General features: G+C 43.9%; 9 protein-coding genes and 3 pseudogenes across 24 annotated transcripts; 4 read left to right on the top strand and 8 right to left on the bottom strand.

The window, feature by feature from the left end:
* Positions 1-1,393: 1,393 nt before the first annotated feature.
* LOC104670098 lies at positions 1,394-1,805 on the bottom strand (annotated as a pseudogene).
* A 27,560-nt stretch (positions 1,806-29,365) lies between these two features.
* On the bottom strand, positions 29,366-69,007 carry LOC104670099 (histone H2B type 2-F). Of its 2 annotated transcripts, XM_030935270.1 has the most exons (3): positions 68,526-69,007; positions 35,627-36,145; positions 29,366-31,353 (listed from the first exon to the last, which is right to left on the bottom strand). In XM_030935270.1, exons 1-2 carry the CDS (start codon positions 68,900-68,902, stop codon positions 36,088-36,090), a joined length of 435 nt encoding a protein of 144 aa, XP_030791130.1. In that variant the 5' UTR covers positions 68,903-69,007; the 3' UTR covers positions 29,366-31,353; positions 35,627-36,087. The 2 variants fall into 2 exon arrangements, with proteins under 2 accessions (XP_030791130.1, XP_010371585.1); XM_010373283.2 differs by lacking the exon at positions 35,627-36,145.
* LOC104670100 (high affinity immunoglobulin gamma Fc receptor I) lies at positions 30,765-40,326 on the top strand. Of its 2 annotated transcripts, none has more exons than XM_010373286.2 (6): positions 30,765-30,874; positions 31,263-31,283; positions 32,079-32,333; positions 36,373-36,624; positions 37,871-38,155; positions 39,059-40,326. In XM_010373286.2, exons 1-6 carry the CDS (start codon positions 30,844-30,846, stop codon positions 39,286-39,288), a joined length of 1,074 nt encoding a protein of 357 aa, XP_010371588.1. In that variant the 5' UTR covers positions 30,765-30,843; the 3' UTR covers positions 39,289-40,326. The 2 variants fall into 2 exon arrangements, with proteins under 2 accessions (XP_010371588.1, XP_010371587.1); XM_010373285.2 differs by having other exon boundaries at positions 30,767-30,874; positions 32,076-32,333.
* Positions 41,075-41,913, bottom strand: LOC115899061. The gene has a single exon (XM_030935272.1). It carries the CDS (start codon positions 41,600-41,602, stop codon positions 41,258-41,260), a length of 345 nt encoding a protein of 114 aa, XP_030791132.1. The 5' UTR covers positions 41,603-41,913; the 3' UTR covers positions 41,075-41,257.
* LOC115899059 (syncytin-1-like) lies at positions 46,312-60,035 on the bottom strand. Of its 3 annotated transcripts, XM_030935261.1 has the most exons (5): positions 57,974-60,035; positions 57,120-57,278; positions 52,846-53,357; positions 47,714-47,830; positions 46,312-47,629 (listed from the first exon to the last, which is right to left on the bottom strand). In XM_030935261.1, the coding sequence occupies exons 4-5, from the start codon at positions 47,826-47,828 to the stop codon at positions 46,491-46,493; spliced, it is 1,254 nt and encodes a 417-aa protein (XP_030791121.1). In that variant the 5' UTR covers positions 47,829-47,830; positions 52,846-53,357; positions 57,120-57,278; positions 57,974-60,035; the 3' UTR covers positions 46,312-46,490. The 3 variants fall into 3 exon arrangements, with proteins under 3 accessions (XP_030791121.1, XP_030791120.1, XP_030791123.1); XM_030935260.1 differs by having other exon boundaries at positions 46,312-47,830; positions 53,197-53,357; XM_030935263.1 differs by lacking the exons at positions 46,312-47,629; positions 47,714-47,830 and having other exon boundaries at positions 50,060-53,357.
* Positions 69,008-69,220: 213 nt separating the features above from the next.
* Positions 69,221-70,285, bottom strand: LOC104670102 (histone H3). Its single transcript, XM_010373289.2, has one exon. The coding sequence runs from the start codon at positions 70,273-70,275 to the stop codon at positions 69,865-69,867; it is 411 nt and encodes a 136-aa protein (XP_010371591.1). The 5' UTR covers positions 70,276-70,285; the 3' UTR covers positions 69,221-69,864.
* A 17,789-nt stretch (positions 70,286-88,074) lies between these two features.
* On the top strand, positions 88,075-94,334 carry LOC104655509 (histone H4). Of its 3 annotated transcripts, none has more exons than XM_030935273.1 (2): positions 88,075-89,343; positions 89,640-90,147. In XM_030935273.1, the coding sequence occupies exon 1, from the start codon at positions 88,148-88,150 to the stop codon at positions 88,457-88,459; it is 312 nt and encodes a 103-aa protein (XP_030791133.1). In that variant the 5' UTR covers positions 88,075-88,147; the 3' UTR covers positions 88,460-89,343; positions 89,640-90,147. The 3 variants fall into 3 exon arrangements, with proteins under 3 accessions (XP_030791133.1, XP_030791134.1, XP_030791135.1); XM_030935274.1 differs by lacking the exon at positions 89,640-90,147 and adding an exon at positions 94,163-94,334 and having other exon boundaries at positions 88,089-88,577; XM_030935275.1 differs by having other exon boundaries at positions 88,089-88,577; positions 89,640-90,149.
* An 870-nt stretch (positions 94,335-95,204) lies between these two features.
* Positions 95,205-122,473, bottom strand: LOC104655507 (histone H3). Of its 9 annotated transcripts, XM_030935264.1 has the most exons (5): positions 121,207-121,991; positions 120,327-120,909; positions 119,081-119,154; positions 116,802-116,982; positions 115,113-116,401 (listed from the first exon to the last, which is right to left on the bottom strand). In XM_030935264.1, exon 5 carries the CDS (start codon positions 115,843-115,845, stop codon positions 115,183-115,185), a length of 663 nt encoding a protein of 220 aa, XP_030791124.1. In that variant the 5' UTR covers positions 115,846-116,401; positions 116,802-116,982; positions 119,081-119,154; positions 120,327-120,909; positions 121,207-121,991; the 3' UTR covers positions 115,113-115,182. The 9 variants fall into 9 exon arrangements, 6 of the variants coding, with proteins under 6 accessions (XP_030791129.1, XP_030791124.1, XP_030791127.1 ...); XM_030935267.1 differs by lacking the exon at positions 120,327-120,909; XM_030935269.1 differs by lacking the exons at positions 115,113-116,401; positions 116,802-116,982; positions 119,081-119,154; positions 120,327-120,909; positions 121,207-121,991 and adding exons at positions 95,205-95,758; positions 101,663-101,680; positions 122,108-122,459.
* Positions 96,708-97,426, bottom strand: LOC104655506 (histone H2A type 2-A). Its single transcript, XM_010354937.2, has one exon. It carries the CDS (start codon positions 97,218-97,220, stop codon positions 96,828-96,830), a length of 393 nt encoding a protein of 130 aa, XP_010353239.1. The 5' UTR covers positions 97,221-97,426; the 3' UTR covers positions 96,708-96,827.
* Positions 97,567-98,089, top strand: LOC115899062 (annotated as a pseudogene).
* Positions 109,656-113,103, bottom strand: LOC104655510 (annotated as a pseudogene). The gene is made up of 2 exons (XR_004058818.1): positions 113,095-113,103; positions 109,656-113,063 (listed from the first exon to the last, which is right to left on the bottom strand). The product of XR_004058818.1 is annotated as a histone H2B type 2-E-like (transcript).
* LOC115899060 (histone H2A type 2-A) lies at positions 112,617-113,878 on the top strand. The gene has a single exon (XM_030935271.1). The coding sequence runs from the start codon at positions 113,344-113,346 to the stop codon at positions 113,734-113,736; it is 393 nt and encodes a 130-aa protein (XP_030791131.1). The 5' UTR covers positions 112,617-113,343; the 3' UTR covers positions 113,737-113,878.
* Positions 122,474-135,355: the final 12,882 nt, after the last annotated feature.

Genomic DNA, 135,355 nt, shown 5'->3' with positions numbered 1-135,355 from the left:
AGCAGGGGTGGTGAAAATCCTCATCATATGGAAAAATATAACCCAAACCTCTAGACATTTCATAATTTTACTCTTGCTTCTAAAAACATAGTCATGTCTTATGGGGTGTTATATGCTTTATATCAACATTTTCCACTTGCTGCTTCTTTGTTTTAGGGGAGAAATGCCAGCATGTGGCAAATGGAGAATAAGACTGGTGGAAGCTGCAGGTCAAGGCCTTTACTTCCAGTGACACTGTTCCCAACTCCCTCCAGCATGAGCTGAGCCTCCTCAGGCTGTGGTTGTGCAGCAGACAGGGTGTGAGGAAATCCTGCTTTGCCCTGGTTACCCAGGATGGCACTGAGTTCTAAAAGGCAAAGGGTATGTGGTGAGGGACCAGGCTGAAGACCTGGTGTGGTACTTTTGTGAGCAGTGGCACCATTTGAGGCTGGGTTGGAGAGAGGTGTAGGGCCTAGCTCCCCAAAAGACCAGCAGATAAACTGGGGCAGAGAGAGAGATTCCAGTGTAACCAGGAAGGCTGCAGATCATAACAACTATGGCTGCTGATTTGGCATCAAAAATGTGGCATAGTCAAAGCCATAATTGTTGAGAATGGCACCAACATGCTGCAGCTGCAGAGAGTGGGTGACCAACCATTTTGAAGTGGCATCATTGTCTGGGGTAAATATCCAAGGTTCATTGCCTCACACCGAGGGAATTGAGGACGTGGACACACAAGAAGTGGGTTTAGGAGTGGAGGTTTAACAGGCAAAAGAAAGAGAAAGGAAAATAGCTGTCTCTCCTGAGAGAGAGGGTTGCCAGACTGGAACTTCTGGTTTTGTGGTGAAGTGCACAGGGTTTTATAGGCTGGCTTGAGGAGGCAGTGTCTGATTTACATAGGACCCAAAGATTGGTTAGACCAGATGTGACATTTACTTAGTGCTGGAAGAAACTGGCCACCCCGCCCTAATCTTCTTATTATGCAAACGTGTTTTCTACTTGACCTGTGCCATGTTGTTTGCTCCTTACTGTACACGTGGTTACAAAGGAAAAGGGAAGATGGAGCCACCAAGTTGAACGTGCCTAGCCCCAAGGTAGCCTTGTCCTATTGGCACAGCTGCCAGCATTTACCCGTGCAAGCTTCCAGCTTGTCTTTTCTATGTCTGCAGCTCGATTTTATAGGCTGCTCTTTGTTAGAAAAGAAATTATTTGGGGGCTGCTTTTCATTAAAAGGGAAACCTTACTGAGGACTTCCTTACCCTAGTGCCTAAATAATTTCTTTTTAACTCCTATATCAATTTGTTTGAAGAACAGATAACGCTTTGAATGGCCCAGCCTACAGCCCAGAATTTCAAGGGAAGACCTGTCTGCTAGCTTCTCTTGGATGATGTCTTCCATAAAACCGCCTAGGCACTTACATAGCATATTTTTCTGTCCACTGTCTTGCTAGTCTGTTGTACTTCTCTCTGTCGGCCTTGTAGGTGTGGGCTATCTCTAGAACTAGAGGGTCATTGAGGTTGGGGATGCAGGGCAGTGAGCAGACGGACAAGAGAAATCTTGACACAGTCAATGCTAGAGACCACTGAGACCGTAGGATGTCAAAGCAGATGTTGCCATTGCTATTGATATTGAGGTGATAAATTTTGGTTGTGAAAGCAACCTTTGGGGGCTTGAACAGGTAATCCATAGGAAAGTGGATGGTCAGGAAGAAAATACCTCCTTGGCAAGGACTGTCATTAATTATCACCCAGAGGCCCCGTGGAGCACTGGGCAGGAGGATCCCTCTGCAAGTTGGTTAATTCATTCTGGATTCACTTTAGTGCCATCCTACCCCACTGCTGGAGGTTGGGGCAGCCCAGCCACACTGCATTTTCTATATATATGTTTTTTGAAATTGGTGCTTCACTGTTACCTTGCCTTGTATGTTAGTGCCCATCTAATTCAGTTGCTTTTGTAATTTGTTTCACAGTGATGCCTGGAGACCTGAGTATGTTTTATCTTTAAAATCTAATAATTTTACTAGGATATTGTGTTGAAGTTGATCATCCTGGTTTAATTTTTGCTGCCACTTGATGGGCCCTTTCTTTTTTTGTTTTTTTTTTTTTTTTTTTGAGACGGAGTCTTGCTCTGCCACCCAGGCTGGAGTGCAGTGGCCGGATCTCAGCTCACTGCAAGCTCCGCCTCCCGGGTTTACGCCATTCTCCTGCCTCAGCCTCCCCAGTAGCTGGGACTACAGGCGCCCGCCTCGTCGCCCGGCTAGTTTTTTGTATTTTTTTAAGTAGAGACGGGGTTTCACTGTATTAGCCAGGATGGTCTCGATCTCCTGACCTCGTGATCCGCCCGTCTCGGCCTCCCAAAGTGCTGGGATTACAGGCTTGAGCCACCGCGCCCGGCCTGATGGGCCCTTTCAATGTGCCTCATAATGTAAGTAATCTGTCATTTTCATTTTTATAAATCAAGTCTCCTAGATCGTTTGCCTGAAAGCCTGATTCCTCTTTAGAGAACAGAAAACAAAAAGCAAAAAACAAAAACAAGAAATTGTATATCGCATTACAATTTTTATTCAACAAATACAGAGATTCCCAAAATAGTTAAAACAAAGTAGAAAACAACTCTGGTGTTATAGAAGCAGTAGGTTCATATGCCCACTGTACAGTAATGGACCAATATGCTGAGAGAGCAGTTTGCAACAAAGAATTTAATGATCACAGGGCAGCCAAGGGGAGAGATACAAGTAGACCCTCAAATCCATCTCCTCAAGAACTTCTGCGTTAGGGCTTTTAAGGGGATTGTGGAGGGTAAGGGGAATATTAAGGTTGTTGATTGGTCGGGGAAGGGGGATGAAATCACTAGGATGTGGAAACTGCATTCTGAGTCAGTTCCTCAGTGGGGTCCTTCAGACTAGCTGACATCAGTAGTTTCACTGGTACACAGGATCTGAAAGAATATCTCTAACGGAAAACTTAACATTTCATAATGTTCAGGTTGTTATCTACAGAACAGTTCAGGAGAACTATAATCTAGGGCTTGCCTGATTCTAGCACAACGAGCACCAAACAACTGTGAGGAAGCAGGTCCAAGAGCAGGCTGCCCTCAAGAGTAATGCAAATGTGCAGCAAGCTTATTTATTTTTGTTTCTCCACTTCCCTTCTTCCCTGATTAATTTTATAAAGTTCATAGGGACAGTTTCAATGGCTTCAACACAGTATTGCCCAGTAAGGATTTGAACCTGAGAGGTGGAAGTTGTGAGTTGAGACCAAGCCACTGTTGCACTGCTCCATCTCAAAAAAAAAAAAAAAAAAAAAAAAAAAAAAAAGTCAGGTCAACACCTGTTGACACACATTGCTAGGAATCCCTTTGGGAAAGCAAATGGGCTCATGGAACACGCGGAGGCCATGGTAGGTGACAACGTTAACTAATTCTGTTCATGGTGTCCAGGGTACAGGCCTGAGGGTCCACTTGCCACCTCTGCCCAAAGCCACGACTCCGCCACTCCCCTCATCTCCACATGGATTCCTCCCCACATGCCTCCCCTTTTCTTGGGCTGCTGACACCTGACACCACCAAGGTGACTGCTCCTCCCCACAGCTTCTCTCCTTCCAGGACTTCACTTCTTGACCCTTGCTCCATAGTGAGGCATGACCCAGCGGTCAGCCCAAGGTCTAGCATGCGAATCAGGGATGTGATGGTTCTTCGGGATTCCAGGGATCTACCTGGAGAATAGATGAAAGTAACAAAAGTTTTACATACCAATATTGAAAACTGTATCGAACTACCAGAAACACTTGCCACTGTCAAAGATAAACTATGCTAAGTAGTTCCAGGCGTGCGCAACCATGCCTGGTAAATTTTTGTATTTTTAGTAGAGACTGGGTTTCATCATGTTGGCCAGGCCGGTCTTGAACTCCTGACTTCAGGTGACCCACCTGCCTTGACCTCCCAAAGTGCTGGGATTTACAGGAATGGCCTTTGACTCTAATTGCAAGGTCACTAGATCTTTAGATCATTTCCTGAACATCTTATGCTTCAGGCATTGGCCATCACTTGGGTTACCATTGTCATCAGTCAAAAGCCTCTACAACCAAGGCCCTTAAACATGGGTTTTATAGGCTGGCTTGAGGAGGCAGTGTCTGATTTACATAGGACCCAAAGATTGGTTAGACCAGATGTGACATTTACTTAGTGATCTAAACTGCCTGTGTAGGGCAGAAGTATAAAGAATATAGAGAAGTGAAGAACAAAATTTGTTGCACTGGCCAGGAATTGAACCAGGGTCTCCTGGTAAGAAGTCTACCACTGGACCACCAATCCAGCTCCTATGTGTGGTCCTGGAGGAACAATTGAAATACAATACTGAAAAAGACGGAAATTGTTCCAAAAGAAGCTTTTTACAATATTGACTAAAAGCTAACAAAGACATCCAGAACCAAGGTTTTTATAGAAGACTTTTACCAGACAAAATTATAAATATTAAAATAGAGTTTATCTGCTCAAACTCTAATTCCAAAAAAAGCTCTTTCTAACTGCATAACAGACTCCTATATAAAAATGAATCAGAAATTCATCCAGGTTCCTTGTTTCTGATCCTAAATCTTCAATTTAGGACCTCAACCTCAAACTGTTGCTTTAGTGACTCTGAGAAGGGAGCACTAACTGGTAGCATAGGTAAGTAAAATTTTAATCTAGGGAAGAAATAAGAAGCAGAATCAGAATTAGAATTAGAAGAAAGAGGAAATATGTTATGCCAGAATATCATAGGCAAAAAAGAAGATGAAGAAAGAGGAAATAAAAGGCCAGAATCAAGGTAATGATAATGGAGTTAGTTCTTTGCAGTTATAAAAGAGTAATGATCAGTCTTGTAATCATGATAATACTATTATTTGTCTGCTTTCTAAAATATATAAAATATTTGAAGGAATATATGATATAAAAAGATTAATAATGCTTGCAGTCAATGTTTCATTGTTTGGGAGAATTCAGTTTCCTCAGTTAATACACTTTCATGTAATAGCTGGTTTAAAGACATATTAATGGCTAAAATATTAACATATTGGTCTTTTGATGAAGTTCAAATAGTAGAGATATTTCTTTCCCCAATTTTCCCTAGAAAGATTAAACTGAAGAGAAAAATTTGGAGAGTTTGCCCCACATGTTGGGTCTGGGCGTCATTATGACTTTTTCAAAGACAGGAGTTGTGTGTGACATGGAATCATGCTTCTTCTCTAGTTGAGAAGCCAAGCTAGGTCCAGGTTGAATCATAAACTTGAACCCAACAAGGAAATTACCCTTCACATTGACCTTGCAGAGCTTTGGCTCTATCTGTTCTCTGCCCAACACCCAAGACACATACTAGCTCTTGCCAACAAATCTTCACATATTGTCTATGTCAACCAGAGCTACATTTATTCCCAAATCTCTTTCTAAAATACAAACCTGTACTTTCTACTCTCAACTCCAAAATTTACAAGAGGCCTTATACGCATCTCAGAGTCACAGACGGTAAAACTCAACATACCAGTGAGTTCCCTGTCAGCATCATATACCACCCTCTACCTCAAAACTCAGTAATCAGCCCCAAGCCAGCATCTCCCAAAGAGTAGTGCACTGTCCTGGGTGTTTCAACAGATCACTAAAACCTGCTTCTACCCCTGCCTAGACACTTACCTTCACTGCTGTGCATCCTCCTGCACAAATCAGATGTTGACATCTTCTTTAAACACTCCCAGTCTCCCAACACAACAATTTATTTCCAAAGAATAACAGTATTTAAATTTACTGGACTCTCTACAGACTCATTCCCACTTTGCTACTACGCTGGTCCATCCATCACCTCCATTAACATAAGCAGATCAAAAACTGGCCTCTCTACAGCCAGTCTTGTCTATTCTGACACATTTGCCACACTGTATCCTGAGTCACCTTTCCACAGTGTAAATCTGGACATAACTGTAGCCTTAAATCATATCTACCAACATAGTAGCCAAGTAACAGCAATCCCCTTTCCTTTGGTCATTAGAGTCCTAGAGACCAAAGGGATGTTAGGAAAAGAATTGCCATGGATCAGCTCTCAGAGGCAGTGGATTCTGGACTTGTGCTGGCTTTGATGTATGTACATTGGAAAAGCTCAAGTACCTGGCAATGCTTGGAGATTAGGAAGTAAGGATGAAAATAAATCACTACACTAAATAACATGACAATAATCACTTATGCAAAAATTTTAAAGATAAGGAATATTTAAAGATTTATTAGTTTATCATAGCTTTGTAGTTGGAGAGTGAAGAAGAAAATACCAAAGCTCTTTGTCTAAACAAAATGGTGCAGAGAGATTAACATATATTGTTACCTATGATAACTAGTCAGCACAAAAAGTATTTAGAAAGGAATGGCTATATTCTCTAAGAGGTATATTCTGATGTCATGTTTTTTTGCCTTAGAGTCTATTAATGTAGCCACCTTTTTGTTAATGTTTTCAATCAAGCTCCTTTTCTCGCCTTTCATTTCCAACGTTTCTCTCACTTTCTGGTTTAGATACAACTCCTAAATACAGCATATAGTTAATTTTAAAATCCAGTCTAGCAATATTTCAGGATTTTTTTTACTGGATAATTTGGTCCACTTACATTTAATGTAATTGTTGATATATATATTAATTTTAAATCTACCATCTTTATTTTTTTTCTGTTTATTCTCCTTATTCTGTTTCTATTTCTTGTCTGTTTTGGATTGGTTATTTTTAACTATTATAACAGTATATCTTTTTACTTTTTTATATACTGTGCTTCTCTTTTTTCCTTATATATTTTTAATTGTATTTAAGTTGCTTCTATTCTTTTGTAGTTACTTTAAAAATTACAATCTTAATCCTTAATTTTTTTTTTTTTTTTTTTTTTTTTTTTTTTTTTTTTTTTTTTGGAGACAGAGCCTTGCTCTGTCTCCAGGCTGGAGTGCAGTACCTCCACCTTGGCTCACGGCAACCTCTGCCTTTTGGGTTCAAGCGATTCTCCTGCCTCAGCCTCCAGAGTAGTTGGGACTATAGGCACAGCTAATTTTTGTATTTTTTTAGTAGAGGTGGGGTTTCACTGTGTTGGCCAGGATGGTCTCCATCTCTTGACCTCATGATCCACCCACCTCGGCCTCCCAAAGTGCTGGGATTACAGGTGTGAGCCACCATGTCCCGCTAATCCTTAATTTATTAAACATAGTAATAGTTGATACCCTTATCCTCATCCTGGACAATATATGGATGTTGGAATACTTTTATTCCATTTAATCTCACTCTATATATATGCTGTTCTCATTTATTAGGTCTAAGTATTAACATTTTTAAACCCCGGAAGACTAGACATATTTTATGTAGTTAATGTTAATTTAGATTTACAACATATGTGCTGCTATCTTGCTCTTTATTTCTGCCATGTCTCTGAATTTCCATATGTAATCATGGTCCTTCTACCTGAGAAACATCATTTAGAATTTCCTTTTGTGTTGGTCTGCTTGTGAAAAACTATTTCAGCTATTTTTCTTTGAACGTGTCTTTGTTTTGCTTTAATTATTAGAGATTATTTTTACTAAGTATGTAATTCAGGAGGCAGTTATTTTCTTTCAGCATATTTAAGATATTTGCATTTGATTATTGCTTTTCGGAAGGCAGCCAATTGTCTAGCTGCTGCTTATTTGAACATAATCTTCCTTTCTTTTCTGTTTTTTGTCTTTACTACTTTTGTCTTTTTTTTTTTTTTTTTTTTTTTTTTTTTTTTTTTTTGTCTGCAGTTTTATCATTCTGTCTTTAGGTATGGAGTTCCCTTCATTTATCTTGTTTGATTGTTAGGCCTTCTAGAATCTGTTGACTTTTGAGTTTCATTTTGTCTGGAAAACTCTCAAATATTATCTATTCAGTTATTGCCTCTATTTTCTCTCTCTTCTACTTTTGAGCCTCTAACTAAGAATAAACTACTTTCTCACTCTATTTGTTATATTTTTGTGTTTGTGTATTAAATATTATTTTTTCTCCTTGTTATATATTCTGAATTTTTTTCTTCTTCCCCATCTCCCACTTTACTAGTTCTCTTTTCACCCGTGACCGCTCTCCTGTTAAACTCTTCCATTGAGCTCTTAATGTTTTTTTTTTCTGAATTTCATTTGTCTCTCTAAATCTATTCTGTCATTTTTTGTTGTTGTTGTTTCCAATTGGTGTGTAAATTGTTAACAAAACCCTTTTCTACTTCTGCATGATAATTTGACCTTTAATTAACTTTCTAGCTCTGACCACCTAGAGCCTTCTAATGACAAAATGTCAACTATTTTACTAAGCAAACACTGCATATCATAAAAAAGACTCCTAAATGATGGACTACGCTTGGACTGGGAAAACTAAATATCTGGAAGAAGCCAGGCTTCGAGCTTCTCTGAATGCAGTGACTCCTATAACTTGCATACACCTGGCATGGGCATTGGAAACTGCTCCATTAAATTCTTACAAGAGATAATGGCTCCAGGATGGTGCCACATGCACCTTGGCTGTCCCCAAGTAGAGAGTGAGGGATGGAGAGCCAAGAGACTATCTCCTAGTTACTGTGTGGACTGCTGCTGCGCGGACTGCTCCTATAGAAATATCACACCTGATGCAGTCCTGCTAGCAAGCTATGGTTCTTATCCTATATCTTTCTGATTAGACTAGTGCCAAGTATGGCCTCTGAGATTCTTGTGAGCCTGAATGTTAAGTTGAAGCTAAGAAAACATCGGAGTGGGCAGAATTCTTCCAAATTTTTGTTTCATGAATAATGCAGGCATCATTGTTTTGCAGTCTTTCTAATATATCTAGTATTTGGGGGCTTGATTTCAACTGCCTGATGTGTCTGCTGGTTTTCACACCTGGTTTGGTTTCTTTGTGTTCATTATTATTTTTGAGTATGTGCCACATCTTGTATTTGGAAAAATACTTTTGGAATAATTTGAGATCTATGATGAAAGCTTTCTTGCCCAGCACCTGGGGGCACTTCCAGCCCAGAACCACCTTTAACCAAGTAAAAGATGTGAAAGTTGCTCTAAACTTAAACTGTGTAACATAAAGGATGTTTCTTTTATAGCTCATTTTCATCCCAAGATTATAGAAATTTAAGGTCCTACCTTACTGTAGGATTATTCTCCTGGTAAACTCCCCAACTTGGGAAGACTCTGTTTTCTGTCCCATTAGTCACAGAAGGCTGTCAAAACCTAATATGCAGGTCAAGAAATGCCCTTAGCTAAAAAATGATTTATCTGCTTGCTTATGGCTCTGGGTTCCAGTTTTTCCTTTACTTCAGGCCTCATAATTCTTCAGTGTTAATCATCATCTTGATGCTTTTAAGAATATTTGTTTTCTATATTTTATCTAAATAGCTTAGTTACTGTTACCAGAAATGTGTCATTAACTTTTTTTTTTTTTTTTTTTTGAGATGGAGTCTCGCTCTGTCACCCAGGCTGGAGTGCAGTGGCACAATCTCGGCTCACTGCAAGCTCTTCCTCCCGGGTTCACGCCATTCTCCTGCCTCAGCCTCCTGAGTAGCTAGGACTACAGGCGCCCGCCACCACGCCCGGCTAATTTTTTGTATTTTTAGTAGAGACGGGGTTTCACCGTCTTAGCCAGGATGATCTCCATCTCCTGACCTCATGATCCGCCCGCCTCGGCCTCCCAAAGTGCTGGGATTATAGGCGTGAGCCACTGCGCCCTGCTGATCAACTTTTAAAATATACTAAATGCTTAAAAAAATATAAAGTCATATTTTACTGCTATGGCTCTGACTGAAACTAAGTTGATGAGGCCATGAGCTGGAGCACAAATCAGTCCCCCCACTGTGAAACTGTCAGGTCACTACAAATACGTATTTTATTAGCAATGCAGAATTTTTCTTTTCCCTCTTAAGTCATCCAGTGACCAATTGGTTCTAGGCCACAAGATCAAAAACTCCAGTCTCAAAATCTAACAACTCCCAGCTGGTAATCTCATACAAGCTCAGATTTTACTTTGTAAAAGAGAATCAAGCCACATCATATAAAATTAAACATTTATTATTTTTCTTCATAGTCTAATAGAGAAATACATTTGTGTATGTTGGCCAGAAATTGGGCTAAAATTTTCACAAATGGAAATCAAGAATGTTACCATAGAACTGTCAAAGCCAACTTTAACTATCTGAATCAGATGGCATAGCCTACTTTCCTCTACAACTGACAGCACACTCTTTGGTATTCTGGTATTTTTCAGTGTCCTTGAAATTTTTAACTACCCATGAAAGAACAGGTCATACGGAATTAATAAACAAAGGGCTTCAGTTTCCATCAAGAACCTTCAAGTGAAAGGAATATGGATTTAAATAAAAGAATCTGAGTGAGCACAGGAAAGTGACTCTGCTGCCAAAGTGACTCAAACTCGAAAGGACAGGATGAGACTTACTCAGGACTTTAAGGAAGTGTAGAGAAATTCTCCACCACTTTTTATCCTAGAGATGCCTTTGTGGTTGTGACTCTACAGTGTAATGATGTGGGGATCCTTTCCAACTGGAGTGACATCTTAGACTGAGGGGACCCAAGAAGCCTGATTTCTGTCACCCCTGACCGTCATAAAGCCCATGCAACAGGTCCATGCATTATCTGATGTTGACTCTGGGAATGGTCATTGTCATTGTTTCCTGTTTGAATGGTTGTCACATTTCCTTCTTCAAATGATATCCAGAAATGATGGCTTGGGACCACATTCTCAATTTTTAGGTGGCAAGTAAACTCCAGAGATATCACACAAAATAAAATACTTGAACATTGAAAAGAAACAGTCAAGTCTATGACTTACAAGCTTGTAAAGATCCCTCAGATGAGTTATGTACATGGGTTGAGAATCAGAAAAGGAAGGATGCTCTCTCAGGAGATAGAAAACCAGATAAAAGGAGCAACTAAAATTATCTGACCCATCCCCTCATCGCCTATGTAGAAGGGAAATTCTTACTTTATCTAACCAGTAGATAACAGACAGCCTCTTTCATTTTGGAGCTACCAGAAAGAAAAATAAACTGTGGTTTAATTCAGTTCCCTCTTCCCTGTTCTTGAAATTTTGAAAACATTTTACTTTTTTCTTTTAGTGTTTCAGTGTGGATAATTTCATTCAATCTATTTTCAAGTTCATGTTTTAGGCCAAAATCTGTCAAATATTGGCAATTTCATATGATTCAACTTAATATATTAACCTAATGTACAAAATTCAAATTTGTTTCTATACTACTAAGTAATATCCCCCTGAAATGCTTTGCCAGTTTACTCCTATTGACAGTGTATGAAAATATCCATTTTACTTCATTCTTTACAAGGTGCTATTATCAATAATTTATACTTTTCCCAATTTGGGAAGTGAAAAAGACATTTAATTGTCTTGACTTGCATCTCCCTTATCACTGGTTAGTTTAAATTTCTATTCTCTGTTCATTTTTCTGTTTATTTTCTTTTGTAGTACCTACTACTTCTTGATATCTTTATTTAAGCTTTATATATTTACTTTTTACCTGTTAATTGTTGTAATCACCCACTAAAGAGTTAATACTGGCTGGGCACAGTAGCTCACGCCTATAATCCCAGCACTTTGGAAGGCCCAGGTGAATGGATCACTTGAGGCCAGGAGTTTGAGACCAGCCTGGCCAACATGGTGAAACCCCATCCCTACTAGAAATAAAAAAATCAGCTGGGCATGGTAATGCACACCTGTGATCCCAGCTACGGAGGAGACTGAGACACAATAATCCCTTGAACTCGGGAGGCAGAGGTTGCAATAAGCCAAGATCGCACCGCTGCACTCCAACCTGGGCGAGGAAAAAGAAAAAGAGTCAGTTCCATCAGAGCATGGATTAAGTCTCATTCACCACTGTATCTCTAGTGCCTAGGATATTTTATGTACTCAATATATAATAGTTAAATGAATGAATGAAAGTTAGACTGTAGGGGCGTCCATGAAAGTAGATATTAGCTAAGGTCCCAGAGATTGACTCCTCTTTTCCTGGTTCTCCCACTTCAAGCTCTGTGAAGCCTGGAGAAGGGTGTTTCGTCTTTAAAAAGATACAGCTCCAGATTACCCCTTTGGACCAGTTCCTGTTGTTAGGTCTCAGACTTCCTCTATTCATGAATGGTGGATAGATATGATTTCCTGTGAAGTTTCTTTACATTATGATCATAATGAGTGTCGATTTTTAGTTCCTGATAACCTCACATAATGACTGTTCAATTAATGACTTTTTGCCATAATGGCTATTAAAAAGTTATGTCACTTTTTGGACAACTCTTTTTTTTATTGTAATGATTTGTCACCCCAAAATAAATAAACATGCTATAAGAAATTATATTTTGATGTCATAGTTTCAAGCAGACATTATATAGAAGGATGTGTATGAATGCGTGTATAGGGAAGTGGCCAAAGAGGGGCCCATCCTCTGTAATCTGCTTTTTGATGCTAAGATGAGGACTCTGCAAACCACATCTTTTTTGGCTTGCTGGATTTATTGGTTTCTGTCAATAAGGGGTGTTAAAAGGAGACTGAAAGGCTGGAGGAGGGATATAGGTCTTGCTGCTTCCTATTTTGTTTCTCGTTTCTATTAGCATCATCCCAGCCATAATTTTTTACTCTGAGAGTGGTTGTTGTTTCCAGTTTCATTTCTTTTCTTTTCTTACAATCTCAGAGCCAGTCTCGTGGCCCCCTCTCAAAGGCATGAGCATTAATCACCCAGTGGACACCTCTTATTCAGAGGTCTGAGTCCCCGCTACACTAGGTACTTCCTCTGAGTTCTGGGGGCACCAGCAACCCCCTTCTCAGAAGCCAGTCTCCCAGTTATGTGTGACCCTTCATCCAACTTACTGAGTTCTAACATCCCAACCCTTTTACCTTTGTTTCTACAACCCTAGGGTTGATCACTGCTTTGCTTTCTTCACTTACTATCTCTGTGTTACCTCAGTTCCGCATTTTGGCTTCTTAGACCTCCAATACCTGTTTCATTCATTGTATTAAATTCCCTCTGGTATGCTGTTAATTTAATTTAATTTTATTTATTTATTTTTATTTTTTTGAGACAGGGTCTTGTTCTGTCACCCAGACTCGAGTGCAGTGGTGCAATCATAGCTCACTGAAGCCTTAAACTCCTAGGCTCAAGTAAGTGTGCCACCATGCCCAGCTAATTTTTATTTTTTTTAGACACAGTGTCTCACTGTTTTTCCCAGGCTAATCTTAAATTACTAGATTCAAGTGATCCTCCCATTTTGGCATCTCAAAGTGTTGAGATTACAGGCATGAGCCACCATGCCCAGCCCATTTTCCTTTTGGACCGTGAATGACACACAGTACTACTTACCAATTTACCTGACATGACCATTTGTAGTCAGAGAATATTGTGTGAAACAACTTCGAATTGCATGACTGTATTAGTCTGTTCTCACACTGCTAATAAAGACATACCCGAGACTAGGTAATTTATAAAGAAAAGAGACTTAATTAACTCACAGTTCAGCATGGCTGGGGAGCCCTCAGGAAACTTACAATAGTGACAGAAGGAGATGCAAACACATCCCTCTTCACATGGCAGCAGCAAGGAGAAGTACAGAGCAAAAGCGGGGAAAAGCCCCTTATAAAACCATCAGATCTCATGAGAACTCACTATCATGAGAACAGCATGGGGGAACCACCCCCAAGATTCAATTACCTCCCACTGGGTCCCTCCCATTATGTGGGGTTTATGGGAACTACAATTCAAAGCATGATTTGGGTGGGGACACAGCAAAACCATATCATTCTGCCCCAGCCCCTCCCAAATCTCATGTCCTCACATTTCAAAACACAGTCATACCTTCCCAACAGTCCCCCCAAGTTTGAACTCATTCCATCATTAACTCAAAAGTCCAAGTCCAAAATCTCATCCAAAGGCGAGTCCCTTCTGTCTATGAGCTTGTAAAATCCCAAGTTAGTTACTTCCTAGATACAATGAGGGTACAGGCATTGGGTAAATAAAGCCATTGTAAATGGGAGAAATTGGCAAAAATAAAACAGGCCCCAGGCAAGTACAAAACGCAATAGGGCAGTAATTAAATATTTAAGCTCCAAAATAATATCCTTTGACTCCATGTCTCAAATCCAGATCACACTGATGCAAGAGGTGGGCTCCCATGATGTTGGGAAGCTCCGCCCCTGTGACTTTGCAAGGTACAGCCCCCTTCCTGGCAGCTTTCACAGCTGGCAATGAGTGTCTGAGTCTTTTCCAGGTGCATGGTGCAAGCTGTCAGTGGTTCTACTCCCTTGGGGTCTAGAGGATGGTGGCCCTCTTCTCATAGTTTTACTAGGAAGTGTCCCAGTGGGGACTCTGTGTGGGGGCTCCAACCCCACATATCCCTTCTGCACTGCCCTAGCAGAAGTTCTTCACGAGGGCTCTGTCCTTGCAGCACACCTCTGCCTGGACATCCAGGCATTTCTGCACATCCTCTGAAATCTAGGTGGAGGTTCCCAAACCTCAGTTCTTGTCCTCTGCACACCTGCAGGACCAACACCATGTGAAAGCTGCCAAGGCTTGGGGCTTGCACCTTCTGAAGTCATGACTCAAGCTGTACCTTGGTCCCTTGTAGCCATGGTTGGAGTGGCTGGGACACAGGGCACCAAGTTCCTAGGCTGTACACAGCAGGGAAGTCTCTGACATGCCCTGAAGACCTTTTTCCCATTGTCTTGGCGATTAACATTTGGTTCCTCATTACTTATGCAAATTTCTGCAGCCAGCTTGAATGTCTCCCCAGAAAATGGATTTTTCTTTTCTACCACATAGGCTGCAAGTTTTCCAAACTTTTATGGAAAATTTGTTTTGAAATGTGAGGACATGAGATTTGGGAGGGGCTGGGGCAGAATGATATGGTTTTGCTGTGTCCCCACCCAAATCATGCTTTGAATTGTAGTTCCCATAAACCCCACATAATGGGAGGAACCCAGTGGGAGGTAATTGAATCTTGGGGGTGGTTCCCCCATGCTGTTCTCATGATAGTGAGCTCTGTCACTTCTTGAATGCTTTGCTGCTTAGAAATTTCTTCTACCAGATACCCTAAATCATCTCTCTCAAGTTCAGAATTCCACAGATCTCTAGAGCAGGGGTAAAATGCTGCCAGTCTCTCTGCTAAAGCATAACAACAGATTTTTCCTCCAGTTCCCAACTAATTACCGTTTCCATCTGAGACCACCTCAGCCTGGACTTTATTGTCCATATCACTATCAGCATTTTGGTCAAAGCCATTCAACAAGTCTCTAGGAAGTTCCAAACGTTCCCACATCCTCCTGTCTTTTTCTGAGCCCTCCAAACTGTTTCAACCTCTGCCTGTTACCCAGTTCCAAAGTTGCTTCTACATTTTCAGGTATGTTTACAGCAGTGCCCCACTACCCACTGCCAATTTACTGTATTAGTCCATTCTCACACTGCTAATAAAGACATACCTGAGACTGGGTAATTTATAAAGGAAAGAGGTTTAATTGACTTGCAGTTCTGCATGGGTGGGGACACCCCAGGAAACTTACAGTCATGGTGGAATGGGAAGCAAACACATCCTTCTTCACATGGCAGCAGCAAGAAGAAGTACAGAGCAAAGTAGGGGGAAAGTCCCTTATAATATCATCAGATCTTGTGAGAACTCACTGTCAGGAGAACAGCATGAAGGTAACTGGCCCCATGATTCAACTGCTTCCCACTGGGTCCCTCCCCATGACACGTGGGGATTATGGAAGCTATAATTCAAGATGTGATTTGGGTGAGGACACAGCCAAACCAAATCAATGACATATTAAGATGAACCCAAAATACTGTTTTTCATACATATGCCATGCAAAGTGAATGAGAGGGTTGCATCTTCTATGACTGTTCAATCTGCTGTACATGTTCACCATGTCAATGTTCTATAAAGCCTTTTGGTGTTTAACTTTTATTTGGTCAAAGCCTTAAGGTAAAGGAAATTATTAATCACATAAAATTTGATATCGAATGCTGGTCTGGCACTGAATCTTCAGTGACTCTGAAAGAATAATCCCTTCCCAGTCCTCTTCCATTGACCGTCACCTACAACCAAGTCTTCTCTTCCTCCTTTGATGAATACAGTCAAAATTCATATGTGAAAACTGTATTTATTTTTATTTATCATTTACATAAATTTAGTTTGTTTAATCTATATGTTTTCTATCTATTGGGTATCTTGGGTTAATTTTTCTCTTTAGAATAACAAAAACTTTTTCTTCACTTCACATATTTTCAGTTAGTTGTTAGATTTTCAAACATAAAGTCATTAAGCAAATGTTTGTGTACAAGACACACAGATCCAGAAACTGCCAGGAAAGACTCTAGTAACTTCCATACTTCTAATTTTGCATATAAGCTGTCTTCAGGATACACAAAGACTGAGGGAAGAGAAGATGCTAATCAGTTATATGTTTATTTATGTATTCATTATCAAGCATATATTATCTAAATGTCTTTGTAAGGAAATATACGAATAGAATAGGAACGTGATATATTTACTTCTCCAATTGTGGTGTAAGCATCCTCTAAAAATGCTTACACCACAATTGGGGAAGTAAATATATCATGTATATAATGAATAGACTATAAAAAAGAACACATGGGCTAGGTTTGATGGCTCATACCTGTAATCCAGAACTTTGAGAGGCCAAAGCAGACGGATCACTTGAGGTCAGGAGTTTGAGACTAGCCTGGTCAATGTGATGAAACCCCATCTCTATTAAAAATATGAAAATTAGCCCAGTGTGGTGGCACAGGCCTGTAATCACAGCTACTTGGGAGGCTGAGGCAGAGGATCCCCTGAACCTGGGAGGCGGAGGTTGCCGTGAACTGAGATCACACCACTGCACTCCAGCCTGGGTGACAGAGTAAGACTCTATCTCAAAAAAAAAAAAAAAAAATACAAAGAAAGAAATGAAAAAGCAGGAACACGTAATAAGGTAGTCTGAGCCCTGTACAAACAGGAACGGTAACATAGACAAGGAGTAATTAGAGTGGGCTGAAAACAAATCAAAAGGTCTTCCTGAACAAGATCCTGAAGTAATTTATGAAACTGAGTTGACTAAGGGAATAAGGAAACACATGAGTAAATACGGCAACATTACCTAAATTCCCTTTCCATCATCTCTCTGTCATCTTCTCCCACCTTTCCTAACCAACCCACAGAGATTTAAAATCATCATTGAATTTTTATCTAAATCTGATGGAGGATGGACAGGAAGAGAATTACTGATTACTCTTTCAGTCAGGATTCATCCTAGCAGCAATTATTTGTAATTTAACAGAAATAAGTCCATTTGACTAAAGAGATAGCTTGGAAATCACTAAAATGAGAAAGGAGATGTTTTAGAGAGTATGACTTATATATGCGAATGAAAGAGAAATCACCCTTAAACTCCCTGGTTTGGGGAGGTGAAGGTCCCACCAATCTGACACACAGGAAATTGCCTTTCCACATGTGACTTTCTGAATTGAACCAACTGCCATCGATCTGCACTAGTAAGACAGTATTCCCAATCAAAGCAGGGAAAACAATGATATGATCCCAGGAAGTCCTTGCACTCCCAGACTTCTAGTCTCATCTGTTTAATTTGTCATTGTAGGGACCAAGAAAAAGCTTTCCCTTCTACTCTCTGAAAGTTTTTTGAAAATGGACTATAGTCAAATTAATAGGAGAAAAAGCCATACAAAATGTATTTAACATGTATAGCTCAGGGAAATTAAAGGAGGATGATTACCCAACAATCCAACAAGGTCTAAATGGTTATATACCCTTCCTCACAGAGAAAGAGGAGATGAAGGGTGTAGCAGTAAATAGTTTTCAGGGGGAATGAATGAATCTAAAGAATAGTGATCTGGGACGAAGTTCCTCTGAGCTCTGGGGTCAGTGGCCAGAAGGTGAAGAACAGAACTTTACTGTGAACAAAGGTTGTTTTATTATGCAGATAAAGCCTCTCAGATACTCTCTCTGAGCTGCACTCAGAGGAATACATGAAAAGTCTGTCAGGGCAAGGTAAGGATTCCTAGTTTCTTCTTTTGTAGTTCATCTTTTGTGGTTATTTGATAAGATTCCCAGGGAGAGAGTTTTAAGACAATTGCATTTTTATTTTATTTTATTTCATTTAATTTCATTTTTATTTTATTTTATTTTATTTTTTGAAATGGAGTCTTGCTGTGTCACCCAGGCTGGAGTGCAGTGGCATAATCTCAGCTCACTGCAACCCCCACCTCCCATGTTTAAGCAATTCTCCTGCCTCAGCCTCCTGAGTAGCTGGGAGTACAGATGCATGCCATCACAATCAGCTAATTTTTTGTATTTCTAATAGAGATGGGATTTCACCATGTTGGCCAGGCTGGTCTCGAACTCCTGGTCTCAAGTGCCTCAGCCTCCCAAAGTGCTAGGATTACAGGCATTAGCCACCGTGCCCAGCAATTCTTTTGGAAAGAATCTTTCTTAGTCAGGTAAGGAAGTTCCATAGAGAGTCCCCGCTGGTGCTTCAGGAAAGTAAGAGATGGTGATGAGGTCTGGGTAAGGGTGGGGAGAGGTCAGAGAGAGATACTTTGAGGCTGTTTCTTTAGTTCAGCATGTCAAAGTGCCATATTTTGGGATATTGTTTTGTAAGCCCCAGCAGCATCAAAGGTCATAGTTCCTGAAACTGCAGAGACAGCACTGAAGACTGCCATATAGGAAACAGGATGCTCTCTAAAGCGAAAGAGCCAAGACTTGGATCTAGGAGTAGTAGAATGGGAAAGAATCTAGTTGTAACTTAGAAAGCACCTCAATCCTTCCTGGGTTAGCATTTGCCATCGTTTACTTAGGCTGCTGCTAAGGGATTCGATTCAAGCCTCTGTGACTCAGCAGTGGGCACAAACATTGCTATCCCCCTTTTTTCTAGGATAATGTTCAAAAGAAAACCTTGACACAAACTGTGCATTAACCCTATATTACAACATCTTCATAGAGTCAGGTGAGAAGAAGGGAGGCCAGAGGATCCAGTCTGGAATGCTAACAGTATCTTGAACAGGGTCTTTATTGTCTTTATCTACCCTAGTATTGTAAATTATAGTTGTAAGGAGAATGGTCTCCCCTTGTCCCTTTTGACTACAAGAAGCCTGTACTCACCCTCTGAAAAGTCAGAAGATGTACAACATCTGCTACTCCTACCAAATGCTAAGCCACTGTGAGGATATAATGCTTTATTTTTATTTATTTATTTACTTATTTATTTAGAGACAGAGTCTCACTCTGTCACCCAGGCTGGAATGCATTGGTGCAATCATGGCTCACTATAGCCTCAAACTCCTGGGCACAAGTGGTCCTCCTGCCTCAGCCTCCCAAGTATCTGGGATCATAGGCATGAGCCACCAGGCCCAGCAATGCTTTATTTCTTTTTGTGCATATGTGAGACAGAGTCTCGCTCTGTCGCCCAGGCTAGAGTGCAGTGGCACAATCTCAGCTCACTGTAACCTCTGCCTCCCAGGTTCAAGCAATTCTCCTGCCTTAGCCTACTGAGTAGCTAGGACTACAGGCACACACCACCACGCCTGGCTAATTTTTGTATTTCTTTTAGTAGAGACGGAGTTTCACCATATTGGCTGGTCTTGAACTTCTGACCTCCTGATCCACCCACCTCGGCCTCCCAAAGTGCTGGGATTACAGGCGTGAACCACTGCGCCCAGTCAACAATGCTTTATTTCTTGACTCTCTTTCTACATACCTATTGCACAGGAATACTTTTCCGCAAAGAGGACCTGATTTTGACTGAATTTTAGCCTCTTCCTCTTTCACATGATAAAGCTGTTAATTGCCTAAGAGAAGATTGCCGAGTTACAGTGTAGGGGGAAGCATATTCAGCGACAATTAGCAATAATTCTGTTTCTGTTAAACCTTATAATTCTTATATCACTACTGCACAGAACTAGACATGGAGCTAGTTTGTGTCTCACTGTACCATTTACTAATTTTTTGACCCTGAGGAAGTAACTTGACCTCTTGTAGCTTTATCTGATGTACAAAATTGAGACAACGGTAAGATGCTATCATTTAAATAAAATGTTGAAATGTTGGAGTGTTCCAGGCTTGTTAAGATGGATGGAACACACACACACACACACACACATTCTCTCTCTGTCTCTCTCTTTCACTTTGTTACTCTGTCTTTCCAATAAGTCTTGTTTTCACTTCCTGCTAAGAATCAGCCTAGAGGTGACTGGAGGAAGAGAAACTAAGTTGTGGTGACAAAAAACAAGACTATGAGTAAGGATCAGTCTTACCCTTACAGACTGGATAAAACCCTAAGAAACAAAACCATTGTGCAAAACCTTTCAGGCCAGGCTTGGTGGCTCACACCTGTAATCCCAGCACTTTGGGAGGCCAAGGCAAGAGGATCATTTGAGCTCAAGAGTTCAATGCCAGCCTGGGCAATATAAGAAGACCTTGACTCTACAAAAAATATAAAAATTACCCGAGTGTGGTCTTGCATGCATGTAGCTCCAGCCACTCAGGAGGCTAAGGTGGGACGATCACTTGAGCATGGGAGGTCAAGGCTGCAGTGAGCCATGATCATGCCACTGCACTCCAGCCTGAGAGACAAAGCAAGACCCTATCTCAAAAAAATTTTTTTTTTTTTTTTTTTTTGAGACGGAGTCTCGCTCTGTCGCCCAGGCTGGAGTGCAGTGGCCGGATCTCAGCTCACTGCAAGCTCCGCCTCTCGGGTTCACGCCATTCTCCTGCCTCAGCCTCCGGAGTAGCTGGGACTACAGGCGCCCGCCACCTCGCCCGGTTAGTTTTTTTGTATTTTTTTAGTAGAGACGGGGTTTCACCGTGTTAGCCAGGATGGTCTCGATCTCCTGACCTCGTGATCCGCCCGTCTCGGCCTCCCAAAGTGCTGGGATTACAGGCTTGAGCCACCGCGCCCGGCAAAAATTTTTTTTCAAGGAATAGAACCACTGCACATGCTCCTCCTGATCCCCCAAAGTGTAAGATTTTCATGCAAATAGCTATCTTACTAAATAGCTACTTAAGTAAGGTATCTGGATATAAAAATCAATGCTCCCTAAATCAGCTGCATTTCCATTATGTCAAAAATAAACATATTCAATGTAAATCTGATCTAAATCCCAACAAATACTAAGAAATCTGACAACTTGATTCAATGTGTACATTAATGAGCAAAAATCCAAGAATAACTATGAAAATCCTGAGATGAATAAGGAGATGTGCACTACCATATATAAGGATGTATTATAAAGCTATAGTATTAAGACAATGTGGTATTGAGACAAAGATAAGCAAATTGCTGGTGGAATAGCCTAAGCTCTAGAAAGAGAAACACATATATATGAAACTTTGTGACAGAATTGTCAGTTCATATCAAAAAGAGGATGATTAGGTTTTTTAAATGGTACTGAGACAACTGGTTATACATATGGGGAAAAAAAAGAAATTAGATACTTGCCTCACATCACCTACAGACATGGATTTAAGGCTTGAATGTAAAAGGCAAAACTTTAATACTTCTAGAAGAAAATACTTTGGAATCGGCAAAGATTTCATAAGCAAGACAAAAATATTAATAGTGAAATAAAATACTGACAAAGTAAACCACATCAAAATTAAGAACTTTTATACATGAGAAGACAACATAAAGAAAGTCAAGAGATGAGCTGCCAATCAGGAAAAAAATAATTTCAACAGAAGTAAGCCATGAGGGTTTGTATCAGGCTAAATTTTTAAACATTTATAAACCAATAGGAAATAGACAAAAGTGCACACAGTGAACAAAATAAAAGCCACAAACAGATATTTCATGGAAGAAACTACATAAATGGTAACAGATGAAAAAGGACTCAACCTCATTAGTAATCAGGGATATCCAAATTAAGACTACCATAGAGTACTATTTTATAACTACAAAAATGGAGATGGGGACTAAGACGTCTTCTTACAACATATAAACCAAAAATAAAATTTTAAGTTCCCCCAAGCATCTGAATGGACCCCTCCTCTTGGCCAAGGGCATTCCAAAGTTAACCTGAAAAGCTAGTTCAGGCCATGATGGGAAGAGGGAGCTGAACATGCCTCATCATACCCTCTTCCCTTTTGGAATTCCTGATAGAACAGATTCTTTAAATCTGATAAAAAAAAAATTTACGATCTGTTCTCTCTGAAGTCTGCTGCCTGGATACCTGGAGGCTTCATCTGAATGATAAAACCTTGGTCTCCACAACCCCTTATCACAAGCCAGACATTCCTTTCTATTGATAATAACCAATTGCCAATCAGAAAATCTTTGAATCTGCCTATGACTTGGAAGCCACCCCACCCCTGCCTGCTACTTCCAGTTGTCCTGTCTTTCCAAACTGAACCAATGTACATTTTACATGTATTGACTGATGCCTTATGTCTCCGTAAAATGTATAAAACCAAGCTGCATCCTGACCACCTTGAGTACATGTACTCAGGATCTCCTGAGGGCTGTGTCACAGGCCATTGGTCACTCATATTTGGCTCAAGATAAATCTCTTCAAATATTTTACAGAGTTTGACTTTTTTGTTGACAAATACTAAGTGTTGACAAGGGATTTAGTGACATAGAAATCCTTATATCCTATTAATGGCAGGGCAAAGTAGTATAGCCATATAGAAATTAACATGGCATCATCTTATAAAATTAAAAATTTATACATTTATAACATCTTCTTTTTCTTTCAGTACCTTTTAAAGATGTTGTTGCTACATTGTCTTCTTACTTGCATTATTTCCAACAAGAAATCTATGTTTCATTTGTTCCTCTGTGTGTAGCATGTCTTTTCATCTCCGATCACTTTTGAGATTTTCTCTTCATCATTAATTTTCAGTAATTTGATTATTAAATCCTTATGCTGTTTTCTTCATGGTTTTTGTTGTTTGGGGGGTATTTTTATTTGTTTTTGTGCTTGGGGTTCATTGAGAATCTTGGATTTATAAATTTATGGTGTGGGGAGAAAAAATAATTTTTATTCTACCCTTCTGAGTTCTCAGCTGGGACTTTTATAACAAAAGACAAATTAACAAGAGAAAAACAGATAATCAGGGAAAAATGAGTAACTCCCAAAGAAGTGACCTAGAATTTTGGCTTATGTAGCATCTTCAACTAAAAGAAAGAAAGAAGGGTGTTGGGAAAGCAAGCTATGGGAAAGTGTTCAGGAAAATCAAACAAGAGTAAGGTTTATTATGCAGATTTAAATTGGTGCTTCTCCATGGATAAGAGCCTTTTGTGATTTAGTCCTCCTTCTTTTCCCAGCACAGAGAGGGAGATAGCCTAACAAATGGAGATTTCTTTTAAAAATGTAAATTTCTCTTACAGAAAGGTAACTTCTGTGTTTTTAGAATTCTCCTGTGTCTGCTGTTTCTCAAAATAATCAGCTCAAAATAATCCTTATGCCAAAAAATCATATTTTAGGGTGGCACATTCCTGTCTCCTATAAGTTTTCATCAAGTTTGAAAATTTTTTGGTCATTCTTTGTTCAAATATTTTTTCTATCTGTTACCAGAAAGGGGTCCCAATTCAGACTCCATCAGAGGGTTCTTGGATCTCATGCAAGGAAGAATTTGGAGTGAGTCCATAGAGTAAAGTGAAAGCAAGTTTATTTCAGGAAGTAAAGAAATAAAGAATGACTACTCCATAGGCAGAGCAGCCCCAAGGGTTACTGGTTGGCTATTTTTGGGGCTACTTCTTGATTATATGCTAAACAAGGGGTGGATTATTATTCCTTTCCAGGAAAGGGTGGGCAATTCCAGGAACTGACAGTTCCTCCCCTTTTTAGACCATACAGTGTAATTTCCTGATGTTGCCATGGAATTTGTAAACTGTCATGGTGCTGGTGGGAGTGTCTTTTAACATGCTAATGGATTATAATTAGCATAAAATGAGCAGTAAGGACGATCAAAGGTCACTTTCATCACCATCTTGGTTTTAGTGGGTTTTGGCCAACTTCTTTACCGTATCCTTTTATCAGCAAGGTCTTTGTGACCTGTTCCTTATGCTGACCTCCTATCTCATCCTGTGACTAAGAATGCCTTAACCTCCTGGGAATGCGGCCCAGTAGGTCTCAGCCTTATTTCACCCAGCCCCTATTCAAGGTGGAGTTGCTCTGGTTCAAACGCCTCTGACATATCCACCTTCCTCTTTTTTCAAGGACTCCAATTGTAACGCTAAAGGTTTTTGCCTTAGCCACGCCAAAGAATTGGTGTGGCGGCTGCCCGTGGCGATGGAGACACAGACCAAGAGAAGAAAAGCTGTAGGCTTTATTGAGCGGAGTGACAGTACAAAACTTTTACAGCGTGGAAGGGATTTCGAGCAGGTAGTCAGAGTTCGATTACGCAGTTGCTTTTTAAACTCTTTAAGGCGGGAAATACGTGTAGAGGGAAGATGCTACCAGAGCGAGAAACAAAGGCAGTAAATTATTTTGTGACATGTCTTAGATTTTGAGGAAAACCAGAATTGTAACTTAGGTTTTATTTATTTTATGACCTTGTAGCGGCATGGCAAAGGAAACAGGATCTTACAGGACTTTATAAAGTATGTTTATGAGGAATTGGAATTGGGAGCATAGATAAGGTTCGCTGGTCATAGAAAAATGGGCATTTAATATTCCTTTTAGTTTTGGGGGAGGGGGAAGGGAGAGAGGCAGAGAGGACACAGGGAAGCTTACAGCAAAATTTTTGCTGTTTATAGCTTTTTTGGGGAAGAAAACACATGCACAAATCCTGGTGTTAGGAATATTTTAAGCGTATATTCTTTAATATTATTCATTCAGGACCAAAGTAAGTTCTGATGCAGGAAATAAGTGAGTTGTACAGCTTTCTGAGCCCCTATTTGACCCAGGAAGCCCAGCTGGTCCCTCCTTTCACAATTACACATGTATTAGGCCACTTGAAGTTGTCCCACACCTCACTGATGCTCTTCTCATTTTCTTTTTAACCCTCTGTTTCATTTTGGATTGTTTTTATTGCTCTGTCTTTGCATTCATTCATCTTTTTTTCTGTGATCTAATGTGCTCTTAATCCCATCCAGCATACTGGTTTTCATCTCTAGAAGTTGGATTTTAGTCTTTTTCTATTTTCCCTGTCTTTACTGAGGTAAGTCCCTTCTGGGTTCTCTAGCACATGTCTTGCGAATTGTGCTCTCCTTTTTGGGGAACTGGCACTATTTCCAGCCCTGTGTGAGTGTAGGGTACTGTTCTAGCTAATACTTTCAAGTGGTTCTTTCCTGGGGTAGTTTTTTCACACACATGCACCTGTGAAATAAAAAAAAAAAAAAAAAAGAAGAGGAAGAAACCTTTTAACTGAGGTATGTGAGCCCCTTTAAATTATCAGGCTCAGAGAGGCATTGGAATGAAACTGCAGTCACATCACTCCCCCTTGAGCTAAATAATTATCTCACAAAGCCACTTGCTATATGGGCTCCAGACTAACTGATGCCAAGCAGCCATAAAATGCCATATGCTGGACACCATAACTCATACCCTACAGTTCAACAATGTATAGCCAATAACTAATCAATGCCATCTCTGTAAGCCAATGAAAATTTCTATCAAAGAACTTTGTATCCACCCACTCCTTCTTATCTTTGCCTTTAAAAACCTGCTTGTAACAAAGGCTGACTGAGCACTCCCTGAGTTAACTTAGAAGTGTGTCCTGGGCAACTGTCTTCACTTTGGCTCAAGTAAACTCTTTAAATTATATCTTGTGCTTCAGCCTCTTCCTTCTAGATCAACACACTGATTACTACTCTGCTGAGTACTTGGTGGGGACCCTCAGCAGATCTCTGGAATTCTCTCTGTATGTAGCTTTTTCATTTCCATTTCTTTGATCCACGAGCTCTCTAGCCACCTTGGTCTCTCCAGACTCAGCTCTGTCTCCTCAATTCTGGGACTCCACTGGGATCTGCCTGAGTTCCCCTCCCTGTACCACAGCCTGGAGACCCTCTCAATGCAGTAGGTGAGGCAATTGCAGGGTTCATCTTTTTTCTTCCCTATCTCTCAGAGATGACTGTCTTTTGTTGCCTGTTGCCTGATGTCCACAGTTTCAAAAAAACATTGTTTCATGTACTTTGTTCTTTTGTTTAGTTTAATTTTGTTTCAGGTGAGAGGATAAATCCAGTCTCTGCTACTCCATCTTGGCTGGAAATCTGGTATGTCATTAATAATATTCTAGTTGTTCGTTTGGGTTGTGGGTTTATAAATGTTCATTTTCTTATTTTGCATCATTAACCATATACACATATATATTACACATTTTTTCATTTGCGTAAAATATTAGTCGACTTTTTTAAGTTCTAAAAGAAAGTGAAGAGCCCTGGGGCAGGACAAGGGCAAAGAAGTAGGAAGAGTCTGTGGCCAACCTCTTACCTCATGTACCTTTCTGACACTTCTATCTCTTCTACCTAGAGCGCTCCATCTCAGCCAATTCCCCCCTGTCCTTGTCACCATGACTCTGAAGGTGCTTTTCGGACACACCAAGATGGTCATGGAAAAGTGGTGCTGGGTTAGGGGACAGGGAAGATCATGAGCTTTCATACTTTATGATCTAACAAGTCACTGTAGTCTGTCACACTTATGTACTAAATGAGGGTCTTTCAGAATAGCGCTGCAGTGTCTGCACCTGACTCACATTATCAGGCAGTTAAAAGCTGGGGAAGGAGCGCATGTGAAGAGTTTTTCCATTTCAGATGATAGCTATTTTTAGGAACACAAGCTACATAAATGTTTTAACCCTTTTCCCATCCTTCTCCGCTTGCTGCTGTGATACGGGAACAAAATCAAAATGGAGTGACCTTGCTATCTGGGGAAAGATGAAAACTGCATATGCAAAAGCAAACAGACTGAGATTTATAACGAGTTGATCCCTTAAAAGCTTAGGAAAGAATCTCAAGGGCACATAGGAAAATAGACATATTCATGAATGTTAGACATATTCATGACAACACAAAAAGGTGAAGTCAGGGGAAGAGGAAATGGACAAGGTCATCCCAAATTGAAACAACTTATAAAAGATAAATTTTAATATCTCCAGAAATTAACTGTAAACGTCCCTATAAAATCATAGATGGGAATTTTTGAAAATAAAAGATTGAGTAGTAAGAATAACTAAGAATAAAATATTAATGAGTTCCTAATGGAAACTTAAAATTGAACCACTGGGGGACTTTTTATAATGAATGGCAGTTGAAGAAGAACATCGGGTAAACTTTATGTGAATCTTTGAAAAACACCTCAAGCATTAGCAACTACATAAAAGTTATATATTTCACCTGTCCGAGAGCTGTTACAACAGTATACAAAACATATTAAGCAAAATTGTGCTATAGACAATTACTTATATGCAATTCTTTACTTAAAATTTAGCAGATACATTTGAATAGTTTCTAAAACACATGATCATCAGAGAAGGAATTGAGTAGGAAATAAAGCATTACTGTTTTTTACTCATAAAGAGATGAAAATAAAATAAAGTATTGGTCAATTATTTATGAGATTTAAATTATCTTAGCATTTATTTGTTTGCTTTTGAGACAGGGTCTTGCTCTGTCACTCAGGCTAGAGTGCAGTGACACAATCACAGTGCACTGCAGCCTTAACTTCCCAGACTCAAGCAATCCTCCTGCCTCAGCCTCCCAAGTAGCTGGGACCACAGGCATGAACTACCTGCCCAGCTAATTCTTTCTATTTTTAGTAGAGACGGGATCTCACTATATTACCCAGGTCAGTTTCAAATTCCTGGGCTCAAGCAATCCACACACCTTGACCTCCCAAAATGTTGGGATTACAGGCGTGAGCCACTGCACCCAGTCCATCCTATCTTTTAAAAAACATATCAAATAATTGTTCATAAATCATTTTCTGTAGTAGACAAGAGAGCAATTTTTCTTAAAATTGGCAAATAAGATTTTGCATCTACCTTTGAGAAAATTGTATTTGTAAAGTGATTTTAAAAGAATGAAGTCTATGAGTATAATGGCATTATAAAAGTGTCAGTGGCCAGGCACAGTGGCTCATGCCTGTAATCCCAGCACTTTGGGAGGCTGAGGCAGGGGGATCACAAGGAAAAGAGATTGAGACTATCCTGGCCAACATGGTAAAATCCTGTCTCTACTGAAAATATAAAAATTAGCTGGGCGTGGTGGCATGCACCTGTGGTCCCAGCTACTGCGGAGGCTGAGGCAGGAGAATCGCTTGAACCTGGGGGGTGGAGGTTGCAGTGAGCCAAGATCGTGCCACTGCACTCCAGCCTGGGTGACAGAACGAGATTCCGCCTCAAAAAAAAAAAAAGTATTAATATATGGAAATACAAATGTCATATATAGATGTAAATTCTCCTAATGGTTCTCCTGAGCATCATGATTTTTTTCCATGAATTTTTATTTTAAGTTCCGGGGTACATGTGCAGGATGTGCAGGTTTATTACATAGATAAACGTGTGCCATAGTGATTTGCTGCACAGATCAACCCATCACCTAGGTATTAAGCCCAGTATTTATTAGCTGTTCTTCCTGACACTCTCCTTCCCCCAGCCCCACCCGACTGGCCACAGTGTGTGTTTTTCCCCCACCATGTGTCCATGTCTTCTCATCGTTCAGCTCCCACTTATAAGTGAGAACAGAGCATCATGATTTTCATTGTCTATCAAATACTAGAAGACTACTCTGTCTGCGTTTGTTACTATGTTTGCCCCATTTTTCTAGCTGTTCTTACATGAATTTAAACCTACATCAATGGCTATTTCCTCAGCATTTGGAAACAACAGATACTTATTAGAAAGAAAGTATTTTATCCTTCCTGGCTATAGATCTTACATTCCTCTTATATAACAATCCTAATTCCCTGATGTTATCCTAATCAATGAAATGATTTCACTTATTTTTCAAAGAAGTAGCTATTTTACTACAAAGCAGAAATCGCAAGGCATGGGGTGAGCACTGTTATACTCCATCAGTCAGTATGTAAGGAAAATCAAACTGTCTGATTTTGAATCCTGCTTCTACTTTTTACAACCTTGGACAAATTACCGATCTCCTCTTTCACTAGATTTATTATTTATAAAATGGAGATAATAACGTCTACTCATAGATTACTGTGAGGCTTAAATAAGAAAATATGTATCAAGCATATTTATCTGGCATGTAATAAGCACTCTAAAATTTATGCAGTGATGAGGATAATGATCATAAACAATCTGACAGCATCTTATCCAAAGGAAAAAATGCGCATTTCCTTTGAGTAAGCGCTACTGATTCTAGGAATGTGTCCTAAGGAAACAATAAGTCAAATGTTTAAAGGTAGGCACAAGACTACTTATGGTAGTAAGCAATATTTTTTACTGGTCATACAGTAAAAAATTAGAAATAACCTACATGTTCTTGAAGAGAAGTTGGTGAAATAAATTATGGGACATGCATACAGTGGAAAACTTTGGAGACAAAATAGTAAAATTGTTACAAATATAGGCTTTGAATATAAATTTTGACAAACTGAGACTTCTCTCATCTCTTCAGAACACCCTGAGTTCTTCCTGGCCTTTCTTCCTCGCTTTTCATTTGTGTCAGTCAGCTCTTGCTCGTATAGCAATCTTAAAATCTCAGTGGCATATAATGGTAAGCGTTTAGTTCTCACTGTTGCAAGGCAGGTGAGGCAGTTCCGCCTCAAACCACAATGTTTCGGACAGCTCTGTTTTGCACTGTGGTTGACTAGCTAAAAAAGGTTCTTGGGTCAGCAGTCACAGGAGGACAAGAGGATGAGAGATAATGTGTGAAGCTTCCTAAGTGCTAAGTTTGAAATTAGCATCATCTCGTTTCCATTCACATTTCGCTGGCCAGTGAAAGTTGCATGATGAGCCACAGTCAAGAGTCAGAGAGGTACCCTCAGGAGGCTGTGGAGAGAGTGTAGATTCAGGGAGTGGTGAGAAGCTGGGGCCAGTACGTCAATCTACAGCATGATTTGTCATTTTTCATTCTCTGCCAGTGAGATTGCCAGTCTCTCTCTGCACTCATTGAATTCATCCTAGTTTCTGTTTAGCTCTCTTTCTCTCTTACCACAATACCTAGAAATCTTTTTGTAGGGTTACAACTCTGTCTCAGGAGCCACCTCAGTTTGGTGGCACAGAGCTCACCACTGGTACTCTAAAACTCTTTTCTTGAAGACATTCCTATCCATGGTCATGAGTTATTTTTCGTCTCCATAGCATCCACATTAAACATTTAATTACCTTGGATTTAGCCAAAATAAACACTCCAAATTTATGATGTCTTTCAGGAAGAGAGTTTGTTTACTTTTTTAACCAAAATGGGAGATTGATCCTGTCTGTGTCCCCAGAGGAGCAGAGGCTGGTTTGCATTAGGGCAGCTCTTGTAGATGCGTGACTTTTCCCATGGCCTCATAGAGGCTGATATAGAAACTTCTGGATCCAAAGGATCGTTTGGAGGCATTAGCCAGGCATTGAACCAATGATAAGAGTGAGGTTTTGCCATATTCTAACCCTAAGAAACAGAAATGGTAGAGGGAAAAAATAATCAGAATGGAATATCAATACAACTTTAGCCTTTTCCCTGGATTCTGAGAGTTCATAACCTAAAAATTAGAACTTCAAAGTGGGAGAGATGGGCTAAGAGGTATGAGCATGGGGAAAGCATGTTTCAAAATTCAAGATGTATTTCCCAGAAAAGGAACAGTCAGAAAAGGCAATTTCCTTCCTCTTTTCTAATTTGGCTCTGGAGCCCCAGCAGAACCTCTTCAATATCTTGCATGTTACAGATTTCGCTGCTCCCACCAGCTTGGAGACAACATGTGGTTCTTGACAGCTCTGCTCCTTTGGGGTAAGTTGGACTCAGAGGGGATAGTTAGAGGGGTACAGGCTGTGGCTGTGGGGAGTCAAGAGTTTTGTCTTCCTGTGGTAACTTTGGGTAGAACTCATGAGTGTGGAGACAACTTGTATCTGTGCTTCCATGGTTTATTCGTTTATCAAAAGGATGGGAAGGGGGACCCTGAGGTAGCATTAAGCCTGGAAACAGCACAGTAAAGTTTCATTGGTAACCACCTGTAGCTTGTTCAGTTCTGTTAGTACTGGATTTTGAAAGAGAGAAATAGAAACTCAGAGACCTGAGTTGAGCCCTCAGAGTCTACATTAATTATGTCTCCCCAGTTCTCTCTTCCTCATCATTTTCCCTGGACCAACTGATATCTTTATTCTCTGATCTCTTGCAGTTCCAGTTGATGGGCAAGTGGGTGAGTGACCTCTAACTCAGCTTCTCCTCCTATGCCACTTTCCTACTTCCAAAGGTTGGATCCTATTAACCTGAAGAAGAGCATATAGGGAAAGCAGAGAAAGAAGAAAGATTCATAAATTATGTAAAATATCCCATATTCAGAGCATGATTTTCATAAAAACCATGTTTTGTAAGCTTTCTTTCTAAAGTTTCCTGAATGAGCTCTTCCCTCTGAACGAAATGCCTAAATGTATCTATAACAGCAGGAAAGAGCCAGAATTGCACAAACACTGAAGAAGTCTGCTGGGTTTCCCAACATCCCCTAAACCAGTCCCCTTTACAAGAAAGCAGAGTGGGTTTTTTCTCCTCAGACAGAGCCAGGCAAATACTGAAAGCTTCAAAGAGAGGAGTTTGAACCTCTGTTTCCAACGCACAAGCTGCAGAAGCCCTGCTCTGTACTCTCAGAGACAGTGTAGCTCGGAGGACAAGGAACACAGCTCCGCTCGGCTTGCCGAAGTCTAAAACCCTGCTTCATTGCTCCCAACAGGAAAACCTACATCAGTAATTTAATCCTCAGCAGCCCCAAATTCCCAACACCCAGATGAGGATTTCATAACATGAACAGAGGTCTCTGCAGCAGGAGTTGGACACTCGTAAAGGCTGGCTTTTGTAGGTTTCCACTTGCTTATTTTTCAAGTAAATCTAAATATGTATTTTTTCCTTGTGCTATCCACAAAAGCCTTACCAGTCACTCAGAGCCCTCCCCTTTACTCCATTTCATCTTTTTCTTTTTCTTCTTGTAACCTCCAAGTAGATACCACAAAGGCAGTGATCACTTTGCAGCCTCCATGGGTCAGCGTGTTCCAAGAGGAAACCGTAACCTTACAGTGTGAGGTGCCCCGTCTGCCTGGGAGCAACTCCACACAGTGGTTTCTCAATGGCACAGCCACTCAGACCTCGACCCCCAGCTACAGAATCACCTCTGCCAGTGTCAAGGACAGTGGTGAATACAGATGCCAGAGAGGTCCCTCAGGGCGAAGTGACCCCATACAGCTGGAAATCCACAGAGGTAATTATGACTTGGACCAGGTGGGCCAGAAACCGCAAGGTCTTCCTCTGCGTTCTCTCCTTTCTGGACACCAGATGTGTGTGTGTCAATTTATCTGATGCAGGTCTCAGCACTATGTACTTACCAGGTGAAACTAAATCAATATACTCAAAACATCATAGCAGGGTCCTTAAACTATGTACCAACAGTGCCTCAGCTGGGCCAGCTGTAAGCAGAATGCCTAGAGTGAGACTTAGGCCCTAAGTTTGTATCATTATTCCAAATGTATGCCTGCACATAGTAAATGATAATAATCCAAACAAATGGGCAATAATGAACATCTGCAGTCACCTTCCACAGAAACAAAACTGCATATATATATACACACACACATATATACACACATATTATGTATATATATACATATTATGCATATATATTAGCATTATTATATATAAACTATATATATATACACGCATATACATAGTTTTAAAGCTGTGGTTGGTAGAGCACTTTTTAAGTATTGTCCTACATCTTACTTTTATCACTTAATAGAAATCTACTTTAAAATGTCTGCTGCACAGCTGTAGCAGAATTAATTTAACCATTCTGCCTATTAGCAAATTTTTAAGATGTTTCCACTCTTTTGATTTTATAAGCACTGCTGCAATAATCATCTTTATACATACATTCCTGGGGCACATTTCATAGTATATCTGTAAGATAATCTGGACATGGACTTATTGTCATATTTTAATAAATGGAAGCAGAAAAGCCCACCACCCAATTAAACCTGTAAGGAGATTCTATTCATCAAGAGATGGAGACTGCAATCTTCAGGGAAAAATGCTTCATTCAATATGCAAGACAAAATAACCAAATGTATTATTATTCAGAAGTAATGAGTTTAAACTTCTTTGAAAGTGATAATGCAAAAGTTAATCCACACTAGAGGCAAAATTACCTTTATGCAGACATGGTTGCTGTTAGAGGAAATGTGTTTTAGCCAAGGAAATGTTGAGAATGTCTGAGGGAAGGCTTGATGTTTCTCGTGTGTCCCTTAGGTCTCTGTAAATAAGTTCTTAGGATGGAGAGGTGAGGGAAGCTGACAGAGCTGTTTCCTTTTTTTTTTTTGAGACAGAGTCTCACACTGTCGCCCAGGCTGGAATGCAGTGGTGCGATCTTGGTTCACTGCAACCTCTGACAGAGCTGTTTCAACAAGACACTTTGGATAGTTCAAGCAGAAGTGTTTCATGGTTCAAGTGACAACTAAAGGACTAGGGCTGGGAAGAGGCTGTTTTCTTCACCTCTACATAGACTCTAGGACACCCACATCAGTGACTTATTGAAAATCATATCTTTTTTACATCACATTTTAATGTGAATTTTCATTGAAATGTAACTTATGTACAGCAAGCCATAAATGTACACCACAGTAAATTTTTGCAAAGTAAACAGCATCCCGATCTATTTTAGACATTTCCAACACCTTAGAAACTCCTTCTTGCCCATTTCTAGTCCACCCCCTGACACTGACTTCCAGCACCATAGGTTTTTTGCCTATTTTTGAACTTCATATAAAGGGCTACAGTGTGGGACAGGATGTACTCTTTTGTGTCTGGTTTATTTTTCTCAACATTATGATTGTGAACTGTATACATGTTATAAATTGAAGTTCATTTGTTCTTATTACTGTATATTTCATACTTTCCCGTTCTGCTGAGGGATCAGGCTGTTTCTGGTTTTGACCTCTTACAAATAGTAATGCTGTGGACATTTTTCAAACATGATTCAAATATTTTCTACCATTACTAGTGTTTGACAGTTTCTGATGGAGGTATGTTACAATTTCCCACTCTTGGATATACAAATGCAAATTAAGCATTTCCTTAATGACTATTATATTGACCATTTTTCACATGTTTATTACCTATTTGGGTATCCTTTTTTGTAAGGTCTTCTTGACAATTTTTCTGTTGTCTGTCTTTTTCTTACTGACTTATAGGAGTTATTTATATATTCTGGATATAAGTCCTTTTTCAAGTGTCTTAAATATCTTCTCCCACTCTGTGGCTTTTCTTTTCACTATCATATTACAGTTTTGTTTGTTTTCAATGAACAAGACTTGTTAATTTTACTACAGTACAATACACCAAAATTTTTGGTTGGTGCTGTCTATGCCCTATTTTAAAATGTTTTGCCACAGTCAGCCATGGGGAATTCATTTGCAGCTCACTGACTCTGAGTCATTTCAATTTAATCACTATATGCTAAGACCAAGAAAATGAAGCTGGTTGGTGGACCCAAGTCATAATCATATGGCTGACTCCAAAGTCATGAAGATGGGGGAATGATTGTTGAGTAGGAAATTAGTAATGTCTGCGAAAAGCTGCATCTCGTGACAATACTCCCACTACCATTTAAGTTTAAAAATTTATAAATTTCCATTATACATTATTTTATTCATGAATTATTTAGATGTTTTTTGGAGGGTGGTTTTTTGTTATTAATTTCTCATCTTATGGCACTTTGGTTAGAATTTGTGTTAAATATGGTATCAGTTCATTAGTATTTGTTGAAAATTGCTTTGTGGCCTAATTCACACTTAATTTTTCTAACATTGCATGTGTGTTTGGAAAGCATATGAATTTTCTTTCTAAAGTAGAGCATCCCACAAAATCAAGCCTATTAATTGTGTCATTCAAATATTTTCTACCATTACTAGTGTTTGGCAGTTTCTGATGGAGATGTGATACCATTTCCTACTCTTTTGGACATATAAAGCAAAGATGGCAGTGTTCGGGCAGTGCAGTCTTTCAGCACCTCCTGGCTGTGGGTGGGAATAAGGGAGGGAAGATAATTAATTATGTTTGGAAGCATTATATCCGTATCCATGACTGTAAAATTCATGCTACGTATGGCATAGAAACACCTGCCTTCCATTCTTAGATAAGTTCTGGAGGGGGGAAAAGCACTATTGTCTCTTCTCCTTCTTGGTCTCCTAAGAACCCCATTTTTATTTAGCCAAACCAACTGCCTCTGGAGAAAAGAAAAGTAGTTGAAACGTTTTTGGTTATGTGTAGAGGTGTACGTCAAAAGGAAGAACCCATTGACTTGGAGCTTGTTTTGCTAGTGGTGTCATTGATCTTACATATGTGAGTATTCATATCAATGTAGTAGGATGTTTATAGCTGGATGTTTGCCCTTCTGTGTTTGTCTTAGGATGTGTGGTCCTATTAACAAATTTGTCAAGAGTTGGAGTGTGTTTGTTTTATATTGCTGTGTAACAAGTTTAGCAGCTTGCAACAACATACATTTATGATCTTCCTGTTTCCATGGGTCAGGACTCCCATCATAGCTTAGCTGAGTGCTCTGCTGAGGGTCTTCCAAGGCTGCAGTCAGGGTGTTGACTTTGCTGTGTTTCTTTTTTCAGCTCTTCTAGGCTCACAAGGTCACAGGCAGAATTCAGTTCTTTGAGGTTCTAGGACTGAGGTTCCTACTTTCTTGCTGCCCGTCAGTGGGGGGCCACTCTCAGCTCCTAGAGGCCTTTGACTTGTGATGCTCTCATAGGCCCTCTCTTGGCATGGCAGCTTACTTCTTCAAGTTCAGCAGGAGACTTTCTCCATCCAGACTGCTAAGATAGAGTCTTACATAATGTAGGAATCCCAAGAGTGACGTTTTATCACCCTTGTCATATTCTGTTGGCTAGAAGCAAGTCTTACGTTCCACCCACACTCAAGGGGATTATACAGGGGAGTGAGTCATTGGGATCATTTTAGAATTCTGTCTGCCATGCTGTATGAACTGTTTTGGTTTCGATCAACTTCTGAGATCTGGAAAGGGAAGGTAAGAAAAGGCCGTGTGCACAGTTGCCAGTAAAGACTGCTTTTCTTTCCACCGAAGCTAAAGATATTTGAGGAACTGGATATAGGCCTGAGATTTAGCAGAGCTCTGAGGCTGGATGTTGCAAGGAGGAAAAACAGAAAGCCCACAGGGCCAAGCTTGGGCCTTCTTGTACCTCCTCCACTGTATACATACATTTTGGGTTCACTTTTTTCAGGCTGGCTACTACTGCAGGTCTCTGGCAGAGTCTTCACAGAAGGAGAACCTCTGGCCTTGAGGTGTCATGCATGGAAGGATAAGCTGGTGTACAATGTGCTTTACTATCAAAATGGCAAAGGCTTTCAGTTTTTCTACCAGAATTCTAACCTCACCATTCTGAAAACCAACATAAGTCACAACGGCACCTACCACTGCTCAGGCATGGGAAAGCATCGCTACACATCAGCAGGAGTGTCTGTCACTGTGAAAGGTATCGTATCAGAATAGTCATAGAATTGATAGTCCCTTCCCCTGAGGGACCATCATAAACAATCTAAACTCCTCACTTTAATTTACAAGCGAAGAAACTGGGCTCCAGAGAAGTCAACTGCCTTACTAAAGGCCACACCATGACCAGCAGCTGGAACCAGAACTGAGGTCTCTGGGTTCCAGTCCATTACTCTTTCCAGTGTACCGCAGCCCCCATCAATAATCACAGGAGCTGATGTCAATGTCAGGGCATAAGGGTGGTCCATTTCATCCATCTTATTTTAGTTGTAAGGAATAGAGACTCACTCTAGGTAGCTAGGAGAGTTAGAAAATAATGCCATGGAATCTCATGAAAGCTCCACAGAAAGAGAAACCTGGAAAACATGAGGAACAGGTTATACTGTCCATCTACCTCTCAGGGACAAAGCGGCCTCTGTGGCGCCACTTCTTCCTGAGCATCTGCAAGCTAAGCGGTTTGCATATGGCCTTGTTCTGACCCTTTCACAGCCTTTCCTCCTAATACAATCACTAACAATTTTCTCTGTCTGAAAAAAAAGAAGTTCACTCCTGTGGGAAAGAAATTATTGTTCCAGATTATCTTTCTAAGTCAGGAACACAAGTAATGAGTCACTGAAATGGCAAATGTGTGAGTCAAGGTTCACTCCTAGTTGACCACTGCCAGAAGGGCATGGTTATCTACCAGATGACATAGCCATTCAGGGAAGGATGGACCACGTAGAGCAGGGGTTCCCAACCCTTACTGGTCTGTGGCCTGTTAGGAACTGGGCTGCACAGCAGGAGATGAGCTTCCTCATGGTTCAGCAGTACAGCCTGAGCTCCTCCTCCTGTCCAATCAGTGGTGGCATTAGATTCTCATAGAAACACGAACCCTATTGTGAACTGCGCATGCCTGATGATCTGAGGTGGAACAGTTTCCTTCCAAAACCATCCCCACCCCACCCCCCAGCTGTGGAAAAATTGCCTTCCACAAAACCCAGCCCCGGTGCCAAAAAGGTTGGGGACCACTGGTTTAGAGGTGTCCTCGGTAGGACTAAGCGAGCTGGCAACCCTAATTATGTCTATTAGGACACCCCAAGAACGGCTCTCTGCTGGAAGTAAGAAGGGTTAATGCCTTATGGATGCATTTTCTAGGGCCAGGTTTCCCAAGGGGGTAAAGCATGTGTCTTTTGTGAAAAGGACCTGGATGCTCAACAGGCAACCCTGTCCCCCATCAACTTTCTCCTTAGAGCTATTTCCAGCTCCAGTGCTGAACGCATCTGTGACATCCCCGCTCCTGGAGGGGAATCCGGTCACCCTGAGCTGTGAAACAAAGTTGCTTCTGCAGAGGCCTGGTTTGCAGCTTTACTTCTCCTTCTACATGGGCAGCAAGACCCTGCGAGGCAGGAACACATCCTCTGAATACCAAATACTAACTGCTAGAAGAGAAGACTCTGGGTTATACTGGTGCGAGGCCACCACAGAAGACGGAAATGTCCTTAAGCGCAGCCCTGAGTTGGAGCTTCAAGTGCTTGGTGAGTGCGAATGATGAGAAGCCACTAGCACAGGAGAAGGGACTCCCTTATCTCCCACGGGACTGAGGTTTGTTCAAGGGTTTCATGACCCAAAGAGGAGGGGTAAGTCTCTTCAGGAAAAGCCCACGAGCAGACCTTTCCATCCTTGATTCAGAACATCACTCTTCTCCTCACAAACTTTATTAAATTTCCTTTCCTTTCTTTTTCTTTTTCCTTTGCCTTTCCGTCCTCCATTTCTTTCCTTCGTTTTCTCCTCTGTCCTTCTTTTCTTCTCCTTCTCTATTTTATTTTCCCCTCCCTCCCACTCTTCCCTCCACCCCATAACCCCCCTTCTCACTCTCTCTTCCTGCTTCCCTGCCTCCCTCCCCCTCACCAACAATCTCACCAACAATTTATCAAGTTCCTCCTATCTATTTTCATAGGTCTGGGGATATAAAAACGTTTGAGCATAGTTTTTGCTTCAAGGAACTCGCAAGGTGGATTTATCAGACACTGATTTTGTAAACTGCAAATCACCACCTTCCCAAGTGTCTCTATGTAACTGAGGCAGAGGGATTGTGAGCTCTAGAACAAAGGCTCCTTGGGGGTGAAAAAAGTTAATCTTCAACCCAAATTCATTTCAAGTATTAAATGGCATAGACATACCAGTTGTTTCTGGAACTAGGGAGTAAGTCCACTGACAGGGCCCAGCAATTAAGCTCTTCCAAGGAGCCTGTCCCCATCTATACACCATATAGCCAGTTAGAGCTACTGCCAGTTCCTTCCTGCTCCCTAAAATGAGCAGTGCCTCCTTGAGGACAGGCACATCAGGTCTCAGTCAACCTTCCCCTCCAAACATAACTCAGCCAGACCCCTCTGGTCTCTAAATATTGTATCTCTTCTCTTTGTCTTTTTCTGTTTCAGGGCTCCAGTTACCAACTCCTGTCTGGCTTCATGTCCTTTTCTATCTGGTAGTGGGAATAATGTTTTTAGTGAACACTGTTCTCTGGGTGACAATACGTAAAGAACTGAAAAGAAAGAAAAAGTGGAATTTAGAAATCTCTTTGGATTCTGGTCATGAGAAGAAGGTAACTTCCAGTCTTCAAGAAGACAGACATTTAGAAGAAGAGCTGAAGTGTCAGGTACAAGAATAAGAACAGCTGTAGGAAGGCATGCACCGGAAGGAGCCTGAGGAGGCCAAGTAGCAGCAGCTCAGTGGGTGGCCATCGATCTGGATCATCCCCTGCCCACTTCCTCCCCGTGAGCACTGCACACAAACATCCAAAAGTTCAACAACACCAGAACTGTAAATGAACTGACTTCAACTGGGATACATTTGGAAATTTGGTCATCAGAGATGACTTTAAATGAGCCTACTATAAAGAAATCTTGAAAAACTTACAAATCAAGCCTAGCCTGATAATCCTACTACATAGTTTGAAAAATAGTATTTCATTTCTCAGAACAAGGTAAAAAGGTGAGTGGGTGCATATGGACAGAAGATTAAGATAGAGAAAGAGACAGAATGAGAGAGAGGGAGACGAAGAGACACACACACAGCCAGGAGTGGGCAGATTTCTGGGAGACAAGAGGGATTAGTATAGACGATAAGGAGGGAAATAGAACTTACAAATGACTCCTACGGGACTGTGAGACTGAGAGGGCTCACGCCTCTGTGTTCAGGACACTCAGTTCATGGCTTTTCTCTTTGACTTTACTAAAAGAGAATGTCCCCATGTATGTTCTAGGCATACAAGGGGGTAACTCATGATGACAGATGGATATATTATTCTTGCCCTCTCTTTTGAGGCTTTCTCATAACCCCTGTATTTCTAGGGACAACAGAAATGCTGCCAGTCCCAGGCCCTTGCCCTGTAGGGAGGCAGAATGTAACTGTTCTTTTTGTTTAACAATTAAGTCCAAATCTCCAAGGGCGGCACTGCAAGGAGAAACTTCAAGTAGGTAGAAGCGGCGGTATCACAGAGTCCAGACCTTGCCTCCAGAGGTTTGCTTTACCTTCCTGATGTTCTGGTTGATTACTAACCAGCTTCAGGATATGCTGCTCACACTTGGGCTGTAATTTGGAGACAAAGCATTTTCCTGCCACTCTGTAACATAGCTGAGATAAAAACTGAACTATGTAAATGACTCTACTAAAAGTTTAGGGAAAAAAACAGGAGGAGTATGACACATGTAGCAACTTGATTCTAGATTATTTGGCTTGACCCGTAAATGATGGGTTGGAGCGTCGCGCTCCGAGCGTGTCTCACCGCAGGGCGCTTGCGCCACACTGTGGCCGCCTGTGCATATTGCAGCCTCCGCCTCCATCTGAGGGCCGCAGCCGCCGGCGCCCGGGAACCCAGCTGCGCCGAAAGCTGTTGGGCGCGCGCTTCTCCGCAGCTCCGCCCTCACCAAAACCCAGTGAGAAATTATTTGCATTCCTGGAGGCTGCAGGAGCGACAAATGAGCTCTAGGAATCGGTGGGTAGGAGCGGCGGGAGGCAGATGGAAGAGAGCAAGGGGTCGGCCGTTCGTGTCTGATTCCCCCGAGTCAAGGGGCAGTCCCCCAAAATCCCAACGTCATTGTTTCCTCTGGGCCGGCAGATGTGAAAATCCGGCGACAGGATGGAAGTTCCGTAGTCCGCGAGGGCCCGCGGCTTCCCCAGGCGCGTAGCTGAGTCCCTCCCACCCCGCCCCGGGCCTGCCTGCTCTCGGGCCGCCGCACGGCGCCACCTGGCGGCCGTCTGTGGAGGTTGCAGCTGCCGCCAAGCCTTGGTGCTGCTGCGGGCCTGAGGTGCGCCAGGCCGAGCCTCCGCGGAGAGGAGGACTGATAGATCACAGGAAGCGGGAGGACGACCCTGGGTTCCCAGCAGCCGTCCCAGCTTCTCGGCCTGGCGCTAGAGCAGCCAGAGGCGGCGGCGGCGGCGGCGGCAGGGAGGGAGCTGGTGAGGAGTGCGAGAGGCCACCCGCCTCCCCGCCCAGCTCGGAGGACCTCCCAGCTGGTTCCCTCGCCGTCAGAAGCAGGAAGGGAGCTAGCTGGCTCGGCGGGATCAGCAAGCCCGCAGGCAAGAAGGCTCCAGGCTCCGCAGGGGCCAACCCACATGGACTGGGAAACCGCCGAGCTTCACCCACAAGGGTCCACGGCCCATCCTATCACGGATGAAAAGATTACAGGACTGACAATGAGGCCCTGGAGGGATCTGATACATCTGGCGGGGAGGAGGGTGGGTCGGACTTTTGGGGGATCGCGGGGTGGAAGAATGTCCTTCTTCTCCCTGGGACCTACCGAGGCTTCACCTGTGAGGGTCTTGGGCCCATCCTTCAATCCGAGGGCTTCCAAGTCAAAGCACAACTCCCCAGAGTGGACAGGCGGAGTAGAACCGGCCTTAGGTTGGGAGGGTGGGTCGTTGTAGGTCGTTAGGGGTCGTTCCTCACCTTCCAGGCTCGGTATGGAGACCTCTAAATTCATTCTAGGACCACAAGAGCTTCTGTAAGAGTCCGGGCCGTTTCAGAACACTCAGAGGTTCCTAACTTGAGAAGTAATCCCCAAAGCAGACCAACCCGGTTTGGGGTAAAACAGGAATAGCTTGGTCCATTCTGGATCTTTCCTAGCTAAATGCCTTCAGAATTTAGGAATCTTTTCCCAGGAGGGCCAAAGATTAGCTAGACCTGCCCAGCGATTCCAGCCCTGAGAACCAGACAGAATGGAGGCATAGCTGACAGCTGGCTGGGAGGGGGCTGACGGTCCTCACTGCCACCAGGCTTAGTTGAGACAGATCCCCCAAGCTGTAGAGAAGACAACAGAAGCAAGGAGACCAGTTAGGAATCTAGGTGAGAGGCAGTGGCAGCCTGGACTAACATGGTAACAGTGGAGCTATTGAGAGTGGTCACATTTGGAAGATGTTTTGTAGGAAGTGTCAACAAAGTTTCTTATTGATTAGATGTAGGGAATGTGAGAAAGAGAAGAATGGGAGGGAAAACACCTAGATTTTGGGCCAAAGCAATAAATAGTCCATTGACAGAATTGAGAAAGCAAGTTGGAGGAGGGGAACACGGTAGCAAGAAGCAAAAGTTTCATATTGGACATGTTAAGATTCCTATTTGACATTTAAGTGTAACTGTTGGAAAAGCAATGGATAGATGAAGAATCCTGGACTAGAGACACAAATTTGCCAATCATCATATAGATGTGGTATTTAGAGTCAGAGGACTAGAAAGGACAATGTGAGGGGGAAGTACAGATAGAAAAAGGTCTAAGCCTGAACCGTGAAACATGCCACATTTTAGAGGTTGCATAGAAGAGGTGATAGCAGAGGATACTGATAAGGAGTAGCCAGTGAGGTAGGAGGAAAAATCAGAGAAGAAAATGGCTCAAGAAAGAAAGATCAACTATGTCAAATTCTCCTGAGAAAACTATTGGATTTGGAGTGGGACTGCACTAAATCTGTAGATCTTTTGGGGATGGGGGGCAGGAGGGAGAGGGTTAGGGAGGATTGATATCATTCCAACATTGACTTTCCAATCCATGAACTCTCCATTTATTTATTTATGTCACTGTTAATGTCTCACAACAATATTATAATATTCTCTCTAGATGTGTTAGATGTATTCTTAGGTCCTTCATTTTTGTGTTATTGTAAATGGTATTGTTAGAATCTTCAGAAGTAATTATTGGCCACATGCGGTAGTTCATGCCTGTAATCCTAGAACTTTGGGAGGCCGAGGCAGGCAGATGCTTGGAGACCAGCCTGGGCAACATGGCAAACCCTATCTCTACAAAAAATACAAAAATTAGCCAGTGGCACACGCCTGTAATCCCAGCTACTTGGGAGGCTGAGGTAGGAGGATCAACTGAGCCCAGGAGGTGGAGGCTGCAGTAAGCCAAGATCGCACCACTGCACTTCAGCCTGGGTGGCAGAGGGAAACCCTGTCTCAAAAAAAATAGTAATAATAAAAAATTAATTATTACCAGTCTCATAGCTGAGGTAGAAATTTTTTTTAAAAAATAAGTAAGTACTGCATTTATTCACTCCAAGAAAAGTAAAAGCTAAGGCCCAGAATGTGGCAAGTCAAGGGTTAAAAGAAGAGAACAAGTTTTCCTCGGCCTAGCAAGCTCACTTCAAGGACAATGACAAGATAACACTGTCCGAATAGCCAAGGCCAAAGGAATAGGCTCCAGACACCTCTCCCTTCCAGAGCAAGGTTGAAGGAAAAAAAAGGGACAGATTCTTTTACTCTTTCCCCAGGCTTCTTAAACATTATTATTTGCAAATGTCTGTATTTAGCCAGTTTTTGTTTTTCTTTCAATGCAACTACAGGGTCACCAGCTATGCAAGGACCCAAGTTATGTTATGCTACAGATTACATGACCTGTCACTGTATGATTAACTGCTTTTGTTTTGCTTCTGTAAGGCCGCTTCTAAAAACCCCCCTCTGTCTTTGTCCAATGCTCAGCTGTTTAGATGCAAATCTAAAAACTGAAAGACCAAATATAAAAACTGAAAGACCTTAAGACACGTATATCTTAAGCTTGGCAATGGAAAGCAGGATGTCACACACACACAAAGCTAGTAATGTGAAAATCTGGTCTTGCATAAGGTCTTTTAGGTTTAGACTTCTTTGTTAATGCACATTGGCAGGAAAATGGGAACCAATAAAATTGTTTGCTGTCCTTCTCCCTCTATTCTCCACTTCTTGTTTTGTTTCTAAATGTGGGGTCAAAACTTCCAAAGGGTAAGACGCTCATTTTTCTGCCTTTCCCCTTCATCTCCCTATCGCACTAGGTACATACTACTCCTTAACACTTAGAGAAGGTAAAAAAAGAACAAATTGTGGAGAGGGAGCATATATGAAAGTAAAAGATTCCCAGACATAAAATGGGAGTTAATGGAGAAAGAAAATCTCTAAGGAAGACTAGAAATAATTGGGTTAGGGATTCTCGAGAAGTAAACTAAATTCCCCAAATGTGGTATTCTCTGAGAAGATAATTTAATTTTGAAGAAGAACTGGTATGCTATCGTGAAACAGCAGTCATCTGGAGCCTGGCTGTGACTTCAAGGCCTACTTCTGGAAGGTCAGAAAAAGACCTCAAAGAGGAGAAATGGGCATTTACGTAGGTTTATAAGTACCATCTTTATTTTAGAAAATAATCATTTTCTACCTTGAATTCTAGTTATTGTGACGAAAGATTGTAAAATTTCGGGACATGACTGAATTGAAATCTTGGTCCTGCACTTAAATAGCTCTTTGAATTGCAATTTATTATCCCAATTATTTTATCCTTTCATTCTACTGTGAAATCTATATCATGGCACATAATGGTCAACTTTATTATTTTAATTTACTGAATGCTTATTTACCTTTCATGGGTTATATCATTTAGCCTTCATAATATCTGTTGTTGCCATTGCCTCACACTCAGTAGGTGGCTTTTAATACTATTCTATTATTTTGATCAATTTAATATAAATGTTCTCTTCTCAGTGTTTGGTAACGCTGTCTGGGCTTGCTTTTGTTTGTTTTTAGAGACAGAGTCTTGTTGTGTCACCCAGGCTGGAGTACAGAGGCGCAATCTCAGCTCACTGCAACCTCTGCCTCCTGGGTTCAAGTGATTCTCCTGCCTCAGACTCCCAAGTAGCCGGGATTATAGGCACAGGCCACCATACCCGACTAATTTTTGTATTTTTAGTAGAGATGAGGTTTCACCATGTTGGCTAGGCTGGTCTCAAACTCCTGATCTCAAGTTATCCACCCACCTCGCTCTCCCAAAGTGCTGGGATTACAGGCATGAGCTGCCACACCTGGCCTTGGTACTATTTTTAAGGATATGTATATCTGATTTTTTTTCTGTTTATCTTATAGTTATTCTTTATTCAGGTATTTTACTTTTCTTAGCTCAACTTTGGTAATGTCTATGGAAAAGTCACCATTTTGTCTACAATTGCAAATATATTTATATCAAAAATACACATCACTTTAGTATCTTCTATATCTAGTATTACTTATGTGCTTTTTCAATAGTAAGCTTATGGAAGGATTAACTCTAATTTTCTTTTTCAGAGAACAGCCTTTGGTTTTATAAATTCCATTTTGGTGGAATAGGAAGGTATGATCTGTTTCATTGACTATGCGTTCATCTTAGTTTATTCCTTCTACTTTCCACAGGTTTTTGTTGTGTTCCTTTATTAGTGTTTGAGTTAAAAACTTAATGCTCTCCCTGTTGCTCAGGCTGGAGTGCAGTGGCATGATCTCAACTCACTGTAACCTCCGCCTCCCAGGCTCAACGATCCTCCTGTCTTAGCCTCCCTAGTAGCTGGGACTATAGGCATGCACCAGCACATCCAGCTAATTTTTTTATCTGTTGGAGACACAGGGTCCTGCCATGTTGTCTGTCCCGTCCAGCGGGATCGTTAACACAGACCTTGGAGGAGGGGGTGGGAATTTAGAGAGACAAGAGACACAAGAAATGGAGACAAGACAGTATCCTGATCAAGTCTCGTTTAATGGCGGCGGTGCAATGCCTTATATAGGCTGGCAGGGAAGAGGAAGGGCTCAGAGCAGGCGGGGAGGAGAATAATGAGAGACGTCACCAGGCGCATGCTCGGTAGACTTAGTCTTTCCCGGGCGCGGGAAGTTATCTATGCGCGCGGGAAAAGTTCGCGCGCACGGGAAAAGTTGATGATGAAGAACCAGGAAGTGTGCCATCTTGTCTCCACAATGCGGAGCTTAAGCAACAGAGGCCGCGGCAATTTCCGGGCCTCACGGCTCCAGACAGGTCCTCCTTTTTTATATTATTAGTGACTAGAAGATAGTCCCTCGGGAACTGCGCCTGTCTTAGGTTGGTGTGACACATCTCTTCACTGGTACCCGTCATGGGATTAGGCAGTAGCTATGACGGCCCTCCTGTCTTAGGTTAGTGAGAGATGACACTCTCTTACCCGTCATTGGCTGTCCAGTTCAGCACACAGGGAAGGTGGTTTACAGCAAGCATAAGTATGGACCATCGTGATCTTCTTGTTCCAGGCGATGATAATGGACCTGTATGGGTTTGGCTTGGATGGCCTCAATTTGTTGCTTAATGAATGTCATGAGCTTATTGAAGATTATAGGTCCCAAAGAGAGGAAGAGCAATAGGCAAAGCAGGGGGCCCAATAACGGTATAATATAGGGGAGGAGTCCATGGAACCCAGTCCAAAACGGGTTATCAGTCATTTCTTTTCGTCGTTTTTATAGGTCTTCTTGTAGACGCTTGATTTTATCTCTGACAATCCCGGACTTGTTGGCATAGAAACAGCACTTTTCCTGTAGAGCTAAGCAGATAACCTCCCTGTTCGGCAGTTAATAAATCTAGGCCTCTCCTATTTTGGAGCACTACTTCTGCCAGCGAATCTACTTGATCTTGTAGATCCTGTATAGTACTTGAGATGGCCTGCATATCTGAGATCAATTGGCGAGACAATTTGGTGTATTGAGTAACAGAGACCCCCTAGGCTTGAAACCCCAGTTGTTACGGCAGTAGTGATGCCTAATCCTACAAGTAAGGGGATAAATTGTATTGCCCTTTTGGCTCTTCCCAAAAAGTGATCTATAGCTGGAATAGGTACAGGTTCATCTCCAGGGATAATGTCTATATCTGGCAGAAGAGTGGCTAAGACACAACGTCCTGTCCAGTTTACAGGCAAATAGGTATACGCTCTATTATTGCCACATATAAAAACTGAACTGTTTGGGGCACACAACGATTGGGAAATATTTGTTGTGATGGAACAATTATTGAATTCAACGATTCCTACATCGATGTCATAGGTGTTATTGAGGAAAGGGGAGTAGAAGCAAGGGGAGTTAGAAAATTCTAGGGGCTGCACTTGAAGGGGAGGAATTATGGTGCAGGAAGCATTGGATGTATAGTTTAAGTCATTGCTGGTTATGGCAAGAGGAATGGGATCTCCTAACGGTAAACATAGCCAGCAGTCATTGGCTAGACTAGAGTTGGAATTATTGAGCAGATTATGAGTAGCAGTGAGGAGGTCAAAAGTCTGGGCATCAATTTTTTCTTTCCCTCGGATTTTGGGCAGAGCCAAAGGGTGGTAGCGAATTTCTGGATATAGAGATTTTTGCAACTCTTCAAGTTTTTTGTATACCCTAATTTCTCGGACCTTGTCTTGTGGTCCTCCTCCGTCAGAGATATGAAGAGGGGGGTGAATATTCCAGCAGACAGGCTTTCCTACAATTCCAGTACAGCCAGCTGATACAAGGTTATTGGTATTTCCTAAAACTGTAGGGACATTACTGGCCCCTATAGTGGGGTTTCTAGTTCTTGTTAAGATAGCAGTATAGTATGTCTTATTGTCAGAGGTGCATTCTTGATAAGTGGTGTAGCAGGAGCTGTGCATAGTAGCCTTAAATGTGTCACAAGGGCAAGTTGTAACACCTCCTCCGTCAGATATCCTAGGGGTTGACACACACCTCCATTTGAGGGAGTCACTAGGCAGGTATGCTGTGTGAGCGGAGCAGGACACAGTTGAGAGGTACTTATTTGGAGGGGAGGTCACATATCCCCCATAGCAATCACAGGGCTTACCATGCCGTTGTTGTATATGCGTAAGGGCCTCACGTGGATCACCGAAGCCGGCATGAACCTGGAATACTTGGCAAGTCATCACTAAGGTCCAGAGGGGCCTGTAGTTGGAGTTCATCTCTGTAATAGAAGGAAAAGGTACTCTCAGGGAGAGAGTTACTCCCTGGATTGGTTATTGTTAGGTACCTGTCTTACCAGTCGCTCTGGCAGCCATCTGGCTGCATCATGAGTTTGGGAAAAAACACAAACTGAGCCTCTTCCCCAGATTAACACTGGGTCTGGACCATGCCATGTGTTGTCTAATGGGTCTTTCCACTTAACCATGGCAAATTGTTTTTTGGAATCAGAATGCCAAAATCGATCAGCTGCTGATTTGTTCAGATCATCTAAATTTAAAAAATTCAAAATAAAGAGTGTGTGATTAAGAATGTTTCTAGGGGTGCCCTTAGTAGGGTACCATTCTCCCTTTTTTATTTTTTCAATGGTGGTTTTTAAGGATAGGTGAGCTCTTTCAACTATTCCTTGTCCTTGAGGGTTATAGGGAATTCCAGTAATGTGTTTTATTTGTAATTTAAGACAGAAGTCTTGGAAGGCTTTGGATGTATAGCCAGGACCATTGTCTGTTTTTAGTTGTTTAGGCTTCCCAACTATGGAAAAACAGTGTAGTAAATGAGCTATGACATGTTTGGTAGCTTCTCCTGTTTGTAAGGTGGCTAGTATAAATCCACTAAATGTATCTATACATACATGGACGTGTTTTAAGTTACCGAATTCTGAATAATGGGTGACATCCATTTGCCAGATCATGTTGGGAACTAGTCCTCTTGGGTTAATTCCTAAGTGAGGGACTGGCAGGTATGTTATACAGGTCTGACATTGTTTAACTATTTGCCTTGCTTGTTCTCTAGTTATTTTAAACATCAGTCTCAAAGTTTGAGCATGAAGATGGTGTAAGGCATGAGTAGCCTGTGCTTGGGCTAGGTTTGTATTTGTAGCTATGGCTACCGTCTTGGTTGCCATATCAGCCAGTTGATTGCCCTGGGATAGAGGTCCTGGTAATCCTGAATGAGCTCTAATGTGTCCAAGAAAGAAGGGTGTTGTTCTATTATGTATTAATTGTTGGCATTGTAAAAATAACTTGGCTATATGTGACACATGCTTAATTTGTGCCACTGTCTCAAGTAGAGGTATTGAGTGAACTAAGTATGCACTGTCGGTATAAATATTAAGGGCCTGATTAGGGAAGGCTGACAGCACCGCGATTAGGGCCTGTAATTCTACTAACTGAGCCGAGGTATGGCTGGTTTTGAATTTAACAGTGGTGTCAGCAAAGGTATATGCAGCAGTTCCTGTGGATGATCCATCAGTGAATACTAATAAGGCATTGTCTAAAGGTGTTTTACTGATGACATGAGGAAAGACAAAAGCATGTAGTTTACAAAATTGGATAAGCTTATTTGGCGGGTAATGGTTATCTAAGTTACCAGCATAAGAGGCGCAAGAAATTGGCCACGTTTCAGTGTTTTGCATTAGCCAATGGATTTGTGGCTTAGAATAAGGATGTATGATCGTAGAGGGTTCAATTCCAAAATATTTTTTGCTATTGTCTCTCCCTAGAATAATTAAATCTGCTGTGGCATCATAATAGGGGAGTAATACCTTTTTGGGTGATGAAGGCAAGTGGACCCACATAATAGGGTTATTTTGCCAGAATAAACCAGTAGGTGTTAGTGTTGTGTTAAATATTAAAAGGGTTAATGGCTGTGAATAGTCTATGTTAGCAACAAATTGCTCAGCAATGGCCGCCTCTACTTTATTAAGTGATAAAAGAGCTTCTTTTGATAACGACCTAAGGGACTTAGGGTTGGGGTCACCTCTCAGGGTGTTGAATAAAGGTTTTAAGTCTCCCGTGGTGAGTTTTAAGTATGGCCGGAGCCAATTTATGTCTCCAAGGAGCTTTTGGAAATCATTGAGGGTTTGTAACTTATCTTTACGGAAAACTGCCTTTTGATTAGTAATTTTAGGTCCATTTATTTGAAAACCTAAATATGTATAAGAGTCTTGTAGTTGTATTTTTTCTGGAGCTATTTGTAACCCCGCTGTGGTTAGTTCTTGTCTGAGTTGCGCAAAACACTGTAAAACTTGTTCTCCCATTTTTCCTGCTATGAGGATATCATCCATGTAATGTATAATGTATATTTGTTTCCATGTCTCTCTAACTGAGTGTATGGCTGTAGCCACATATTTTTGACACAAGGTGGGACTATTGGCCATACCTTGAGGTAACACTTTCCATTGGTATCGCTTCGTTGGTTCTTTAAAATTTATAGATGGTAAGCTAAAGGCGAATCGTTTTTGGTCAGTAGGATGAAGGGGAATTGTAAAAAGCAATCTTTAAGGTCTATGATAATTTTAAAATATCCTTGAGGGATTGCTACCGGAGAGGGTAGTCCGGGCTGCAAGGCACCCATGAGGATCATAGTAGCGTTTACTGCCCTTAAATCTTGTAAGAGTCTCCACTTACCGGACCTTTTTCTGATAACAAATATGGTTGTATTCCAGGGAGAGTTACTGTCCGCAATATGCCCTGCCATTAGCTGTTCCTGCACTAACTGTTGGGCCGCAATTAGCTTTTCATTAACTAAAGGCCATTGATCAACCCAAACAGGCTCATCCGACTTCCATGTTATGGGGTCAGCACACTTTTGGGGTGCAGGCATGTCAATGGCCAAAGCTAAAAATTTCCAAACCCCTTTGTGTTAGATTGTCCTAAGGCTGGAATAGGCCGTTGAATACCATTTTCCCTTTTTCCCAGTCCTTTTCCGGGGCTATAACCTTGGGCTAGCATTTGTGCAGTAACTATATCGTTAGGGCTGCACATCATAATTTTCATCTGGGAGAGTAGGTCTCGGTCCCAAAGATTAACAGGCAATTGAGGGATAACAAATGGTTTAATGAGACCTGAGTTATTTTCTTTGTCTTTCCAGGTGAGGTATTTAGAGCTTTGTCTGGGATTACTGCTTTGCCCAATTCCTCTTAAGTTAGTTAAAGTCTCTGTGGTAGGCCAGTGAGAGGGCCAGTCCTCTTGTTTGATGATGGTTACATCAGCCCCTGTATCTATTAACCCTGTAAACAACTTGCCATCTAGCCACAAGGTCAGGGAGGGCTTTTGATTAGTAATTGGCTGTACCCAATATATGTCTGAAGATCCAAAACCTCCCGTTCCTCTGTTAGGATGTTGGATTTTATTAGTAGTTTTAACCAAATGCAATAGGATGAATTGTGCTATTCTATCCCCTTGAGGAACAGTAATGATACTGTTAACAGCCCTGGCCATAATTTTAATTTCTCCAATATAATCATTATCAATTACTCCTGGAAAGACTTGTAGACCTTTCATGGTGACACTGCTTCTTCCCAGGATTAATCCAAAGGTATCAGGAGGCAAAGGCCCATATATTCCAGTGCCTAAAGCTTGTGCTCCCATCTCAGGTGTTAACACTGTGTGGGAGGTGGAACAGAGGTCCAGTCCTGCACTTCCTGGGGTTGCTCTACTAAGTCTTGAAATGGATTGTTGCTGCTGGCTGGAACAAAACTGACCGCCCCATAAGCTTGTTTCAGGGCCTGGGGCTGGCCCCTCATCCCGTTTCCCTGTTGGGATGGTAAAGGATTTCCCTGACTGTCAGTTTTAGATTTACATTCGTTAGCCCAATGTTTTCCTCTTTTACACCTTGGGCAAAGGCCTGGAACCTTTGCTTCGGAGTTTTTATTTGAATCCCCGCGGCAATCTTTTGCAAAATGTCCCCTTTTGCCACATTTAAAACACCCTCCTTTTCTTTGTTCTTATTATTAAGGAAGTCTTTTACCGTTTGTCCACTGAAAGCTGCGGCCATTGCTAAACCCTGTTGATAGGAGGGCCCAATGTCTGAACAGAGACGGATATATCCAGTTAAGTCTGTTTTCTTTCTATAAGGTCGGATTGCCACTTGACAAGCTGGGTTGGCATTTTCATAAGCCAATTGTTTAACATAATCTACACCCGCCTCGGCATTACCAAAAATCCTTCCTGCGGTTGTTATGAGCCTATGTACAAAATCTGTGAATGGCTCATCAGGTCCCTGCTTGACTCCAGTGAGCGAAGCTCCTGGGTCTCCTTTAACAGGGAGTTTCCTCCAGGCTTTTGTAGCGGCCGCCTGGATTTGTGAAAATAGTCCAGGGTCGTATTGCATCTGAGCATCAGTGTCGGTATAATTACCCGAGCCAGTTAACATATCAAAGTCCCAACCGTTTCCTGCCTGTTGGTTTCTTTTGGCTGTATCTCTGCAATTTTCAAAAAACTCCGATTTCCAAATCAAATGATCTCCCCCTGAGAGGACTGCTCTGACTAGTGTGTTCCAATCTGTTGGAGTAAGTCAGTTATCGGCCACAGACTCTACTATAGCAAGAGTGTATGGAGCAGTAGCTCCATATTGAGAAACAGCAGTTTTTAATTCTTTTATGACAGTGAAATAAAATCCATTATGATGCCTCCAGGCCTGACCCTGTCCATCTACAGTTTCAGTTACCGGGAAGATATCTTTAGGGGAGAATTCTTCCCTGTCTCGGCTAGTAGAAAATCTTCCTTTTGGGACATGTTGTCCGGGCCGCTGAGGTGGGCGAGGGAAGCCTCCCATATTCTCTGAATTAGTTACACTCTCATTTCCTGTTTTTAATTTTTGCAGCCTAATGATTAGTGACTGATGTAACTCTTCTAGCTTAATTTGCTCTTCAAGCTGAGCGATTTTTTCTTTGAGTTCCTCTTTTGGATTGACTACCGCCATTACGTTGGGTGCAGAAGCGCCACGTGTCCCGTTATAGGGAGGTGGACACGAGCAAAAGGGACGCCAGTTAGGATTATGATATCTAGCTGCCTCTTCCTCTAAGTCATCCCAATTTACATCTGAAAGGTCAGGATTGTCATTACTTTTATCTTTTCGTGATGTTTGCAGAATTGGGTATTTTTTGGGCCTTTTCTCGCCTAGCATCATTTTGTCTTTTACAGAAGGAGCCTTGGCCCCCTCGTCATCACTTTCAAGAGAAATAAGATCTACTTCTTTGTCTGGCGGGGGGCTCCCGAGGTCGGTCTGAGAACTGACCTTTAAAATCTCCTCAGTCTGGGCGACCGCAGCCATTACTTGTGGATCGGCTTCCTTTTTATCTATTAGATCCTTGATTAAATTCCAATAAGAAAAGGCGGTTACAGGAATTTTTTCTGGCCCAAAGGTATTATAATAATATTGAAAGGCGTCTCCCACCCTCCGCCATCTTTTTATATCAATGGTTCCTTCCTGTGGGAACCAAGGGCAGGTATCTTTCACAAAATCAAAAAATCTAAATAAGTCACCACTTTTAACCTTTACTCCCCGTGTCTTTAAAGCCTCTTTTAATTGCCCTACGTAGATTTGATGCTGGCTTAATTCTTGTCCCATTTCGGGCGCGTAACTTACCCTCAACTCCAATGCAGCAGGCTCCCACGACGGTCGGAGGGATTTTTCTTTCACTTTAGTCGCCGGCCTTTCTATGCTCCCTCTTCCTCACGCAGTTCCCTCGTATCCAAGCCCCACATTGGGCGCCACGTGTCCCGTCCAGCGGGATCGTTAACACAGACCTTGGAGGAGGGGGTGGGAATTTAGAGAGACAAGAGACACAGAAATGGAGACAAGACAGTATCCTGATCAAGTCTCGTTTAATGGCGGCAGTGCAATGCCTTATATAGGCTGGCAGGGAAGAGGAAGGGCTCAGAGCAGGCGGGGAGGAGAATAATGAGAGACGTCACCGGGCGCATGCTCAGTAGACTTAGTCTTTCCCGGGCGCGGGAGGTTATCTACGCGCGCGGGCGGGAAAAGTTCGCGCACGCGGGAAAAGTTGATGATGAAGAACCAGGAAGTGCGCCATCTTGTCTCCACAATGCGGAGCTTAAGCAACAGAGGCCGTGGCAAACTCCGGGCCTCATGGCTCCAGACATTGTCCAGGCTGGTCTCCAACTCCTGAGGCAATAATTGGGAGTCCAAGGCGATCTGCCCACCAATTATTTTCTCTTAAATGCATTTTAAAGCTACGAATTTTCTCCTGACTGCTTCACATAGGTTTTAATATTATTTGCCATGAAATATATTCCACAGTGGAATGACAGATCATTGGGATAAGAAATGGCAATTCAATGAGTTATTTAAAGATAGGGCTAAGATTTGAATTCTAGCTTACTGGGACCAAAGCTTGTGAAGTCTCAGGGTATGGTTGAATTATAGTGCTCTTGTTATTTCTAAGGAGTGTATAATTTTTATTCTGATATCCCCTTTAACCCATGTGCTTTTTCCTAAGAGCACAACTTAAGGAGGGCATGTTTGATTATTTTATTGTTTTATAATCAGTTAACTATGCCCTGGTCCCATATGGTTTCAGCTTTTCAACACTTGAGACTTAATTTGCCATCTCACTTATGGTCAATTTTTGTCAATATTCCATGTGAATCTGAAAATAATGTAACTTTCCCATTTTGAATATAAGATGGTATAGGCATAATTATAGTTATGATTAATCTTATTAACCATGTTCTTCAAATTCTCCATATCCTCAATAAGTTTCAGTCAACTGGATCTGTCAATTCCTAAGAAAGGTATATTAAACTTATCACTGTGATTGTTGACTTATATGCACATATGTGTGTGTATCCTTGTTTAATGCAAATAATTCATGGTCATTCCTTAATGGAGCACTACCTTTATGAATATGAGATACCCTTCTAGTGCCATATATAAATGTATTTTTAAACCTACTTTTTTTTTTTTTTTTTTTTTTTGAGACAGGAACTTGCTCTGTCACCCAGGCCAGAGTGCAAAGGTGCAATCATAGCTAATTGCAGCCTCGATCTCCTAGGCTCAAGCAATCCTCCTCCTTCAGCCTCCTAAGTAGCTGGGACTACAGGTGCATGTAACCATGCCTGCCTAATATTTTTACTTTTATAGAGACAAGGGTCTTGTTTTGTTGCCCAGGCTGATCTCGAACTCTTGGCTTCAAGTGATCCTCCTGCCTCAGCCTCCCAAAGTGCCAGGATTACATGTGTGACCCACCACGTAAGCCCATATTTTTCTAACTTCTACAGTAATAGTATCTATATCCTATTTATTTATAACATAAATCTTACTTAGCTTATTTTCTCTTCACTCTTGCTCTCCCTACCTCCCTCCTATATCACCTAGAATTGGAATTCCAGGTTTTCTTTTTAATTTTCTAGAATCTAAATTCACTTTGTTTAGCAATATCTTTTACCAAATATATTACCACCGTTGCTTCTGTTATCTCACATCTTCCCTTATGATCTTTTTTAAATTATTGCTGGAATAGAATTCTGAAAAGTCACCCACACTTAAGTGATAGTTTAACTGAATTCAAAATTCTTTTCCCTAGATTTTAAAAAATAATGCTTCATGTCTTCTTATATCCAGTGGAGCCCAAATGAGAAGTTGGATGTAAATTTAACTTCCATTTCTTCATAAGCATTTTCCCTGAATATGTTTAGAAAGTTCTCTTTGTTCTCAAATTTTGTCACTGTGAATCTAGGTGAGGGTCCTTCTTACCCTGTATGCTCAGAATTTAATAGGACCTTGCAGTCTAAGGATGTATATATGCACTTAGATCCTGTGAAATATCCTCCTTTTATTCCTTTATTTTCTCATGACTGTGGTTGCATACTACACAATAGTAGGTTGTACACTACACATTGACAAATCTTATTATTCAAATGGCATCCCCTGAAATTGTGCAGTGCACAATCAGCAAATCTTATTTGGTAGATCTATATTTTATTTCTTACATGTTCTGAATTCTCCCCTCGTCTACTAACCCCTCATCCTACTAGATGAGTTTAGAACATCCGGATCTATTTTTCATATCATTTAACTTTTCTTTCATTTCTGCATGCATCTTTTTATATGGCTTTGTGGAGGAATTTCTGGCTTATCTTGATCATCGTGAGGGGGGAGAAACTCAAACTATGTGTTTCCTGTGCTTTCACACCACAACAATCAACACAGAAGACTGACCAAATGTGACAGGGGCGTGGGTGGGGAAAGGGTCTCCACACAGCAAGCAAGCAGTCGGTTCTGCAGTGGACACCAGCTAAGTATAACTCCAATTCAATTTTTACACTATTTGTCAGGAGGTCCCACAGGTTGAGGGCTGAGTCTACCAGACTGCCCCCACTTCAAATGCCAGTTGCAAGTCTGGGCCTCCAGAACTTCTGACCAACTATTTCCAGGTTGGGACTCCCATGGCTTCCTCCTTTGCATTGGATTAATTTGCTAGAGCAGCTCCTGAAACTCAGAGAAACACTTGTGTTTACTACTTTATAACAAAAAATACAAATGAAAAGATGCATAAGGGCTCAGCCTCCCAGAGTGCCAGGATTATATGTGTGACCCACATGGGGGAAGTAGCATGGAGCTTCCATGCACCCCCACTGGGTGCGCCGCCCTTCAGGAACCTCTACATGTTCAGCTATCCAGAAGCTCTCCGAGCCCTGTCCCTTTGGGTCTTTACAGAGGCTCCGTTACATAGGCGTCTCTGATTAAACCATTGGCCATTGGTGATCAGCTTAACCTTCAGCCCCTCTCCCCTCCCAGGAAGTTGGAGGTGGGCTGAAAGTCCAAACTCTCTAATCCTCCCTTGTTCTTTCTGGTCACCAATCCCCATCCTGAAGCTACCCAGGGGCTGCCAGACATCACTCAACTCATTAATAAACAAAAAGACATCACTTTAGTGTTTCTAAGGATTTTAGGAGTTGTATGTCAGGAAATGGGGTTGCAGACTAAATATATATTTCATAATAGCACAATCTTTCAGCTTATTTACGTTCTCCTGGCTATATCTATCCTGTTCTGGATTTATCCCTTGTTGAATTTTTACATCAATAACAAAATGTTAAATTTTCAAGGCGTGGGAGCGCCCAGTTACTTGGTATATTTTCCTGCCTCCTTGAACCAAATGACTGCACTCACTGCTGGAATCAAAGATGTCAGTCACCAGCCAGGCATGGTGATTCACACCTGTAATCCCAGCACTTTGGGAGGCCAAGGTGGGTGGATCCCTTGAGCCCAGGAGTTTGAGACCATCCTGGGCAAAATGGTGAAACCCTGTCTCTACAAAAAATACAAAAATTAGCTGGTTGTGGTGGTGCATGCCTGTGGTCCCAACTACTCAGGAGGCTGAGGTGGGAGGACAGCTTGAGCCCGGGAGGTTGGGGCTGCAGTAAGCTGAGATCGTGCCACTGCACTCCAGCGTGGGCAATAGAACGAAACCCGGTCTCTAGAAAACAAATAAAAAGACTTCAGTCGCCAAGGTAGGAGATGGGTGGATACTCCTACTGTAGTACCTGAACTGTCATCCTGTCAGCTGCCCCAAGACCAACTTTTGTCTCCTGGTTCCAAAACATGTGGATCATTTTTTGGTCCACTCCTGTCTTCTGCAGAAGTCCTCCTTGGCACTCTTCACTGTTACCCCATCTGCCATCTTTGTCCATTTTTTATCATTTCTAGGAATTTGGGGTAGAATATGAGAAGAAAGCAACATATCTTCAGTACACAATCTTGAATCAGTAGCTATTTTTCACCTGTGCATTAGAGACGGGAAACTTGCAGAGCACTCGGCAGGACTTCCCTACGACCATCAACTAATATTTATTGAATTGTTTATTAGTAGGAAACATTAAGCAATTATCCTTCATAAAAACATGAAGTAAGCATTACTATATTCCCAGTTTTAAGGTGAGAAAACACAGATTAAAAACACCCTAAAGAGCAGAGCCAGGTTACACACCACGTGGTCCGTCTCAGGAGCCTGCACTCTTTACTAATACACTATACGATGGCATATCCGGATGACTTTGGGAACACATTATACTTCTACCCTGCCAGGAGGGCCAAATATATTTACTTTGTCATCTCTGTCCTGTAAGGGGCCACATTTCTATCCATCAACTCAATCTACATTACTCAAGCCTGCTTGTAATTCATATGTTATTTCCTCATGCCAGGAAGAATAGTCACAGTTCTGTTTTGCTACTCTTTTATCTTTGAGACTCAAATTCCCCTCTCCCCACTATAAATGATTTGCACATACTAGTCTAGAAAGATTTATCTAATATGCCACTTTCCCCCACAGACACATCTCCACAATCATAAACACCATGAAATAAACTTCTCTTAGACAAATGAAAAATTTTCTTACCTTTTTTCTCCAGGCTAAGGATCAGAATTCAAGTTTTACTTGGTTAACTCTCCAGCTAATCCAAAAGCTGTCTTCTTCTCTATAGATGCTTGCTGTTTCAGGGGGGCAGGTGGGAGTTATTTAAGAATAATTTCCATTACCTAATTCCTTGATACTAATGTGAAAAAATTATGAAAATCAGAGGTTAAACACTTAAAAAGATCCAGGAAAATCTCCTACAAAGACACTTAAATAAGCAAAATCATCAAATTTTCATAATGGGACAGGGAGAAGATTGAAGAAACCAAAAAAAGCAAGTATATTCCTTTGCTGGAACTAATTCTATGGCTGATATATATATATGTAAGTTAATCAGTATACCTTTCTCCTGCTCATTATTCTACATATATAATATGGGTCTTAAGTAACTAAACATTCCAAACTAGATGAAATATAGTTCCAGAGAGAAAGTATAAGTAGTTTAAGACTTAACCCTTTGTATTAGAGTTCTCCAGAGGGATAAAACTAATAGGGGAGACATATACCTCTATCTATAGATGATAATAGATTAGATATAGATATAGATATATTAAAGGGAGTTTATTAAGGAGAATTGGCTCACATGATTACAAGGCAAAGTCCTACAGTGGGCCGTCTGCAAGCTGAGGAAGAAGCCAGTAGTGGCTCAGTCTGAGTCCAAAAGCCTCAAGAGTGGGGAAGCCCACAGTGCAGACTTCAGTCTGTGGCCGAAAGCCCAAAAGCCTCAGGCAAGCCACTGGTGTTAAGTCCAAGAGTCCAAAGAACCTGGAGTCTCATGTCCAAAGGCAGGAGGAATGGATGGAGGCATCCAGCACAGGAGAGAAATGAAAGCTAGAAGACTCTGCAAGCCAGCTTAGCCCGCTTCTTTCTCCTGCTTTGTTCTAGCCACCCTGGCAGCCAACTGGATGGTGCCAACCCACATTGAGGGTGAGTCTTCCTTTCCCAGTCCACTGACTCAAATGTTAATCTCCTCTGGCAACACCCTCACAGACACACCCAGAAACAATACTTAGCTATCTAGGTATCCTTTAGTCCTATCAAATTTATACCTAATATTAACCATCACATCCTAGAATTTAGAATTTTCTTAAGAACATTGAATGACCCTTGCCTAGGGTTGTATCTGTGCTGTGGCTGAAGTCTGTTTTAGACTCCCTCCTGGCCTACAGAATTTTCCTTCAATGCATTGAAAAATGTTAATCCCACAAACTAGAAACCAAGACTTTTGCAAAATCAAAACATCATTGAGAAGGCGGGTGTGAGGAAATCAAGCCTTTATCTTTAGATATATTCTATTCCTAGGTGTTAAAAACACTAATATTAAAAAGTGGTATGGATCTCCACCTACCCTCTGGTAATCTGCAGTTATTGCCCTTTGATCATGTAAAGCAACTGAGATCATTTGCTCCTGACTTCACGTCACTAATCTGTATCTTTCATTTTTTGCTCCAAGTGTTCCTTCTTCTGAGTGCCGAGTGCTGCTCCAGTACCTAGATTGATCTCTCTCTCTCTCTCTGTCTCTCAATATCCAACCAATCCCAAGCTGTATTACCTCTTTACCATCTTTGGGAAAGTGGACCAGTATCCAGGCTTGGATAAGCCAAGGAAAAATACTAAGGAACTGCTTAAAGCTCTAGTAGTTCTTCTACTTTGCTGTTTTTGGCTTTGGCCATCTAAAGCAAAGTTCCTTGGATTGGTTGACAGTGAGATACTCTCTAGATTCTTGTGTCTCTTTTTAGTAGGACCACCTAAAATGTGTCATCCATTGTGTAATGAGTTCTTGACCAAAGAAAAGAAATTTGAAGGTCTTCGGACTCTGTCATCTTCCTTGTTTGCCACTCTTTGGATTGTAATTTGAAGAGAAAAAAATCTTCCTTGTTTTCTTGCAAAAATGTTGGATGCTGAGTAGTTGGCAAGAACAGTAACTTCAGTTAGAAAATGCTGGAAACAGGCCGGGCGCGGTGGCTCGCGCTTGTAATCCCAGCACTTTGGGAGGCCGAGACGGGCGGATCATGAGGTCAGGAGATCGAGACCATCCTGGCTAACCCGGTAAAACCCCGTCTCTACTAAAAAAATACAAAAAACTAGCCGGGCGAGGTGGCGGGCGCCTGTAGTCCCAGCTACTCGGGAGGCTGAGGCAGGAGAATGGCGTAAACCCGGCAGGCGGAGCTTGCAGTGAGCTGAGATCCGTCCACTGCCCTCCAGCCCAGGCGACAGAGCGAGACTCCGTCTCAAAAAAAAAAAGAAAAGAAAATGCTGGAAACAATTTAACAAGCAGAAATGATTAACTCAGAAATCATCGACATAACTCCACCAACCCCACTTTTAAATTTCTGTTTAAACATTTCCCAAATTATTTGCACATTCTTCTTTTGGCTGTAAGACATTATTTTCTCTATGCTAGCTAATAGTTTTCTAGATAATTTCTATTCCCTTGACTTGTTCTTATGTTAAATCCTCAAAATTAAGAGCTTTCAGCTCAAAAATCAGAAATAGGAAACAAGTGTTTAATGAAATGATTTCACTTTTTTCTGAAAGTATTGACGTGAAGTATTAAAAGCATCATCTGATAGAAAAAGAAGGTACTTGCCAAATATTATATCGGCCTTTATAGAGCACTAGTAACAGACACTAGTAACACAAAGTCTTTTGTTTCCTAATTTATTCTTTTCCTAATAGGCCACATAGCAGACACTGAAGGTTCTACGTAACAAAGGTCCTACAAGTAAATTGTGAAAATGCCTTATTGGATGGTGTTTCTAGAATACAGAAGGTCTTATTTCCTTAATGCAAGATGCTTAGGGAAGTCACTCTCAAGTCACCAGAAATCTACTAAAGCACCACTTGCTGGAAAATGGAATGTGCTTTGGAAGCACAACAGTGCTCTTGCAAGTGCCTTCCTCACCATAACAATAATAAGAGCAACACTGATCAAATATTTACCACGTTTCAGCCACTGTACTAAGTGCTTTGGGTACATTACCTCATTTAATCTTCATATCAAGCCTAGAAGATAGTTTCCACTATTTTTCCCACTTTACAGGGGAATAACTTGAGGATCAATTTGCTGTAAGGAAGTTTATTGATCACAGCAAGTAAAGAAACTTTTCCAAGGTCATACAGTCCTTATGTGGGGAAGCTATACTCAAAGCTGATGTTCATCACCACTACAGGATAGTGCCTTCTCAGCAAGAACTACTCTTACAGTGCTAAGAGGAGAAATGGGCAAGGTGGTAAGAGCCAGAATATCTGTTGTTGATGTTGCAGATACAGCTCTGAACTTATGACCCTAAAATGATCTCCACCCTCAGTTGCCTGAGATGCCTTCAGCATGATATGTGATCATGTGAAAGCTATGTTATGTGTATTATTTTTACTACCTCTTCTGCATCCAGATAGGTAGATTGTTTTTTTCCTCTAGAAAAAAAAAAAAAAAAAAAAAAAAAAAAAAAAAAAAAAAAAAAAAAAAAACAGAAAAGAACTAAGACAAAAAAACAGGGAGATCTTAGCAGAACCAAGGCACATTAGATTATATTAGCCTTGAAAATGGTGATAGAAATCAGTGATGTTGAACCTGAAATAATTTAAATAATTATCAGCAACTTACCAGAGCTACGTTCATGGACCACTGGGATCTCTCTTATTTGGGTCTCAAGTCTTCCATAAAGTGAAGGGACTATAATTGTCCATCTTCAAGGTTCCTTCTAATTATGACTCATGTATAACCCCTTGACTCTTTTAGATTTCTGGCAGTTAATGTCAATACTACCCTTCATATTGCTTCTGAGTTAGCTTAGGTAAGGTCCTTAAATACCCAATGACTTATACTCTGAGGCTTCTAAACTGGTATGTGGACCTTGGTGGTTGCAACTTCATCCAAATCCTCATTCTGTGTTGTGCTATCCCTAATTTAGAGGGCAAAAAATTTCAAACTCAATTGTTTCTTGTTAAATTCAACTCTTGGAGCTCCACCTGTCACAAATACAACCCCATTTCCCATGTACTCAATTCCTTCTGTTTCTTGAATCCATCATTCATCCCAGATATTTAGTGCCTAATGTATTCCAGACATAGTTCTACATAATAGGGATAGAGCAGTGTCTGAAACAAAGTACCTTCATAGGACTTATTCTGAGGAGGCAGGAGGGGAGACAAATGATGTATTACTCAGATATAGTCTAAGGTATTATAACAAATAAGTCTTTAAAAACAGTGGCTTGAATAAGATACAAGTTTATTTATCTCTAATGTAACAGTCCAGGGCTAACAAAGCAGTTCTGCCATCCTCATCACAGGACTTCTGCCTCTGGGTCCAAAGTAGTTGCCCCAATTCCTGCCATCACATCTGCATCCCAGCCAGTGCAGAGGGTAAGAGGGCAAGGGCAACACATACATATTCTTTTTTAGGGCACAAACTAGAAGTAATATATACAACTTCCATTCACATCTCATTGGCCCCAAACTTTGGACAAACCCAGATGCAAGGGAAGCTGGTAAATTAGCCTTTAATTGAGAAGCCATGTGCCCAGAAAGCAGGGAGTTAAAGTATACAAGGAAAGATGATTTTTATGGATATCAGTCTCATTCAGAAATAAACAAGTAAATAAATACATTAGTATTCAGATGGTATATGGAGAAAAATTAAGGAAGTTATGAGAGGCCGGGCACAGTGGCTCACACCTATAATCCCAGCACTTTGGGAGGCCAAGGGGGGTGGATCACACGGTCAGGAGATCGAGACCATCCTGACTAACACAGTGAAACCCTATCTCTACTAAAAATACAAAAAATTATCCAGGTCTAGTGGCAAACACCTGTAGTCCCAGCTACTTGGGAGCGGAGGTTGCAGTGAGCTGAGATTGCACCACTGCACTCCAGCCTGGGCAACAGAGTGAGACTCCATCTCAGAAAAAAAAAAAAATTATGAGATAAGGAATACCAAGAAGTGAGGAAAGAAGAGGAGGAGGCTTGTTATCTTACCTAAGATGTTCAGGGAAAACCTCAATGATAGTTGGTAAGGTAACTTCTCAGCAGAAGCTTCCAATAAATTAGGAAGCCAGTCATGCAAGTATCTAGGGAAGAGCCTTTTGAGAAGAGGAAATAGCAAGTGCAAACATCCTGAGATAGAAGGGCCTTGATGTATTCAAGGAAGTACAAGGAGAAAATTATGATGAAATGGAGCAAACTAGGGAGTGGTAAGAGAGGTCAGAGAAGTGAATGTGGGCCTTGATGCTGAAGCCATTGGAGGGTTTTCTGTTGGGGAGGAGTAAGGGAATGATATGATCTGACTTACGTTTCAAAAAGTGTACTCTAGCTGCTTTGTGGGAAATACAGGAGGGAGAGAGCAGAATCAAGGAGGCCATTTAAAAAGCCATTGCAAATATCCAAGATATGGAAGCTTAGAGCAGGGAAACAGTGGTGAAGGTGGTGAGATGTGGTTAGATGCTGGACATATTTTGAGTCAAGAGGATTTTCTGATAAATTGCATTTGGAAAATAAGAAAAAGCTTATTCACTCACCATCTAATAGTCACACCAGTCTATAATCTCAGCACTTTGGGAAGCCAAGGCAGGTGGATCACTTGAGCCCAGGAGTTCAAGACCAACCTGGGCAACATAATGAGACCCCATCTCTACCAAAAAACTCTAAAAATTAGCCAGGCATGGTGGCATGCACCTGTAGTCCCAGCTACTCAGGAAGCTGAGGTGAAATGATCACCTGAGCCGGGGAGGTAAAGGCTGCAATGAACTGTAATCATGCCACTGCACTCCAGACTGGGTGACAGAGCAAGACCCTGTCTGGAAGAAAAATAAAAGGGCTGGCATGGTGGTTCACACCTATAATCCCAGCACTTTGGGAGGCAGAGGCAGGCAGATCACCTGAGACTGGGAGTTCGAAACCAGCCTGGCCAAAATGTGAAACCCCACTTCTACAAAAATATAATAATTAGCTGGGCATGATGGCTGCCATGTGTAATCCCAGCTACTCGGGGGGCTGAGGCAGGAGAATCACTTGAACCTGAGAGACAAAGGATACAATGAGCCAAGATTGTGCCACTGCACTCCAGCCTGGGTGACAGAGTGAGACTCCATCTCAAAAAAAAGAAGAAAGAGGGAGAGAGAGAGAAATGAAAGAATAATCACACCCCAAGAAAAGACAACCTCAAGAAAATCAAGCTACGACCATGGTGAACAACGCTCCAAGGGTTTTGTGATGCTGTAAGCTGAGTATGATGGGCATAAATTGTTTTGCACTCTGCAGGTAGGAGGGTGGGATAGCCAAAGCTGTTCAATATAATATTAAAAAATAAAATCTCGATTGAAGTAAAATAAAAATTTTCTTAAGAGATATATTAAAGTAAATGGACATGTTACAACCTGGATGAGGGGTAAGGAACTAATAACCTCTAATCACAGAATAAAAATGGAATGATTGAGAATTCCATCTACCCAAATCAGACAACTAAAAAGGTGAAAGAGGTTACAGTAAAAATTGGGTAAAACTAAATCTTAAAAAAAAAAAAAAAAAAAAAAAAAATTCCAGAGGATATGTGATATACTCGTCACAAAGAAAATTCCAGTTGAATCTTATGGACTTGAGGAATGGATACCTTTGTGTCTCCATCACTTAGCACAATAGCTGGTACCATGTAAGTTCTCACAGAATTTTCCTAAACTCTCCAACCAGAGGCAACCTTTCACTCTCAATTCACATAACGTTTTCTTCTTACTCCTCTTTTGGGAATAACACATCTTGCTTTAATTGTATTTATCTTTATGCCAGTTTAATTCTCTCTTTTAGATTCATTTACATCTTTGTATCCTCTAGCTCATTATTTTTTCAAAATAAAATGGATTCAAATAAAAAATTATTAAAGAGGTAAAGTAAAAGAAAATATTACAACCTGGCTGAGGGGCAAAAATTATATGTTCAACGTATATTTGATAATACATACTGAGAAAACACGGCCTTTTACTTTTCAAAAGTTTGTTCATGTTGATATTGTGGGACCTAGAAGATTTTTATCAAGTTTTCTATTTTTGCCAAGTCATATGATCTGTTACAGTTCAGCTAGAGTTAACCAAATGTAGAAAAAAAAAAAAAAACTTCCATAATATCTAGTAATTCTCCAAAACAAGCTTGTTCCTTCCTTGTTGAACACTGACATTCTTTGATAACTAACTTTATCCCACAGAGGTCATGTACTTATTTTCCATATGTTGTCCTATGCTTAAATTCCAAAGTCAGTTGCATTGACTTTTAGAACAGCTTTAGGAACTGCGCCTAGTTTCAAAATACATTATTTGTCTACAAATTATGACAAAAGATTAAACTGTCATCTTTGTAGGTTTCTACACATACTCCAACTCATTCACCAATCCTTGAAAAGATTATGTAACCAATCTCAATGCCCTGACCCAGGCCAAGCCCATTTCTACATGTGCAGTGTTCTCTGGATCTGATATTTAAAGCCCCTTATCCTGATACTACATACCTTTTTTGTCTTCTGGAATGCGCCTCTCTTCTCATCCTTTTTCAAGGCACTAGAAACGCAGACCATTTCTCCAGCACCTCAAACCATGATGAGAAAGCTCCACTCGAATCTCATCATTTTGGCTACATAGATACATTGGCTCAAGGGAAGATGCCAAATGTAGTACTCTACCATTCTGAAGATTTTTGAATCTGTAACAGTTGTGTCAACTGGGCCAATAATTATGAAGGGCAATAATCAAGAGTATCCATGCTGGCCGGGCACAGTGGCTCACGCCTGTAATCCCAGCACTTTGGGAGGATGAGGTGGGCAGATCACGACCATGGTCAGGAGATCAAGACCATCCTGGCTAACACGGTGAAACCCCGTCTCTACTAAAAATACAAAAACAAAATTAGCCGGGCATGGTGGTGGGCACCTGTAGTCCCAAATACTCGGGAGGCTGAGGCAGGAGAATGGCGTGAACCCAGGAGGCAGAGCTTGCAGTGAGCTGAGATCATCCACTATGCTGCACTCCAGCTGGGGCGACAGAGTGAGACTCCATCTCAAAAAAAAAAAAAGTATCCATGCTAAAGAAGAAAAAAAGTTAGAAAACAGGTAGAGAAAAATATTTACTGGAGTATTTGAACCCACCACTCTCAGATCAATTTTCTAGTGTTCTGTTGACTGGGCAACCAGTCAACAAACTTTCACTGAGAAGCTATTTTATAGCAGGCATTGGGATAGCCTTTGTGGACTACCAAGAAGCATATGTCTCTAACAGAAGACAAACAAGAAAATGTAAAAACAAGAAAAAGAAATTGAGGAATAAGGCTACAGTTTACAAAGCTACACAATTGTTCATTGTGCAAGGAGTGAGGCCTTAAGAAAAGACTTCCCTGTGAACTACAATGAGATGAAAAGGTTTCTCAGAGTGAGATTTGAACAAGAGTTTAAAGAACTGACAGACTGATAATAAGTTTCAGGTAGTCTAGAGGACTGAGTACTAAAACTCAGAACAATGTAACAAAAGCACAGAAGAGAAAGGATGTTTTACATGACGGGAGAACATTTAGGCTAAGCTGGAGGACTTGGGAGAACAAGTGAAGGAGGTAAGTTTTGGCTAGATAATAGGTGGCCTTTAGTTTCAGGATGAGGATTTGGAAGTTAATCTTTTGGTCAATGGGTAATAAATGATGGTATTTGTGTAGTTGAGCCAGTTGACAATGCTTTAACAACTTCAAAAGGCCCTGAAAGACATGGTCCTAATCCATAGGAAAAAATGAACTCCTGACTTTAGGACCCTAAGGTAGGAGGAGATTGGATAGACTCTCTTATGCCCCAACTGTATAGAAAATAGACCACTTCGGCCATCTCACTTATTGAGTAACCTTTCCTACCAGAAAATGTGCTATATATTATTTCTTTTCTTTCAATGGAAATTTTGGATTCTCAGTTATCTTCCCCTGACCTCTTGTCTGGTGATCAGAAAAAGATGACTAAACTGGGAATCTTAATTTTCTAGTGGAAAAAAATCATGTATACCACATTTTATATAACTTTTAATTGGGTGTAAATTTGAACTCCAACATCATAAAAATTATTAGTAAAATTCATTTTAAGCACAAAGTTGTTAATTCCCCCAAGATTTATCAAGAATGGCTTAATTTCAAAGGCTGTCAAGTTAATTATAAACTAAGATTTTCCAGTTGCACCATGGGGATATTTTATTTGGCAAAAGAAGCATCCACTGGCTTTTGTCAGGATGAGTCTTGAGTTATACAAGTTTTGAACTGAGAGGTCTTCAGAAATTCATCCCACATATTAACTGCAGCCTTCTCTACACCAAATTCCCCTCCACTCATCCTCAAATTGTTTCCTTTCTCAGAACATCTGTGACACAAAGACTGTGACACACCCACAGGTCGATTAACATGAGTACCCAACACCTATTAAAACATCCACACTCCTGAGAACACTAAAAACCAACCACCTCGTCAGATCCCACCTCCAGTCTAGCTGAATCAGGAAACCTCAGGATAAGCACCTGGAAGCGGGTTTAACAAGCGCAAAGGTGATTCTTATAATTGGGAAAGTTTGTTACAGAACCAAGACACGGTCCTTGCCCTGGAGGAGGTATTTTCCTGTGGAGAAGGACCTGTAAACAGCCTATGAAGTGCTCAGCTTTCACCAAGAACAAAACCATGGGCTGGTAGGGTTAAGGAAAAGTTTGATTGATATGAGGATTAAATCCTGAAGATTAGGGAAGTCTTTGGGCGCTGGGGTCTCTCAGTCGCCAAAGATCGACATTATAGGCTAGGTAGCTTTGTCCCCCCAGACTCTCCTGTGCCTTATGCTTAGCACTCCCGGCCTCTGCCCATTGGACACTTGTAGCACCCCACCTGACAACCCAAAACATCTATAGATATTGCCAAATACTCCACAGGGGGTGGGGGCGGTGGCAATGTATCTCCCTGATTGAAGTCACTGGAATGGAAGTTAGGGGAGGATGGCTAAGTCAGGACTTGCAAAAAGGCTGAGGGACTAAAGCACACGGCTATATTAGACAAAGTTTGTGACAGACGCCTGTAGGTATATGGTTAAGGAAAACAGATTAAAACACTAAGAAATAGAGGTTGGACTGAGGGCTTCTCATCTGTATGGGAAATCTCATCTCGTTCATTACTTTCAGAAAAGGAAAACTACTTTGGAGATACAGGCTAAAGGTTGAAGGGGTGGGAAACCACCCCGCGCCTTCCTCCCTCCCTCCAAAACATCCCAGAAGGACAGTCAAACCTTTCTGATCTCTTAGTACAGGTAACTAGCAACTCAGTAAGACTAGGCGAGGATGACTGAGGGCCAACTCATTACAGGATTACAGGAAACTCCTTAGTCCTAAACCCGAATGCATCTGTGACCATGGTCACAATCCCTACCAGACCAAAAGCTATCCAACGCGCTGACAAGTGTTTACAGCTGCTATCTCGATTACTGAAGTGGCTCTGAAAAGAGCCTTTGGGGTAAGGTGGTTGATCTATTGCGTCCCTTGCACACCCTTACTTCGAGCTGGTGTACTTGGTGACAGCCTTGGTGCCCTCGGACACGGCGTGCTTGGCCAGCTCGCCGGGCAGCAGCAGGCGCACGGCCGTCTGGATCTCGCGGGACGTGATGGTGGAGCGCTTGTTGTAGTGCGCCAGGCGGGACGCCTCTCCCGCGATGCGCTCGAAGATGTCGTTGACGAAGGAGTTCATGATGCCCATGGCCTTGGACGAGATGCCGGTGTCGGGGTGGACCTGCTTCAGCACCTTGTACACGTAAACGGAGTAGCTCTCCTTGCGGCTGCGCTTGCGCTTCTTGCCATCCTTCTTCTGCACTTTCGTAACAGCCTTTTTGGAGCCCTTCTTGGGAGCAGGAGCGGATTTTGCTGGATCCGGCATTTTTGCGCGAAACAATGCAACAGAGACTGAAAGAAGTAATTCCCGACTACCACAAAACGGGCTGGTTACGCGCTACTTATAGAGCTTGTATGCAAATGAGGACTCACAAAGTGCTGCGTTTTTATTGGTTAACTCACAATGGTGTCGTCAGAGGGGGTGGAGTCTATGTAAATAATAGATTCTGGTCGTGCTTTCTTAGTGGTCACTGGAACAAAAGTCTTGTTATCCAATCAGAATGGTCCATTTCACACTAGCCAGTTTTAAGCTAGGTGAAGCGATAGTTTCAACGGCTAGGGGTTTTTTCTTGGTTTTCACTTTCCATCACAGACTTGCATACGGAAGAAATCTTAACGCCAGCTAGACAAGTTAACTCTTCCCTTGTTTTTGCATTTTTATTCTATACTTTGTGGAAATTTTGTTCTCTTCCTTGAAATAATACCTCAGCCCACACATTTTTAAAAATCGCCAGGTATTTACTCCCGCCCACTTAAATTACTATTTCGGCTTGGGCACCGCCTGTAGTATGCAATGAGGAAGATGCTGAGCTTTAATTAAACGTATACACTTCTTAAATAAACCAGGAAACGGGTTTATAATTTTTAAGGGACTCGCCCCACCCTTACACTCACAATCTTCCACATCTCGAAACTCCCATTGTCTCTTGCCGCCATGCAAAACTTTACCCACAGAATTGGGAGCCAGAGCTCTGGCCTTAAACCAGCATGAAAAGGAAGGCTCGGCCGGAACCACAAGGACCATGCCCTCTGTGGCTTTTTCTACCGCCAGCCAACTCGCGGCTAGGTTTTGGACTCTGTAACGTCACCCACCACTACGAGTGCCCCTGGCCCCTGACCGGTGCGCAAGGCAGAGGCACGCCAGATGGAGAGCCGGTACAGCTGCTCTTGATGAAAACGGCAGTGGCTCTGAAAAGAGCCTTTAGATCGACCACTTAAAAATATGCCTTAGGCCCGCTCCCCGCGGATGCGGCGGGCCAACTGGATGTCCTTGGGCATGATGGTCACGCGCTTGGCATGGATGGCGCATAGGTTCGTGTCTTCAAACAGCCCCACCAGGTAGGCCTCGCTGGCCTCCTGCAGCGCCATCACGGCAGAACTCTGGAAGCGCAGGTCCGTCTTAAAGTCCTGCGCGATCTCGCGTACCAGCCGCTGGAAGGGCAGCTTGCGAATCAGCAACTCCGTAGACTTCTGGTAGCGCCGGATCTCCCGCAGGGCCACGGTGCCGGGCCGGTAGCGGTGCGGCTTCTTCACCCCGCCCGTGGCCGGCGCGCTCTTGCGGGCAGCTTTGGTGGCCAGCTGCTTCCTCGGGGCCTTGCCGCCGGTCGACTTGCGGGCAGTCTGCTTAGTACGGGCCATGCTGTATCACTGTTACGAGAGAGGCCAGGCAGTCTTACTTATAGACATAGCTTCGTCTTGATTGGGCCTGAAAAGGAAATTTTCAAACTTGTTATCTCATTGGTTAAAATTCAATCCTATTTACCGGGTGGAAGATTGTTCTGCTAATCTTTCTTTCCTTATTATTTCCCCCTTTCCCGAGTCTTTTCTGTAATTTTATCGATCATGGGTCGTTTTTGAGACATTTCCTTTAAATTGGTGTAACTTTTGTAAAAGCAATGTATAAAGCGTTTTGCATCCCATTTTAACAGATTTTTTTTTTTTCTCAGAATTCAAGTATGGCCTTCTATGAGCTATCAGCCTATGTTTCAGGTTACCTGTTACTGTAGCTCTTCTACCATAGCTAACATTTATTTCACATCTGGCATTTTGCTCAGCAAGTTAGATGCATTATGTACCATGGATGACCAAAGCTTAGCAAAAAAAATATGTAATTGAAGGAATGAAAAAATTGAACGTATTTATTTGACCTCGCAACCCAGCCAAAGCCACTTCATCTGGGTAGTGTGCTGACCTATATTGACCTGATATTAGAGTCTCTGCCTTCCTTTAGTCTTTTCTGCCTGGGATGTGGTTCCCTCTTCCTCATCCTCACATCAATGACCAGTTAGGTCTTGCAGATGATAAACTTCTAAATCAAAGAAGGACAACACCAGAAATATTCATTTCTCCTTTACAATGTAGAATAGTTTGTAAATAAGTGCTTATTAGCCAGATTACAAGTTAAAGTTTCAAAGCAAATTATTCATCAATTGCTGACTTGCAAACATTTTATTCAGTAAAGTGTTTTATAATGCTTAAAAGTTTAATATTTTTTTCTGTTCTCTATGAAGAGAGTAAAGATGCTTTGCTTTTTCAATTTCATGTGCTTTGAAGTATGTATTGTTCAGAACAGTAAATATCATAATGGTTATATAGAAGTAACTGATAGTTAAAAGTTGTAGTAGTTAATATAAAACTTTTAATCATATGCTTATTTTACTTAAAAACCGTTACAAGCTATAAAAACTCAAACCTGAGAAAAGCAGGCCCGAAAAGCTTAAAACTTACTTTGATGATGCATTATGAACTATCTTCCTACTGAAGTAAAAGTAAAGTAAAAGGTGATTTTAAGGGGACTTCCTGAACACTAAACACAATGTAGAAATCTGTTAGCTTAATTAATATCTTCAAGAGTCTCTCATGGGCAAAAGCATCCTCCTCTCGAGAGATCTAAAATGTACAAAAGTGTAACTGATGTGAACAAATGTTATTGCTCTCTGTGGTGGTTTTGTAATAATGCCTTACAGACAGCAGGTACTACTCAGTGTTTAAAGTTCTTCTACATACACTTTATCATTTAATCCCTACTCTGTGAAATAGATATTACTTTTCTCACTTTACAGATAAGAAAACTGAGTCTCAGAGAAATTATGGCTTGTCCTGGGTAAGTAACAAAGCCTGTGTAATATTCTAAAGCGAAAGAATGAAACTGTAATGATGAAACTTTCTATTTCATTAGGCTTAGAGGATACCTTTTTTTTTTTTTTTTCTTTTGAGAAAAAGTCTCACTCTGTCACCCAGGCTGGAGTGCAGTGGTGGGATCTCTGCTCACTGCAACCTCCGCCTCCTGGGTTCAAGCAATTCTCCTGTCTCAGCCTCCTGAATAACTGGGACTAGAGGCACACGCCAACACCCCCAGCTTGCTTATTCATTTATTTACTTACTTACTTACTTACTTACTTACTTACTTATATTTTTAGTAGAGACAGGGTTTCACCATATTGGTCAGGCTGGTCTCAAACTCCTGACCTCAGGTGATCCACCCTCCTCAGCCTCCCAAAGTGCTTGGGTTACAGGCGTGAGCCCCACGTACCCAGCCAGTATATTTTTAAAGCACAAAAGCGTTTTCCCATCATGCAATCACACCACCTAGTATTTCTCAAACATCTACATCCAACTATTCCCATCAGAAGGGAACACTACCCCATGGAATCTGGATGATAGCCCAAAGCAGCCCACCCAAGCATCCCATTTCTTTGCAATATACTTTCTCTATGATGTATGCACTCTTGACCATAATGTATAGATGTGTTCATTTAAATAAGAAAAGGGCATTCAATCAGAAGAGTAAACTTCTAATGGCTATAGGTATCATTTCTCAGAATAAAACAATCAGATGTATAGTTGCCTTAGAAGTCATCTTTAAGAACAGAATTCAGATCAATTGTTAGTTCAGTTTCACCTAGTCCGCACATTGGACACCAGAGTGACATCTCTGTGAAAGGTCTCAATCCACCACTATATCAGAAGCAGCTTTATGGTGCAAAAGAAGCTCTGCTTTTCTGGAGTTGTAACATAGAGGGAATATTCCTCCTAAAATTTTTGAACTGTCCTTCAGCAGAAATTATAAGGGTGTGCAGCTTGAATACTGAGAACTGAAATTTCATTAGATAGCACGGGGGAATAGACAAGAGAAGATTAAAATTTACCTAACAAGAAATAAACAGGCAAAAGAAAATATTAATAAATGAATTATTAGGCACATAATATTTTGTATGTACATGTGTTTACTTTTAATATAAAAGTAACGGACTAAGTTAAGATAGATGTTCCAATAAGATAGTTTATGTTTCATTTTTGGCTTCAAGTACCCTCAGGGTTATAAGTATCATAAGCTGAGTCCAGCTGAATTGTTGGTTTGTGGGTTGGTAAGGCCCTGTGCCTGATTTGATTTTCTCTTGAACGGTCTGCAGCCCTGGACCAAGTTGAAGAAGCCTTGAGAGTGTCAGCTTTTTTCCTTACCCCATTATAAGTTAAACGCATTCCTTAAATATCCTGCTCATTTGATAAAACTTGGCACAGCACCTTTCTCCTTTCTACTGGTCCCAAATACTTACTACCTGTACTCTACAGCTCAAATTTTTTACAATTTCTGCCTTTATTATCTAACATATTCCACTGGAATATGTGTTACAGGAAAGGGCTCCCGATCTAGACCCCTAGAGAGGGTTATTTGATATCCGGCAAGAAGGAATTCAGGACCAGTCCATAAAGTGAAAGCAAGTTTATTAGGAAAGTAAAGGAATAAAAGAATGCTACTCCATGGAGAGAACAACCCTGAGGGCTACTGGTTGCCCATTTTTTTGGTGATTTCTTGATTATATGCTAAACAGCGGTGGGGTGGTGGGCCCCGCCTTTCATCCCAGCTACTCCGGAGGCTGAGACAAGATCACTTGAACCCAAGAGGCAGAGGTTGCAGTGAGCTGACATCGTGCCACTGCACTCCAGCCTGGGCCACAGAGCGAGAATCCGTACCCCGCACCTCGCCACCCGCAAAAAATCACTGCCAGTAAGGAACAAACAGCCAAGACGAAGAAGTACTGAGATGTAAAGAGATATAAAACAGGCCGGGTGCGGTGGCTCACGCCTGTAATCCCAGCAATTTGGGAGGCCGAGGCAGGCGGATTACGAGGTCAGAAAATCGAGACCATCCTGGCTAACACGGTGAAACCCCGTCTCTACTAAAAATACAAAAGAAAAAAAATTAGCCGGGCGTGGTGGCAGGTGCCTGTAGTCCCAGCTACTTGGGAGACTAAGGCAGGAGAATGGCGTGAACCCGGGAGGCGGAGCTTGAAGTGAGCCGAGATCGCCCCACTGCACTCCAGCCTGGGTAACAGTACCAGACTCCGTCTCAAAAAAAAAAAAAAAAAAAAAAAAAAAAAAAAAAAAAAAAAAGATGTAAAATAATGTGATACATTCTGCGAGAGTTAGTAAAGAGTCAGAAAAGGGCAAGAGTGTTTCTTCTCTGCCTGAAGCAGCCAAGGGAGAAGAAGATATCTGTTGCCAAAGCTGGGGTGTCACAGGTGCACACTGCAATCCCCGGCTAATTTTTTGTATTTTAGTAGACACAAGGTTTCATGATGTTGCCCAGGCTGGTCTCAAACTCCTGAGCTCAGGCAATCCACCAGCCTCGCCTAACAAAGTGCTAGGATTACAGGCGTGAGCCACCACGCCCGGCCTATATACGTATATTTTTTCTAACACTTACATACTTTTTCTTGGTGCCAACAATATTTTAAACACTTTACATGTATAACTCATTTTATCCTCACAAAACCCTATCAAGTAGGTAGTATAAGTACGTCCATTTACAGATTGGGACATGGAGGAATCACAGAGAGGTTAAGAAACTTTCTCAGAGTCACACAGTCAGTGCCAAACCAGGTTTCAACTCCAGAGTCTCCCTTTAGTCACTATTCAACACTACTAATATCAAAGAAGTAAGATGTTGATGCAGCATTTATAGTAATTTAAAAGATTAGAAATAACCAACAGCCGGGTGTAGTGGCCCATGCTTATAATTCCAGCAGTTTGGGAGCCGGAGGGGGGCAAGTTTGTTGGGAGCTGGAGACCAGCCTGACAACATGGCAAAACCCTGTTTCTACAAAACTATAAAAATTAGCTGGACGTGGTGGTGCGTGCACTTGTAGTCTGAGCTACTTGGGAGGCTGAGGTGGGAGGATCACTTGAGCCTGGGAGATTGAGGCTGCAGGCTGCAGTGAGTTATGATCATACCACTGCACTCCAGCCTGGGTGACAGAGACCCTGTCTCAAAAACAAAACAAAACAACCTCTGACAATGTAGGAATGCTGAAATGAATATTAATTCTAAGTAAAAACTCAACCTATCCCAATTAGCCCAAGACCACTACTTAGTCTACCTAAGCCAAGTTTGTTGACTTGTTACAATGAGGGAGAACACACAAAAGAGAAACTGGTGGCAGGGTGGTGGGAGGAGGGTGCTCACCAAACAAGAGGAAAATTGGAGTTATCATTGATTTTGGGAGAAGAGTGGAGTGTAGTTTTCACAGGCTCAAAGCAAAGCAGGGCTGTATGAAAGGGTAGGCATAGGATGTGACTTTGAAGTGGATCCAGGGTCTTGCTTCCTCGGAAACTACGAAGTTGAGATAGAGGTGGAATGCTGTGTTCAGAAATCTCTTACTTGAAGTTTTGCACCTGGGTTGAAAATTACTGCTGTTTTTTGTGTCAAGGTGGCTTAGGTCCTTCATTGGAGGAGGGGGATGCTTCATTGTTGCTGATATGATCTCAAGCAGCCAAAGTTCTGATGGTCTGTGATTTTGAGCACAAGTTTCTCTGTGAATAAGAAAGGAGTGGTCACTCAAAGAGGGGAGTTATGAGCCTTTATAGCTGTAGCATGCCCTTGGGAGAAGAATGTTTTCTGTTATTTCTAGGCTAGCTTTATCTCTGTTAGTGCAGCCTAATGAATGGCAGAACAGGTTTTGGATTTTCTCAGTCCTAGTGAATTTCTACTTCTCGAAGTGCATGTTAGTGGTAATGTGTTTTATATCTTACTTTCTTTTTTTCCCTCCCTTTAACTTATATTTTATTTTATTTATATTTTTGAGATGGAGTCTCGCTCTGTCCCCAGGGTGGAGTGCAGCGGTGCGATCTCACCTCATTGCAACCTCTGCCTCCTGGGTTCAAGCGATTCTCCTGCCTCTTTCTCCTTCCTCAGCCTCCTGAGTAGCTGGGACTATAGGCATGTGCCACCATGCCTGGCTAATTTTTGTATTTTTAGTAAAGACAAGGTTTCACCATGTCGGCCAGGCTGGTCTCGATCTCCTGACCTCATGATCCACTGGCCTCGACCTTCCAAAGTGCTGGGATTACAGGCATGAGCCGCCACGCCTGGCCTAATCTATAGTTAAAAAATTGAACTTTTCCATGTACTCCTGAACATTAAATAAACATTAAAAACAAACAAACATACAAAACAACAACAACAACCAAAAAGAAAAAAGCAGGCCGGGCATGGTGGCTCACGCTTGTAATCACAGCACTTTGGAAGGCCAAGGTGGGCAGATCACGAGGTCAGGAGTTCGAGACCAGCCTGACTAACATGGTGAAATCCCATCTCTACTCAAACTACAAAAATTAGCTGGGCACGGTGGTGCGTGCCTGTAATCCCAGCTACTCAGGAGGCTGAGGCAGGAGAATCTTTTGAACCATGAGGCAGAGGTTGCAGTGAGCCGAGATCACACCACTGCACTCCAGCCAGGACGACAGAGTGAGACTCCATCTCAAAAACAAAACAAACAAACAAACAAAAACCAGAAAAACAAAAAAAAAAACCTCCCAAAAAACCACAACTATAAGTTGTAACCCATAATACAATTAATTTACTTGGTAGAGATCATCTTTTCCTTTCATTTTGCCCTTTTATAAGAATAATAAAACGAGAAAATATCACCAATAGTAACTATCATTTTGTGAAACTTGTTGCAATTTTTATTTTCCTGTGAATGTGACTGGGAGGCCATGTAATGTATTTCTTTTTTTTCTTTTTCTTTTTCTTTTTCTTTTTTCTTTCTGAGACAGAGTCACTCTGTCGCCCAGGCTGGAGTGCAGTGGCAGATCTTGACTCACTGCAAGCTCCGCCTCCCAGGTTCATGCCATTCTCCTGCCTCAGCCTCCCGAGTAGCTGGGACTACAGGTGCCCGCCACTCATGTCCGGCTAATTTTTTTTTTTTGTATTTATAGTAGAGATGGATTTTTACCATGTTAACCAGGATGGTCTTGATATCCTGACCTTGTGATCCACCCGCCTCAGCGTCCCAGAATGCTGGGATTACAGGCGTGAGCCACAGCGCCTGGCCAATGTAAATGTATTTCTTACTGTAGACTGAGGTCAGGAGAGTGGGCTGTACTGTACACATATTGATATTATTTGTCTCTATTCCATGTATCACTTTCTCCTGAAGCATCGAATCTAATATAAAAAAAAAAAAAAAAAAAAGCAAAACACAAAACCTAGGCCCAAATTCCACCTTGGCCATGTTTTAGCCCAGTAACTCACATTCCCCAGTGTCTAATCTTTACCAGAAACTTCCTTATCTGTAAAATAGGGTAAAAGCCTTTTCTTCTTTCCAGGGTTGTTGTGGACTCAAATGAGAGGCTGTTAGTGAAAGGTTTCTGTGAATTATAAAGCTCCTAGGAACCCAATTATTCCTGCTGGCTTGGCCACATAGTCTAAAAGAATCTCTACATAATTAGCATCTAGAGATTAGATAATTTACCCATTATTTTCCACGTGCTTGTCTATTTCCCAGCATGATGGTAACATTTCCAAGGGAAAGATCTAGAATATATGTTCTATGAATTAATGTTTATCATAAAAATAATGAAATTGCTAATAACTATTGATTTATTGTCATGTTGAGACTCTGCTCTAAGTACTTTGTATGGACTGTATAGCAATTTATCCCTGCACTAATCCTATGAGGTATGTGTATTTATTGTTACTGTTTTACAGATATTGAAACTAAGACACTGAGCCTCTATTTTAGCCTCATGTCTTCTTTCCTTCCAGCTTTCCCCAGGCAAGTAAATGCAGGCCACAGTCTGCCAGCTGCCCAACAATTCAGGCTTTTCATTATTATAGGAAGTATCTGGTCAAGGACTACCAACATCTTCCTGTCCTGCCCCGTGAGTTCCCCAAGTGGAGACACAGCCTGTTCCCCAACACCTACACTCATGAACACAGGAGGGCTGGCCAAAATTGCACAGCTTTCATGCTTAGTTTTATACTCAGGTGTAAGTGACTGATAGAAGGGCCTTTTGGAGGTAGAGAGTGCACAGGCTGTGAAGAGGCAAGACCAGGGGAAGTCTGGACCTGCTTCCAGAGTGTCCTCCCACAAGGCTTAGTGCTCAGGACCTGTAGTGGGTTGAATATGTTCCCTAAAGTTCATGTCTATATTCATCCTGAGAGCCTTTAGAGGGAGCACGGTACTTTATTTCAGACTTCTGGTCTTCAGAACTGTGGAAGAATACAGTTCTGTTGTTTTCAGCTGTTAAGTTTGTAGTCATTTGTTATGGCAGCCCTAGGAAACTAACACGGGTTGAGTATCCCTTATCTGAAATGCTTGGGACTGAGAGTGTTTCCGTTCTCAGATTTTGGAATATTTGCATATATATAATGAGATATATTGGGGATGGGACCCAAGACTGAACACGAAATCCATCTATGTTTCATAAATACCTTAATAACACTTACACTGTGCTCCATTTTCTCCAACAACTTGACTTTCTCTACTATAGGTAAACAAAAATGTTTTCTCTCCTCACCCCCCCCCCTTTTTTTTTTTTTTTTTTTTGAGACGGAGTCTCGCTCTGTCACCCAGGCTAGAGTGCAGTGGCCGGATCTCAGCTCACTGCAAGCTCTGCCTCCCGGGTTTACGCCATTCTCCTGCCTCAGCCTCCCGAGTAGCTGGGACTACAGGCGCCCACCACCTCGCCTGGCTAGATTTTTGTATTTTTTAGTAGAGACGGGGTTTCACCGTGTTAGCCAGGATGGTCTCGATCTCCTGACCTCGTGATCCGCCCGTCTCGGCCTCCTAAAGTGCTGGGATTACAGGCTTGAGCCACCGCGCCCGGCCCTAACCCCCCTTTTTTTTTTGAGACAGAGTCTTGCTCTGTTGCCCAGGCTGGAGTGCAATGGCATAATCTCAGGTCACTGCAACCTCCACCTCCTGGATTCAAGTGATTCTCCTGCCTCAGCCTCCTGAGTTGCTGGGACTACAGGCACGTGCCACCACGCCTGGCTAAATTTTGTGTTTTTAGTAGAGACGGGGTTTCACCATGTTGGTCAGGCTGGTCTCGAACTCCTGACCTCAAGTGATCCAGCTGCCTCAGCCTTGCAAAGTGCTGGAATCACAGGCACGAGTCACCGTGCCTGGCCTTGCTTCTTCTCTTTTAAAATCACTGTCACTCATGGGGTATCTGCAGGCCTTTTTCATATTTTCAACAATATCTTTATACCACAGAGTAGAGAATAAACAAACAAACAAAAAATACCCACAGTGAGTAAGGCACATAGGTCTTGGCTCCTACGTGGGGCATTATGGGGAACGTGCTGTTGATGACACTGGCCTGCACACATGCCATTTTATGACCCTTTGTGAGTGTGTGCACGTTGGGGAAACCGGGCATGTGCAAAAAAGATACATCTCAGCGGAAAGGGGCTGGGAGGGCCTTTTTTTTTTTTTTTCCCTTGGGCACCCTGAATAAGCTATACATTGTATGACCCATTGTGTGAGGTCAGGTGTGGCATTTTCCACTGAGGCACCACATTAGTGCACAAAATTGTTCAGATTTTGGAGCATAGGGTTTCGGATTTTCAGATTAGGGATGCTCAACATGTACAACATCCTTGCAACAATCTGGGTGTGAGCTTTCCTCAAGAGCAAGAAGAGCTTGCCACTTCTGCTGTATGACCACGGTGAAGCCAGCCTGTCACCCTCCTGCCCTGGATGACCCCAGGGAGCTCTACAGAGGTCCATGGCTGTGGGAGGCCAGTAATTGTCTAGGAGAGCTCAGTGCCACTTGCAAAGACAACAGATCTCTCTAGAAATTCTGGGCTGAGCAGGTGAAGGCGGCTGGCCAGGCCCATGAAGGAACCTAGTCAGCCATAAGGAAAGGTTCACTGTGGGGCCCCCGACTTCCCATTCCTGATCTCCTTTTCACCTCTGCTGCCTCTGACTTCCTTTTCTCTTTCCCTCCAAGTATACCTCATACTCTGCTCCTGATGACACTCAAATCTCACCGCCCCCCCCCCGTCAAATAAAAAGAGCCTAGCGGCTCTTGTAAGAACGGTGTATTCGTTTTCTAGTGTTGCATTGATAAGTTATCATAAACTTAGTGGTTTAGAACAACACAAATTTGCCGGGCATGGTGGCTCACGCCTGTAATCCCAGCACTTTGGGAGGCCGAGGCGGGTGGATCACCTGAGGTCAGGAGTTCGAGACCAGCCTGACCAACATGGTGAAAACCCCTCTCTCCTAAAACTACAAAACTTAGCCGGGTGTGGTGGCACGTGCCTGCAATCCCAGCTACTCAGGAGGCTAAGGCAGGAGAATTGCTTGAACCTGGGAGGCAGAGGATGCAGTGAGCTGACATCACGCCATTGCACTCCAGAATAGGCAACAACAGCGAAACTCCATCTCAAAAAAAAAAAAAAAAAAACGAAAGAAACAAAACAACAACAACAACAACAAAAACCACACAAATTTATTCTCTTACCATTCTGGAGGTCAGAAGCCCAACATAACTTTTAAGGGGCTAAAACAAATGTCTGAAGGACTGGTTTGTTCTGGAGCCTCCAGGTATATAATCCATTTTTTGAATCTTCCAGCTTCTAGAAACTGGCATTTTTTAGCACCTGGACAGATCACTCTAATGTCTGCCTCTGTCATCACACCCCCTTCTCCCTGATTGACCCTCTCGTCTCTCTAAGGACTCATGTGATTATATGAGGGGCTCATCTCAGTAATCCAGGATAAGTTCTTTATCTCAAGGTCCTTAATTTATTCACATTTGCAAAGCTCCTCCGCCATATAAGGTAACATATTCACAGATTCCAAGGATTGAGATGCGGGCATCTCTGTGGCGCTATTATTCAGTCTACTCCAAATGTGCACTCCTCCCTAAAGTATTTCTCTTTGAGCACCAAGGGGAACTCTGCCTTCAGCTAAGGCTACACAACTAGCCTGATGGTGGACTGTAGCAACTTGTAGGCAAGGGGTACAGCTCAGGGCAGCTACCCCTCCCTCTTCTGGGGCCAACCTGGAGGAAGTTCCTTCCAGAGTCCAGGTTATACTTGCTTCTGGCCTGCAAATTCCTGAGAATTCTTTGAAACCTAGGAGGGGCCTGGTATTATGCCCTTTTGAGTGAGAATTCAGAGGCCAGTGGAATTGGGGCAATCAGGCACTTCCTGATCATCTACTATGCTCCAGGATGCTGACTTGGAGAGATGAAGAAGGCAAAATGCCCATTCTGACGGCACTCAGAATTTCGCAGGGAACTGGAAGGATAAATGAATCTGGGAGGGACTGCTAAACCAGAGGAGAGGGTAAACTTGTTAGAACCTGAGAAGAATGCTGTCTGAAAAGGTAGAGAAGTCAGGAGAAGCAGTGAGGCCCTCAACCGTGTGTATCACAATGCCTCCTGTCACTTCCTTTCTGAGCTTCCAGTACAAGCTTCTCGGTGGGTGTTTTCTGCCCAAGCACATGAACTTTGGAGACCTCCACTTTGGACACAGTCCCTGGCCCTGACACTTAATAGTTTTGGGAACTTGGACAAAATACTCAAAGCTTCCTAGTCTGTAAAGTGAGAATGATAAAACATCTGCCTTCCTTGCAGGATTGTTGTGGTGATGTATAAGACATAAAATAGGAAGCATAGTCAGCAGTCACTGAGCTTAAGGAATGTTAAGTTATAATCATTATTTCTGAACTTTGGTGCACAATATGACCCTGTTGACACCTCCTTTGCCTCCTTGGGACATATTCTCTTCTGGTGGTCCTCATCCCTTTCCAGCTATCCTCTGTCTCTTGGTATTCTCCTAATCTACCAACTCCCATCAATGTTCCTGCTTGCCCAGGGTGCCTGTCTCAGTCTTCTTCTTTTCTCCCTAACCCCTGCGAAGATCTCATCAAATTCCCTGCCTTTCGTTTTCCTTATCGATTTGCTGAGGGCTTACTGACAAGTATCTCCAGCTGAGACCCTTTACTGATTTGAGTAATAACAACTGGTGGATGTGTTCTCCTAGACAGAGAACAACAATCTCAATTTTCAATGTCGGGAGGGACTTTATGCATCTTTTTGCTTTCAAAAGCAATTTCTGTCTGGGCGTGGTGGTTCATGCCTGTAATTCCGGCACTTTGGGAGGCCAAGGCGGGTGTCTCACTTGAGGTCAGGAGTTCGAGAGCAGCCCGGCCAACACGGTGAAACCCTGTCTCTACTAAAAATACAAAAAATTAGCTGGGCGTGGTGGCAGGCGCCTATAATCCCAGCTACTTGGGAGGCTGAGGCAGGAGAATCGCTTGAACCCGAGAGGCGTAAGTTGCAGTGAGCAGAGATCTTTCCACCGCACTCCAGCCTGGGCAACCGAGAGAGACTCTGTCTCAAAAAAACAAAAACAAAAAGAAAAGCAATTTCTTCTCTCTGCATTCTCCATGTTACTAAAATGTAACATCAACCCCATAGCTCCTCAGGCCAGAAGAACCTTTGTTGCCTGCATTCTCCAAATGCCTAAATCACCAATTTTTTTTTTTTTTTTTTGAGATGAAGTCTCACTCTGTCGCCCAGGCTAGAGTGCAGTGGCACGATCTTGGCTCACTGCAACCTCCACCACCCTGGTTCTAGCAATTCTCCTGCCTCAGCCTCCCGAGTAGCTGGGACTACAGGTGTGTGCCATCACGCCTGGCTGATTTTTTTTTTTTTTTTTTTTTATTCTGAGATGGAGTCTTGCTCTGTCGCCTAGGCTGGAGTGCAGTGGTGCAATCTGGTCTCGCTGCAGGCTCTGCCTCCCGGGCTCACGCCATTCTCCTGCCTCAGCCTCCTGAGTAGCTGGGACTACAGGCACCTGCCACCACGCCCGGCTAATTTTTTGTATCTGTAGTAGAGACGGGGTTTCACCGTGTTAGCCAGGATGGTCTCCATCTCCTGACCTCATGATCCCCCAGCCTTGGCCTCCCAAAGTGCTGGGATTACAGGCATGAGCCACCGTGCCTGGCCAACTTTTGTATTTTTAGTAGAGAGGAGGTTTCACTGTGTTGGCCAGGCTGGTCTTGAACTCCTGACCTCATGTGATTGGCCCACCTTGGCCTCACAAAGTGCTGGGATTAGAGGCATGAGCCATCATGCCCCGCCCTAAAATACCAAATCTTATTAAATCTACATTCTACAATTCTGTCACATCCATCACTTCATCTCTGTCCACTCCTAGCATTGACTTAGCTGAGGACATCATCAACTCTGATCAAAGGACCCTAAGTCTAAGTAACAATACCAGTTTCATGGCAGGGCTTCCCTGGAACTAGGCTGGATGTAATGAGTATTTTCAAGAGAATGTGAATTGCTCTTTACTTGATTTTCTTTCTTCTCTCTCTCTCTTTTTTCTTTCTTCTTTCTTGGCTTGCGGCTTTCTTGCAGGGAGATGGGAAGGGAGGAGGCGGTGGGGGGGTAGGGAGGGGGAGGGGGGTGAAGGGGTGGGCGGAGGGACGGGAGGGAAGGAAGGGGGGGGAGGGTGAGGGGGAAGGAAGAGTCGAAGAAAGAAACAGAAAGAAAGAAAAAAGAAGATTGCTTTGTTCTTTGGGATCTGTTTCTGTTGTCGTTTCTTCTTTCCCTTCCTTCCTTCCTTCTTCCTTCTTCCTTCCTTCCGTCCTTCCGTCCTTCCTTTCTTTCTTTCTGTTCCATCTTTCCTTCCTCTCATCCTTCCTCTTCTTTTTTTCTTTCTTTCTTTTCTTTCTTTCTTCTGTTGTTTTGAGATGGAGTATTGCTTTTGTCACCCAGTTTGGAGTGCAATGGTGCGATCTCAGCTCACTGCAACCTCCGCCTCCCGGGTCCAAGCGATCCTGGTGCCTTATCCTCCTGAGTAGGTGGGATTACAGGTGCCCGCCAACAAGTCCGGCTAATTTCTTTTTTTTTTTTTTTTTGTATTTTTAGTAGAGATGGGGTTTCACCATGTTGGTCAGGCTGGTCTCGAACTCCTGACCTCAGGTGATCTGCCCGCCTCGGCTTTCCAAAGTGCTGGAATTACAGGCGTGAGCCACCGCGCCCGGCGATTTTCTTTTCTTTCTTTCTTTCTTTCTTTCTTTCTTTCTTTCTTTCTTTCTTTCTTTCTTTCTTTTTTTTTTTTTGAGACGGAGTCTCGCTCTGTCGCCCAGGTTGGAGTGCAGTGGCTGGATCTTGGCTCACTGCAAGTTCCGCCTCCCGGGGTTACGCCATTCTCCTGCCTCAGCCTCCCGAGTAGCTGGGACTACAGGTGCCCGATACCTCGCCCAGCTAGTTTTTTTGTATTTTTTTAGTAGAGACGGGGTTTCACCGTGTTAGCCAGGATGGTCTCGAACTCCTGACCTCAGGTGATCCATCTGCCTCGGCCTCCCAAAGTGCTGGGATTACAGGCTTGAGCCACCGCGCCCGGCCGATTTTCTTTAAGACCAATCTGAAAGTGCGGAACTCTGTGCACCTGAAATGATTACATTTTGATATTGACATGAAAAAATTGGGTCCTACTTTGCCCCAGTTTCTCAACCCAAAGAAGACATTCCAAAAGTTTCCTATGGGGCCTAGGAAGTTTGGCCTTCACAGGATAGTGGCAGCAGTGTTAACTTTGTCCTATGACCAAAAGGTGTCAAGGCTGTTACTAAACTGTCTGTGACAGTATGGAAACCCTGACAGCACTGGAGAATTCCTCATGGTCCTTCCAGACCATGGTCACAGTGAGAACCAGATTCTGTTGCCCTGGCCCCACGGGGAAATCCCCAAGATAGCTGCTGATAGTTAAGGAAACAGTGTCCTGCCTAGGCTGGGTGAGAGAGATTGGGTCAGACAGGCTGCACTTCCTCAGTGAGTGTGCATATGCCCGTTCGCACTGCCTATCGTTTCCTCACCCAATGTGAGAGCAGGGGGCTCAGCTGGGCTGAGTGGAGAATTCGTGGGACCTTTCCATGGTCAAGACCCAAAACTTCTATTGTATAGCATCCCTGGAACAGAGAACAGGAGGCAGTCAAGGCCCCAGCTTCAACCTTTTGACAGTAAACCAGAAAAGACCAAGTAGTGAGGCTTCCACTGTCTCACACAAGCCAAGACCAGGTCTTAGACTATCCAGTGTTCCTTTCTCTCTTTCACGGTGCTGAATTTGGGGAATGAGCACTCCATTGTCATAGGAGGGGCAGATGGGGGTGGAAGAGTGAGAAGGGTGAAGGTAGGACATAGACATTCCCACTAAGCCAGAGACCCCTGAACTGCCATAGCCATGACATGCACAGGTTGTCCTCAAATCCTAGGGCCATGGACAGGTCTTGGGTGTCTTTCGAATTTTAAGTTGGTTGGCATCTGTCTAGTTTAAAACCCGATTTAGCTTCAGTTCAACCAGGGAGTATGATTCTTTGGGGAGAGGGCGCTGACCTAGAAATCTACATGCTCAGTGGTCTGCCCAGCCACTAATGGCTCTGACACACTGGAAAGGCACTCACCCTCTGAGAGTTTCAGACTATATCTTTGAAAATAAAATTCAGTGGATGAGGTACTGGGTGGAAAGGTATTGTCCTCAACAGCTCTAAGTTGCTACTTCTAACTCACAGAGTACATATCACAAAGGATCCCACCATCCATTGTCGGTCTGAGGAGGGAATGGGACTTTGGCAGACCATGAATCCTATATTAGTTTCTAGAGGGACTATAACAAAACACCACAGACTTGGGGGTTTTAAACCGAGATTGTACCACTGCACTCCAGCCTGGGTGACAGAGTAAGACTCTGAATCAAAAAAAAAAAAAAAAAAAAAAAGTGTATACATGGGAGCACTCTGAGATGAGTAACTCAAAGGGGTGGTTAGAATTTGGGATCTACTAACAGCAGGGGAAAAGGAGGAGGAATAAAGGACATATGGAAAACCAAATGACTTTTGAAAAGATAAATGGTCCCTTAGAATAGATGGAAGATTCGAGTCTTGTGACAATGTCTATTTGGGTGTGATGACTACTTTTCATCTCTGAGATTAGATTTGCTTCTAGTCCTGAAGAAGATTTATGACAACTGAGTTAAAAATTTGAGATTTGCGAGGAGGATCTGCTATTAAACAGGTAAGGGATTTTAGCTGTTTATTTCAGCTGAAAATAATTCTTAAGTCGAAACTGGCACATTTGGAGGTAGCATGTCCTGATCCCCTTAAAAAGGGAACTGAATAGACCCCGTATCTCTGATTCTGCCCAGGGTCCTGTGCCCGCTGACACCAGAAATCACCACTCCTCTCAGCCTTGTTTTGTGGTTGTTTTATCATGCTGCAATTTGGTTATGTCTTTTCTAACGGTGTTTAAAAGCAATCAGATGCAGGAACTTTTCCTTTTATTAACTATTATTGAGCTTATATTGGACACTGAACTAAGTGTCAGTTTACAAAAATGAATAAACAAAAATCACTGCCAGTAAGGAACACACAGCCAAGATGGGGGAGTACTAAGATGTAAAGAGATGTAAAATAATGTGAGAGATTCGGCGAGAGTTACTAAAGAGTCAGAAAAGGGCAAGCATGTTTCTTCTCTGTCCTGAAGCAGCCAAGGGAGAGGAAGATGTCTGATGCCAATGCTGGGGTGTTGGTTTAGGCATGTAGATGCTGTGATGCGTAGTGGAACCGTTCAATGAGCAGACAGGAGAACCAGCTTTATGCGGGGAGGGAGAGAATTGCTCCCCTCATCCCCCGTGAGTCACACCCTGGAGATGATAAATTTCAACATTTTGATTTCGGGAGATTTTGAGTTTTGAGCTTAAAATGACTGAAGAACCACGAGGTGGATCTACGTGTTTCGAGTCCAGAAGTCTGAATACAGATTTACGATTTATGAGCACATAGGAGGTGGATCCAAGGGAGAGATTAAACAGGGCACAGAAGAGTTTCTAAAAATAATATTTTTCGGGGAAAAAAAACCCCAACAAAACACGATTCTTTCAGCAGAAACCAGAACATTTGCTCACAGACTCTCCTACAGAGAGCCCTGATAAAGTAATAAACATGCTAACAGTAAGAACCCCAACCAATTTCATAGGGCAGTTTGTGGTAATTACTCTCAGGATGGAGCAGATAGTCCTCTTGCAAAACCCGATTTAGCAAACTTTGCTAGCTCCATGTGGGGCCTCCAAAGGACACAGTTGGGCACTAAATCCTGGCTGAAAACAAAGGCCGATTTAGAGGATGCGTAGAGAAACGGATGCACAGAATATCCCTCAGTCTTCTCTGTAGCAGGCCCTCCGTATACGCGGGTTCCCCAAGATCGAAATATCAAACAAATGAATTTTTTTTAAAAAAAAGTACAACAAAAGCTAGTAAAAATAAAAACAGCATAACAATTACTTACACAGCATTTACATTAGATTTGGTGTTACAAAGTAATTTAGAGACCATTTAAAGTACACGGGAGGATGTGCATAGTTATGTGCAAATACTACGCCATTTTCTATGAGAGACTTGAGCAACCTGGATTTTGGTATCGGCGGGAGCCCTGGACCAATCCCCCTCAGTTCTACCGAGGGAGAACTGTTTTGTTTCTTCCAGCACTGCTTTGACCGACAGCGTGTTGGGATTCGCTGACCTCCATGAGAAAGCTTGGCAGCATGCTGAGATCAGTTTTCCCAGGGCCAGAATTCCCCCGTGTGAGCTAAAATAGAGTGGCTCGGTCCAATAAAACAGAGCCTAGAGTCAGGAATTATGGCGAACCTACTCCCTCCCGTCCTCCCTTGGCGCACAGATCCCTGGCGCCGCCGCTCTCGAGGCGGCCTCTCGGGTGTTAGCCTCATCGTCGGAACGGCGCTTCCTGCGGCTTTATATAAGCACGGCTCTGAATCCGCTCGTCGGGATTAAATCCTGCGCTGGCGCGCTCCTGCCCGCCTCTGGCCTCCATTTGCTCTACCTGAGGCTCCCTCCAGAAGAACTTTCCCTTAGCCTCAGTGCAGTGCCTTCCGGGCGTCCTCAGACCAGACACGGGCCAAAGCCACTGCAGAATCCGGAAGCCCCTGGTTGGGATCTGAATTCTCCCGGGGACTATGGCGTAGTGGGTGGGGAGGGGGGGGGAAGAGGGTGGGAGGGACCTGAGCAGAGTGGAGGAGGAGGGAGAGAAAAACAGAAAAGAAATGACGAAATGTCGAGAGGGCGGGGACAATTGAGACAGCTTCCCGCCGGCGCGCTTTCGGTTTTCAATCTGGTCCGATACTCTTGTATATCAGGCGAAGAGCGTGCTTCCCTTGACAGAAGCTGTCTTTCAGGCTGTAGCAGTCATGTCTGGCAGGGGAAAGGGTGGAAAAGGCTTAGGCAAAGGGGGCGCTAAGCGCCACCGCAAGGTCCTCAGAGACAACATTCAGGGCATCACCAAGCCTGCCATTCGGCGTCTAGCTCGGCGTGGCGGCGTTAAGCGGATCTCTGGCCTCATTTACGAGGAGACCCGCGGTGTGCTGAAGGTGTTCCTGGAGAACGTGATTCGGGACGCAGTCACCTACACCGAGCACGCCAAGCGCAAGACCGTCACAGCCATGGATGTGGTGTACGCGCTCAAGCGCCAGGGGCGCACACTGTACGGCTTCGGAGGCTAGGCCGCCGCTCCAGCTTTGCACGTTTCGATCCCAAAGGCCCTTTTTAGGGCCGACCACTTGCTCATCTGAGGAGCTGGACACTTGACTGCATAAAGTGCAACAGTAACGATGTTGGAAGGTAACTCTGGCAGTGGGGCGGCAGTCGGATCTGAAGTTAACGGAAAGCTACTGTGGCCCATGGCGCTCACAGCCGTAAAGACTTAAGTCGTTGACCGAAAGCGGCTTTTTCACTTACTTGGGCTTTTTCACTTACTTGGGCTTTTTTTTTTTTTTTTTTTTAGCCTTTATCGATATGAAAGGTTGAATGTGCTCTAGGTTTGAGCACTCCTTTCTCGGCTTGCTCTTCTGGAGCAGTATATAGGCACACCTAGAGGGGCACGTCAGTCTTTGCGATCACCAGATCTGGTTCAGAGAAATAGGCACTGGCAATTTACACGTGCCTTGCTAGGTAATCTCACTATATTTGCTCAGGCAAAGTGGGAGAATCAGCCTTAGATTTTCGTTCTAGAGATGCCGGCTTTCCCACCTGATCGGCTTAGATTTCGCGATGGACTGTTCTGGGCTTCATTTTACCCTCTGCATAACAAGCGGGTGGACTAGATGCCTTAGTAAGGGTCCATGTTATATGGTATCTTCAGCCACGCACTCAGCTCAATCTTAGCACAGGTAAAAAAATGAGTTTCTAGCAAGCTATCTGCCCAGTGCCTGAAAAGTAGCATTTCTTGTGTTCAGTAAAAAGGCTCCTAATTTAATCAAGGACCTATGAGATAACTGTCTTTCAGTTGTGGCATTGCAAGGATACAAATGCAGAGACATTTTAATGTGATCCTTCTATAAGAGTGAACCAATGATATGATCTGAAAGCAACTTCACAACTAATTCAGGTATGTGACTTCTACTTCTTAGGGCCTGTTGTAGCTTAGAATGGGAGACCTGCAGAAACGTGCCCACCATCAATACAGAAAGCACAATTTAATTCTGACAAGGCAAAAGCCAATTCTGTATCAGCATGGCATATGTTACAGCAAGCTATTCTTTACACTACCACCTCTAAATTGCCCTAATTTGGATTAAAATGTGGGTTCACATTTCTAATCCTTATAGTTTTGCAGCCATTGCATAGCCCATAAGATTTTTTTTTTTTTTTTTTTTTTTTTTTTTTTTTTTTTTAACATTCTAGGCTTATGATTTTACTGTGTATGTATTTGGAAGAAGAAATTCTGTCAGCTCCCAAAGGATAGACCAGCAGTTGCTTTATTGGTTTTCAGATGTGGCTGCTCTCATCAGCATCAAACACTTGAGACTGAACTAAGCTTAAAACACGGTACTTAGCAATCAGGTTGCCCGCAAAGCACTGGATGCAAGACTTGCCTTCCAGGAGCTTACCAATCAGGTTGCCAGCAAAGCGGTGGATGCAAGACTTGCCCTCCAGGAGCTTACCATCAGAACGGAGAAGACAAACAAATGCATAATATATAGACGACATAATTCCATACCTGTACACGTTTAAGAATAAACAGTCCAATAGTAAGAGGCAGTACATATTCAATTGCTGAGAAATGTAGACAATAACTACTGTAGGAATCCTAATGCTACAGAAGTCACTGGCTGCTGGGAAACCAAGGAAAACCTGGCTATGGACGTTGGGGCTTGTGTCCGACTCTGAATAAAGGGCAGAATGATTGGCATCCTACTGAGATACATAGTAAAGGGGGTGCGGGCAGGGAGGAAGTGGCAAGAATAACATTTGTGAAGATTGTCCAGGTAAGAAATAGAGGTTGTAATGCTCAAGATGTTTCCTTTTCCCTTTTAAATCTGACCTGTGATTTCCAGCATTGCTATTTCAAGTATCACTGATTTTTTTTAATTTTAAAGGCAATGCTGATGAATCTATCTGATCCTCACCAAGATCCACTAAAGGAGATATCAAAAATTTGAAGATAAAGAAAGAAAGGGAGTGGGGAGAAAACACATCCATTGTCTGAATTAGTTGTTCTCAAAATGTAGCCTCTCATCTAGCAGCACTGATCACCTGGGATAAACTCTTGGGCCCCACCCCAGACCTATTGAATGAGAAATTGAGGGGTGAGATAGTAATCGGTGCTTTAAAAAAAGCCCTCCCGGTGATTCTGATACACATTAAAGGTTGAAAGCCACTGACTTAGGTAACAGCCTGCCTTTCTTTCTTTCCTTTCCTTCCTTCCTTCCCTCCCTCCCTCCCTCCCTCCCTCCCTCCCTCCCTCCCTCCCTCCTTTCTTTCTTTCCTTTCTCTTTTTCTTTCTTTCTCTTTCTTTCTTTCTTTCTCTTTCTTTTCTTTCTTTAATTTCTTTCCTTCCTTCCCTTCCTGCCTTCCTCTTTTTATGAGATGGAGTCTCGATCTGTCATGCAGGCTGGAATGCAGTGGCACGATCTTGGCTGACCGCAACCTCCACTTCTCGGGTTCAAGTGATTCTCCTGCCTCAGCCTCCCGCGTAGCTGGGACCACGGGCGCCCACCACCACGCCGGGCTAATTTTTGTATTTTTAGTAGAGATGGAGGTTTTGCCATGTTGGCCAGGCTGGTCTCGAACTCCTGACTTTAGGTGACCCGCCCTCCTCGGCCTCCCAAAATGCTGGGATTACAGGCGTGAGCCACTGCGCCTGTCCTCTTTTTCTTTTATTTAAACAGCTTTTGTTTTAATGAAAAAATATTTAAAACCTGAATATATGTTGCCCAGATGTTTACCCAAATGTTAAAATTGGCTTTAGTTTGAAGCCCAGCTAATTTGTGTATTTTTATTAGAGACCGGGTTTCACCGTGTTGGCCAGGCTGGTCTTGAACTCCTGACCTCAGGGGATCCACCCATCTCAGCCTCCCAAAGTGCTGGGATTACAGGCGTGAGCCACCATGCCCGGCCAGTTACTGAGAATTCCTGCCTTTTTCACAGGATTATTTTAAGGATCAAATGAAAAGTTATACGTGAAAGAAGAATGAGGCCATGAAGTGATACCGAAACCAAAGGTGATATATGCATTGCCTTTCCCACTCAACGTAGTTCGTTTTTTGTTTTGTTTTTTTGAGAGACGATTTAACTCTACTTATTGTGACCAGGCATTGCTTGGGTACTGCTACTACGGAAATAAACAAAGACAAATCCTTACCCTGAGAAATGTTGCCAGCCTAATGCTGAGAGGTTAAGGAAGGGAAAGGGGTATTAAGATAGGAGAGGGCAGAGGCAAGGAGGAGGGCCCAAAGAGATGAGGGCAAAGAAGAGCAAGGGAGCCGGGCACTGTGGCTCATGCCTGTAATCCCAGCACTTTGGGAGGCCAAGGCAGGCAGATCACGAGCTCAAGAGATTGAGACCATCCTGGCCAACATGGTGAAACCCCGTTTCTACTAAAAATATAAAAATTAGCTGGGCGTGGTGACACCCACCTGTAGTCCCAGCTACTCTGGAGGCCGAGGCAGGAGAATCGCATGAACCCGGGAGACGGTGGTTGGAGTGAGCCGAGATTGTGCCACTGCACTCCAGCCTGGGCGACAGAGCGAGACTCCGTCACAAAAAAAAAAAAAAAAAAAAGAAAGAAAGAAAAAGATAGCTCTCATACAGAATGGAAACTCAGTGTGGCAGGGCAGAAAGACCAGCCTGACTATGTAATCGACTAGACCAGAGCTGGCGAGAGCTTCAGTTAAGGCATGGTCATGGGTAGACGGAGAAAAGGTGATACAATTGAAAATCAGAAGGTAGATTTAGTAACATTTGGAACTCATGAGATTTGCACAGAGGGCAAGAGGAAGGGACACCTGACCCAGAACAGATGGGGGTAATGAAGGTGTCTTCCAGGAAGACGGGGAATGTGGAAAGAAACAAATCGGTTTGGAAAGCAAGAGGATGCATGTGGTTTTGGAAATAAGCTGGGTTTGAAGTGCCTAGTATCCATCCAGAAGGACCTGTCTATCAGGCAGTTAGAAACATTGGTGTAGCCAGGCACAGTGGCTCACGTCTATAATCCTAGCACTTTGGGAGGCCAAGGTGGGAGGATGGCTTGAGCCCAGGATTTCGAGACCAGCCTGGGCAATGCAGTGAGACCCTGACTCTACAAAAAATAAAAAAAATTAGCCGGGCCTGGTGGTGTGTGCCTGTAGTCCCAGTTACTCTCTCTCTCTCTCACACACACACACACACACACACACACACACACACACACAGACACACACACACAAAATGTGTAGAGCTCAGGATAGGGTCTCAGCAGAAGATACCAATTTGGGACCATTTAGCTAAGGGATAGAAATATGGAAAGCAGGGAGTCAATCTCACTTGAGTTGCAGGGAGAAAAGAAGATGGCCAAGGCCAGCACGGGGGAAACCAGGAATATTGACGGGGAAGAGAAAGACATGAGAAGACCGAGATGGGGACCTAGAGAAGGATAAGGGTGACCAGGAGAGTGGACAAGTCCTCTTCTAAGGAAGAAAAAGCAGTGTAAACATGGCCATGTCTCTTACCACGTAGTTCCCCTCCAAACACACACACACCTGTCCCCCACTAGCCTGCCTAAGGCAGAATTAAATGTGAACAAAGCACGTTTTTCACTTCATAAAAGCCACAGATTCAGAGTGGACTTACTGGCAACCAAGGTAGCCACGTAGAAGCTAGTTATTAGAGGAAGAGGTGGGTTTGAGACAGGGTCTCACTCTCTTGTCACCCACACTGGAGTGCAGTGGCACAGTCTGAGCTCACAGCAGCCTCTGCCTCCCGGGCTTAAGTGATTCTCCCACCTCAGCCTTCCGAGTAGCTGGGACCACAGGCAAATGACACCACCCCCGGCTAGGTATTTCTTTTTTCTTTTTCTTTTTCTTTTTTTTTTTTTGTTGTTGTTGTTGTTGTAGAGACAGGGTCTCGCCAAGTTTCCCAAGCTGGTCTGGAACTTTGACTTCAAGCAATCCACCCGCCTCCGCCTCCCAAAGTGCTGGGATTAACAGCTGTGAGCCACAGTGCCCAGCCAGAGGAAGCGTATTTCTTTACCGTATCCTTAATTATCCTTTAACTCTCACCTGAGGGTAGACAATGATTTAAGTACAGGGAATGATTAAATGTTAAAACTTAGCATTTTAGAATGTTATCTTGTATTGATGAATTCAGCTTATGCTGGTCTCGCAAACAAATACGAAGACTGACAGATTCCTGAGTGCAGGCCTTCACAGTGCCAGGACCACAAGATGTAATGAATTCTATTCCTGACTGGATATAAAAAAAATGCCACAAAATTTTCCTTTGAGATTCAGCCGGGGAGACCTCCTGGAGTTTAGAGGTGCCCAGACTGGTGAGTGAAAGGAGTGTGATCCGGGGGGTGGGGGCAGTCAGAGGACCTAGATGTCTGACACCAACATCCCCAGGTTCCAGTCTCTGCTCAGTCACTACTGGGCCTGAGAAGCTGGGTGCAGAGATGGTGGGTGACCCACCCACCTCTGAAGGTCACTACTTTTTGAAGTCAGAATACCGCCCATGCACTGTGGGCCTAAGCAGGTTATGAGGGTCTCCGCAGAGACCCAGAGGCATGCTCTAGAAATTGCTGTGACTCTGGAGCAGAAACATGTGGCAGTCCCCAGCAGGGCTCACCTACACTGCTCTCCTCACTTTACACGCCTCAGGAAAGGCAAAATGGCAGCTTTACAAAACGAAGTTTTATTCCATTTTCCCTTCTCCCCTCTTAATTCTCACAGATCTCTGCAGTGACTGCTTTTAACCTGTCAACTGTGAGGAAACAAACAGAAAACCAAAGCCCTGGCTTCTTTGAGGTGGAAATAAATGACCGAGAAGGTGTTACCTAAGACCTCTACGGCCATTTGTATCTGGCCCTGTGTAGAGTGGGCTCTGCAAGACCCTGCCTCACTTTCCCACTAAGAGGCCTTGGACTTCCCAGCTCCCAGAGACTATAGAGATCGCCTCTGAGGCCTCCTGTCACGATTTCCTAAGGTGAGGAACTTCATTTGCCCAACGGAGGCCCACGTTCTGCCTGTTTGATCTACCGGCTTCCCAAGGATCTGAACTCGGGGACCAGCGTCTGCCCACATGTCCGACGAAAACAATGTAAAGGAACTACTGAGTCTGGACAGAAAATCCCGACATACCATGCAGCTTCTAAGAGGACCGAGTGCCCTCACTGGAATAGAGTGAGTCTCCTTCTGTGGACATGGACAGGGAACAGCTCGATGAAGCCCAGATAAACAAAATTCCGCCCACACCCCGTGCCCCCGGGAATTTTGGCTTAGGGGCAGGATGTGGGGGTTAACACTGTGCTGGTGGAGGTGGCGCGGGCCCAACCGGCAGCCCCAGCGCAGTTCTCCCCACGTTTGCCCGGAGAACCCCGGCGAGGCCCAGGTGGTCATTTCCCTCCCTAGCCGGAGGGCCGCGCCGGGTGAGACCGGTTTGGGCGCGAAGCACGGGCGTGTGGCCCTCCACTTCCGTAAAGGCCAGGCGCTCTCAGGACCGCGAGCCCTGAGCGTCCGCCTGGTGACCCCTGGCCTCGGGACCGAAGCCCCGTCCCTCCTGCCCCGCCTCCCCCCGCCACGCAGGGCCCCGGTCACGCGCGGGAAGAGCCGGACCGCCAAAGCCCCCAAGCCGGCGCCCAGGAAAGCGGCCGCAGCCCGGCCAGTCCGAATAGGCCAACTGGCCGAAGTCGGCAGAGCTCAAGATGGCACCGCAGCAGGGGACCTGACTTGTCAACCGACCCGGTGTTTTGTTGGGGGCGTGACCGGAAGTGCCTTCCCCGCTCTACTGCCCGAGGAGGACGGAGGGCAAGCGGTACAGCTTCTTCCAGGTGCTGATGTGGGTGGCTCTGAAAAGAGCCTTTTGGATACGATGGAACCTCCGACCGAACGCGCACTTCTTAAGCCCGCTCACCACGGATGCGGCGGGCCAGCTGGATGTCCTTGGGCATAATGGTCACGCGCTTGGCGTGGATGGCGCACAGGTTCGTGTCTTCGAACAGCCCCACCAGGTAGGCCTCGCTGGCCTCCTGCAGCGCCATCACGGCAGAACTCTGGAAGCGCAGGTCCGTCTTAAAGTCCTGCGCGATCTCGCGTACCAGCCGCTGGAAGGGCAGCTTGCGGATCAGCAGCTCCGTGGACTTCTGGTAGCGCCGGATCTCCCGCAGGGCCACGGTGCCGGGCCGGTAGCGGTGCGGCTTCTTCACCCCGCCCGTGGCCGGCGCGCTCTTGCGGGCCGCCTTGGTGGCCAGCTGCTTCCTCGGGGCCTTGCCGCCGGTTGACTTGCGGGCAGTCTGCTTAGTACGGGCCATAGCGAACCAAAACACAAGCCTACCAGCGCAGCGGCGGGGAGAGAAACGAGCCGCTGCCCCTGCGGCAGCCGTCTTTATAAGCACAGTCTGTTCCCGATTGGGCGGAACAAGAATTGAAAATCCCGCGCTGGCTGTCCATTGGCTGTGACGTCACCCGTCCTGAAGTCACCGGTTGGCTTGGGCAGTCCTCCCTAATCCCGCCCACCCGCCTCACTTTCTACTTTCCAGTTGGCCAAGTTTTGCAAGCTTGTTTTTCCCCTTTCCTTCAGGGTGGAAGTCGGTTTCCATTGCAGTTTTGTCAGACTGTTCCCTGTCCGCCCTTCGCTTCCTTTCTTGCTGCGCCCTGCGGCTCCGGCATGGACCCTCATTCTTCCATTTGCCCCCAACCTCCAGTTTCTACTTGGCGGATCGTTTTTCGCCTGTCGGGTACCTTTTGGGTGGGAGAGGTGCCCGCCCCCAGATTCCGCCTCCGAGACCCTTACTCTCCGCCGCCAGGGCGCTTTGGAAAACAAAACAGAAACTAAGACTTAAGTCAGCTCCGTGAAGCCAAGACCCAGCTCCGCCACACTGGCGAGCACTACCCGCTCAGGGTCCTCCCCATCGGGGGTGGGGGCAAGGAGCACGTCCCGCTAGTGCTAGGCTAGGTCTAAGTGCCCGGCCATGGCCTGCGGAAACCACTGGGGAAGCGCGCGCTCCGGGCGCAACACTTAAGCGCCTTGGGTACTGCCCGCGGCACTGGTGTTCGTGACTGTGTGGAGTGGACCGTGGCGGCGCCCAGGATGTTTGGCGCCTCCACCTGCGCTGGGAAGTCCTAGGACTGGGGACCCACTCATCGATGACCCAAGGCAGTTACGTGCTCCAGATGCAAGAGGGCACACGCGCGCGCGCGCGCACACACACACACCCCCCATCCCGTCCCGTCCGCTGCAGGTTCGCTGTTTACTACTGAGAAACGCTGGACTCTCGGAGCCGGCATTAGCAACTCTTTTATTTGAAAACGTGGGTGGCTCTGAAAAGAGCCTTTTGAGTTCACAGGTGCCCCTTCGAGACGTGGGCCGGGCTGGGCCCACTTGGGCCGGACGTCAGCCTCACTTGCCCTTTGCCTTGTGGTGACTCTCCGTCTTCTTAGGGAGCAGCACAGCCTGAATGTTAGGCAAGACGCCGCCCTGGGCGATGGTGACTTTGCCCAGCAGCTTGTTCAGTTCCTCGTCGTTGCGGATGGCCAGCTGGAGGTGACGAGGGATGATGCGCGTCTTCTTGTTGTCCCGAGCCGCGTTGCCCGCCAGCTCCAGGATCTCGGCGGTCAGGTACTCGAGGACCGCCGCCATGTAGACTGGCGCGCCGGCCCCCACCCGCTCCGCGTAGTTGCCTTTGCGTAGCAAGCGGTGCACTCGCCCTACCGGGAACTGGAGGCCGGCGCGGGAGGAGCGCGACTTGGCCTTGGCGCGGGCCTTGCCTCCTTGCTTGCCACGACCAGACATGACAGCGATAGTAGTCACCGAGTGAAACTCTTGCCTGGCGAACGGAAAAGTCACCCAAGACGCCGCCGTCTCACCCTTTTATAGACAGAACGCCGATTGTCCACGGAGCACTTTGATTGGCTCAAGCATATCTTGTCCCGATAGCCAATAGGATAGCTCAGCCAGAATCCACTCATTTACATAATCTCGTCTCTCTCGCATTGGGCGCCGCGAAAAACTCGCGAACCACCACGCAGCGTCATGCGCACGGCCTCTGTAAGGGCACAGTCGTTTCCGGTAGACCCCGAGACTACGGTTCTGCCTGCGTTCTCGGGGGTCAGAGTCGGTCTTGGGTCTGGCCATACCTGAACCTGCAAAGTCCGCGCCGGCTCCCAAGAAGGGCTCCAAGAAAGCCGTCACCAAAGCCCAGAAGGAAGACGGCAAGAAGCGCAAGCGCGGCCGCAAGGAGAGCTGCTCCATCTACATGTACAAGGTGCTGAAGCAGGTCCACCCCGACACCGGCATCTCGTCCAAGGCCGTGGGCATCATGAACTCCTTCGCCAACGACATCTTCGAGCGCATCGCGGGAGAGGCGTCCCGCCTGGCGCACTACAACAAGCGCTCCACCATCACGTCCCCCGAGAGCCAGACGGCCCTGCGCCTGCTGCTGCCCGGCGAGCTGGCGCAAGCACGCCTTGTCCGAGGGCACCAAAGCTGTCACCAAGTACACCGGCTCCAAGTGAGTCCCGGCTGCTTGACTCCAAAGTCTCTTTCCAGGGCTGCTTAACCCCCTCAAGTGAAAGAATCTTTCTTGTGTTGTCAGTCCCAGTTTATATTTTTGGCTTCCCGTCTGCTTAACTTTCGGAGAGCACACAACTCCGCCAAGCACAGATAACTATATTATTTTCACATAGGCATTCTTGTAAGTAAGCTTACGTAGATTGATAGTGGTATCTTACTATGGTCTAGACATGCTGTGGTTTGCCTTAGGGGCTGCTCTTGAAACTTTGTTCTGCCTACGTACCCGTGAATATGTGCCCAGCAAATTGTTTCCTGGTTAGAAATGCAGTGTTAATTTTGGTAAGCTTATGTAAGATCAAATTGTCTATATGAAGAAAGGTTGTGTCTGCTCTTCAGTGCTAAAATGAAGGTAGAGATTAAATACATTGTATGCTCTCAGATGTGTACTTAAAAGGGAATAAATAGTTCAACTTTTATATATGGTTTTGAGAAATTTCTTGAGGTTTTTATATCGTTGGTTCACAAACACGTGCCTACACCACCATTCATGTGAAAATTTCTTAAGCAGGTAGATGGAACTTTGATTTTGATAACCAGGAATTAACACTGTTAACATCAACTGTGCTTCCTACTTGAGATATCCTAAAATCTACCCAATACCATTAAATGCAGGGGCCATTGAAAACAATATGCTAAGAATAGATAGGGCTCAAGGACAGTATTTCCAGTTGAACTTTTAATGAACTCCCCTAGGCGCCAAAAAAGCGGACAGATAAGGAGGAGCCTAGAGACAGGGAACTAAGCAGAAGGATACATCTGGATACAGAAAGTTTGTTTTGCATTGTGTTATTTCTGCTGACGTGGAGTTTATGGAGTATAAATAAAGTGAGGCGGAGGCTCTGGGGGCGGCTGCCATGTTCTCTGTTTGTCTTTGTCTCTTGTGTCTGTTCATTCTCCACCATCCCCTGCGCGGTCCTCAATAAGTGGTGCAGGGAGCAGGGTCCGCACAGGTGAGTAGCAGGGAACAAGAAGGGGAACCCCCTAGGAGCGGGTAAAACCCAGAGATTGTTAAGGGGAACCTTCTTGAGCTTTCATAATGGGGAATTCCAGTTCCTTGACCTCAGAATATTTGAGATTATTACAAGGGCTTTTACTTTCTATTGGGGTTGATACAAAAGAGAGAACTTTGCGGAAATTGTTTGCTTATGTGGAACAACATTGCTATTGGTTTCAATATCAAGCTAAAGTGCAATTAAATAAACGAGATTGGCAACAGGTTGTTAACACCCTTCGTCAAGCGCACCAGCGCGGCTATGTAATGTCGGCACCTTTGTGGGCCCTCTGTGCCTCTATTACTCAGGCCTTGGAGCCCTTAGAGACAGACTCTGAAAAAGGGGAAGGTGGGGATGAGGAGTCTTCAAAGTCTCCGATAGCTATTTCCCCTCCTTTAGATAATCCTGTAACTGGTGGAGAAGGTCCTTTGTATAATGATGTGTCTCATGAAAAGGAATCAGAAATTCAAAAGGAACTTCAGCCGGTTGTCCAATTGCTACAACAAATTTTACAATTGCAGTTGTCTCCCCCTCAACCTTCTCCTCCACCCACTCCTGTTTTTACTTTTCCTGTGGTTCATCCACCCCCCTCAGCACCCAAGGTGGAGGAGGAGCATAGTTTTCCACCACCACCACCGCCGGTGGAAATGCTGCCTCGTTCAGGCACGGTTTTTACTGTCCCCGTTTCTACTACTGAAGCTGTAATTGAGGTATTGGATTCTCAAGAGGATGAGGATCCTCTACAATTGTTCTCCATTACTAGGCAACCTTTTGGCCCTAATGATCAATTTCCTCAAGGAGGTATAAATGTGCAGTATAATGTCCTTCAATTTAAGTTCCTTAAAAAATGAAGGCAGCTGTTGCTAATTATGGCCCTCAATCTCCTTTTGTCATGGGGCTTCTAAACTCTTTCTCCTCTGAAAATCTGTTTTTGCCTCTTGATTGGGAGACTTTGGGGAAGGCTGTTTTGGACCGCTCTCAATGGCTTCAGTTACGTAGTTGGTGGTTGGAAGATGCCAAAGAACAGGCCCGCCGCAATGCCGCTAGAAATCCTCCAGGACCAACAGAAGAGCAATTAACAGGTACTGGTCAGTTTGCTACCGTAGTGGCTCAATCTGGGCTCAATGACATGGCATTATCACAAGTTAAAGGACTTTTTTTAAAGGCTTGCTGTAAAGTAAAACCATCGGGAAAAACTGCTTTGTCTTTTGTTAAGGTTTTGCAGGGTGCCAATGAACCTTATCCTGATTTTGTTGCTCGGCTCCAAGATGCTGTAATAAAGACTGTGGGTAATGGGGCAGCAGGCAAAATCCTAGTAACCATATTAGCTTTTGAGAATGCTAATCAGGAATATCAGAGGTTGTTGCGTCCTCTAAAGGCTGCTGGTAACTTACAAATAGAAGATTTTATTAGAGCCTGTGCAGGAGTGGGAGGGGCTGCCTATAATGCTCAATTGTTTGCTGGAGCTCTATCTAAGGCACTCATGGGAAAAAAGGGAGTTTGCTTCCAATGTAGAAAGACCGGTCATTTTAAAAAGGAGTGCTGTAAGTTATCTAATAAGAATGACTCCTCCAAAGTAGGCTCTAAAAGGTTTCCCACTGAGCCTTGTCGTTGTTGCGGCAAAGGGCGACACTGGACTAATGAATGTCACTCTAAAGTGGACAAAAATGGTAATCCTCTAACTTCCGGATCGGGAAACTTGCAGAGGGGCCCTTCAGCTTGGGGCCCCAGCAACAATACAAGCCCTCTTCAATTGCAATTTCCAGTCAGCTCGGGGGGTCCAGCATCAGCAGGCCAATCAGTCAATGTTAACCCCCAATTTTCAGTAGCTCAGCTTTTCTCTGCTACTTCTGGTAGCGCTGCTACTGATGTGGCAATTTTGCAGGCCGTCGAACTCACCCCAGAAATGGGAGTTGTTAAATCGGCTACAGGTATTTTGGGGGCCATTACCTTCACATACTGTTGGATTGCTTATAGGACGCAGTAGTAGTATTCTACAGGGTTTACAAGGTCATTCGGGTGTTATAGATTCTGATTATAAAGGGAAAATTCAAATTATGGCACAGGCTCATAAACCCATATCCTTTAAAGAGGGGCAGCGGATTGCACAACTCCTTTTACTACCCTATTTTCAGTTCCATTCACAGAGGCAAGAAAGAACCGGAGGTTTTGGAAGCACGGGTAAACATATTTTTTGGGAAACCTTAGTAACTCAACAAAAACCCTTGTTTCCCCTCGAAGTAGAGGGACAAATTTTTCAGGGCTTGGTTGACACTGGAGCTGACCTTTCCATTATTGCCTCCAAACAATGGCCTTTACAGTGGCCTAAACAGCCTGTTGCTGTTTCTCTTACCGGATTAGGCTCCGCCTCTGAGGTGTATCAAAGTTCTCAATCCTTGAGTTGTCGAGGGCCAGATGGTCAAATGGCCCAAGTCCAGTTTTATATTGTTCCTATTGCACTAAATTTATGGGGGAGAGATTTATTGCAACAATTTGGAGCTTTTGTTTCTATTCCTCATGTCTCTAATTCTGCCAAGAATATGATGTTCCGCATGGGCTACAATCCCCTTGAAAAATCTTTAAACATGTAGCCACTGTTCAACAGCCTCAAGCCCTTCCCTTGAAGTGGAAAACTAATATTCCTGTATGGGTTGAACAGTGGCCTTTAACACGTGAAAAGCTTGAGGCCTTGGAAAACTTAGTTCAAGAACAATTATCCTTAGGTCATATAGAACCTAATACTTCTCCATGGAATTCCCCTGTCTTTGTGATAAAGAAAAAAAGTGGTAAATGAAGACTATTAACAGATCTTCGTGCTATGAATGCATGTATTCAACCCATGGGATCCTTACAACCTGGCCTTCCTAACCCTTCTATGATTCCTCAAGATTGGTTGCTCATGGTTATTGATTTAAAAAATTGTTTTTTTTCTATTCCTTTAGATCAAAAAGATTGTGAGCGGTTTGCCTTTTCTGTCCCTGTTTTTAATAATTCTCAGCCACTTTCTCGATATCAGTGGAAGGTTTTACCTCAAGGTATGTTAAACAGCCCTACCTTGTGTCAAGAATTTGTTCATCGGGCCCTGGATCCTGTTCAAAAGCGTCATCCTTCTGTTCTTTTATATCATCATATGGATGACATTCTTCTTGCTGCACCCACCAAAGAAAAGCAGCAAGATGCTTTTACATCGTTACAAACTCAGCTTTCTTTCTACTCACTTAATATTGCCCCAGAAAAAAATTCAAGTAGATTTTCCTATTCAATATCTAGGTTATACCTTGGGAACACGAAATATTCGACCCCAAAAAATTCAAATTCGACACGATCATTTAAAAACATTAAATGACTTTCAAAAGCTTTTAGGAGACATTAATTGGATGAGTCCTGTTTTAGAAATACCAACGTATGAGTTACAACATCTTTTTTCTATTCTAGAAGGAGACAGTCACTTGGACAGCTCACGTCATTTAACTCCTTTGGCTTTACAGAAACTCCAGCTGGTAGAAGAGCAACTTCAAAAGGCCCATTTACATTATATCCTTCCCGACGTTCCCCTTTCCTTTTGTTTATTTCATACTTTACATTCTCCCACAGGAATGATTCATCAAACAAATCGGCCGTTAGAATGGATCTTCTTGTCCAACAAAACATCTAAACGCTTGACTACTTATATCAACCGTTTAGCTGAACTGATCATCAAAGGACGGCATCACTGTCGACAACTCTGGGGAGGAGATCCTTCCTTCATTATCTCTCAATTCACTTATAGTCAGATTACTTATCTTCTTGCCACTTCTGATTCTTGGCAAGTTGCTTGTGCCTCATTTGTTGGACAATTTTCTACCCAATATCCTAATTCTCCGATCTTTTCATTTTTCAGGCAACATTCTGTATTGCCTTTCTCACCAATATCTGTATTTCCTGTTCAAGGTCCTACCTTTTTTACTAATGCTAGTAGCAACGATAAGGCTAGATATTGGAGTGTTCATCAGTCTCGGATTACCGTTTATCCTTATTCCTCGGTGCAACAGAGAAAACTGTTTGCTATTCTCATGGTCTTACTTGATTTTCCTACCACCAGTTGTAACATTGTTAGTGATTCTCAATACGCCGTTTATGTTACTTCTTATATTTCTCAGGCCACTCTACCTCTTTGTGCTACTTCTTCTCTTCAAAAACTCTTTTCCTTGTTATCCTCTGTTTTGAGCCAACGTCGAGCTCCTTTATTCATCACTTATCTTCGTTCTCATTCTCAACTTCCTAGACCGTTAGTTCATGGTAATACTCAGATTAATTCACTTTTAATCGGCCACCTGCAGGCTGCAGAACAAGAACATACTCTACATCACACTAATAGTTCTGGCCTTCAACGACGGTTTCATTTAACTCGTAAACAAGCTCGTTCTCTTATTCGAGCTTGTCCTTCTTGTGCTCCTTTGAGCATTCCATCTTTTCATCCTGGGGTTAATCTGCAAAGTACTCAAGTTAATCAGATTTGGCAAATGGATGTTACTCATATCCCTTCTTTTGAACGATTAAAGTATGTTCATCATACCATTAATACTTTCTCTCATTTTCAATGGGCAACTCCATTGCCATCTGAAAAAGCTGATTCTGTTATTACTCATCTCTTAGCTTGTTTTGCCATCATGGGCATTCCTCTTATACTTAAAACTGATAATGCCCCTGCCTATGTCTCTCGTAAATTACAGGTTTTTTTACAGCAATACAATATTCAACATCTCACCGGTATCCCGGACAACAGTCAAGGTCAAGCCATCATTAAGCGTGCAAATTTAACCTTAAAAACTCAACTGTAAAAACAAAAAGGGGGAAATGAGTCCCCAAAAAACCAGATTCTGAAGGTTCTTTTTACCTTAAATTTTTTGAATCAATGGAGACAATTGCAGGACTCTGCTGCCATAACTCATCTTTCCTCACCTCCCTCGGTGATAGTCCCCACCGATAATTTAAGGGTTTGGTATCCTAATGAAGAAGGTAAGTATGCTCAAGGACAAGTTCTAAAACAGGGACAGGGCTATGCTCTTGTCCTTACAGGGAGCGGACCTGAGTGGTTTCCTACAAGAAGATTGAAACCCTGTTGAAAAGAAAACTGGACTCAGCATGCATCTCTTCCTTTGTTGGTTGTGCCTCGGTGGGGGATTTATTTCCCTTAGTGAGGCTTTGTATGAATATTGGACTTATATTCCCTTTCCACCCTTGTATCAGGGAGTCGCCTGGGGGAGGCGGAAATTAAGGTTTTCACCAATGACACTATTTGGATGCCATCCCCCTATATGGACAAGGACAAATAGAGCGGGAAACGGGAATAATAAACAGCACATACCAATTTGGAGTGGAAGGACTTCCAATTTGCATGGGAAATAGTCCTCATTGTCTCCGGAAATCGCATGAAGCTTGGGCTGTTCGCTATAATCATAGCCATGTGGCTGCTAATACTGTTATTATTGCAACTAGAAGCTTTCAGTATAATCATACTGTATATAGTAATGAGACTATTCCTAGTTCCTTACCTTTTTGTCCTATCCCAGAGGTTTCCCCTAATATTGAGGTGCTAGAGTGGCAGCACTGTCAGGGAACTAAGCCCTGGATTTTATTAGACTACAATAGGCTACAAGTAACTGATTGGAGTGTGCATGGTGATTTTCAAACAAAATTTAGTCACATACCTTTGAAATGGCACCAGGTAAATAAAAGTATTGCCGCTGACGGTAATGAAACCTTGATATGGCGTGAAGGAGGCCTGTCGCCACCTATGCCTCATCTTAAACACTCGTTACAAGTACAGAGTCATCTTTGGAAGTTATTAGCAGCAGATAATGCTATTAGTACCTTTGTGGGGAATATGTCCCTTAATCTTTCTAACCCGAATAACTCTTTTCATATTCAATTACACCGGAATACCTCCCGATATATTATTGCTTGTGTCCAAAAGCCTTATCTATTATTAGTGGGGAATTTGACATGGGATAATGATACGGGGATTGTTAATTGTACAAATACGTGTACATTTTTGTCTTGCCTCAATCATTCCTGGTGGCACAACTTTACTGGGGATATTTATATCCTCAGGGCTCGTAAGGAAATTTGGCTACCTGTCAACCTTACGCGACCTCTTGAGACTTATATTTGGACTTCCCTCCAGCGGACCCGTCGTGCCCTTGGACTTATAATTTCCTCGGTGATGGGCCTCGTTGCCATCGCCTCCACTGCAGCCGTGGCAGGGCTCGCTCTACATCAAAGCATACAAAATGCTGAATTTGTGCAACAATGGCACGAGCAATCTCACCGGTTGTGGCTTCAACAACGAAACATTGATACTCAACTTGCTAAAAGATTGGACAACATGGAGCAAGCCTTAACATGGCTTAGAGATCAGCTAACTGTCCTCGGTACTCGGACAACATTGCAATGTGATTGGAATTCCACTCAATTTTGCGTAATGCCTGTGCCTTTTAATGTCTCTCAGAATTGGACCAAAATCCAAAAATTATTAATAGGCCATAAAAATATCAGTTTGGACATCCAAAAACTCACTGAAAACATTTCCGAAGCATTTCGACAACAATTACATGTATTGTCCAGAACAGCTACCCTGCAGGAGCTGGGTCAACGCCTTGCTGCCCTTAACCCATGGACCCAAATGAAAACATGGATTTCTACAATCTCTGGAAGTATATTGCTTTGGGCCCTCAGATTGAGTCTACTTCTTATAGTGATCCGATGTTCCCTCCGTCGCATACAAAAACAAAGAAAAATGCAGGAGCAAGTATGGGCTACCTTTCTAGGATTGAGGCAAAACAAAAAGGGGGAAATGCAGGGGCCATTGAAAACAATATGCTAAGAATAGATAGGGCTCAAGGACAGTATTTCCAGTTGAACTTTTAATGAACTCCCCTAGGCACCAAAAAAGCGGACAGATAAGGAGGAGCCTAGAGACAGGGAACTAAGCAGAAGGATACATCTGGATACAGAAAGTTTGTTTTGCATTGTGTTATTTCTGCTGACGTGGAGTTTATGGAGTATAAATAAAGTGAGGCGGAGGCTCTGGGGGCGGCTGCCATGTTCTCTGTTTGTCTTTGTCTCTTGTGTCTGTTCATTCTCCACCATCCCCTGCGCGGTCCTCAATAATTAAATAGTGACTTTTTCCCTAAGAATTATCACTTGGAAAAGCTTGTCTAGTTTAATGATTAGTTCCATACAATGGCAACAAAATATGTGTGATTTCTGAAGCCAGAGTTTGGGATGCCTGAAGAACAGAAGGACCACCAATTTGCAAGGGAAGTTGATTAGGTTTGTTCTCTGCTTTGGGAACACTGGATTTGGAATCACACAGCCTCATTAACCTTAAAAGATTATACTGATGGCTTTGGGGAATCATAAATCCTAGGCTGGCCACAATAGAAGCAAGGAAAGCAATTAGGAGGCTGTTGCGGTTTTGTGGTCTGGAGCAGTGATTAAGTCTTAAAGTCTTTCCAGACCAGCAGCATCTGCATTACTTGAAGTTATTAAAAATGAAAATTCCCAGGTTCCATTATTTGTGTTAACAAGCTTTCTGGGTGATGCTGATGCATGCTAAAGTGTGAAAAACACCAGATAAATAACACGTTGGAGTGCAGTGGTGGTAATGGAAAAAGAAATGTTGGATTTTATCTTTGACATAGAATAGATGTGGCTGAGGAACAGGATTTAGGTAACTGAAACCCCTAGATTTTTGGCTTGAGCAGCTGTGTAGATCGTGGTACTATTAGGATCGAACACTGGGAGAAGATACTCGTTGGGACACTGAAGGGAGATCCAGAGTTCTGCTTGAAATTTGAGAAGCTCTTTGCTATTCAAGTGGATATGTGCAGTTGACAGTTTGAGAAATGGATCTAGAGTTCAGTAAAGACAACACAAGCCTGTCTTTAGGATCTACCTGTGAACTGTGAACACAGCAATGGGAATGATGGGCATCACCTTAAAGTATTTTTCTAGACTTTATTACTCATGTGTTTGTCATGAGGTATAACAGTAGTTCATAGTCCTATAATGTATGTTATTGACTAGGTAGTATTTGTATTTATAATTCTGTTTCTGTTACAGTGCTGCCACATGTGTTTCCCAGAAACACATTTTGCCCACAGTTCTTAGGGTTGGCCTGATTCGTTTGTTGTCTCAACCTGCTTCTTACTGTGTTTAGTTCAGGAATCTAGATCAAACTATTTGGCATTTAACATTTCAGGAAGTGAACTGAGTTAACAACTGACTAACTCAGCAGGGGAGTGTAGCATGCTATTATCTTTTGGGAAAGCAGCTTATTTGTTTTCAAGAGGCAGCAGCAGGATGGACTGTCTTTAGGTATGAAGGCAAGGATGATTATAGACAAAATGCAGAGGAGGGCACAGTGTGGGAGAATCAGAGAACTGAGCCACTCATGGAGTTCAGCCAACCTTGGATCCCTGCTGTACCTTTGGACTTCCAGTTAAGCCAATTTGTCTGACATATTTGCTTATACCAGTTTGAATCTTGAAATATTTCAGGAATAATAAATAATTTCCTAGATACAGGGAAAGATCTTTCGTGAAAGGTCTCAAAGAAGTCAAATGGGGTCTATTAGGACAGAGTTGCTCCTATTACATATTCGGAACAAATGTCCAAATGTTGAAAATCAACACTTGAGTAAGGCTAAAGACTAATATTACCATCACAGGAAGAATGTCCAGGGTTTTTTTTTATTTTAGATGTGACGTGTTATTTAAAATTTTTAAATAAACTAAATTTAAAAATTTTAGTAGTTGTATTAATTTCCTGGGGCTGTCAAAGTACCATAAACTGTATGGCGTAAAACAACAGAAACTTATTCTTTCATGGTTTTAGAGGCCAGAAGTTTGAAATCAAAGTGTTGGTAGGACCATGCTCTCTCCAAACCCACTAGGGGAAGACTCTTGTCTTTCAGTGTCTGGTAGCCCCATTTCTTCTTTGGTTTGTGGCAGCATAACTGTAATCTCTACCTCAGTCTTTTAATGTATGTCTCCATGTTTACTTTCTTTCTTTTTTTAGATGGAGTTTCTCTCTTGTTGCCCAGGCTGGAGTGCAATGGCATGACCTTGGCTCACTGCAACCTCCGGCCCCCCGGGTTCAAGCAATTTCTCTGCCTTAGCCTCCTGAGTAGCTGGGATTACATGCATGCATCAGCACACCTGGCTAATTTGGTATTTTTGGTAGAGATGGAGTTTCATCATGTTGGTCAGGCTAGCCTCGAACTCCTGACCTCAGGTGATCCACCTGCCTTGGCCTCCCAAAGTGCTGAGATTACAGATGTTGAGCCACCGCACCCAGCCGTCTCCATGTCTTCTTATAAGGATATCAGTCATACTGGATTAGGGCCCACCCTAACGACCTCATTTTAACTTGATTACATCTGCAAAGACCCTATTTCCAAAGAAGGCAAAATTCTAAGGAACTAGGGGTTAGACTTCAACATTTCTTTCGGGGGGACACAACTCAACCCATAACATTAGTCAATGGCTGTGGCAGGCTAAATGTGGCTCCCAAATGTGTCCATATCCTAATCCCTAGAGCCTGAGTATTACCTTATATAGCCAAGATTTTGCAGATGTAATTCTGAGATTGAGAGATTATGCCGGATTATCCAGGTAGGCCCCAAATGTAATCACCACAGTCAGTATAGGAGAGGCAAGAAAGTCAAGTGTAGAAGCAGAGAGAGATTTGAAGATTAATAGGCTGCTTGCTTTGAAGATAGAAGGAAGGGACCATAAACCAGAAATAAACCTCTAGAAGCTGGAAAAGGCATGGAAATAGACCCTCCCCCTTAAGGCCTCTGGAGGGAATGCAGCCTTGATTTCTACTGAGTAAAATTGATTTTGTACTTCAGACCCGCAAAACTGTAAGAGAATAAATGACTGTTGTTTTAAAACCATTGAGTTTGTAGTAATTTGTTGCAGCAGCCACAGGAGCTATAGAGTTTTTTCAATAATTGGAGAAATCTGAATATGGATTGCATATTAATACTGAATCAGCATTAAATTTGTTAGGTATAACAATGTTATTGTAGCTATTTAGAAGAATATCCTATTTTTAAGAGACATGCCACCGTATTTATGGAGAAGTGCCAACATATTTGCAGTTTATTTTCAGATGGTTCAGGGGCTGTGTGTACCTGAGAAGACAAAGTTAAGGCAAAAGCAGCGAAATCATAATTGGTGAATCCAGGTGAAGGGACTATGGTTGCTCTTTGTACTTTTTTTTCCAACTTTTCTGTAGGTTTAAAATTTTCAAAATAAAAAAATGGGAAATACTTTAAAAACTGTATAATCGGCCGGGCGCGGTGGCTCAAGCCTGTAATCCCAGCACTTTGGGAGGCCGAGACGGGCGGATCACGAGGTCAGGAGATCGAGACCATCCTGGCTAACACGGTGAAACCCCGTCTCTACTAAAAAATACAAAAACTAGCCGGGCGTGGTGGCCGGCGCCTGTAGTCCCAGCTACTCGGGAGGCTGAGGCAGGAGAATGGCGTGAACCCGGGAGGCGGAGCTTGCAGTGAGCTGAGATCCGGCCACTGTACTCCAGCCTGGGTGACAGCGAGACTCCGTCTCAAAAAAAAAAAAAAAAAAAAAAAAAACTGTATAATCAAAGACAGTACAGAAACTCATATATTAATGTATTTTATTTTTACAATAAAATTAATTTATGTAAATTGACATTTTACTAATTTCACCCCAAGTTATATTAATAGCCTTATTATATACATTTGATAATAGCATATGTCAACTGGAACTCTGAATGATACCCATTGGTCATAATACACACTGTGTAGCAGTAATGGCAACTTTTGTGATTGCACAAGACCAGAGATGCCCCAAATGACATTGACATAGACATCTGGTTATTCTAAGGCTGAAACTGAAGTTGAATAGAAGGTTTCAGTCAAATACTGAGATGAAAGCTGAGGCGGTCCTGGGGGCAGGGGGGAAGTATGTGTGTGTGTATACACACACAGACATCATGATGTCTAAGTATTTACAGAAAGAAAGGGTAGATTATCCACAAAAGAATAAGAATCAGACTGATATGAGATCTTACAAACCTAATCCCCTTCTTTCCTAAACTCCAGATTCTTATATTTCTGACTTCCTGTGATACTTATACTTCAGTACTTACCAGGAGTCTTCAACATTTTGTTCAACAGTATTCTTGGTTTCCTTCCTCCAAGACTACTCCTCCCTCCTATCAGCAAATAGTAGCTCTTTTCAAGTGCTCAGTGTAAAAACCTACAATTAATCCTTGATTTCTCTTTTAGTCAGCCTATACTAAATCAATTTCATTTAAAATATCTCTGCAACTAATCTGCATCTCCACATCTCCACTGCTACCACCTGCCTCTCCAGTCAAATTCTCCAAGAGTACTCTATTTCATTTAAAAGACAAAGTCTCTGCAATGGCCTGTGAAGCTCCTTAATGGCCTACATGATCCGGCCTTCAAGCACCTCTCTGATCTCTGCAAAACTTTCCCTTGGTCAGTGTGCTTCAGCCACATTCACCAAGCTTGTTCCTGCCTTGGGGCCTTTGTACTTACCATGTTCTGTTCTGAGAATACTCTGCCTTAAGATATCCTACAACCATCTTATTGTATACAGCTCTGCTCAAGTATTAACGGATCAAACCTGTCATCCCTATTCCACTCCATGTTCTGCTTTACTTAACAGCAATTGCACATACGGCCCCCTGAATAATATAAATTTATTTGTTCACTTATTTTTACTTATCCACTAATTAAAGTGTAGACTTTTTCTATTCTGTTTACTACTGTATTCCCAGCATGTTTTATCCGAATGTGCAGTGCTTTTTCTTCTCCCTTATTGTGGGAAGTCATGTGCACAAATACACATAATGGAACCTGAATGTCATATTGCTTTCATACCTGTGTGAATTTTGGTAAGAAAGGAAAAGTAGCGATTGACAAGTAATATAATTACATTGAGTCACTCTCATAGTTAGCTGTTTATTGCTTTCCTGCTCTTATTCTCAGTCCCCAGGACCAAATGTTGACCACTCCCTCCCCCACATATAATTAGGTTATTTACTCGACGCCATGCAGGTGCCTGTTAAAATGAAGTTACATACCAGCCTTACAAACTCAACCTTTCCCTATTGTCTTTCTCTCTGACCCCCACCTCCATGCTTTAAATTAACTTTGCAGGCTTAGGCTTTATCTCTCAGTAGAGCCATGTAAGGTATGTGTAAAAGCAAGAAAATGTTTCCTGGGGATGAAGCTTTGAAAAGCTTACTTTTTTTTTTCTTTTGGCAATAAAATAAGGTAGATTTAGCACAATACCTAATAACTAAAAAATCTGTTTTTATTTGGGTGGGGTACACAGCAAGTGTGTCATCCTAGAAGATACTATTTGGAATTTTATGTAGGTACATAAAGAGAAAAAAGTGAAAAGCAAGGGGCTACTAGGACAATGCAGTATGCTTAACATGTATTTTCTAGTAAGTTTGCATTATGCCTTTATCTTGGTACTCTTATCTTCTGTTCTCACTTGATCTTTTTGAAATGTATTTCCAATCCTAATAAAAATATATAAAGTCCTGATTTAATAAAGGATTAAATGAAACTTTTGTATATCGCACTGCAATTCTCGGAAAAAAGGAGGGTGTGGGGAGGGGGAATTATCTGGCGTAGTGACTGAAAATTGTGAACGCGTTCTTACCAAGGAATATGGCAACTGCATAACCCAATGTCACTGGTTACCAAACTTATGAATCACCTGGTGTTGTGTCATAGATTGCTTGTCTCTCGCCCCCAGTGATTTGGGTCAGTGGAACTATGTGGGGTTTAAGGAATATAAAATACATATTTATGTATATATTTTTGTGTGTCTCAAAAGCTTTGGAGTTAAATAAGTTTTAACTGTTTAGGAAACTATTGTTTAAGGTATCCAGTCTCAAAAATGAAGGCTTTAAAACTTTCCTAATTTTTTCATTCCACTTCTTAAGCAGAAAATTGTAAAATACCCAACGATAACAGTGGGGAATTTGTCTACATATCAACACTTGACTAAAAAGCTTTACTATCCATGACAGCAGCCTTTCCATTATTCTGAGAACATTTAAAGTCTTGAAACCCAGGAATAAATACCTATAGATTCACAGTACCTGAAAGGAACACCAAATTGAGACAAGAGGGCTACGTAAACTGGAGGTCTACAGGTGCGGAAGGAAACTTTACATGGTGAGGCGTGGCCGCAAAAGTTTTAGGAATATTCTCAGGTTACTACACAATGTTACGAGCTCAATATGCAGTTAACATTTTTTCCTTCCACTCTCCTGAGCAGATATACACTGACCGCACCGGTAGCAAACCGACTCACTATGGAAAAGGCAAATTATGTGCACATTACCATGTTATTACAAGGTAGTTCTCGACCAAGCTACAGATTATAGCTTTATCTTACATTCTTCTCCCATCAGCTGCAAGAAAAGGGATAGGTGCGGTGGGAAAACCCCTAAGCAGGACTTACAGTAAGCAGTGAAAAAACAGCTTATTTCACTGAGGGGGTTAAGCAGCCCTGGAAAGAGACTTTGGAGTCAAGCAGCCGGGACTCACTTGGAGCCGGTGTACTTGGTGACAGCTTTGGTGCCCTCGGACAAGGCGTGCTTGCGCCAGCTCGCCGGGCAGCAGCAGGCGCAGGGCCGTCTGGCTCTCGGGGGACGTGATGGTGGAGCGCTTGTTGTAGTGCGCCAGGCGGGACGCCTCTCCCGCGATGCGCTCGAAGATGTCGTTGGCGAAGGAGTTCATGATGCCCACGGCCTTGGACGAGATGCCGGTGTCGGGGTGGACCTGCTTCAGCACCTTGTACATGTAGATGGAGCAGCTCTCCTTGCGGCCGCGCTTGCGCTTCTTGCCGTCTTCCTTCTGGGCTTTGGTGACGGCTTTCTTGGAGCCCTTCTTGGGAGCCGGCGCGGACTTTGCAGGTTCAGGTATGGCCAGACCCAAGACCGACTCTGACCCCCGAGAACGCAGGCAGAACCGTAGTCTCGGGGTCTACCGGAAACGACTGTGCCCTTACAGAGGCCGTGCGCATGACGCTGCGTGGTGGTTCGCGAGTTTTTCGCGGCGCCCAATGCGAGAGAGACGAGATTATGTAAATGAGTGGATTCTGGCTGAGCTATCCTATTGGCTATCGGGACAAGATATGCTTGAGCCAATCAAAGTGCTCCGTGGACAATCGGCGTTCTGTCTATAAAAGGGTGAGACGGCGGCGTCTTGGGTGACTTTTCCGTTCGCCAGGCAAGAGTTTCACTCGGTGACTACTATCGCTGTCATGTCTGGTCGTGGCAAGCAAGGAGGCAAGGCCCGCGCCAAGGCCAAGTCGCGCTCCTCCCGCGCCGGCCTCCAGTTCCCGGTAGGGCGAGTGCACCGCTTGCTACGCAAAGGCAACTACGCGGAGCGGGTGGGGGCCGGCGCGCCAGTCTACATGGCGGCGGTCCTCGAGTACCTGACCGCCGAGATCCTGGAGCTGGCGGGCAACGCGGCTCGGGACAACAAGAAGACGCGCATCATCCCTCGTCACCTCCAGCTGGCCATCCGCAACGACGAGGAACTGAACAAGCTGCTGGGCAAAGTCACCATCGCCCAGGGCGGCGTCTTGCCTAACATTCAGGCTGTGCTGCTCCCTAAGAAGACGGAGAGTCACCACAAGGCAAAGGGCAAGTGAGGCTGACGTCCGGCCCAAGTGGGCCCAGCCCGGCCCACGTCTCGAAGGGGCACCTGTGAACTCAAAAGGCTCTTTTCAGAGCCACCCACGTTTTCAAATAAAAGAGTTGCTAATGCCGGCTCCGAGAGTCCAGCGTTTCTCAGTAGTAAACAGCGAACCTGCAGCGGACGGGACGGGATGGGGGGTGTGTGTGTGTGCGCGCGCGCGCGCGTGTGCCCTCTTGCATCTGGAGCACGTAACTGCCTTGGGTCATCGATGAGTGGGTCCCCAGTCCTAGGACTTCCCAGCGCAGGTGGAGGCGCCAAACATCCTGGGCGCCGCCACGGTCCACTCCACACAGTCACGAACACCAGTGCCGCGGGCAGTACCCAAGGCGCTTAAGTGTTGCGCCCGGAGCGCGCGCTTCCCCAGTGGTTTCCGCAGGCCATGGCCGGGCACTTAGACCTAGCCTAGCACTAGCGGGACGTGCTCCTTGCCCCCACCCCCGATGGGGAGGACCCTGAGCGGGTAGTGCTCGCCAGTGTGGCGGAGCTGGGTCTTGGCTTCACGGAGCTGACTTAAGTCTTAGTTTCTGTTTTGTTTTCCAAAGCGCCCTGGCGGCGGAGAGTAAGGGTCTCGGAGGCGGAATCTGGGGGCGGGCACCTCTCCCACCCAAAAGGTACCCGACAGGCGAAAAACGATCCGCCAAGTAGAAACTGGAGGTTGGGGGCAAATGGAAGAATGAGGGTCCATGCCGGAGCCGCAGGGCGCAGCAAGAAAGGAAGCGAAGGGCGGACAGGGAACAGTCTGACAAAACTGCAATGGAAACCGACTTCCACCCTGAAGGAAAGGGGAAAAACAAGCTTGCAAAACTTGGCCAACTGGAAAGTAGAAAGTGAGGCGGGTGGGCGGGATTAGGGAGGACTGCCCAAGCCAACCGGTGACTTCAGGACGGGTGACGTCACAGCCAATGGACAGCCAGCGCGGGATTTTCAATTCTTGTTCCGCCCAATCGGGAACAGACTGTGCTTATAAAGACGGCTGCCGCAGGGGCAGCGGCTCGTTTCTCTCCCCGCCGCTGCGCTGGTAGGCTTGTGTTTTGGTTCGCTATGGCCCGTACTAAGCAGACTGCCCGCAAGTCAACCGGCGGCAAGGCCCCGAGGAAGCAGCTGGCCACCAAGGCGGCCCGCAAGAGCGCGCCGGCCACGGGCGGGGTGAAGAAGCCGCACCGCTACCGGCCCGGCACCGTGGCCCTGCGGGAGATCCGGCGCTACCAGAAGTCCACGGAGCTGCTGATCCGCAAGCTGCCCTTCCAGCGGCTGGTACGCGAGATCGCGCAGGACTTTAAGACGGACCTGCGCTTCCAGAGTTCTGCCGTGATGGCGCTGCAGGAGGCCAGCGAGGCCTACCTGGTGGGGCTGTTCGAAGACACGAACCTGTGCGCCATCCACGCCAAGCGCGTGACCATTATGCCCAAGGACATCCAGCTGGCCCGCCGCATCCGTGGTGAGCGGGCTTAAGAAGTGCGCGTTCGGTCGGAGGTTCCATCGTATCCAAAAGGCTCTTTTCAGAGCCACCCACATCAGCACCTGGAAGAAGCTGTACCGCTTGCCCTCCGTCCTCCTCGGGCAGTAGAGCGGGGAAGGCACTTCCGGTCACGCCCCCAACAAAACACCGGGTCGGTTGACAAGTCAGGTCCCCTGCTGCGGTGCCATCTTGAGCTCTGCCGACTTCGGCCAGTTGGCCTATTCGGACTGGCCGGGCTGCGGCCGCTTTCCTGGGCGCCGGCTTGGGGGCTTTGGCGGTCCGGCTCTTCCCGCGCGTGACCGGGGCCCTGCGTGGCGGGGGGAGGCGGGGCAGGAGGGACGGGGCTTCGGTCCCGAGGCCAGGGGTCACCAGGCGGACGCTCAGGGCTCGCGGTCCTGAGAGCGCCTGGCCTTTACGGAAGTGGAGGGCCACACGCCCGTGCTTCGCGCCCAAACCGGTCTCACCCGGCGCGGCCCTCCGGCTAGGGAGGGAAATGACCACCTGGGCCTCGCCGGGGTTCTCCGGGCAAACGTGGGGAGAACTGCGCTGGGGCTGCCGGTTGGGCCCGCGCCACCTCCACCAGCACAGTGTTAACCCCCACATCCTGCCCCTAAGCCAAAATTCCCGGGGGCACGGGGTGTGGGCGGAATTTTGTTTATCTGGGCTTCATCGAGCTGTTCCCTGTCCATGTCCACAGAAGGAGACTCACTCTATTCCAGTGAGGGCACTCGGTCCTCTTAGAAGCTGCATGGTATGTCGGGATTTTCTGTCCAGACTCAGTAGTTCCTTTACATTGTTTTCGTCGGACATGTGGGCAGACGCTGGTCCCCGAGTTCAGATCCTTGGGAAGCCGGTAGATCAAACAGGCAGAACGTGGGCCTCCGTTGGGCAAATGAAGTTCCTCACCTTAGGAAATCGTGACAGGAGGCCTCAGAGGCGATCTCTATAGTCTCTGGGAGCTGGGAAGTCCAAGGCCTCTTAGTGGGAAAGTGAGGCAGGGTCTTGCAGAGCCCACTCTACACAGGGCCAGATACAAATGGCCGTAGAGGTCTTAGGTAACACCTTCTCGGTCATTTATTTCCACCTCAAAGAAGCCAGGGCTTTGGTTTTCTGTTTGTTTCCTCACAGTTGACAGGTTAAAAGCAGTCACTGCAGAGATCTGTGAGAATTAAGAGGGGAGAAGGGAAAATGGAATAAAACTTCGTTTTGTAAAGCTGCCATTTTGCCTTTCCTGAGGCGTGTAAAGTGAGGAGAGCAGTGTAGGTGAGCCCTGCTGGGGACTGCCACATGTTTCTGCTCCAGAGTCACAGCAATTTCTAGAGCATGCCTCTGGGTCTCTGCGGAGACCCTCATAACCTGCTTAGGCCCACAGTGCATGGGCGGTATTCTGACTTCAAAAAGTAGTGACCTTCAGAGGTGGGTGGGTCACCCACCATCTCTGCACCCAGCTTCTCAGGCCCAGTAGTGACTGAGCAGAGACTGGAACCTGGGGATGTTGGTGTCAGACATCTAGGTCCTCTGACTGCCCCCACCCCCCGGATCACACTCCTTTCACTCACCAGTCTGGGCACCTCTAAACTCCAGGAGGTCTCCCCGGCTGAATCTCAAAGGAAAATTTTGTGGCATTTTTTTTATATCCAGTCAGGAATAGAATTCATTACATCTTGTGGTCCTGGCACTGTGAAGGCCTGCACTCAGGAATCTGTCAGTCTTCGTATTTGTTTGCGAGACCAGCATAAGCTGAATTCATCAATACAAGATAACATTCTAAAATGCTAAGTTTTAACATTTAATCATTCCCTGTACTTAAATCATTGTCTACCCTCAGGTGAGAGTTAAAGGATAATTAAGGATACGGTAAAGAAATACGCTTCCTCTGGCTGGGCACTGTGGCTCACAGCTGTTAATCCCAGCACTTTGGGAGGCGGAGGCGGGTGGATTGCTTGAAGTCAAAGTTCCAGACCAGCTTGGGAAACTTGGCGAGACCCTGTCTCTACAACAACAACAACAACAAAAAAAAAAAAAAGAAAAAGAAAAAGAAAAAAGAAATACCTAGCCGGGGGTGGTGTCATTTGCCTGTGGTCCCAGCTACTCGGAAGGCTGAGGTGGGAGAATCACTTAAGCCCGGGAGGCAGAGGCTGCTGTGAGCTCAGACTGTGCCACTGCACTCCAGTGTGGGTGACAAGAGAGTGAGACCCTGTCTCAAACCCACCTCTTCCTCTAATAACTAGCTTCTACGTGGCTACCTTGGTTGCCAGTAAGTCCACTCTGAATCTGTGGCTTTTATGAAGTGAAAAACGTGCTTTGTTCACATTTAATTCTGCCTTAGGCAGGCTAGTGGGGGACAGGTGTGTGTGTGTTTGGAGGGGAACTACGTGGTAAGAGACATGGCCATGTTTACACTGCTTTTTCTTCCTTAGAAGAGGACTTGTCCACTCTCCTGGTCACCCTTATCCTTCTCTAGGTCCCCATCTCGGTCTTCTCATGTCTTTCTCTTCCCCGTCAATATTCCTGGTTTCCCCCGTGCTGGCCTTGGCCATCTTCTTTTCTCCCTGCAACTCAAGTGAGATTGACTCCCTGCTTTCCATATTTCTATCCCTTAGCTAAATGGTCCCAAATTGGTATCTTCTGCTGAGACCCTATCCTGAGCTCTACACATTTTGTGTGTGTGTGTCTGTGTGTGTGTGTGTGTGAGAGAGAGAGAGTAACTGGGACTACAGGCACACACCACCAGGCCCGGCTAATTTTTTTTATTTTTTGTAGAGTCAGGGTCTCACTGCATTGCCCAGGCTGGTCTCGAAATCCTGGGCTCAAGCCATCCTCCCACCTTGGCCTCCCAAAGTGCTAGGATTATAGACGTGAGCCACTGTGCCTGGCTACACCAATGTTTCTAACTGCCTGATAGACAGGTCCTTCTGGATGGATACTAGGCACTTCAAACCCAGCTTATTTCCAAAACCACATGCATCCTCTTGCTTTCCAAACCGATTTGTTTCTTTCCACATTCCCCGTCTTCCTGGAAGACACCTTCATTACCCCCATCTGTTCTGGGTCAGGTGTCCCTTCCTCTTGCCCTCTGTGCAAATCTCATGAGTTCCAAATGTTACTAAATCTACCTTCTGATTTTCAATTGTATCACCTTTTCTCCGTCTACCCATGACCATGCCTTAACTGAAGCTCTCGCCAGCTCTGGTCTAGTCGATTACATAGTCAGGCTGGTCTTTCTGCCCTGCCACACTGAGTTTCCATTCTGTATGAGAGCTATCTTTTTCTTTCTTTCTTTTTTTTTTTTTTTTTTTGTGACGGAGTCTCGCTCTGTCGCCCAGGCTGGAGTGCAGTGGCACAATCTCGGCTCACTCCAACCACCGTCTCCCGGGTTCATGCGATTCTCCTGCCTCGGCCTCCAGAGTAGCTGGGACTACAGGTGGGTGTCACCACGCCCAGCTAATTTTTATATTTTTAGTAGAAACGGGGTTTCACCATGTTGGCCAGGATGGTCTCAATCTCTTGAGCTCGTGATCTGCCTGCCTTGGCCTCCCAAAGTGCTGGGATTACAGGCATGAGCCACAGTGCCCGGCTCCCTTGCTCTTCTTTGCCCTCATCTCTTTGGGCCCTCCTCCTTGCCTCTGCCCTCTCCTATCTTAATACCCCTTTCCCTTCCTTAACCTCTCAGCATTAGGCTGGCAACATTTCTCAGGGTAAGGATTTGTCTTTGTTTATTTCCGTAGTAGCAGTACCCAAGCAATGCCTGGTCACAATAAGTAGAGTTAAATCGTCTCTCAAAAAAACAAAACAAAAAACGAACTACGTTGAGTGGGAAAGGCAATGCATATATCACCTTTGGTTTCGGTATCACTTCATGGCCTCATTCTTCTTTCACGTATAACTTTTCATTTGATCCTTAAAATAATCCTGTGAAAAAGGCAGGAATTCTCAGTAACTGGCCGGGCATGGTGGCTCACGCCTGTAATCCCAGCACTTTGGGAGGCTGAGATGGGTGGATCCCCTGAGGTCAGGAGTTCAAGACCAGCCTGGCCAACACGGTGAAACCCGGTCTCTAATAAAAATACACAAATTAGCTGGGCTTCAAACTAAAGCCAATTTTAACATTTGGGTAAACATCTGGGCAACATATATTCAGGTTTTAAATATTTTTTCATTAAAACAAAAGCTGTTTAAATAAAAGAAAAAGAGGACAGGCGCAGTGGCTCACGCCTGTAATCCCAGCATTTTGGGAGGCCGAGGAGGGCGGGTCACCTAAAGTCAGGAGTTCGAGACCAGCCTGGCCAACATGGCAAAACCTCCATCTCTACTAAAAATACAAAAATTAGCCCGGCGTGGTGGTGGGCGCCCGTGGTCCCAGCTACGCGGGAGGCTGAGGCAGGAGAATCACTTGAACCCGAGAAGTGGAGGTTGCGGTCAGCCAAGATCGTGCCACTGCATTCCAGCCTGCATGACAGATCGAGACTCCATCTCATAAAAAGAGGAAGGCAGGAAGGGAAGGAAGGAAAGAAATTAAAGAAAGAAAAGAAAGAGAAGAAAGAAAGAAAGAAAGAGAAAGAGAAGAAAGAAAGAGAAGGAAAGAAAGGAAGGAGGGAGGGAGGGAGGGAGGGAGGGAGGGAGGGAGGGAGGGAGGGAGGGAAGGGAAGGAAGGAAGGAAGGAAAGAAAGGCAGGCTGTTACCTAAGTCAGTGGCTTTCAACCTTTAATGTGTATCAGAATCACCGGGAGGGCTTTTTTTAAAGCACCGATTACTATCTCACCCCTCAATTTCTCATTCAATAGGTCTGGGGTGGGGCCCAAGAGTTTATCCCAGGTGATCAGTGCTGCTAGATGAGAGGCTACATTTTGAGAACAACTAATTCAGACAATGGATGTGTTTTCTCCCCCACTCCCTTTCTTTCTTTATCTTCAAATTTTTGATATCTCCTTTAGTGGATCTTGGTGAGGATCAGATAGATTCATCAGCATTGCCTTTAAAATTAAAAAAAATCAGTGATACTTGAAATAGCAATGCTGGAAATCACAGGTCAGATTTAAAAGGGAAAAGGAAACATCTTGAGCATTACAACCTCTATTTCTTACCTGGACATCTTCACAAATGTTATTCTTGCCACTTCCTCCCTGCCCGCACCCCCTTTACTATGTATCTCAGTAGGATGCCAATCATTCTGCCCTTTATTCAGAGTCGGACACAAGCCCCAACGTCCATAGCCAGGTTTTCCTTGGTTTCCCAGCAGCCAGTGACTTCTGTAGCATTAGGATTCCTACAGTAGTTATTGTCTACATTTCTCAGCAATTGAATATGTACTGCCTCTTACTATTGGACTGTTTATTCTTAAACGTGTACAGGTATGGAATTATGTCGTCTATATATTATGCATTTGTTTGTCTTCTCCGTTCTGATGGTAAGCTCCTGGAGGGCAAGTCTTGCATCCACCGCTTTGCTGGCAACCTGATTGGTAAGCTCCTGGAAGGCAAGTCTTGCATCCAGTGCTTTGCGGGCAACCTGATTGCTAAGTACCGTGTTTTAAGCTTAGTTCAGTCTCAAGTGTTTGATGCTGATGAGAGCAGCCACATCTGAAAACCAATAAAGCAACTGCTGGTCTATCCTTTGGGAGCTGACAGAATTTCTTCTTCCAAATACATACACAGTAAAATCATAAGCCTAGAATGTTAAAAAAAAAAAAAAAAAAAAAAAAAAAAAAAAAAAAAAATCTTATGGGCTATGCAATGGCTGCAAAACTATAAGGATTAGAAATGTGAACCCACATTTTAATCCAAATTAGGGCAATTTAGAGGTGGTAGTGTAAAGAATAGCTTGCTGTAACATATGCCATGCTGATACAGAATTGGCTTTTGCCTTGTCAGAATTAAATTGTGCTTTCTGTATTGATGGTGGGCACGTTTCTGCAGGTCTCCCATTCTAAGCTACAACAGGCCCTAAGAAGTAGAAGTCACATACCTGAATTAGTTGTGAAGTTGCTTTCAGATCATATCATTGGTTCACTCTTATAGAAGGATCACATTAAAATGTCTCTGCATTTGTATCCTTGCAATGCCACAACTGAAAGACAGTTATCTCATAGGTCCTTGATTAAATTAGGAGCCTTTTTACTGAACACAAGAAATGCTACTTTTCAGGCACTGGGCAGATAGCTTGCTAGAAACTCATTTTTTTACCTGTGCTAAGATTGAGCTGAGTGCGTGGCTGAAGATACCATATAACATGGACCCTTACTAAGGCATCTAGTCCACCCGCTTGTTATGCAGAGGGTAAAATGAAGCCCAGAACAGTCCATCGCGAAATCTAAGCCGATCAGGTGGGAAAGCCGGCATCTCTAGAACGAAAATCTAAGGCTGATTCTCCCACTTTGCCTGAGCAAATATAGTGAGATTACCTAGCAAGGCACGTGTAAATTGCCAGTGCCTATTTCTCTGAACCAGATCTGGTGATCGCAAAGACTGACGTGCCCCTCTAGGTGTGCCTATATACTGCTCCAGAAGAGCAAGCCGAGAAAGGAGTGCTCAAACCTAGAGCACATTCAACCTTTCATATCGATAAAGGCTAAAAAAAAAAAAAAAAAAGCCCAAGTAAGTGAAAAAGCCCAAGTAAGTGAAAAAGCCGCTTTCGGTCAACGACTTAAGTCTTTACGGCTGTGAGCGCCATGGGCCACAGTAGCTTTCCGTTAACTTCAGATCCGACTGCCGCCCCACTGCCAGAGTTACCTTCCAACATCGTTACTGTTGCACTTTATGCAGTCAAGTGTCCAGCTCCTCAGATGAGCAAGTGGTCGGCCCTAAAAAGGGCCTTTGGGATCGAAACGTGCAAAGCTGGAGCGGCGGCCTAGCCTCCGAAGCCGTACAGTGTGCGCCCCTGGCGCTTGAGCGCGTACACCACATCCATGGCTGTGACGGTCTTGCGCTTGGCGTGCTCGGTGTAGGTGACTGCGTCCCGAATCACGTTCTCCAGGAACACCTTCAGCACACCGCGGGTCTCCTCGTAAATGAGGCCAGAGATCCGCTTAACGCCGCCACGCCGAGCTAGACGCCGAATGGCAGGCTTGGTGATGCCCTGAATGTTGTCTCTGAGGACCTTGCGGTGGCGCTTAGCGCCCCCTTTGCCTAAGCCTTTTCCACCCTTTCCCCTGCCAGACATGACTGCTACAGCCTGAAAGACAGCTTCTGTCAAGGGAAGCACGCTCTTCGCCTGATATACAAGAGTATCGGACCAGATTGAAAACCGAAAGCGCGCCGGCGGGAAGCTGTCTCAATTGTCCCCGCCCTCTCGACATTTCGTCATTTCTTTTCTGTTTTTCTCTCCCTCCTCCTCCACTCTGCTCAGGTCCCTCCCACCCTCTTCCCCCCCCCCTCCCCACCCACTACGCCATAGTCCCCGGGAGAATTCAGATCCCAACCAGGGGCTTCCGGATTCTGCAGTGGCTTTGGCCCGTGTCTGGTCTGAGGACGCCCGGAAGGCACTGCACTGAGGCTAAGGGAAAGTTCTTCTGGAGGGAGCCTCAGGTAGAGCAAATGGAGGCCAGAGGCGGGCAGGAGCGCGCCAGCGCAGGATTTAATCCCGACGAGCGGATTCAGAGCCGTGCTTATATAAAGCCGCAGGAAGCGCCGTTCCGACGATGAGGCTAACACCCGAGAGGCCGCCTCGAGAGCGGCGGCGCCAGGGATCTGTGCGCCAAGGGAGGACGGGAGGGAGTAGGTTCGCCATAATTCCTGACTCTAGGCTCTGTTTTATTGGACCGAGCCACTCTATTTTAGCTCACACGGGGGAATTCTGGCCCTGGGAAAACTGATCTCAGCATGCTGCCAAGCTTTCTCATGGAGGTCAGCGAATCCCAACACGCTGTCGGTCAAAGCAGTGCTGGAAGAAACAAAACAGTTCTCCCTCGGTAGAACTGAGGGGGATTGGTCCAGGGCTCCCGCCGATACCAAAATCCAGGTTGCTCAAGTCTCTCATAGAAAATGGCGTAGTATTTGCACATAACTATGCACATCCTCCCGTGTACTTTAAATGGTCTCTAAATTACTTTGTAACACCAAATCTAATGTAAATGCTGTGTAAGTAATTGTTATGCTGTTTTTATTTTTACTAGCTTTTGTTGTACTTTTTTTTAAAAAAAATTCATTTGTTTGATATTTCGATCTTGGGGAACCCGCGTATACGGAGGGCCTGCTACAGAGAAGACTGAGGGATATTCTGTGCATCCGTTTCTACGCATCCTCTAAATCGGCCTTTGTTTTCAGCCAGGATTTAGTGCCCAACTGTGTCCTTTGGAGGCCCCACATGGAGCTAGCAAAGTTTGCTAAATCGGGTTTTGCAAGAGGACTATCTGCTCCATCCTGAGAGTAATTACCACAAACTGCCCTATGAAATTGGTTGGGGTTCTTACTGTTAGCATGTTTATTACTTTATCAGGGCTCTCTGTAGGAGAGTCTGTGAGCAAATGTTCTGGTTTCTGCTGAAAGAATCGTGTTTTGTTGGGGTTTTTTTTCCCCGAAAAATATTATTTTTAGAAACTCTTCTGTGCCCTGTTTAATCTCTCCCTTGGATCCACCTCCTATGTGCTCATAAATCGTAAATCTGTATTCAGACTTCTGGACTCGAAACACGTAGATCCACCTCGTGGTTCTTCAGTCATTTTAAGCTCAAAACTCAAAATCTCCCGAAATCAAAATGTTGAAATTTATCATCTCCAGGGTGTGACTCACGGGGGATGAGGGGAGCAATTCTCTCCCTCCCCGCATAAAGCTGGTTCTCCTGTCTGCTCATTGAACGGTTCCACTACGCATCACAGCATCTACATGCCTAAACCAACACCCCAGCATTGGCATCAGACATCTTCCTCTCCCTTGGCTGCTTCAGGACAGAGAAGAAACATGCTTGCCCTTTTCTGACTCTTTAGTAACTCTCGCCGAATCTCTCACATTATTTTACATCTCTTTACATCTTAGTACTCCCCCATCTTGGCTGTGTGTTCCTTACTGGCAGTGATTTTTGTTTATTCATTTTTGTAAACTGACACTTAGTTCAGTGTCCAATATAAGCTCAATAATAGTTAATAAAAGGAAAAGTTCCTGCATCTGATTGCTTTTAAACACCGTTAGAAAAGACATAACCAAATTGCAGCATGATAAAACAACCACAAAACAAGGCTGAGAGGAGTGGTGATTTCTGGTGTCAGCGGGCACAGGACCCTGGGCAGAATCAGAGATACGGGGTCTATTCAGTTCCCTTTTTAAGGGGATCAGGACATGCTACCTCCAAATGTGCCAGTTTCGACTTAAGAATTATTTTCAGCTGAAATAAACAGCTAAAATCCCTTACCTGTTTAATAGCAGATCCTCCTCGCAAATCTCAAATTTTTAACTCAGTTGTCATAAATCTTCTTCAGGACTAGAAGCAAATCTAATCTCAGAGATGAAAAGTAGTCATCACACCCAAATAGACATTGTCACAAGACTCGAATCTTCCATCTATTCTAAGGGACCATTTATCTTTTCAAAAGTCATTTGGTTTTCCATATGTCCTTTATTCCTCCTCCTTTTCCCCTGCTGTTAGTAGATCCCAAATTCTAACCACCCCTTTGAGTTACTCATCTCAGAGTGCTCCCATGTATACACTTTTTTTTTTTTTTTTTTTTTTTGATTCAGAGTCTTACTCTGTCACCCAGGCTGGAGTGCAGTGGTACAATCTCGGTTTAAACCCCCAAGTCTGTGGTGTTTTGTTATAGTCCCTCTAGAAACTAATATAGGATTCATGGTCTGCCAAAGTCCCATTCCCTCCTCAGACCGACAATGGATGGTGGGATCCTTTGTGATATGTACTCTGTGAGTTAGAAGTAGCAACTTAGAGCTGTTGAGGACAATACCTTTCCACCCAGTACCTCATCCACTGAATTTTATTTTCAAAGATATAGTCTGAAACTCTCAGAGGGTGAGTGCCTTTCCAGTGTGTCAGAGCCATTAGTGGCTGGGCAGACCACTGAGCATGTAGATTTCTAGGTCAGCGCCCTCTCCCCAAAGAATCATACTCCCTGGTTGAACTGAAGCTAAATCGGGTTTTAAACTAGACAGATGCCAACCAACTTAAAATTCGAAAGACACCCAAGACCTGTCCATGGCCCTAGGATTTGAGGACAACCTGTGCATGTCATGGCTATGGCAGTTCAGGGGTCTCTGGCTTAGTGGGAATGTCTATGTCCTACCTTCACCCTTCTCACTCTTCCACCCCCATCTGCCCCTCCTATGACAATGGAGTGCTCATTCCCCAAATTCAGCACCGTGAAAGAGAGAAAGGAACACTGGATAGTCTAAGACCTGGTCTTGGCTTGTGTGAGACAGTGGAAGCCTCACTACTTGGTCTTTTCTGGTTTACTGTCAAAAGGTTGAAGCTGGGGCCTTGACTGCCTCCTGTTCTCTGTTCCAGGGATGCTATACAATAGAAGTTTTGGGTCTTGACCATGGAAAGGTCCCACGAATTCTCCACTCAGCCCAGCTGAGCCCCCTGCTCTCACATTGGGTGAGGAAACGATAGGCAGTGCGAACGGGCATATGCACACTCACTGAGGAAGTGCAGCCTGTCTGACCCAATCTCTCTCACCCAGCCTAGGCAGGACACTGTTTCCTTAACTATCAGCAGCTATCTTGGGGATTTCCCCGTGGGGCCAGGGCAACAGAATCTGGTTCTCACTGTGACCATGGTCTGGAAGGACCATGAGGAATTCTCCAGTGCTGTCAGGGTTTCCCATACTGTCACAGACAGTTTAGTAACAGCCTTGACACCTTTTGGTCATAGGACAAAGTTAACACTGCTGCCACTATCCTGTGAAGGCCAAACTTCCTAGGCCCCATAGGAAACTTTTGGAATGTCTTCTTTGGGTTGAGAAACTGGGGCAAAGTAGGACCCAATTTTTTCATGTCAATATCAAAATGTAATCATTTCAGGTGCACAGAGTTCCGCACTTTCAGATTGGTCTTAAAGAAAATCGGCCGGGCGCGGTGGCTCAAGCCTGTAATCCCAGCACTTTGGGAGGCCGAGGCAGATGGATCACCTGAGGTCAGGAGTTCGAGACCATCCTGGCTAACACGGTGAAACCCCGTCTCTACTAAAAAAATACAAAAAAACTAGCTGGGCGAGGTATCGGGCACCTGTAGTCCCAGCTACTCGGGAGGCTGAGGCAGGAGAATGGCGTAACCCCGGGAGGCGGAACTTGCAGTGAGCCAAGATCCAGCCACTGCACTCCAACCTGGGCGACAGAGCGAGACTCCGTCTCAAAAAAAAAAAAAGAAAGAAAGAAAGAAAGAAAGAAAGAAAGAAAGAAAGAAAGAAAGAAAGAAAGAAAGAAAAGAAAATCGCCGGGCGCGGTGGCTCACGCCTGTAATTCCAGCACTTTGGAAAGCCGAGGCGGGCAGATCACCTGAGGTCAGGAGTTCGAGACCAGCCTGACCAACATGGTGAAACCCCATCTCTACTAAAAATACAAAAAAAAAAAAAAAGAAATTAGCCGGACTTGTTGGCGGGCACCTGTAATCCCACCTACTCAGGAGGATAAGGCACCAGGATCGCTTGGACCCGGGAGGCGGAGGTTGCAGTGAGCTGAGATCGCACCATTGCACTCCAAACTGGGTGACAAAAGCAATACTCCATCTCAAAACAACAGAAGAAAGAAAGAAAAGAAAGAAGAAAAAAAAAAGAAGGAAGGAAGGAAAGGAAGGAAGGAAGGAAGGAAGGAGAGAAGAAGGAAGGAAGGAAGGGAAGAAAGAAAGAAAGAAAGAAAAGAAAAAAAAGAAGAAAGAAAGAAAGAAAGAAAGAAAGAAAGAAAGAAAGAAAGAAGAGAAGGAGGGAGGGAGGGAGGAGGAGGGAGAGGGGGGAGGAGGAAAGAAAGAAAGAAAGAAAGAAAGAAGAAAAGAAAGAAAGGAAAAAAATAAAAAATAAATAAAAAAAGAAAGAAGGAAAGAGAGAAAGAGAAAGAAAGAAAGAAAGAAAGAAAGAAAGAAAGAAAGAAAGAAAGAAAGAAAGAAAAAGAGAGAGAGAGAAAGAGAGAAAGAAAGAAAATCAAGTAAAGAGCAATTCACATTCTCTTGAAAATACTCATTACATCCAGCCTAGTTCCAGGGAAGCCCTGCCATGAAACTGGTATTGTTACTTAGACTTAGGGTCCTTTGATCAGAGTTGATGATGTCCTCAGCTAAGTCAATGCTAGGAGTGGACAGAGATGAAGTGATGGATGTGACAGAATTGTAGAATGTAGATTTAATAAGATTTGGTATTTTAGGGCGGGGCATGATGGCTCATGCCTCTAATCCCAGCACTTTGTGAGGCCAAGGTGGGCCAATCACATGAGGTCAGGAGTTCAAGACCAGCCTGGCCAACACAGTGAAACCTCCTCTCTACTAAAAATACAAAAGTTGGCCAGGCACGGTGGCTCATGCCTGTAATCCCAGCACTTTGGGAGGCCAAGGCTGGGGGATCATGAGGTCAGGAGATGGAGACCATCCTGGCTAACACGGTGAAACCCCGTCTCTACTACAGATACAAAAAATTAGCCGGGCGTGGTGGCAGGTGCCTGTAGTCCCAGCTACTCAGGAGGCTGAGGCAGGAGAATGGCGTGAGCCCGGGAGGCAGAGCCTGCAGCGAGACCAGATTGCACCACTGCACTCCAGCCTAGGCGACAGAGCAAGACTCCATCTCAGAATAAAAAAAAAAAAAAAAAAATCAGCCAGGCGTGATGGCACACACCTGTAGTCCCAGCTACTTGGGAGGCTGAGGCAGGAGAATTGCTAGAACCAGGGTGGTGGAGGTTGCAGTGAGCCAAGATCGTGCCACTGCACTCTAGCCTGGGCGACAGAGTGAGACTTCATCTCAAAAAAAAAAAAAAAAAAAATTGGTGATTTAGGCATTTGGAGAATGCAGGCAACAAAGGTTCTTCTGGCCTGAGGAGCTATGGGGTTGATGTTACATTTTAGTAACATGGAGAATGCAGAGAGAAGAAATTGCTTTTCTTTTTGTTTTTGTTTTTTTGAGACAGAGTCTCTCTCGGTTGCCCAGGCTGGAGTGCGGTGGAAAGATCTCTGCTCACTGCAACTTACGCCTCTCGGGTTCAAGCGATTCTCCTGCCTCAGCCTCCCAAGTAGCTGGGATTATAGGCGCCTGCCACCACGCCCAGCTAATTTTTTGTATTTTTAGTAGAGACAGGGTTTCACCGTGTTGGCCGGGCTGCTCTCGAACTCCTGACCTCAAGTGAGACACCCGCCTTGGCCTCCCAAAGTGCCGGAATTACAGGCATGAACCACCACGCCCAGACAGAAATTGCTTTTGAAAGCAAAAAGATGCATAAAGTCCCTCCCGACATTGAAAATTGAGATTGTTGTTCTCTGTCTAGGAGAACACATCCACCAGTTGTTATTACTCAAATCAGTAAAGGGTCTCAGCTGGAGATACTTGTCAGTAAGCCCTCAGCAAATCGATAAGGAAAACGAAAGGCAGGGAATTTGATGAGATCTTCGCAGGGGTTAGGGAGAAAAGAAGAAGACTGAGACAGGCACCCTGGGCAAGCAGGAACATTGATGGGAGTTGGTAGATTAGGAGAATACCAAGAGACAGAGGATAGCTGGAAAGGGATGAGGACCACCAGAAGAGAATATGTCCCAAGGAGGCAAAGGAGGTGTCAACAGGGTCATATTGTGCACCAAAGTTCAGAAATAATGATTATAACTTAACATTCCTTAAGCTCAGTGACTGCTGACTATGCTTCCTATTTTATGTCTTATACATCACCACAACAATCCTGCAAGGAAGGCAGATGTTTTATCATTCTCACTTTACAGACTAGGAAGCTTTGAGTATTTTGTCCAAGTTCCCAAAACTATTAAGTGTCAGGGCCAGGGACTGTGTCCAAAGTGGAGGTCTCCAAAGTTCATGTGCTTGGGCAGAAAACACCCACCGAGAAGCTTGTACTGGAAGCTCAGAAAGGAAGTGACAGGAGGCATTGTGATACACACGGTTGAGGGCCTCACTGCTTCTCCTGACTTCTCTACCTTTTCAGACAGCATTCTTCTCAGGTTCTAACAAGTTTACCCTCTCCTCTGGTTTAGCAGTCCCTCCCAGATTCATTTATCCTTCCAGTTCCCTGCGAAATTCTGAGTGCCGTCAGAATGGGCATTTTGCCTTCTTCATCTCTCCAAGTCAGCATCCTGGAGCATAGTAGATGATCAGGAAGTGCCTGATTGCCCCAATTCCACTGGCCTCTGAATTCTCACTCAAAAGGGCATAATACCAGGCCCCTCCTAGGTTTCAAAGAATTCTCAGGAATTTGCAGGCCAGAAGCAAGTATAACCTGGGCTCTGGAAGGAACTTCCTCCAGGTTGGCCCCAGAAGAGGGAGGGGTAGCTGCCCTGAGCTGTACCCCTTGCCTACAAGTTGCTACAGTCCACCATCAGGCTAGTTGTGTAGCCTTAGCTGAAGGCAGAGTTCCCCTTGGTGCTCAAAGAGAAATACTTTAGGGAGGAGTGCACATTTGGAGTAGACTGAATAATAGCGCCACAGAGATGCCCGCATCTCAATCCTTGGAATCTGTGAATATGTTACCTTATATGGCGGAGGAGCTTTGCAAATGTGAATAAATTAAGGACCTTGAGATAAAGAACTTATCCTGGATTACTGAGATGAGCCCCTCATATAATCACATGAGTCCTTAGAGAGACGAGAGGGTCAATCAGGGAGAAGGGGGTGTGATGACAGAGGCAGACATTAGAGTGATCTGTCCAGGTGCTAAAAAATGCCAGTTTCTAGAAGCTGGAAGATTCAAAAAATGGATTATATACCTGGAGGCTCCAGAACAAACCAGTCCTTCAGACATTTGTTTTAGCCCCTTAAAAGTTATGTTGGGCTTCTGACCTCCAGAATGGTAAGAGAATAAATTTGTGTGGTTTTTGTTGTTGTTGTTGTTGTTTTGTTTCTTTCGTTTTTTTTTTTTTTTTGAGATGGAGTTTCGCTGTTGTTGCCTATTCTGGAGTGCAATGGCGTGATGTCAGCTCACTGCATCCTCTGCCTCCCAGGTTCAAGCAATTCTCCTGCCTTAGCCTCCTGAGTAGCTGGGATTGCAGGCACGTGCCACCACACCCGGCTAAGTTTTGTAGTTTTAGGAGAGAGGGGTTTTCACCATGTTGGTCAGGCTGGTCTCGAACTCCTGACCTCAGGTGATCCACCCGCCTCGGCCTCCCAAAGTGCTGGGATTACAGGCGTGAGCCACCATGCCCGGCAAATTTGTGTTGTTCTAAACCACTAAGTTTATGATAACTTATCAATGCAACACTAGAAAACGAATACACCGTTCTTACAAGAGCCGCTAGGCTCTTTTTATTTGACGGGGGGGGGGGGGGGGGGTGAGATTTGAGTGTCATCAGGAGCAGAGTATGAGGTATACTTGGAGGGAAAGAGAAAAGGAAGTCAGAGGCAGCAGAGGTGAAAAGGAGATCAGGAATGGGAAGTCGGGGGCCCCACAGTGAACCTTTCCTTATGGCTGACTAGGTTCCTTCATGGGCCTGGCCAGCCGCCTTCACCTGCTCAGCCCAGAATTTCTAGAGAGATCTGTTGTCTTTGCAAGTGGCACTGAGCTCTCCTAGACAATTACTGGCCTCCCACAGCCATGGACCTCTGTAGAGCTCCCTGGGGTCATCCAGGGCAGGAGGGTGACAGGCTGGCTTCACCGTGGTCATACAGCAGAAGTGGCAAGCTCTTCTTGCTCTTGAGGAAAGCTCACACCCAGATTGTTGCAAGGATGTTGTACATGTTGAGCATCCCTAATCTGAAAATCCGAAACCCTATGCTCCAAAATCTGAACAATTTTGTGCACTAATGTGGTGCCTCAGTGGAAAATGCCACACCTGACCTCACACAATGGGTCACACAATGTATAGCTTATTCAGGGTGCCCAAGGGAAAAAAAAAAAAAAAGGCCCTCCCAGCCCCTTTCCGCTGAGATGTATCTTTTTTGCACATGCCCGGTTTCCCCAACGTGCACACACTCACAAAGGGTCATAAAATGGCATGTGTGCAGGCCAGTGTCATCAACAGCACGTTCCCCATAATGCCCCACGTAGGAGCCAAGACCTATGTGCCTTACTCACTGTGGGTATTTTTTGTTTGTTTGTTTATTCTCTACTCTGTGGTATAAAGATATTGTTGAAAATATGAAAAAGGCCTGCAGATACCCCATGAGTGACAGTGATTTTAAAAGAGAAGAAGCAAGGCCAGGCACGGTGACTCGTGCCTGTGATTCCAGCACTTTGCAAGGCTGAGGCAGCTGGATCACTTGAGGTCAGGAGTTCGAGACCAGCCTGACCAACATGGTGAAACCCCGTCTCTACTAAAAACACAAAATTTAGCCAGGCGTGGTGGCACGTGCCTGTAGTCCCAGCAACTCAGGAGGCTGAGGCAGGAGAATCACTTGAATCCAGGAGGCGGAGGTTGCAGTGACCTGAGATTATGCCATTGCACTCCAGCCTGGGCAACAGAGCAAGACTCTGTCTCAAAAAAAAAAAGGGGGTTAGGGCCGGGCGCGGTGGCTCAAGCCTGTAATCCCAGCACTTTAGGAGGCCGAGACGGGCGGATCACGAGGTCAGGAGATCGAGACCATCCTGGCTAACACGGTGAAACCCCGTCTCTACTAAAAAATACAAAAATCTAGCCGGGCGAGGTGGTGGGCGCCTGTAGTCCCAGCTACTCGGGAGGCTGAGGCAGGAGAATGGCGTAAACCCGGGAGGCAGAGCTTGCAGTGAGCTGAGATCCGGCCACTGCACTCTAGCCTGGGTGACAGAGCGAGACTCCGTCTCAAAAAAAAAAAAAAGGGGGGGGGGGGTGAGGAGAGAAAACATTTTTGTTTACCTATAGTAGAGAAAGTCAAGTTGTTGGAGAAAATGGAGCACAGTGTAAGTGTTATTAAGGTATTTATGAAACATAGATGGATTTCGTGTTCAGTCTTGGGTCCCATCCCCAATATATCTCATTATATATATGCAAATATTCCAAAATCTGAGACCGGAAACACTCTCAGTCCCAAGCATTTCAGATAAGGGATACTCAACCCGTGTTAGTTTCCTAGGGCTGCCATAACAAATGACTACAAACTTAACAGCTGAAAACAACAGAACTGTATTCTTCCACAGTTCTGAAGACCAGAAGTCTGAAATAAAGTACCGTGCTCCCTCTAAAGGCTCTCAGGATGAATATAGACATGAACTTTAGGGAACATATTCAACCCACTACAGGTCCTGAGCACTAAGCCTTGTGGGAGGACACTCTGGAAGCAGGTCCAGACTTCCCCTGGTCTTGCCTCTTCACAGCCTGTGCACTCTCTACCTCCAAAAGGCCCTTCTATCAGTCACTTACACCTGAGTATAAAACTAAGCATGAAAGCTGTGCAATTTTGGCCAGCCCTCCTGTGTTCATGAGTGTAGGTGTTGGGGAACAGGCTGTGTCTCCACTTGGGGAACTCACGGGGCAGGACAGGAAGATGTTGGTAGTCCTTGACCAGATACTTCCTATAATAATGAAAAGCCTGAATTGTTGGGCAGCTGGCAGACTGTGGCCTGCATTTACTTGCCTGGGGAAAGCTGGAAGGAAAGAAGACATGAGGCTAAAATAGAGGCTCAGTGTCTTAGTTTCAATATCTGTAAAACAGTAACAATAAATACACATACCTCATAGGATTAGTGCAGGGATAAACTGCTATACAGTCCATACAAAGTACTTAGAGCAGAGTCTCAACATGACAATAAATCAATAGTTATTAGCAATTTCATTATTTTTATGATAAACATTAATTCATAGAACATATATTCTAGATCTTTCCCTTGGAAATGTTACCATCATGCTGGGAAATAGACAAGCACGTGGAAAATAATGGGTAAATTATCTAATCTCTAGATGCTAATTATGTAGAGATTCTTTTAGACTATGTGGCCAAGCCAGCAGGAATAATTGGGTTCCTAGGAGCTTTATAATTCACAGAAACCTTTCACTAACAGCCTCTCATTTGAGTCCACAACAACCCTGGAAAGAAGAAAAGGCTTTTACCCTATTTTACAGATAAGGAAGTTTCTGGTAAAGATTAGACACTGGGGAATGTGAGTTACTGGGCTAAAACATGGCCAAGGTGGAATTTGGGCCTAGGTTTTGTGTTTTGCTTTTTTTTTTTTTTTTTTTGTATTAGATTCGATGCTTCAGGAGAAAGTGATACCTGGAATGGATACAAATAATATCAATATGTGTACAGTACAGCCCACTCTCCTGACCTCAGTCTACAGTAAGAAATACATTTACATTGGCCGGGTACTGTGGCTCACGCCTGTAATCCCAGCATTCTGGGACGCTAAGGCGGGTGGATCACAAGGTCAGGAGATCAAGACCATCCTGGTTAACATGGTGAAATCCCATCTCTACTAAAAATAAAAATAAAATATTAGCCGGGCATGGGTGGCAGGCGCCTGTAGTCCCAGCTACTCAGGAGGCTGAAGCAGAATGGCGGGAACGCGGGAGGCGGAGCTTGCAGTGAGTCAAGATCTGCCACTGCACTCCAGCCTGGGCGACAGAGCGAGACTCCGTCTCAAAAAAATAAAAAATAAATAAAATAAAATATAGATTAAAGGGAGGGAAAATAAGAAAGTAAGATATAAAGCACATTACCATTAACATGCACTTCGAGAAGCAGAAATTCGCTAGGACTGAGAAAATCAAAACCTGTTCTGCCATTCATTAGGCTGCACTAAGAGATAAAGCTAGCCTAGAAATAACAGAAAACATTCTTCTCCCAAGGGCATGCTACAGCTATAAAGGCTCATAAGTCCCCTCTCTCCTTTCTTATTCACTGAGAAGCTTGTGCTCAAAATCACAGACCATCAGAACTTTGGCTGCTTGAAATCATATCAAGCAACAATGAAGCATCCCCCTCCTCCAATGAAGGACCTAAGCCACCTTGACACAAAAAACAGCAGTAATTTTCAACCCAGGTGCAAAACTTCAAGTAAGGGATTTCTGAACACAGCATTCCACCTCTATCTCAACTTCGTAGTTTCCAAGGAAACAAGACCCTGGATCCACTTCAAAGTCCCATCCTATGCCTACGCTTTCACACAACCCTGCTTTGCTTTGAGCCTATGAACACTACACTCCACTCTTCTCCCAAAATCAATGATAACTCCAATTTTCCTCTTGTTTGGTGAGCACCCTCCCACCACCCTGCCACCAGTTTCTCTGTTGTGTGTTCTCCCTCATCGTAACAAGTCAACAAACTTGGCTTAGGTAGACTAAGTAGTGGTCTTGGGCTAATTGGGATAGGTTGAGTTTTTACTTAGAATCAATAGAATTCATTTCAGCATTCCTACATTGTCAGAGGTTGTTTTGTTTTGTTTTTGAGACAGGGTCTCTGTCGCCCAGGCTGGAGTGCAGTGGTGTGATCATAACTCACCGCAGCCTGCAGCCTCAATCTCCCAGGCTCAAGCGATCCTCCCACCTCAGCCTCCCAAGTAGCTCAGACTACAGGTGCGCGCACCACCACATCCAGCTAATTTTTATAGTTTTTGTAGAGACAGGGTTTCACCATGTTGTCAGGATGGTCTCCAACTCCCAACAAACTTGCCCCCCTCGGGCTCCCAAACTGCTGGAATTACAAGCATGGGCCACTACACCCTGGCTGTTGGTAATTTCTAATCTTTTAAATTACTATAGGCCAGGCGCGGTGGCTTACACCTATAATCCCAGCACTTTGGGAGGCCGAGGCGGGTGGATAACCTGAGATCAGGAGTTCGAGACCAGCCTGATCAACATGGAGAAACCTCGTCTCTACTAAAACTACAAAATTAGGCGGACGTGGTGGCACAAGCCTGTTATCCAAGCTACTCGGGAGGCTGAGACAGGAGAATCACTTGAACCTAGGAGGCGGAGGTTGTGGTGAGCCGATATCATGCCATTGCACTCCAGCCTGGGCAACAGAGCAAGACTTCGTCTCAAAAAAAAATACTATAAATGCTGCATCAGCATCTTACTTCTTTGATATTAGTAGTGTTGAATAGTGACTAAAGGGAGACTCTGGAGTTGAA

Source organism: Rhinopithecus roxellana, chromosome 8 (assembly GCF_007565055.1).
Source record: "Rhinopithecus roxellana isolate Shanxi Qingling chromosome 8, ASM756505v1, whole genome shotgun sequence".
Classification (NCBI taxonomy): Eukaryota; Metazoa; Chordata; class Mammalia; order Primates; family Cercopithecidae; genus Rhinopithecus; species Rhinopithecus roxellana.
Note: the sequence above shows the minus strand (reverse complement) of the source record. Positions and strands in the feature narration are given on the sequence as shown.

Bases quoted from the DNA above. Each gene is read 5' to 3' on its own strand.
- LOC104670100 (XM_010373285.2), top strand. From the start codon at position 30,844: ATGTGGTTCTTGACAGCTCTGCTCCTTTGGG. The intron at 30,875-31,262 runs GTAAGTTGGACT...GATCTCTTGCAG, and splicing joins GACAGCTCTGCTCCTTTGGG to TTCCAGTTGATGGGCAAGTG. The intron at 31,284-32,075 runs GTGAGTGACCTC...GTAACCTCCAAG, and splicing joins TCCAGTTGATGGGCAAGTGG to TAGATACCACAAAGGCAGTG.
- LOC115899061 (XM_030935272.1), bottom strand. From the start codon at position 41,602: ATGAATTTAGAGGTCTCCATACCGAGCCTGGAAGGTGAGGAACGACCC.
- LOC115899059 (XM_030935260.1), bottom strand. From the start codon at position 47,828: ATGAACTCCAACTACAGGCCCCTCTGGACCTTAGTGATGACTTGCCAA.
- LOC104670099 (XM_030935270.1), bottom strand. From the start codon at position 68,902: ATGCCGGATCCAGCAAAATCCGCTCCTGCTCCCAAGAAGGGCTCCAAA. The intron at 36,146-68,525 runs GTAAGGGTGTGC...TTCCCTTTCCAG, and splicing joins ACCAAGTACACCAGCTCGAA to ATCTCAGAAGTTGATCGAAA.
- LOC104670102 (XM_010373289.2), bottom strand. From the start codon at position 70,275: ATGGCCCGTACTAAGCAGACTGCCCGCAAGTCGACCGGCGGCAAGGCC.
- LOC104655509 (XM_030935274.1), top strand. From the start codon at position 88,148: ATGTCTGGCAGGGGAAAGGGTGGAAAAGGCTTAGGCAAAGGGGGCGCT.
- LOC104655506 (XM_010354937.2), bottom strand. From the start codon at position 97,220: ATGTCTGGTCGTGGCAAGCAAGGAGGCAAGGCCCGCGCCAAGGCCAAG.
- LOC115899060 (XM_030935271.1), top strand. From the start codon at position 113,344: ATGTCTGGTCGTGGCAAGCAAGGAGGCAAGGCCCGCGCCAAGGCCAAG.
- LOC104655507 (XM_030935269.1), bottom strand. From the start codon at position 122,400: ATGTCTGGCAGGGGAAAGGGTGGAAAAGGCTTAGGCAAAGGGGGCGCT.